Below are 105138 nucleotides of genomic sequence, written 5' to 3' on the forward strand. Positions count from 1 at the left end.
CTCAGCTCAGTCGCTGGCCAGTGAAGTCACGTTCAAATATAAAGTGCGCCCCCTGCTGGTGAAAGTGTGTCCCTGCAGCTCACACACTGAATCTTCCTCAATGAATGAAACCATGTTTCATGAAAAATCCCAGTGGGGTGAAACGTGGTCTTTTCATCCTCTCCTTGAAGTGTATTTGGATACAAGGACTGAGGAATTCTCGGTCGTGAGGGTGGAGAACAGAACAGAACTTCCGGGGCCCCGGAGAAACGTCTGTTCTCTTTGAGCTCTAGCTTTGGGTCTGGGCTGCTGGGTTTTGCCTTTCACAGGGTCTGATTGTCTGCCTTGTGTTTTCATGTGAGCTGGTGCCTCAGCCTGGCTGAGAAGTCCTTGGTAGGCAGAGCCCATGGGCTGCCTTCTTGTACCATTGGTGTGAGCACAGAGCCTTGTATACAGTGGATGCTCGTTAAGGATGGTTTTGTTGATGTTTTGAATTCACTAGAAATTCAGATCCTCCTCCCACTTGGATCATGACCATAGATAGAGCAGTCCTGTAGTCAGGGCTGTGAAACCCAAGTCAGGCTACAAAATGACTCCCGCGTAAGTATATGGACTTGTAAAGTGCTTCAAAACGTTCATGGAAAATGGAATTTTAAAGATAAGTTAGCAAGGTTTTTTTTTAATTTAATGAACATAAATTAGTTAGCAAGGTTTTTAAGATTTTTATTTGAAAGGCAAAGTGACAGAGAGAGAAGGAGAGACAGAGACAGAGATGAGAGAGAGAGAGAGAGAGAGAGAGGGAGAGAGAGAGATCTTCCATCTACTGATTTACCCTCTAAATGGCCACAATGGCCTGGATTGGACCAGGCCAAAACCAGGAGCCTACAATTCCATCCAGGTGTCCCACATAGGTGGCAGGGGTCCAGACACTTGAGCCATCATTTCTTGCGTTCAGGCATATTAGCAGGAAGCTTTATTGGAAGTAGAGCAACCAAGACTCAAACTGGTGCTCCCGGATGGGATGCTGGCATGGCAAGCAGTGGCTTAACCCACTAGGCCAGGACACTGGCCACAGATAAGTTGGTTGTCATGCAAAAAGAATCTGAAATCCATGCATAACTTTTTTTCATAATATGTGTTCTGTGAACTTTTTAAAGACTCTCTCAAATGCATGGAATTCAAAAATGTTTGCACCAAAGTAAACTTAGCTTGTGTTTCTCTTCTGCGTGAACTTTCTGAAGTTCCCTCATACCTGAGTGTACAAGGAGAAGGAAGCAGGAAGAGAGGGAGGGTTGCTAGGAGACCAAAGGCCCTCCCCACCCTTCAGCTGATTTGCTTCACTGATGTTTCCCAACTGCCCTGCACAATACTGGACTCACATTGGGTATTTAACAAATGTTTTCCTGATATATCAGCAACATTGAATTTGAAAATCAGAGCAAGATTACATCATATAAAACTATGCTCAATAAACTATAATCTAAGACCATAAGAAATACCAATAGAAGCTCATCATTTGCATAAGAAATCAGCTTTTCATACATTATCCCAATTCCCAGGCTCCATTCTTGAAAATGTTAAATGAAAAAGAAGCAATTTTCCCTCCACATTTGTGTATGTTTCAAGCTACCAAACGTCACCCTTCAGTCTCTGAGTACTTCATGGTTCAAACTTTGAGGACAATTGAACAACTCTGAGAAGTTAAAGTATCTGGCATTTGAGAACCTGGGGATGTGATGCCTTAGGTTTACCCCATCAAGGGAACAAAATTCCAAAGCCAGTAATATTTGTAGGGGGGCCTATATGTTCTGTATGCCGAGTGCCTGCCGTGAATCGATCACGTACAAAGGGCAGGTCTTGTGTGTGCTTATGGAGAGTTTGCTTTGACAAAGGCCTTCAGACAAGGTAGCAAGGAGGCTGACCCTTTTGCAGGTTGCATCATGATCATCTGATGAAATCCTATCTTAGTACACTTCTCACTTCCTCAGTCAAGAGCTGCTCATAGCTCCTTGCAAAATTTCCCCAAATTCATCGCACTCATTCCTGTACAAGGTTGAAAGCCCTTTCTGATACCTCGGTCTTATTGCATGAGTAATAATAGCAGGCAGTAACAAATATGAATAGTGTATAAGCTCAGATGGGCAGTAAATTAAATATATACATTCTTCCATTTCCATTTTCCATAAACTTTTTTAAGTATTCTCCTGTGTGTGTCCAAGTGCTACTATGGTTTCAATAGTAGTTTGAGTGGCCCCCAAAGGCCCTGTATTAAAGGTTTAGTCCCCAAAGACTTAGGTTAATAGCTCATGGATTTTTTTTAAGATTTATTTATTTATTTGAAAAGTAGAGCCACACGGGTAGGGGAGAAGATCCTCCATCCACTGGTTCACCCCCACAGTGGCCACAATGGCCAGAGCTGGGCCAATCCAAAGCCAGGAGCCATGAGTCAGGAGCTTCTTTCTGGGTCTCCCACATGGGTGCAGGGGCCCAAGCACTTGGGCCATCTTCTACTGATTTCCCAGGCCCGTTAGCAGGCAGATGGATCGGAGGTGGAGCCGGGACTCGAACTGGCACCCACATGGGAGGACACTGGCATCACAGGCCGCTGTGCCACAACGCCAGCCCTGAAGTTTCCATCTTATTAAGGCTTCTGATACTTCCTCACACTTCCACACGGGCATCTTCCTAGAGCTTAGTCACTTTAGAGAGAGAAAGATGGAGATTACCCTTAGTTTGCAGAAGTTGGACTCGAAGCTCTGAGCGCTCACCCACTGTCAACATTTTCCGTGTAGACACGAGGATCTGAGGGACAGAGGGAGACCTGCAGCTGGCTTCTCAGAAACTCCTGCTAGACCACGGCTAACACGCCTCCCTGCTGCAGTCACGAGCAGACCGAATGTGACAGGGCCGGGAGGTGGGAGGGACACCCGCCTACTCCAGGACAAGCCAGACATGCCCAGGTAACAAGCCAGGGCCACGGCTGACTTCAGAGACAGCAGGGAGGTCAGCTGCACTGTCTGTGGATGCCAGGGGCACCCCGTAGGATAATGAACCCAGGCTCTAGGCCATCGTTCTAAACACTTGGAACAGCAGGCTCCAGGGAGCAACCTGGGTGGACAGGTGCATCCAGAGATGTGTACCTGAAATTCACTCCCTGGGCACTAAGCTCCTTCGTGCCATCCAATCCAGGGTACAAGGGACCTGTTTACGGGGCCACTGTAGAACTATGGCATTTCGCTGAGTTCAGAAGAGATGAGAAGTAGCTCAAAAGGCCACACCCACTAAGTAGCCTTGCTGAGATACCGTCAAAATTTACATTACAGTACAGATCCCAAATCCTATTTCAAGGCAAAGAAAAGCACGTTCAAGCATTTGAAAACCTTCGCCACAACTTCCTTGGGAAGTGATCTTGAGTGAGCTCCTTCACTTCCCCAAGCCTCAGTTTCCTTGTCTGTAAAATGGGAAGAAAAATACCACTTGCCTCGCAGGGCTGGTGAGAGGACAAACTGAGGAAACCCACAGGAAGAGCCCAGCCGGCGCCCTTGGCTAATGCTGATTGTGGTTTTGGTGGATCCGAAAGTGGCAGGCCACAGCAACACGCCCTTCTGTGAGACGCAGTGGCTACTCACCTGTCTTCATTGAACACTTGAACACCTTCTCTTGGTGGTCACCAGAATGGAACAGGCAGACCACCAGCTGCAGGGAGCGAAAGTGAGCCAGGGAGCAGATGGCTTTGCTCCCTAAAGGGATTTATCAGAGCCCTCACGTACCTCTGGGAGCGGACTCCCTCCAGGACCAGTGGCCTGGGACTAGAACACAGCCTGGGAGGTGGCCTCTCTCTGGCTCAGCCTTGTATCACAGTGCGGGGCTGTCCCAGGCTCACCTGGCTCCCTCTCCCTGTCCAATCCTTTGCCTGTTGAATCCTGCCTTAGGTTCTTGAAGACCCAAACTTACATGCATGCTCATGGTTGTCTCCCATGCATGCCCATGGTTTCCCAACATGGGCCAGTTCTTATGTCCAGTGAGGCCTGGACAGTTTGTCCAGCTACTCACAAATGCTGGCTTCTTACAGTAACCACAAGGAGCAGCGGAGGAGAAGCCAGGATCACACAGTGTTGCAGTTGATTTCTCCACAATGTTGCAGTGGATTCATTTCTGAGAGGAGGAGCGTGGTAGGGGCAAGAGGCGCAGAGTCACCACACAGACCCCGGGAGTTGGGTGAAAGTGGGCTTGAGGCAAGCAGCCCGCAGACTCGTTTGTTTCAGTAGTACAACAGCTTATATAGTCAAGACCAGCCAATCCGGTCAAGGGGCGGTCTATGCCCCAACCAATCACAGCCTGTTGCCAGGCAGTTTCCAAAGCCATCCAATCACAGCCTGTTGCCAGGCAGTTTCTGTTGTCAGTGGCCATCTTGATATGACCTTTTCACCTCATTAATTACCACATTAATGACGTGAAAAGTTCATGCCAAGATGGCCACTGAGGTGAAAAGGTCATGCCAAGATGGCCGCTGACAACAGAAACTGCCTGGCAACAGGCAGTGATTGGATGGCTTCAGAAACCACATGACAAGAGGAAACAATATGACAACAGAGCATGACTGACTGCAGGCCGTGATTGGATGGTTTCAGAAACTGCCTGGCAACAAGAGCCTGCCTGGCAACAGGCTGTGATTGGATGGCTTTGGAAACTGCCTGGCAACAGGCTGTGATTGGTTGGGGCATAGACTGCCCCTTGACCGGATTGGCTGGTCTTGACTATATAAGCTGTTGTACTAACTGAAATAAACGAGTCTGCGGGCTGCTTGCCTCAAGCCCACTTTCACCCAACTCCCGGGGTCTTTGTGGTGACTCCACGCCTCTTGCCTCCACCACGCTCCTCCTCTCAGAAATGAATCCACTGCAACATTGTGGAGAAATCAACTGCAACAACACAGGTCGTCACTGGCAATGCCAATGTGAACATGGGAACAACTGAAATCTGGTGCTTTCTCCAGGCCCCAAAGTATCTGGCATTTCTACTTAGGAAGACACTAAAGAAAAGTCAGTATTTTTAAATATTTATTTATTTATTATTTGAAAGGCAGAGTTATGGAGGGGGGGGGGCAGATAGAAAGATCCTCCATTCACTGGTTCACTCCCCAAATGGCTGCAACAGCCAGAGCTGGGTCAGCCCAAAGCCAAGAGCCAGGAGCTTCTTCTGGGTCTCCCATGTGGGTACAGGGGCCCAAGGACTTGGGCCATCTTCTACTGCTTTCCAAGGCGCATTAGCAGGAAGCTGGAACAGAATTGGAGCAGCCAGGACTCTAACCATTGCCTATATGGGATGCCAGCACTGCAGGCAGCCACTTTACCCACTATGCCACAGCACTGGCCCAGAAAAAAGTAGTGTTAACATCTCAAAAGCTCAGTGTCCCAGACCGGCACAGAATTAGCACCTCTCTGACCACGAAGGAACCAGCGAGACCATCCCATTCCTTGTTTCTACAGCTTCAGTTGCAAGCTGTGCTACAGTTCTTTGCCACACCCATGGACCACCCACACTATGGCTTTTCTTTAAACAAATGCACTTTACCCCAAATTTAAATTTTCATTATTTTTATCTGAAACGTAGAGAGAGACAGTTCTCCCAGCCACTGGTTCACTCCCCAAAATGCCTGCAACAACCAGGACTGGGCCAGGCTGAAGCCAAGAGCTGGAAACCCCATCTGAGTTCCCCCTAGGGGTGGCAGGAGTCCAAGCACTTTAGCCTTCACCTGCTGCTGAGCAGGGTGACACTAACAGGAGGCTGGAATCAGGAGCAGAGCTGGCACTCAGACCCGGCCTCGCCAACATGGGGCGCAGGGATTCTAAGCAGCACCTTAATCACGGCGCCAAATACTCACATTTTAAAAGCAGAGACTCCATCAGGACATAAACCGGGAAAGTATCGCTCACAGAAGAGGACACAATGTTGTAAATTCCCGTTGGATGCTAACACCGGGCCCAGGTTCTGTTGAAGAATATAGAGGAACTAATTCACAGTCATACTGAAGACTTTTCTGAAAGACTGAAAGAGAAGTAAGAAGGGAGTAACTGGCCAAGAGCTAGGTTGTCCTTTAAGACTGAGTGTGGAGAACCCCTAAACCACCCCGGAAGATTGGGTTCCTCTTCACGTGGGGTTCAAGGGCCTGGCCCCCATTCTCTGGTTCTGTATTTCCCATTACAGAGATGTCCAGCTCAGAAGTGCAAGCTGTCTGCCTGGGTCCCGGACCAAGACACCAGCACAGGCATTAGCTCAGCACCCTGGGTTTCCGACAAGAGCGTCCTCCACCCTCGTCAGCAGGCCCCCAGGATCCCCCTGTCTGAAACGTCCTAAGCAGCACTAATTCTTGGCACTCAGTGTCTCCCTTGTTCTGTGTCCGCCCTAATTCCCCAGCCATCCAAGCGGCCTGGCTTCCTCCTGCCTTCTGCTGCTCAGAGTCTCCTTGGGACTAAGCTCCTCTGAGCCTCTCACCCTCCCGTCCTGTCCCCCTCTCCACCCTGTGTCCCATGCAGCTGGTAGAGCGGATCCAACTATTTCACACCGAGGCGTGAAGGACTCCATCCTGGGGGGGGGGGGGGTCCAAAGCAGATGAAGAAACACACATTTTATTATGCAAGCTGTCAAAGGACCTTCTCTTTCTGCCCACCCGGGCTTTTCCCCTCACAGGCCTCACTGATGGTTGAAATGACATCATTGGATGGGGCTCCACTCCGCCTCCTAATGTAGGGCACTTCTGCTCCCCTCCCATCAAGCCCTCAGCTTCACTCTGCTGTAGATGCGAGCCAGCGCAGGTCACTGGGTAGTGCAGGTATTGCCTCAGGCGCCACCCGGCTGGCAGGACAAGGATCTGGAAATCGTGCCAGCCCTGGGCGATTCGAACGTTTTCATTTGGTCTGGATCGAATAATCCCGCCCCCTACCTAGGCATCAACTCAAAATATCCAGCTTTGCTTTAAAAACCTCTGACAATCTAGCAGGCAGTGTGTTTGCCTTTGCCAAGGTATACACACACACACACCCTAGCAGGCCAAGGAGTACACACACACAACAGGCCCAGTTGCACACACACACATATGCTGTAACAGGCCAAGGAGTACACACACACACACACCCTAACAGGCCAAGGAGTACACACACACACACACACACACACACTAACAGGTCAAGGAGTATACACACACACACACACACACACTAACAGGCCCAGGTGCACATACACACAGACCCCACGGAAGCGGGAGGTGCAGGCGCAGGGGTCAGTGGCCCTGGGGACCAAACAGGCAGCCGGCACAGGAGTACCGCCTTCGCTTGGCACACACAGAGACCTCTACTTCCTCCCCGCACCGCCTTTGGTTAAAACTTCATTCACACCTAGGGCCTGGGGTAAAATCCCCAGCTCGCGCCTCCCTGGTGGCCAGGATCCCAGCCCTGCGGAGCAGCCGCACGGCGCTTTGGACCCGGCGGGCTTGCGGCCAGGGATCCAGAAACCCAAACAGTCCTGGCGGGGGGGGGGGGGGGGGGGAGCGGACGACACGTTGGCGTCCAAGGCTCCAAGAAGGGGCGACGCCAAGGCCAGGCCAGGGGGTGGGGCAGCCCCAGTCGGTGCGCGCTGACCCTCGGGGGCGGGCGGGAGGCGGCCGCGGCCGCTGCACCGCACGCAGCCTTCAGGGGGCCCGCGTCTGCGCCCCTCGCTGTCCCACGCGGGCCTCCGCACACCCAGCGCAGGGAGCAGGCGGGCCCGAAGCCGCCCTCCCGGAGCCCGCAGATCCCGCGCCCGGCCCGGGGCGGAGACGGGGGCGGTGCCGGGGAGGCGGGTCCGAGCCCTGGGTGCGCCTCTAAAGCGGCCGCGAGCGCGGCTGGCCGGTTCCCGTCCCGCGCCGTCGCGTCTGCCCGGGCCGCAGCCATGGCCAAGCCGCTGAGCGACCAGGAGAGGCGGCGGCAGATCAGCATCCGCGGCATCGTGGGCGTGGAGAACGTGGCCGAGCTCAAGAAGGGCTTCAACCGGCACCTGCATTTCACGCTGGTCAAGGACCGCAACGTGGCCACGCCCCGCGATTACTTCTTCGCGCTGGCCCACACCGTGCGAGACCACCTGGTGGGCCGCTGGATCCGCACGCAGCAGCACTACTACGACAAGTGCCCCAAGGTAGGGCCGCCCCGCGCTCCGCGAGCACCCCCGATCGCAGCTGGGGGAGCAGGCGACACCCAGGCTTCTCCTGAGGGCTGCCTAAGTGTGGGGCGGAGAGGGGGCGTGGGCCCTGCCCGACCCTGTTCCGAAGCCCTGAGCGGACTCCTGGGGGAGTACAGGGGGGTTCCTGGGCCGTCTAGGGAGCCCGGGGATGGAGACGAGGGCTGGCGGGGAAGGGCGACGCGGGGCCCACGTCCACCTGTGGCGAGCTTGAGAAACCTGGACCGGGCAGGTGGGAGGCCGAGTGGAAGGAGGAAAGATAGACTCTGTCCTGGTGCTTCCTGCCCTCAGAAAGCATGGTACAGCCAGCCCATGCGTCCATGCCTCCCTCCCAGCCCACCCGACCCCCAGTGTCTGGGAACTGTGTACATGGTCCCCATGGTGCACTTCCAGCCGGAGCTCTTTTTCACACTCCATTCCTGCATGGCCAAGTGCTCAGGGAACACACCTAAGTCTTCTGATGTTTCCTCAACACGTGAAGAACTCAAGTAGGGGAGGGGCACTGTGGCACAGCAGATTGTGGGGGATCAAGTCCCGCCTCTCTTTCCCATCCAGCGTCCTGCTAATGTGCACCCCAGGAGGCAACAAATGGTGGTCCTGGTATTTGCTGTCCTGCCACCCCTGTAGGAGGCCCACGTGTAGTTCCTGGCTGCTGGCTTCAGTCTGGCCCAGCCTTGGCTGTTGCAGGCATTAGGGTAGTGAACCGGCAGATGGAAGAGATAGTGTCCTCTCTCTCTCTCTCTCTCCTCCCTTTCAGCCTTCAAATAAAGAAACAAACATTGTTAAAACCTCAAGTCATTGTTCTTCCCCTTTCGCCTTGTCTTCTGTGTGCCTAACTTTCATGACAGTCACTCAGACGCAAAACGGTTCTCAGTTTGACTTCCTTCTGTGTGCCCCATTCAGTGGATTGCCATATTCCTGTGGGTTTCTGAAGTTTGCCTTCAAATCCCCACTGCCCTCCATCCTCACTTCCTGCCAGCCTGGCCCCCTGCAGCGATGCTAAGTGGTTACCTAGCTCCCAGGTAGAGCCTGCAGCAGGAGCCAGCTGTGACCAGCAGACACATTGTATTCAGCGAGCCAGACACCTCTCTGCCATTTCATTTTCCATGCCTTCAGGCAGGGCTTACCACACTCCAGTCCTCAGCCCAGGAAGCTTCCTTTCTGTAACCTCCATGACGCATTTCTGGTTTTTGCTGGCCCCAGAGGGCATGTGAGTTGGTAATCTCATTCTGTGCATTGGAGTGCACTTAAGCTTCCTACAGGGATCCTCGCCCTGTGCCCAGCTGTGCCTCGTAGTCTTTCCTTCTGTGGGCATAAACCTTCCTATCCAGGAGACCCTCCCTTCCCATCACCCCCTGGGCCTCCGTGCTCCCCTGCAGAACCAGTCCCCACGTCTGGGCTGTCTGCACTGTACCCCTCACTTGCAGTGAGTGCCCCCTCCCACCGTATGGCTCCCTGCAAGTGGCCCCTGTCCTGCCCATCTCAGTTTTATTCTTGCCACCTCTTGCATACACCTCCCCAGATCCTCCCAGGTCCTCTGATTAATACTGGGAGTAAAATAAGGCATAATTTAGAATCGTTAGTTATCGTTTCTGCCTCAGTTTTTCCTCTACAAGCCTTTTGAAAAAGTTAACATTTTGAATAATAAACATAAAATATCTGTCATAATAACACATGTATGTAATGTATAAGGCATATTGGAGACGCTCAAATACTTTAGTACTAGGCATCGCAATAAACTTTTGGAGGTCATTAACTGAGAGTTCTCTCTCTCAAGGTCTTGTGTGTTCCCAAGTATGAGTTCTTCCTCCCCCAAAATATATTTATGAGAAAATAGAAAGTCACCTTAAGTCCCTGTACTCATAAAGAGTATCACTTAAGGAGGCGCTCTCTCATTTACTTTTTGACTTAAAATGTCTGAAGTCCATGCTAATTTGGAATCACTAAAAGAGAAGCAAAGACATGGAATACAGATTCAGCCATTTTTCCCGGATGATGCCCTCACAATGTCAGGTGTTAGACAGACGTTATAGTTATAAATAACCTCTCCGTAGTTCATTAAAAAGGCAAAACATCATGCTTGTATTCTAGAGCCAGTGGAAGTAGAAACAAGGAAGGATGAGAAAACTGTGCCGTTACGCAAGCGGGTGCTTGTGGCGGAGATACTGTTTCCTGCGATGGCAGTGTCTTCGTGTACCTGATTCCCAGCTGTGGTGTCCGTGGAGCCCTGCCCCCGTTTGCCTTCTGTCTGCGCCAGGAAAGCTGGCTTTTCCCAGTCTCACAAAGGCATCTGCTTGGCTGGGGAGGCCCTAACTGCAGAAGGGAGCACAGGGAGGCAGCTTGCAGGAAACGGAAAGCAGGGTTGCATGCCGCACTGTGCGTGACTGGTGACTGTCTCCCTGTGAAGACGGAATGCAGTTCTTCCATCAGATGATGGTGGGGAAGAACAGCATTCCTAAACTGACACTTTCAAATACTACCGTGTTGTCCGTCTCTGAGGGGTCTTGCAGAAGTTCAAGGAAAATGCAAAAAAAAAAAAAGGTGCATAAATGTCAAACATTTTTGCACCAAAATAAGCTTATTTTTTATTCTCTTTTTTCCACAAACATTATAAAGTATCCTTTATGTATGTAACCAATATGGCAAATATTACAAAAAGCATACACTTTTGACGTTTTCAGGTTGGCCAAATCTCTTTGTCTTAGGTTCTTATGGAAATGAGGGAGTCCCTAAAATTTGAGAAGGTTTGATGTCGGTGCACCTGCGGACTCCGGTTGTTTTGTGTGTGGCAGAGAAGAAAAAGGGGCACAGATACAGAGAGGAGATATTGTCAAAGGGGGTGAAGTTACTCACTGATCTTGTGAGTCAACTCTGCTTGTATCCAGATAAAAAAGTTTTAGGCAAGTCTGATCTTTGCTCCTCTCGATTTTAACGCTGATAAAATGTACCTGGCTTTTACCAGGTCAAACACAAACAGTTTCCAAGTCAACAGAGACGTTTCTGCTTTCATCAGGCACAACCACTAACACACGTAGGTGGGCTTTCTTAGAAGGAACTATCTCCCCTCGTAGCCTGTCTAGAATAATTTCAATTCTAAAATTAATTGTAAATTTACTTCTATTCATCAGTCGCAGTGCAATATTTTCTAGCCATAGAGTAGAAGGGAGTGAATCCTCCTGTTTCTTGGAGGATGTGATGTGGTCCCAGCCACTGCACCTGACCCTCACCCTTATAGAAGCACCTAGAAATATTTTATGAATGATTCAAAAGCTATGGCAGTCTGACTTCCTGAGCCTAATAGAAGGGGGAGAATCCACAAGCTATTGAATGCAGTTAGTTGGGTGAGTTTCCTTTTTTTTCCTCATTGAGACTAAAAATATACTGAAGTCTTTTGCCAAAAATAGCATATAAAATGGTTTCCTGAAAACCAGATGCTAATAGTGCTTTTACTCTGTGCTAACATCTGTAGGAGTTTCTCCCACTCTGTGTTACAGTAATCTTGCTTGTCTTGCTTGGTTGGTTCCTATTGGTGGCCTGACAGGACCTTGAGAGTTTTTTTTTTTTTTTTAAGACTATTTGTTTGTTTGTTTGTAAGGCCAAGTGATAGGGAAAGGGAAACAGAGAGAGAGAGAGCCGAAGAGAAAGATAGTTTCTGTCTGCTGGTACGCTCCCCAAATGCCTATAACAGCCAGGACTGGGCCAGGCTGAAGCCAGGAGAACAGAACTCCATCCCGGTCGCCCATGTGAGTGGCAGAAATGCAAGCACTTGGGCCAGCACCACTGCCTCCCAGGCGCGTTAACAGGAACCTGGCCTGGAAGCGGGAGAGCCAGGACTCCAGCTCAGCAGTGCCACATGCTGCGCCGCACTGCCCACCTACCGCCTTGGATGTGGATGCTGCCAGCTGAGACTGCCCCCAGGGGAAACCTGACCTCTCGTTCCTTTATTTCAGAGGGTTTATTACCTCTCCCTGGAGTTTTACATGGGCCGAACATTGCAGAACACCATGATCAACCTCGGCCTGCAGAATGCCTGTGACGAGGCCATCTACCAGGTAGTTGTCCCCACAGTCCTCTCACCCTCTCCTTTTAAGCTGCCAATTCACTTTAGGAACCTTGGACACATGGAGCATGGAAGAAAAGTGAAAAATTGCCGTCTACAGACAAGGCTACGACAAACGATTAGAAATACCCATCACTGTATGGATACCCGCCATTGAAGATTCGACCAAAAAGAGAAGTTAGTGAACTGATTATGACTCATGAGAATTTTATCTTATAATTGAAGTCTTTGATAGCAGTTTCCAACAAATTACAGATTCCATCCTAGAAATCAGGATCTGAACAGGCCTTTTTTTAAAAAAAGATTTTTATTTGAAAGACAGTTACAGAGAGAGGTAGAGACAGAGAGGTCTTCCATCCGCTGGTTCACTCCTCAGATGGCTTCAACAGCTGGAGCTGCGCCTAACCGAAGCCAGGAGCCAGGAGCTTCTTCCAGGTCTCCCACATGGGTGCAGGGGCCCAAGGACTTGGGCCATCTTTTACTGCTTTCCCAGGCCATAGCAGAGAGCTGGATTGGAAGAGGAGCAGCCAGGACTAGAACCGGCGCTCATATGGGATGCCAGTGCTTCAGGCCAGGGCTTTAACCAGCTGCCTGCAGCGCCAACCCCTGAACAGGCTTTTAAAGTCCACGAGCACTTTGGGGTGTGCCACCAGAATCACAAGGTTCACTTTGGGCCACTGTCTGGTGTTTAAGAGATGATCGAGGTTTGACAGTTACTCATGTATCAAGGCGGTCTGTGCACATGGTCAGCGTTGACAATCACCTTGTCACACGTCTCTGTCGCTTCATGAGGTGGAAACGCACTCCGCCTTACAGGAGGTGCCTGAGATCGAAAGCCTAAAGTGCTCGTTTGTTTCTGGGAATACACTCTGCTGTTTCTGCTCTGAGCTTCCGGCGTCTCCGTAGCAGAAGCAAATAGTCCTTAACCTTTTTTTGGAGGTGCTGTGGCAAGGAAGAATTTGCCTTTGCAAGGACAAGCTGTCTGCACTGTCTTTCCCTTCACACAAGACTGTCCGCTCTGTGGCCAGCTGGGCGCCCCCAGGGGCTGGCGTCCTGTGTGTGTGTTGCATATTTCCTGAAGAAGACCCATTGCAGCTCCCAAGCACTTCCCTTTTCTTGGGTCTCCTAATACCTGCTGAGAATCAGACACCTCCCCTGGCATAGCACATCACCAGGTGGGAGGAAGGGCTCTGTGTCTGCTTGCTTGCTCAAAGTTTATGACTTAAAGCAGATGGCGTTTTTAGAATTTAAAAATCTGCAGTGTTTGCACTAGCAGTTGGCTTGCACAGGGACCCCAGTAAACTCCAGTCACCTGGGAGGAAATCCAAAAGCCTCTTCAGCAGTGAACAGAAGCAAAGCCGCTGTTTGAACTTGTAAGATTTAGTCATCGAGACTTGTACAACCAAGCAGCCGGAGCGTGGGCTTCGAAGGTAGTCACATCCTAGGCTTGTTTTCAAATGTGTACATTCCTTCTCCATTTTGTATAAATAGAGATTGCATGGCTTTCAGTAAGAACACAGTCATTTCACAAGAGACCTTGCTTTAGCCAGGGCTGGGCTGGATTCTCATCTGGTCAACATCGGGCAGGTCATTGAATTCACCTGACCATCGCTCTCTCGTGGTGAACTGTGCAATCGGAGTGATCTCCAAGGCTGCAGAACTCTGCTAGGTGTCCATTGTGGTGCTGGGACAGAGGTGGGGACCTCTTTTTTCTGCCCAGGGCCATTTGGATATTTACAACATCTTTTGCAGAGCCATATACAATTATCAACTTAAAAATTTTGGCCGGCGCCGCAACTCAGTAGGCTAATCCTCCGCCTGCAGCACCAGCACACCGGGTTCTAGTCCCAGTCGGGCGCCGGATTCTGTCCCGGTTGCCCCTCTTCCAGTCCAGCTCTCTGCTGTGGCCCGGGAGTGCAGTGGAGGATGGCCCAAGTGCTTGGGCCCTGCACCTGCATGGGAGACCAGGATAAGCACCCGGCTCCTGCCATCGGATCAGCGCGGTGCACCAGCTGCAGCGCACCAGCTGCAGCAGCCATTGGGGGGGGGGGGTGAACCAACGGCAAAGGAAGACCTTTCTCTCTGTCTCTCTCTCTCTCTCACTCACTGCCCACTCTGCCTGTCAAAAAAAAAATTAGCCTGCTCCAGCTTTATTGAATTTTGCATCCTGCCTGTGGTTGCCTTGACAGGGCCAGACAAAATGATTCTGCAGTCCTCCTATGGTGTGTGGGCCGGATGGTCCCTCCCACCTCCCCACTCCCCACCCCTACCTGTGCTGGTGGATTCTGGCTGTGGGGTTCCCTACATCATAAAGGAGCGATCTTGCTGGCAACCAGTCCTTTCCATCTCCAAGTTCGCAGATGCTCCTTGGCCTCTCACAGCCTCGTTGTACCCTCCCCAGAGTGCAGTAGGGGATTTTGGACTGCAGGACTGAGGTTTCCCTGGTGGCTGTGAGACCCCAGGTCTCATAGGTCATGACTGCTAACTGGGGGTTAACAGCTTCTGACCCTGCAGGGTAAATATGCTATCATGACACAGTGAACTTTAGTCCATCTTGAAAAGGCTGACCTCATACCTGTGGGTCATTTTTTAAAGCCCTTAGCCCAAGTACCATTAGCTGCATACTGGACTATGTCTAAGGTTTTAACCCAACAGCATGAAGATTAATTTTAAATGGTAATAGCTAGCATTTCTTAAGGAATCTCTGTCCTGGAATAGTTCTGATGCTTTGTCTGTAGAATCACATTTAATTCGCCGTCATAAGTGAGGTAGGTACTGTTACCCTCCACATTTTTTTTATAATAGCAGCAAGGCATACAGAGTCTTAGTAGCCTCCCCAAGCTTGTTCAGCAAGGAGGTGATAGTCAATGGTGGACAGTTCCAAGCCCACACACTTCTCCGTTCTGCAGCTGCACCGTCGTGAGCAGGAGCAGAAACAGAAGCAGTCGCCAGCATGTGCAGTGGGCATCTGATGTCAGAGGAGCTGGCAGGGAGCTAACACTAAACTGCTTAGCCCAGCTAACCAAATGGCCCACATCCGTGTCTGCTTCTGTTACTGTTTTCCTTTCATTGCCAGCTTGGCTTGGACATGGAAGAGCTGGAAGAAATTGAAGAAGACGCTGGACTTGGCAATGGCGGTCTCGGAAGGCTGGCTGGTAAGTGACATCATCAGTGTGTTAGGTCGTCTGGCCAGTGGATGCCTTCCCAGATGCCTCTTGTGTTCACGCATAGAAGAGCAAGACAGGGGTCCCGGAAGAAGAGCCAGGTATGATTGTGTGTGCGTTCGTGTTGAGTTTGCATTGTGATTTGGTCGATTAAAAACAGTTTTGTCTGTAATGGAAGGGAACTTGAACAGAAGAGACATTGCTTAAGACCCCAGAGTTCACCAGATCCTCCTGTGAGCTGTAGTTTCCAGAGTGGCCCCTCTACTTCACTTGTGTGTTCACACTGCCCAACTCACATGTTTGTGTGGCATGAACTAAGTTGTAAGTCTTGCCTTATGCACTTGGTAGCTTGCTATCTGGTTCACTAGCTGGCAGTGATATGTTAGTATTATTGGTATAGTTTGGTTAATTAATATCGTGTGTGTGAATGCAATTTAAGTTCTTTGCTTTATCCAGGGAATGATTATTTAACAAATAAATAGGAAAACATTAAGAATATAATACCAGCTCCATTTATTTAGAAATATACAACCCTGTAATCATGTCATTCTATACCTTGATATTTACCCTAGAGAAATATTCAGCAATGTGTACCAGGAGAAATGTGGTGAAAAAAATATTATAATGCAGTTTGTAGATACAAAATATTAACTATAACCCAATTTTCAGAGAATAAAATGAATCTATATGTACTTCCCTGAGTAGATCTATAGGTTCAGAGAAAATAAAGTTGTATATAGTGTGATACCATTTGTGTTTTTTTAAAAATTAAATATTTGTCTCAAAGTATGTATATATAGAGACACGGAGAAGAAAAGGTCCAGAATTTTAAATACCAAGCAGTGGCTCTCTCTAGAAGTGCAGGATTGGAGGTGGCAGTTAAAAGGAATGTAAACATTTTAATTTTTTTGTCTGTAACATTTTACATTTTTAAGTAAGATATATTAGTATATTCCTTATTAAATTTAAATAATGAAAAGTTGTTACTATACATGTGTCAGATTATAATCCCTGAAAAGTAAATGCCTTTTTCTCTTTTTTAAAAAAGTATATTTATTGGGGCCATCGCTGTGGCATAGTGGGTAAAGTCACTGCCTGCAGCGCCAGCATCCCATATGGGCACCGGTTCAAGACCCAGCTGCTCCACTTCTGATCTTGCTCTCTGCTATGGCTTTAGAAAGTAGTGGAAGAAGGCCCAAGTGCCTGGGCCCCTGCACTCACATGGGAGACCTAGAAGAAGCTCCTAGCTCTTCGCTTCGAATCAGCGCCAGTTCAAGTCCTGGCCACTCCTCTTCCAATCCAGCTCCCTGCTAACGCACCTGGGAAAACAGCAGAAGATGGTCCAAGTCCTTGGGCCCCTGCACCCACGTGGGAGACCTGGAGAAAGCTCCTGACTCCTGGCTTAGAACCAGCCCAGGTCCAGCCACTGTGGCCATCTGGGGAGAGAACCAGTAGATGGAAGACCTTTCTCTCTCTCTCTCTCTCTCTCTGCTTCTCCTTCTCTCTCTCTGCAACTCTTTCAAATAAATAAATAAATCTTTTAAAAATTATATTTATTTATTTGAAAGCAGACTTAGAGAGAGAGGAAGAGGGAGAGGGAGGGGGAGAGAGAGAGAGAGAGAGAGAGAGAGAGAGAGGAAGAAACAAGAGAGAGAGAGCTCTTCCATCCACTGATTCACTCCCCACATGGCACCAATGGCCAGAGCTAGGCTGGTTCTAAGCCAGGAGTCAGGAGCTTCCTCCAGGTCTCCAAGTCTCCCATGTTGGTGCAGGGTTCCAAGGACTTGGGCCATCTTCTACTGCTTTCCTAGGCACATTAGCAGGGAGCTGGATTGGAAAAGGAGCAGCCAGGACTTGAACCAGTGCCCATATAGGATGCCAGCGCTGCAAGTGGCAACTTTACCCATTGTGTCACAGCACTGGCCTCTATGTTTTTTTCTCTCTGAACTGATTCAGAAATCTATGAATTTTGCACACACTTCCAAGTTATGGAAAGCCATTTGCATCTGATCCATATCATTTAACCCTTACTACACTGGTCACAGTGTGCTTTAACACAGCCACTAGTAATAAAACAAAACGGAACACAAAAACACTGCCTATGGTACGCTTGCCACCTTCTGGCGTAACCGATCCCCAAGTGAGCAGTCATCCCATGGGGCTCCAGGAAGGCCTACAGGGCCAGTGTGGTGCACAGCCAGGATTTTTTAGGGAATCTGGAATGGTTGTCCCTAGACCTGAGGTCAAGGGCAAACCCAGAGGACCACAGCTCGGGGAGAGCTGGTGCTGGAGGAGGTAGCACGGCTTGGAGACCTTGGCAACTTCCACTTGTGGATCTGCTTAAGGGCTGTACCGTGACGCGCACTTGTCACCTTGCTGTGTTCTCTCCAGCTCTCACCACTCTTCCATGTTAATTCCTAGGGTGCACATCCTTGTTCTCTGTGTATTTCTCCTGCGATTACAATGATTAGCATCACCCCTCGGTTGGTACCCCACCACGATGGATCCCCGCCCAGCCTGTGGGTGCCTGTCCTGAATCAGCCTTTCATTAAGTAACGGAAAACCTAGAGAACATGGTTCAGCCATGAGGGAAGGATGCACATGTGAGCCTCAGTTTCCTGGGGCTGCCTTTTCATTTTCTAAAGATTGTTTATTTATTTATTTGGAAGAGTTGGAGGGAGAGAGAGATCAGTCTTCCATCTGCTGGTTTTCACCCCAAATGGCCACAACAGCTGGGTCTGGGTCAGGATGAAGTCAGGAGCCTGGAGCTCCACCCAGGCCTCCTATGTAGGTGCCGGGGGCTCAGCTACTTGGGCCATGCTCTGCTGCCTTCCTGGGCGCACTAGTAGGGAGCTGGATGGGAAGCAGAGCAGCCGGGAATCAAACCTGGGCCTGTATGGGATGCCTGCCCTGGAGGGGCTGCCTTTTCATGCAGGGGCCCTGGAGACAGCTTCCCTCCAGAGGGCAGTGTGGGAGTGGGTGTCTGGCACAGAGGTGAAGCCGCCATTGGGATGGCCACATCCCATTTAGGAGTGCCTGTGTCCCAGCTCCTCTGATTGCAATCCAGCTTCCTGCTGATGCATACGCATGCTGGCCCAGCCCTGGCTGTGGCAGGCATTTGGGGAATGAGCCAGCAGATGGAAGATCTCTCTTCTTCTGTCTCTCCCACTCTCTCTCTACCATTCAACTAAAATGAAAATAAACAAATGATTTTTTTTCAATCCTCAGTTTTTAAAAACAAAGCAAAGACCACATGGCTGACACTACTTGACGTAGCTAACGTGGTCAGCTTCCTTAATCTGTTCTCAGACCATTTACCAATGTGAACACAGAGGTTACTTCTAGGTGATGACATCATTGATATTTAGTTTATTCTTTGTGCATTTTTAGATTCACTAACTTTTATTATAATTAGAAAAGATACTATTTAAAAATCAATGCCTGTTGTTCAATGGTCTCAGTGCTTTAAGGTAGATGTAGCTTCTCGTAGAAAGCTGCTTCATGGCTGCCATATTTTTTAGGGGAAAACTTGCAATTTTAACTAAGCATAATGGCTCTGTCTTTTGTCTGTGCCCTGCTGAGGTAGCCTGCTTCTTGGACTCCATGGCCACGCTGGGGCTCGCAGCCTACGGGTACGGCATCCGATATGAGTACGGCATCTTTAACCAGAAGATCCGAGATGGGTGGCAGGTGTGTGAGCGTCTTTCTCAGTTGTGTGTTTGAAGCACTTCTCGTCAGAGCACTCTGGGTGATGAATAATGGGGGGGCCTTTAACATGGAGCTGTTCACATTTCGGTTGCATTTGGTTGATGGTCGGTGGACACCGCCAGTCTTCCTGTCTTGCAATGACAGTTCCCTTTGAGCGGTGTCTGCTGGTGTCATTCACCACCACACGCAAGGTACCTCACACTCCAGCCTCCCAGGGGGCTCTCCACTGGGTGTTGCCCAGGCAGTGTGTGACCTCCTGTTCTCTGCAACATGAAAACTGGAGGAGGACATCCTTGGATGCACGATCAGCCTCTAATACCCCTAAAGCATGCCGATGTTGTGTAGGTGAGGAAACTGGGACTCCTAAGAAGCAAAGTTACCCAGATCACCCTGCTGGCAGCTCTGGGTCTGGGTCCCCGGATTTCCGTGTGCACAATTCACTGTTCTCTGCGCTTGCAGCCCTGCCCTCCTCAACAAGCCTGTCCTACCAGAAATAAGCTCAGCGTCCTGGTTGTGTTACAAGAAGAAATCAGGAAATCTTGTTAACAGTCCTATCCAATAAATCTGGCATACGTTTATGTTTAGAGTTGTAGTGCTACATAGAAATCTGCACAAATCCATACAAATGCCTCTACTTTCACTTTTCTCTGGCCAAATCACCTTCTTAAGTGTTTGGTTTTCTTGTCGTTTGGAGTCTGTAGGTAGCTCTAGTATGGACACTTCGGCCTGGTGCTGGTGTGGTGTAGGATTTCTGTCTCCTTATTTTTGTCTGTGTACACATTACTGACAACAGTTATGGGTGTGACTTGCAGAAAGCTAGAGCTCTCAAGCTCCCCGTTCCTTTCCAAGACTGACTCCAACAGAGGAGCACTCAGGGACAGGGTGGGGGTGTGTGGCTGGATCTGGGGGGGGGGGGGGCTTTGGCCCATTGAGAACAAGAGTGGTGTCTCGCCCCCTCCACCACCTCTATCCCATCCTCCAGGATTTGGACACCCTCGGGGCCAAGGAAGGGGGGATCTAAAAGATTTGGCATGATGACAGACTAAAAAAGGCTCAGATGGATAATCCCAGGAACATATGATTAGGAAAACTTACATTTTGCTATGGACCAGTGCTGTGTGTGTCTCGCCCATCCCTAAAGAAACAACAATCAGGAGGTAGCTGGGTGCAGAAGCAAAGCTTGGGCCCTATTTCCTCCTTGAGACCTCATTTCAACATAGCACATGGTTTCCTAACCACTCTGGGCCGTAGCTTTCTCATCCGGAAATGGAGACACCAGCTTTGCAGAATTCTTGTGAAAATACCTAAAATATACAGCCCCCAAATGGGTGCTCAATAGCACTGTTGATTTTCCTTAAGGAAGACAAGCTGAGAAAGCCCAGTATTCTACAATGACATATGAATATAGTCATTGCTATTACCTGTTTAGTTAGTTTTAGGGAACTGGGAACTTGTTGATGTTAATTTTTAAAAGTAGGATATCCTTAATGATCCAGAGGCAGCCAAGAGCATAAAGAGAAATTACTAGGAAAAATATACATCATATCTTTAATAGTCATCGTCTCAGAGATGGAATTACTGTCCTGCATTTGCTCTCCCAATGCCTCCTATTACATAAGAAATGTGTGTTTCTAATCAGAGAAAGGAAAGAGTTGGTTCTCCTCCCAGCTGACATCATCCAGTTCCACGCTGGGAGCCTGGCCTAGCAGTTCTGCCAGGAAGGCCACCATGTTGAGCCAAGCTGCCCGGCAACCTGAGGGCCCCTTTCTCAGTCTCTGGGGGCCTGGTGTGTGGTGCTGCTCACATCTCAGCATGCTGAAGGATTTCACTGCTTTTTTAAAAAAATATTTATTTATTCATTTATTTGAAAGAGTTATATATAGAGAGAGGGAGAGGCAAAGAGAGAGATCATCCATTTGCTGGTTCACTCCCCAAATGGCCGCACCAGCTGGAGCTGAACTGATCCAGAGCCAGGAGCCAGGAGCTTCTTCCAGGTCTCCCACATGGGTGCAGGGACCCAAGCACTTGAGCCATCCTCCACTGCTTTCTCAGGCACATTAGCGGGGAGCTGGATTGGAAGAAGAGCAGCTGGGACAGGAACCGACACCCATATGTGATGCTGGCTTTAACCATATGTGGCCTTGGCTTTAACCCACTGCCTCACAGCGCCAGCCCCTACTTCTTATCTTTTAACTACTATTGTATGAAAGATTTAAAAGAAACTCAGAAATCAACTTCCCCACTTTTTTTCTCAAGTACATCTTCCCCCCCTAATTTTATGAAAGGTCACTCTTAATTAATCACACCTCACTCTGTTCCTGTTATATGGTCTTTAATCCAGGAAACTCCTTTTCTCTCCGACAACAGAAATATGAATTTCCAAGGTTAAAAAGAAAGGCCAGGTAGGTTTTGCTGCTGGGAGGTGTTCGAAAGCCAGCCTCCTTAGCCAGCATCTGTCTTTAGAGAGCACTTGAGATAGAAGCGGAAGGACATGTCGCTCTGTTGGATGGTAAAGAGAGAGCATAAAATGGATCATACCCTGAGAAGAAACCACTTCCATCAAAACCACAAGGCACCTGGCAGGAGGGAGCAGCCTCTTCGGAGCACGGCCATGACCCTCACAGGTGCCGCTGCCCATCCAGGGGCAGGCATGGAGGAGGCTGCCACAAATTCCCCAAACTGGGCAGATTTGGGGATGGTGATGGACTTAGAACTTTTGAGTCTCTTCAAGGAAGCTTGGCAGCCGTAGAGTGCTGGTTGTGAACCCTTCTAGGGAGAATTTTGCTAAAATTGCTACAAATCTAGACTTAGCATGAAATCTAACGGGGGGTCACTGACACCTTGTCGGTCATAGTCCTCAGAGAGAAGAGCTGGCCCCGGCGAGCAGGAGGGGACGAGGCCACTGCCACAACCTCACCTGAATGCTTAGCAGTCGCTCCACAGGTCTGGGTGGAAAGACGCCCACGGAGTGTGTCCTGGGCTTGAATCAAATGAGGTCTGCCCAACCCCCCCCCCTTCCCGCCCCATCCCTCTCCCTCCCTCTCCCTCTCCCCTCCCCCTTCCCCTCCCCCTCCCCTCCCCATCTCCCCTCTTCTTCTCCCCCCCTCCCTTCCCCCCCTCCCCGTCTCCCCTCTCCCCTCTCTAATGGGCCAAGCCTATCCCATGGTTCAGAGCCAGCCATACAGCTCGTGTTAACCTTGCTAGCTGCTTGTGGTACTGCTGAACTCTTGGCATGCCCCAGAAACATTTTCAGCTATTTGTATCATCAGAAAGCAGCCTTTGTGGACTCTGCGGAGGCTTGTCAGCAGCGCTTCACGTGCTCTGTGCCCCACGATGGAGAGGAAAAGCATTTCCTAGTATTGAGCTACTGCGGAGTCCTCCGAGCTGACCTCTGCCCCCTGCTGGCTCGGAGACCCATTGCATTGAGTAACACACACACACACACCCGGTAGCTCCCTGCTGGCATCCCCACTCCAGGGAGCCACCTTTGCTTGGGGTCAGCCCTAAGTAGCCTCTGGGGTGCGGGGGCTCAGCAGTACAGTGTATCAGCGGTCGCACTGCATTTACATCGTATTGAATATCTGAGATAGGCTAGAAATGATTTAAAATATATGAGAGGAGATCTATAGGCTATATGCAAAGACTATACTGTTTTGAATAAAGGAGCATCCATAGGTTTTGGTACCTGAATTGGGATTCTAGAGCCAGTTGCCATGGATACTGAGGAACAACTAACTGTGCTTGCCTTCCAATCTGACTTTATTTATTTATTTATTTATTTATTTTTGGACAGGCAGAGTTAGTGAGAGAGAGAGAGAGAGAGAGAGAGAGAGAGAAAGGTCTCCTTTCTTTGGTTCAACCCCCCCCCCCCCCCAATGGCCGCTATGGCCAGTGCGCTGCGCTGATCTGAAGCCAGGAGCCAGGTGCTTCCTCCTGGTCTCCCATGCGGGTGCAGGGCCCAAGCACTTGGGCCATCCTCCACTGCACTCCCTGGCCACAGCAGAGAGCTGGCCTGGAAGAGGGGCAACCGGGACAGAATCCGGCGCCCGACCGGGACTAGAACCCGGTGTGCCGGCGCCGCAGGCGGAGGATTAGCCTAGTGAGCCGCGGCGCCGGCCTTTTTTTTTTTTTTTTTTTTTTTTTTTTCTTTCTTTCTTTTCAATCTGACTTTAAAACAAGCCTTGCAAAACAGAGAGACATTCACTGATTCTGTAGCAAAGCAGCCAGATACTCAAAAAAGAGTAAGCAAATAAGGTTTCCTACAGAACTTGTGAACCCCATAAAATGAAAACCCGCCATCACTCGGCAAGGGAAAAGTTGATGGCAATAAGAGTCTTCAGCTGACTGGTCCCCTGCCACTTAAGAGCAGAGCGCATCTTCCAAAGTGCAGATGCCACCTCTGACCTCCCTGTGAGTCCGGGAGTGGCCCAGCAGAGGGAGCCCCCGAGCCCATCCCAGTCCATGAGCCTGGCAAGCTGCCTGGAGGTGGAGTGTGTGTTCTGGCTACCTTTCTCTGCAGAAAATAGGTCTGTCTCCCTTCCCCGCTGCCCGTGATTCTGAGAGGAACACCCACCATGACTTCTCCGCCTCCTCCTGTTTCGTGTGACGCCTTCAGCTGTGTTTTGCAACAGCCCCCAGCGCTGAAATGACGCAAACAGGCCAAGGCTCCTCCCCTGGCACAGGTAGAAGTGTTCCCAGCGGCCAGTGCGCGCCGAGCCGGCCGTTAGGAGCTGTAAGGCTGCCAGCTATTGACACAGTAGTGCACCTCTCTTCAGCGGGCAGACTTCGACTGCTTCCTTCTTAGAATCGTATTTCTCGTTTTCCTTATGACTTGGGAGGCAGAAGCTCATTTCCAAATTGTAAATAGCAGGCTTGCTTACTGGTATGACTTGTGGCTCCTGGCTGCTCTGTGCAGTGTGGGGACGCCCAGCATCAGGGAGTCCCAGGAACTTGCTAGAACGCCACCCCAAGGGGCTGGCCTTGTGGGGCATCAGCATCCCATATGACAGCTGGTTTGAGTCCTGGCTGCTCCACTTCCCCAGGCAGCTCCCTGCTAATGCACCTGGGAAAGCAGTCCATATGGGAGACCCGGATGGAGTTCCAGGCTCCTGGCCTCAGCCTGGCCCAGCTCCAGTTGTTGCAACCATTTGAGAGGTGAACCAGTGGATAAAAGATGGACGTGTGTGTGTGTGTGTGTGTGTGTGTCCCTCCTTCTCTGTGTAACACTGCCTTTCAAATAAACAAATCTTACAAAAAAAAAAAAAAAGAGTGGAACATTGAGACCCCTCCCCCAGGCCTCCTGAGGGTCTGCCCTCAACAGGCTGGAATTTGCGGGTGCACTCAAGACCCCTGCAGCCTTTCCTAGGCTTCCTCCCAGTCGGGGAGCTCCTCCTGCCCCCAGCTCCGCTCTCAACCCCAGCTCTTCTGCCAACGAATGTTTCTGGGAGTCCCCTTCTCATCTCCTGTGGTGCTGGAGCCAACCTCAGTGGGCAGCTTCCTGGCTCTTGATGCAATGATTGATGTTTGAATGAGTGAATGCGTATGCATTGGCCGGCCTGGCTGTTGACATCGATGTTTGTATTCTATCTCTAGAACAGTAGCTGTGTTTATTTTTCTCTCATTGCAGCGTGCCTGTAGCAGGCATCAAACTTACGCTTAGGTGATCATGAGGTGCCCCTGCCATAACTTTTAGACAAAACCTTCTAACATAAACCTGAGTTTTCCAAGAGGCCAGGGTGAGGAATCAAATAGGTAAACTAGCAGTATTTTGGGACAACTCATTGACAAGGGTGCTTTAGCTTTTTTTTTTTTTTTTTTTTTTGCCAGAATTCAATTCCACTTTTTAATATAGATGCAATATTTATAAAGGGGTCATTAATAATATTTTCACTTTTTTTATAAGGTGAGATTTTTTTTTTTAGCTTATTATTTGAAAGAGACAGAAAGAGACCTTCTATCTGCTGGTTCAATCCCCCAAATGCCCACAAAAGCCGGGGCTGGGCCATGCCAAAGCCAGGATCCAGGAACTCCATCTGGGTTGCCCACATGTGACAGGAACCTCCCAGGGTGCACAGTAGCAGGAAGCTGCATGGGAAGTGGAGGCAGGACCCTGATGTGGGATATGAATGTCCCAAGTGGCAGCTGAACCCACAATGCCGTGACACCTGTGCCATATATGTACTTTAAAGAAGATTCTCCTGAGTGCTTTTTGTTATTCTTGTTTTTGTTTTGGTGTGCTTGTCTGTGACCAACCAAAATTCCTATGATGTCCAGGATACCTTGATAGAAAGTGTAGTTTTAAAACTTATTATAAGAAATATTTCGTTGGGGGGAGGGGGTGACCAGCATCGTGGCACAGTGAGCTAAGTTGCCGCGTGCAGTGCCAGCATCCCTGTTGGAGCGCCAGTTTGAGTCCCAGCTGCTCTGTTTTTGCCCAGCTCCCTGCTAATGTGCCAGCAGAAGATGCCTCACGTGAATCAGCCCCTTGTCACCTGTGTCGGAGGCCAGGATGGAGTTCCTGGCTCCTGGCTTCAGCCTGGACCAGGCCTGGCTGTTCTGGCATCTGGGAATGAACCAGTGGATGGAAGATCTCTCTCTCTCTCTCTCTCTCTCTCTCTCTCTCTCTGTCTTCTTCTCGCTCCCTTTCTCTACTACTCTACCTTTCAAATAAAAATAAATGAATATCTAAACAATAAATATTTTATTGTAAATTAACATCAACACCTTGGAAAATGTTGAAATTATCAGAAGTTAAATTCCTCTCCCCTTAGTATATGTAATTTTTGAAATGAACTGTAATTTATAGCTCATTGTTAAATCACAATTATGTAATGATTAAGGCAAACAATGGACTAGTGACCTGTGCTTACCCTGACATCAACTTTTTTTAAAAAAATTTATTTATTTGTTTATTTATTTATTTTTTTGAAAGGCAGAGTTATAGGCCTCAGTCACAGCTCACTAGGCTAATCCTCCACCTGCAGCGCCGGCACACTGGGTTCTAGTCCCAGTTGGGGCGCCAGGTTCTGTCCCAGTTGCCCCTTTTCCAGTCCAGCTTTCTGCTGTGGTCCGGGAGTGCAGTGGAGGATGGCCCAAGTGCTTGGGCCCTGCACCCCATGGGAGACCAGGAGGAAGCACCTGACTCCTGGCTTCAGATCGGCGTAGCTCCAACCATAGCAGCCATTTGGGGGGTGAACCAACGGAAGGAAGACCTTTCTCTCTGACTCTCTCTCTCACTGTCTAACTCTGCCTGTCAAAAAAAAAATGAAAAGGAAGCCTCACACAACCTACTGCAGCCGAGTGCCTTCACCTGCTCCTCAGCTGCTCCTCTCCGGGTCAGAGCGGCTTCACACACAGGTGGCCCCCTCACTAGAATGCTCCTGTCACCTTCAAAAAAATTTTAAAAAATAGAAAGGCAGAGTTACAGAGAGGCAGAGGCAGAGAGAGAGAGAGAGAAAGATTTCCATCTGCTGGTTCACTCCCCCAGATGGCTGCAATGGCCAGAGCTGCACTGGTCCAAAGCCAGGAGCTTCCACGGGGTCTCCCACATGGGTTCAGTGGCTCAAGGACTTGGGCCAGCTACTTTCCCAGGGCATAGCAGAGAGCTGGATTGGTAGTGGAGCAGCCAGGACTCAAACCGGTGCCCATATGGGATGCCAGCACTGCAGGTGGTAGCTTTACCCGCTATGCCACAGCGCCGGCCCCTGACTTTTTAAAAGGAGTGTTCTGTGAGCAGCATTTCTTGCCTGAGATGCTGTGTATTCCAGGCACAAGAATCTTGTCTGAAACCTTGGTGTAAGACCCATCAGGTCTAAGTATCCAACTGCAAACATCCGTGGGGAGACGTCTCCTGAGCTCAAGCTGGACAGTGGGATTCACAGATGTTAAGACACAGGTTCTGGAACGACACAACTAGGCTCTACCACTTATCTGTGTGACCTTGAGAATTAGTGTCCTCACCTTGAGAAAAGAGGAACCTGTAGTGCCTCCATGGGGTTGCCTGAGGAATGAGTACAATGACACCTAAAGCCTTTGCGTATAAAACATTTAGGGCAGTGCTGGCAGTTGTTGGTGTGGTTGGTTTAGGTGAGATGAATGGAGATGACAGGTCCCACACACACTTTCCAGGACGGTGTTCCTGTGTCATTGCAGTGAACACTGCTCTTGTCACGGAACTGAAGGGCTGCGTCCGCAGCTTCCACCACCTCCTTTCTGAGTTACATCCTCGCTGCAGGTGGAAGAGGCAGATGATTGGCTCAGGCATGGAAACCCCTGGGAGAAGGCCCGCCCTGAGTTCATGCTGCCCGTGCACTTCTATGGAAAAGTGGAGCACACCCAGACCGGGACCAAGTGGGTCGACACCCAGGTATGCCAGCGTCCTCGTGAGGAGCATGCGCGTAGGACCGCCCAGCGGGGGGTGCGTTCAATATGTCAATCATCTGTCAAATGAGCATGTGATATTGAGTAGAGTATGTTGTGTGTTGAGTCACTGGGTATGTTTTCGTAAATAAATCTGTTATTCCTTTTACTGCAGTCCACTCATTTTTGGAGACAAGGGAGCTGAGACCAAGAGAGAAGTGACTTCCTTAAGGTCAAGTGACTGACTAGGTCATTTTGCAGTGAGAAGTATTGGTGCTTCATTGGTTCTGTAGCACCCAGCATGCTTAGCTCTCCACTTTTGTAAAAAGCCATGGATGCCAAAACTGAAAAAATCTGAATGTCACTCCTCCTGCTACTTACACACACACACACACACATATACACACATACGCACACTCAAATACACACATGTACACACACTCACACATATACACACACATACACACACACACTCACACACACACATCTACTTCTTGGGGATAAATGTTTTAATGCAGAAGTGGTTTTTTTTTTTTCCAAACGATTACCTGTGTTATTATCCATTGTGAAGTCAGAAAAAGAATTCACAGTCTTGCAAACTGTACCCTGCTATTCTGTGTCGAACTGTTTCTAGAGTACCAGCCCTGGTGTCAACTCAAGTCTTCCTAGTGGGCTGCGTGTGTAGCCTGCCCCTAGACTTGGGTGTGACCTCGTCACAAAGCTACAGGGCTGGCTCACAATTTGCTGGCTTTGCATTCATTGTTACATCCCCTCCATTAGCTGTTGGACTGCCCTGCCCCATCATTGCAAGTGCCACTGTAGTCATCACTGACCATTCTTTAAAACCTTAAAGAAGGCATGGGCACTGTAGTAGAGAAGGTTAGGGCAACACAGCCCATAATGGAGTGCCAACTCGAGTTCCAGAATCCAGTCCAGATTCCTGCTAACGCACCAGGGGGACATGACTAATGGCCCAGATACTTGGATTCCAACCAGGATGGCATTCCTGGCTCCTGATTTCGGCCTTGCCAAGCCTCAGCTGTTCTAGGCATTTGAGGGTGAGCCAGCAATGAAAGTTACCTCTCTCTCTCTCCTCCCCCCACTGCCTCCTCCTCCCTCTCTCTGCTGTCACTCTACATTTTAGATATAGATAAATAAATAAATGAATAAATCTTACAAAAAACTTAAAATGGTAAAAACCAAGTAAATGATGTTTTTAATATATGAAAATTGGAAGTGACATTCAATATCATAATATTATATTTGTTTGTTTCTGTGGATTATACTCCATAAACAAATGCTTCATTTTACCTAAAACTGGCCAAAACCTGGAGTGGGCCCATCTCCCTCACTGCAGTACCTGGGTTCCAGACCCACTTCTGGGTCCAGACTCCAGCTTCCTGCTGATGCAGACCCTGGGAGGTGGTGGTGATGACTCAATGTGGGTTCCTGTCACCCACATTGGAGACCTGCACTGAGCCTGGCTTCAGCCCCTGGCTACTGCAGGAAGCTGCAGAGAAAACGAATGAATGGGAGTGCTCTCTCCATATCTATGCTCTCTGTCTTCCTGCCCTTCAGATATACAGATTTTCAAAAACTTGACTATGACAATGAATTATATTGTCTTTTTAAAAAAATTTATTTGTTTATTTTACCTGGGAGAGAGAGAAAGTGGTCCGCCATCTACTATTTTACTCCCCAGATGCCCACAACACCCAGGATGGGGGCAGAAAAGGGGGAGAAAGAGAAAGTGAGAGAGAAAAAGAGAGAGGATTTTCTGTCTCCTGGTTCACTCCCCAAATGGCCACCCACAGCCGGCTGAAGCCAGGACACAGCAGCTCCATCCAGGGGTCTCGTATGATGGGCAGGGGCTGTCTTCCACTGCCTTCCCAGGCTCATTAGCAGGGAGCAACCAGCTGGCACCTGTTAATAGGCTGCCAGCATAGCCATCGAGGATGTAACCCACTGTGCCACAGTGCCAACCCCCATTTGTCATTTTCTTTGCACACCGTATGTTTGTATCATTAGAGCAGTTGCTTGAGCTAAAACATGAGAGGTAGACTTTTTCCGATACTAGTACCACAGTGTTCTATCCCACTACTCTGTGTCTAAGGGACACATGGGCCATCAACATGGACGTGCTGTAGAGGACCATCAAACTGGGTGTTTTGAGCCATCTGGGTGTCCCAGCCGGAGGAGGAACCCCATGGCCTCTTGCAGCACCTCTTGTGCTGGGTTCCTCTCCTTGGCTTATGCCTCACACAGTTTGAGTTGGTGATGGAGCTAGGGACAGACTTCCATGTCACTCTCCCAGCCTGTCGTTCAGCCGATGTCATCACACTTGGAGAACAATGACCAACTGCTGTGTCTGACCCCACAGGTGGTCCTGGCCCTGCCTTATGACACCCCGGTGCCTGGTTATATGAACAACACCGTCAACACCATGCGCCTGTGGTCTGCTCGGGCGCCCAACGACTTTAACCTCAGAGACTGTGAGTACAGCCTGGGCTCTGGTTTCTTTGTGCATGCGTTGCATCTTCGTGTTCTCTAGTTAGATCCACATTGAACTTGAGCAACAGCCTTGGGTTTCTGATGTGAACTCTTCAGTGATGGAGCAGCCATTTGATGGAGCAAGTAGGGAGGCTCTTTTTAAGGCTTACCTTCCCTCTGGAGCCCCATCGACTCTCACATGAAGCTTTGTTGAAATCCTTTCGGACTTTTAGGAATGCTGGGAATCTCACAGGGCATGCAGAAAGACACGAGGGAAGGTCCAGGGGCTTCCCCCAGCAGCAGCTGGCTCCTCTCTTTCTTATTCTTCTGACCTTCCCTGCAGTTAACGTTGGAGACTACATCCAGGCTGTGCTGGACCGAAACCTGGCGGAGAACATCTCCCGTGTCCTCTATCCCAACGATAATGTGAGTGGGGGGCTTGCTTCCTTGGTTGAGATATAAGCCACTATTCCACTATTCCACAGCATCTACTCAGTAGCCCTGTCCAACCCTCACTTCCTATTGAGAGGTTCTCTTCGCATGCAGAATAACCCCACGTCTCCTCCTGGGTTGTTAGAGTCCCCCTCCCAGCCAAATAGGGAACAGACTTGTATAACTCATGGAACCGAAATGGGCGTTTTGCCCATGGTTAGTGACCTGACTGCAAGTGGGGCAGCTCTGCAGAACCAAAGCTCCCTGGAACGGAAGCGACGAGTACTAGGGAAGCACTCCTTCCCACCAGGCAGAAACCCTGCAAGTCCCTGCAGAGATCCTGCCCGCCTCTTTCCCTGCCAACTGGGCTCTTCCCACCTTGGCCTCTAGGCTGTGTGGGGTCATAGACCCTGGAGCAGATCCGTGAACAAACGTACCCATTCCAGCTACCTCCTGCTTACATCTCTCAATTTTTCTATGGGTGATTATCCTAATTTTTAAAATATGTTTATTTATTTTCATCTATTTAAAAGGCAGAGTAAGAGAGAGAGACAGAGATCTTCAATCTGCTGGCTCACTCTCCAAATACCCTGTCAAAGCCAGGAGCCACCAGGAACTCCGTCCAGGTCTCCCACATAGGTGGCAGGTGCCCAAGCACTTGAGCTGACTCTCAGAAAGCATTAGCAGGAAGTTGGAAGGAACAGGGACTCAGACTGGCACTTACTCCTGTCTGGGATGCAGGTGTCCCACATGACTGCTCCACCGTGCCCATCTGAGCTTTTTGTTTTTTAAAGGACAAGTAGATAAATCATTTTTGTGATGTGATTTCCAGGAGAAATTCACTCCCTCTCCTTAACCTGGCCCTCGCCCAGGCATCATTACTGTCTTCTGGGAGCTTCGCACCTGCCATCTCTATGGTTCATGCTCCCTCCCTAGAAACCTTGGAGGGCTTCTGATCACCCGTAAGAGGAGGACAGGATCTTAGCAATGTCGCCCAGTTCTTCACTGGCGTGGTCAGCAGTCCCCTGAGTCATCTCCCTGGCCTTGCCCCGTCACTGCAGCCCACACCATGCAGCACCATCCACCCTCTTCTTCCCCAGCTCTTTCCCTGCGCAGGCATTCTCTGCCTGCAGGGAACATTCTGTGGCCATCTGACAAATTCACGGTCATCTTCAAGACTCATATAATAAATCACCTCACTACCCAAGTCTCCAAAGTAGCACACATCCACCTGAATGCAATTATTCTTAAAACTCGTCTTGCTGTATTTAAGGCTTGGCTTGTACTTTTCCTTCTCCCCCACTTGCTTTGAACTTCTCAAGGTCAAAGACTGTGTTTTACTAATCATTTTATTTCCAGACTCCAAAGCAAGCCTTTAGTGCTTAAGACACCTGCTAAGATGCCCAAGTCCTGTATTGGAGTACCTGGGTTTGATTCCCAGCCACAGTTCCTAGTTCCAGGTTCCTGCCAGTGCAGGCCCTGGAATGCAGTGGTGATGGCTGAAGGTCGTGGGTCCAGCCACCCATGTGGGATACCTGGATTGAGTTACCAGCTTCTGGCTTTGGCCTTTGACCCTGTCCTGGCCATTGTAGGCATCTGGAGAGGGAACCAGCAGGTGGAAACTCAATGTCTGTCTCTATCTCTCTGGCCTTTGAATAAAAAATTAAGAATCCCCTTGCTGTCATGGTAATGAAGTTTAGAAAAGACCACTAGCTCTGGCTTTGGCCCTCGGGCTGCCGTCTTTCACCCCCCAGTCCAGTGGGCTTTCCCGGGAAGGAGACGTGGGTCCCCTTTTGACCCGCCCTGCCCGTGAGCCACGTTCACGGCGTCTCCCTGGTTTGAAGTTTTTTGAAGGGAAGGAGCTCAGGTTGAAGCAGGAGTACTTCGTGGTGGCTGCCACTTTGCAGGACGTCATCCGACGCTTCAAAGCCTCCAAGTTCGGCTCCTCCAGCAGTGCGGGAGCTGTGTTTGACGCCTTCCCGGAGCAGGCAAGTGTTCAGCCTGTGGACGTAGGTGGGGCACGGGGAGGGCGCACGATTCCCACCACCGCCGGACTTCCTCCTCTCGCCCAGCACGAACAGCCTCGGAGAAGGCACAGGGAGCCTTGCGTGTTTTGTAGCTGCGGGTCATCTTGTCGGGCACCTCCCCGGGCATGGGCGAGTGCATAAGGCCTGACCCTGGCCACCACTCACCTGCACACTGCTGTCCCTCCCACCAGGTGGCCATCCAGCTGAACGACACCCACCCTGCACTCGCCATCCCCGAGCTCATGAGGATTTTTGTGGATATTGAAAAGCTGCCCTGGGCCAAGGTCTCGATCGTTTGACTTCTTTTTCTGCTAAGGAACCAGAATATCTGTGCTTGAAAGATTGTGCACAAAGCTCCTTTTTTGATTTTTTTAAAATAAGTCACTGTTGCTCACTCACAACAACTAAAGGTCTATTTTGCCCTGGTGTTGCCATTTCTCCTTCCTTAGCACCTTCCAGGAAGTGAGACTTAAAAGTAACTGAATATATTCATGGGGGGAAACAGATCAGCAGCTGTGCTGAGCTTATGTGTACTGTTTGTGTGTGTAAAAGGATTTGAAATTAAACTCTCTATCCTCAAAAGACAGCTCATTAACAGTGTCGGCATGGCTTTGTAAGTCAACGCTGTAAGCACACTTTGCTGAGAGTATTATATCAGTTTTTAGTCCTAAACCTGCAGGTAATCAATACAAGACATGTAAGGATAGAAGATTTATCAGAATGCTTTCTCGATCTCTATCAGACAGCTGTTTTTCCTCCTCCCACACACGCTCCTGTTATCTGCACCATTCAGAGCCTCATGCCCGGGGGTGTCTGACTGTCACAGACAGGCCAGGCTGAGGACGGGCCCAGCCCTGGGTGGGGTGCCCAGCTGCGGCTGCAGGGGAAAGCAGCGGAGCCCTCTCCCCCCGCAGGCCTGGGACATCACCCGGAAGACGTTCGCCTACACCAACCACACGGTGCTCCCGGAAGCGCTGGAGCGCTGGCCCGTGGAGCTGGTGGAGAAGCTGCTCCCGCGACACCTGCAGATTATCTACGAGATAAACCAGAAGCACTTAGACGTAAGTTGTTTTGAGAGAGCCATAGCTCTTAGGAGAATGAGGTCTTTGCATGCGAAGGGTGGCTACAGGGTCCCCCTTCACCAAGCTCCAGGCCCAACGTCTTTCCATCAGGGATGTATCGAACATACTCAAGTGGGAGGGGGCTCCACTAAGGGCACCTTCCTAATGGGGCTAAAATGCAGGAAGGGCGTCTTCCTAGGGCTATTGCAACCCCTCCCTGCGACACGGCCAAGCTTTCGATCCCCTCTGCCTGGGGAAAGAATAACCCCAATATTGCTTCCAACCTAGTGACCAGCAAGGTCTTCCTCTTCCTTTGGCTAGAGAATCGTGGCCTTGTTCCCTAGAGATGTTGAGCGCCTGAGGAGGATGTCTCTGATCGAAGAGGAAGGAGGCAAGAGGATCAACATGGCCCACCTCTGCATCGTGGGCTCCCACGCCGTGAACGGCGTGGCTAAAATCCACTCGGACATCATCAAGACGCAAGTGTGAGCCTCGAGGCCTGCGGCAGTGCGTCCGCCACTGCCCTGCTGGTGGGCTCGCTGCTGCTGTGCGCAGGGACGCATGGGAGGAGCAGGAAAGGCCCTGTTACAGTGGTCTGTGCAGGGGCAGCCATGCGTCCCAGCAGCTGCCGTGCCGGTTGGGACCCCTGCATCCCAATTCCGAGTGTCTCCACTCTAGTTCTGGCTCTGCTCTCCACCCCAGCGTCCTGCTGATGCGTATCCGAGGATGCAACAGGTGATGGCTCAAGTGGTTGTGCCTGCACCGCCCACATGGGAGACCTGGGTTGAATTCCTGGCTCCTGGCTTCAGCCTGGCCAGTACCGGCTTTTGAGGGCATTTGAAGACTGACCAGCACATGGGTGCTGTCGCTCTCTAGCTCTTTGCCTCTCATATAATCTTTTTAATGTTGTAGACACAAGTGTCCTTTTGTTAAGTAGGAAAATTCCTTACTCTCTGAACCATGTAATTCTAGACTTCAGACCTCCGAAAAAAAAACCCTGGTATGCTGAAAAATCTGGTATATTGGTGCCAGGAAGTCAGATAGAGGTGAGCAAATTTGGAATTTTTCTTGTAATTATTTTTAAAGACTTTTTTATTGATTGATTTCAAAAGCAGAGTGACAGAGACAGAGGGAGAGAGGGAGAGAGAGAGGGAGAGAGGGAGAGATCAGTTGTCTGCTGGTTCAGTCCCTAAATGCTCACAATACCAGAGACTGGGTCACGCAGGGACCCAGATATTTTGGCCATCATCCGCTGCTTGCCCTGGCAGCATCAGCAGGAAGCTGGATCCAAAGCAGAGCAGCCAAGATTTGAATTGGCTCCCGATATGGGATGCCGGTGACACAAAAGGCAGCTTGACCGGCTGCGCCCGAATGCCAGCCCCTCCTGTAATTGTTTGGACCTGCAAGTGAGTTTCTGTTTAGAGTCACAGCCACAGCAGCTGGCACCCCTTTCTTCCACCTGACTTCCTCTCTCTAAGCCTGCATTTGGCTCCCTGAATGCAACTCTGCACTTTATCCAGCATGAAAGATCCTGCTGTTTCAGCCAGGTGTAATGACGTGTCTCTTCCATTTCCAGATTCAAGGATTTCAGTGAGCTAGAACCAGACAAGTTCCAGAATAAAACCAATGGGATCACTCCGAGGCGCTGGCTCTTACTCTGCAACCCGGGGCTGGCAGAGCTCATAGCGGAGGTAACTGGGAAGCGCCGGGAGACAGTGCGAGGGAGGCACCGCTGCAAGGTTAGAGGGATGGGAGTGCGCTTATAATTCCGAGTCCCATCTGCAGCCACGCTGGCCTCACCCCTGTGGGCTTGGGCAGTGGTGTAGGGCACCATGCTGGGTTTACTTCCCAGCTGAAATTCTTCACTTTTCAACAAGCAGCCCTGCAAATTTTGCAGCTGGTCTTGGCTAATAGCATTTACAGCACACATATGAGTAATGAATAAACTCTTAGTTCTTGGTCACCCTTTTAAGTAGATTTTGGTTTTTCACACTTGAATTTCATGAAACTACACATAAGAGACTAGCAAAAGTGTTCTTCCGACATAGAATTCCTAACCTCTTCTGTAAGTCAGACTGTTCCGTGTACTATATGATATATGAACTATCCAAGGGAACTTCACAAAGTTCATAGACAAATGGAATTAAAAGATAAGTTTACTTTGATTGCATAAATTTTGAAATCCATGCATATGAGAGATCTTCAAAAGGTTTACATAAAATGCATATTATGAAAATTTGGGCATGATTCCAGTTTTTTGCACAAAAGGAAACTAACCTTTTCAAAAAATTTGTATTAATTTGAAAGGCACAGAGAGAGAGAAAGAGAAACAGATCTTCCCATCCACTGATATACTCCCCAAATGCCCACAATGGCTCCAGCCAGGACTCAAAGCTGGGAACCCAGGAGCCGGTGTTGTGGCATAGTGAGTTAAGCCACCACCTGTGACACCAGCATCCCAAGAAGGTGCCCCTTCAAGTCCTGGCTGCTCCATTTCTGATCCAGCTCCCTGCTAATGGCCTGGGAAATCAGTGAAAGATAGCCCAAATATTTGGGCCCCTGCCACCCACATGGAAGATCCAGAAGAAGCTCTTGGCGCCCAGTTTTGGCCTGGCCCAGCCCCAGCCATCCCGGTCATTTGGGGAGCAAGCCAGCAGATGGATGATCTCTAGATCTTTCTCTCTTCCTCCACCACCCCCATAACTCTGCCTTTCAAATAAAATAAATAAATCTTAAAAAAAAAAAAAAAAAAAAAAGCTGTGAACCTGGAACTCAATGCAGAGCTCATATGTCGGTGGCAGGGGCCCAAGCACTTGGGCCATCTTCTGCTGCTTTCCCAGGCACATTAGCAGGGAGCTGGATTGGAAGTGGAGCAGCCAGGACTAGAACTGGCACCCGTAGGGATGCCAGTGTCACAGGCAACAGCTCAACCCACTGCACCACAACACCAGCTCTGGACATGGACATCTTAACCACTACACCAAGTGCCCATTCCTAGCTTTTTAAACTCAATTTCCCACGAACTTTTTGAAATACCCTTGTACTGTTGGAGGTGAGTGAGAGCCACTCACCAGATAGCGACAGAAACTGCTGCTTTGGAGCTGGTAAGCATCCCTGAGTCAAAGTCACCTCTTCCTTGACATGGAAAGAAAATCGGGGAAGACTACGTGAGAGACCTGAGCCAGCTGACCAGGCTGCACAGCTTCCTGGGCGACGATGTCTTCCTGCGGGAAATCGCCAACGTGAAGCAGGTGAGGCTTCCGGTGAGGTCCCCCTCGGCGGCACTCTGAGGGTTTACGCTCCAGTTGTCTCAGAACCCAGCACCCAGAGCCTCTGAGCCAGTGGGCCTCTGGCACCGTGCACTGTCTCAACAGGAGAACAAGCTGAAGTTCTCCCAGTTCCTGGAAAAGGAGTACAAAGTCAAGATCAACCCCTCCTCCATGTTTGACGTACACGTGAAGAGGATCCACGAGTACAAGCGGCAGCTCTTGAACTGCCTGCACGTGATCACCATGTACAACCGTGAGTCCGCCTGTACCCGAGGTGAAGCGGCCACCCAGGCATAGGTGTCCGCACACCGGCCACTGGCGGTCTTCTGTTCCTTCCACTTCTCCATTTTTTTCAGGCATTAAGAAAGACCCTAAGAAGTTGTTCGTGCCAAGGACGGTCATAATCGGTGGCAAAGTAAGTTGGTTCTGTTCAACAGGAACAGCAGGGCTCTGATCTCTTGCTGTGTCGCCAATTCATCGTGGTCGCCTTCTGTCTTTGTTGACATCCTCCCCAAGGCTGCTCCCGGATATCACATGGCCAAAATGATCATAAAGCTGATTACGTCAGTGGCACACGTGGTGAACAATGACCCCGTGGTTGGAAGCAAGTTGAAAGTCATCTTCTTGGAGAACTACAGAGTGTCTCTCGCAGAAAAAGGTATGGCCCTCTCTGGGAAGCATGCAGGTGCCAGGGAAAATTCTAGAAGCTGTGTGCACCGCTGTGTGCGGTGGCAACCTCAGGGAGTTAGTGACTTAGAAGGCATCATTCTTGGGCAGAATAAGGGCCAAAGGCAAGAGATTTTTCAGATGACCCAAGTGACAAAGGGACTGAGGTTGCCAGAGTCCCTGTGGCAGGATTACATTTGCAAGTGCACTTTCCTTCTAGTTAGGGAGAACTGGGTGCTGGGGCGGGCTGCCCTGAGGTGTCGACCTAGTATCGGTGGTGCTCTATACAAAGTGTGCGCTGGGAGGAGTCTCCAATGCCTGGCCCTGCTGTGCAAGAGAATGCCAATTCCCAAGTCCCCAGCCAGTCCCCTGGTTACTGCAGGGGAGGCAGGGCCATGCACTTAGCATCAGGGAACGAGGGCAGGCATCAGGAGGCTGAGATGTGTCTCAGGCAGGTTTTCACTTGGGCAGCCGGGCAGGCAAGCAGCCCTGGTGCCTTTCCCTAGGCTGGAACCCTTGGTTGCATCACATGCTGGCAAACACCATCCACATGCAAATGCCAGCTTCGCCTACTTCACCTGCTTCCCAAACTGAAAAGACAGACAGGGGACTTTCCTTTCCTTGGTGTTTCTGGGTCTCCTGTGTTACTGTTTAAGAACTGTCTGTATAAAGAGAAAAAAAAGCCGGGTTCCTAGGAATGCAAACTCTCAAGAGTCAAGCAGAGACTTGGTCTTGACCTTTGCGTCTAAGGTGGGCTGGGGGCAGGATTCAGGCTGCTCTAATTGGGCTGAAAGGGAGAGGCTTGCTGTGCAGCCCCAGGCAGACCTCACTCGCAAGGCTTCTCTGCTGTGAAAAGTCCGTGGGAGCTGAGACAAGGAGGGATCCTATCTTGTCAGGTTTCGAAAGAGGAGTTGGAAGATGCTCTGAATCTAATAGATCAAGAAAGATGGTGCGGCCAGCGCCGCGGCTCACTAGGCTAATCCTCCGCCTTGCGGCGCCAGCACACCGGGTTCTAGTCCCGGTCGGGGCACCGGATTCTGTCCCGGTTGCTCCTCTTCCAGGCCAGCTCTCTGCTGTGGCCAGGGAGTGCAGTGGAGGATGGCCCAGGTGCTTGGGCCCTGCACCCCATGGGAGACCAGGATAAGTACCTGGCTCCTGCCATCGGATCAGCACGGTGCACCGGCCGCAGCGCGCCGGCCGTGGCGGCCATTGGAGGGTGAACCAACGGCAAAGGAAGACCTTTCTCTCTGTCTCTCTCTCTCACTGTCCACTCTGCCTGTCAAAGAAAGAAAGACAGAAAGGAAGGAAGGAAGAAAGGAAGGAAGGAAGGAAGAAAGATGGTGCAATATATCTTATGGAGTAAGGGAAATAAAAATAAAATTAGCAAAAATTGGAAAAAAGAAAGGGGAAGAGAAATGTAGAGTCAACATTTATAATCACAGAATCCAAAAATGCCCTTTAAAAAGTTTATAGACCAAGAAAGAGCAGTGTAAGCATGGAGTTGTATAGCACATCTCTGTCACTTGAATGTGTATCTTGGTGTGCAGGTGTATTTTATCAAAACAGGCCAGCTAGATAAATGCTCAGATATGACACAAAAAGACCTAAGGGCAGGCACTTGACCCGTGGTCCAGATTCCAGTTAACTCCCATATCCCATATGGAGTGCCTGAGTTCAAGTCCTTGCTCCAACTCCTGACTCTAGCTCCCTGCTAATGCAGACCCTGAGAAGCAGTGGTGATGGCTCAGATAAATGGGTTCCAGCCACCCACATAGGAGGTCTGGATTGAGTTACCTGGCTTTGGCCCCAGCTCAGCTCTGGCCATTGCAGGCATCTGGGGCGTGAACCAGCAGATGGGAACTCTGTCTGTCTCTGTTTCTCAGCCTCTCAAATAAATTCATTTAATTGAGAAAAATAATACCTAGAGGGACAGAATGACTGATGTCAATGTGCCTTCCTTGCAGTCATTCCAGCCACAGATCTGTCAGAGCAGATATCCACTGCAGGCACCGAAGCCTCTGGAACAGGAAATATGAAGTTCATGCTGAACGGGGCCTTGACCATCGGGACCATGGACGGAGCCAACGTGGAAATGGCAGAGGAAGCTGGGGAAGAGAACCTATTCATCTTTGGCATGAGGGTGGAGGATGTGGCTGCTTTGGACAAGAAAGGGTGAGAGAGCTCCTCCTTGTTGAGCAGGCGACTTGGGGGCTGGGGGGAGTGCGATCTCGGAGGGCCTCACGCCCACACGGATTCCATCCCGCTGAGCCGGGGGCCACGTGAGATGGGGCAGCACAAAGTATTACAGGAGGAGTCAGGGGAGCCTCCTAGCCACAGACCCAGCAAACAGAGCGAGCTGAGGCCCAGGTACATGGGCAGGTTGATATTGTTATCAGCCACTGCAGCGCTGGCCTCAGTGAGTACTCAGTTCTCAATGACTGCCATTTTTGACCAAAAGATAACCCAGTTGGAAGTGCGTGTCTACTCTGAAGACTACTATCTCATGCTCCTTTAAGATCTCAAAACATGAGCCCACAGATGGCCAACCATAGATACAGGTGTAGGGAGGCACTGAGGGACATTTGTTTTCACTCAAGAACTAGATTGGTTTATTAACCGGAGTTCAGGCAAGAAATAAAGAGCACTGACCAGAGGAGCTACGGGGATCGCCAAATTTGGAAGGTGTTGAGTGTATTTCCTGACTGTTAGAATGAAGTCCCACTCGGTGACAACAAATCCCAAGAACCTGCAGGGGATGGTGCTGTGGCACAGCAGACAAAGCCACCGCCTACAACTCCCACATCCCCTGTCAGAGCCCCAGGGCAAGTCCTGGCGCCTCCACTTCTCCCCAGCTCCCTGCTAAGGTGCGCCAGTCATGCAAGAGACCCAGGCGGAGGTCCAGGCTCCTGGCTTTGTCCTGGCCCAGCCTCAGCCGCTGCAGTCATCTGGGGGAGTGAACCAACAGGTGCACATCTCCCTCTCCCCATCTCTCCCTCTCTCTCTCTCTGTAGCTCTGCCTTTCAAATAAATAAGCCTGTGAGGACAAAAGCCACCAGTCCCCTTGGTGCAACGCTTCTTCAGAGCCATTCAGTCTGCTTCACAGCGGGTCTTGCTGTGTTCCTCTGGACTGGACTATTACTCTGGGCCTAAAATAGTCATTCTCTGCCCTTCTCGGTGTCTTGTGTTATGAGGAACAAATCCAACTTAGGGAGGATAAAACCCCTGTGAATCCAGAAGTGTATCCCCTGCTGAAATCTTTAAGGCCTTCCACGAATGCACTTTTCACAGTGACGCAGTGTGCCGTGTATCTCTGCTCTCACGGACAGTGCTGCTCTCCCGTCCCCCACCCACCCCCACCCTGCAGGTATGAGGCCAAAGAGTATTACGAGGCCCTTCCGGAACTGAAGCTGGTCATTGACCAAATCGACAATGGCTTCTTCTCCCCTAAGCAGCCGGACCTCTTCAAAGACCTCGTGAACATGCTGTTTCACCACGACAGGTACGTTCTCGAAGCAGATGCTACCCGAGCCATGAAAAGGGGACGAGGATATTTTAAACCAACTACATCTCATCATGTGATGAGCATAGATCCAGGATCTCATCAGCCAACCTAGGCTTGGGGGGGAAAAAAAAGAGCCGCCTCTGTCAAGGATGCTAGCAAGGTTTCAGAATAAGACCCACAAACCCAGCACGTGCTTCCTCCCACTGATACACCCAACCTCCAGACATTCCTACCTGGAGGAAGAACCCTGAAAACCTTGAGGTTGGGTCAAATTCTTGTCATGAGAAAGATGAATTTTATCAGTCATGCCTGACACTGTGTAGAAGGGAACTTTAAATGGAATCTTAGCATGTGTCTATTCATTAACCCTTTTGGTCTTTCCCCCCAATCATAAACCATACACAACAGGTTTAAAGTCTTTGCAGACTATGAAGCATATGTCAAGTGCCAAGAAAAAGTCAGCGAGCTGTACATGGTGAGTAAGTTGCTGAGATTTATAAAGGAACTTGATAAGATTTTTTATTTCTTTTTATTAACTCTAAATAGCAGGGACCCACTAACCAATTATTTTAAATAAAAGTGAGGAAATTGTTCAGGCTCTTGTAATCAAAATTTGATCTTCCCCATTCGGGCAGAGGTAAGGATGTGAGATTTCAGTAGCAGTTGTAAATTGTTTGATATTCAAGCAAAACAATCACAAATAATTTAGTATTTATTGGGCACCTGCCAGATAGCAGGCCTGACCAGGAAAGGACGGACCTCCAGCCTCAGAGAGGCACTGGGGATCTCTCCGTGTCAGCCACCGAGACCACAGCTTGAGCAAAATCAAGGTCCCTCCCCTCAAAGCAGCCTGCGTAGTGCTGGGTGCACACCAGACTCTCCAAGGCAGGGCTCTCTCACAGTACAGATGCCAACCCCCCCCCCACTGCCCACCCCACCAAGGATCTGACCCAGCACTGGGCATGCTCATCCCCTGTACCCAAAAACCCAAGATGACCAAGGCTGGGCCTTAGTTTATTAGCATAAGGGCTGACCCTTTACTCTTCGAAATTTGCAAGAATAAGTACCTCTCCTGGACAACTCATGGAGTAGGGTCTGTATGAATAGAAATAAACATACATAAGAGGACAGGTTTCATATTTGAGTTTTTAAAAAAGAAAGAACAGGGACTGGCACTGTGGTATAGTGGGTAAAGCTGCCACCTACAGTGCCAACATCCCATAAGGGCGCCAATTCGAGTCCTGGCTGCTCCACTTCCAATCTAGCTCTCTACTTTGGCCTGGGGAAGCAGTAGAGGATGGCCCAAGTCCATGGGTCTCTGCACCTGTGTGGGTGACCTGGAGGAAGCTCCTGGCTCCTGGCTTCAGATTGGCACAGCTCTGGCCATTGCAGCCAACTGGGGAGTGAACCAGTAGATGGAAGACCTCTCTCCCTCTTTCTCTCTCTCTCTTTCTCTTTCTCTGCCTATCCTCTCTCTGTGTAACTCTGACTTTCAAGTAAATAAATAAATCTTAGAAAGAAAGAAAGAGAGAGAGAGAGAAAGAGAGAGAGAGAGAAAGGAAGGAGGGAAGGAAGGAAGGAAGGAAGGAAGGAAGGAAGGTAGGTTACCAGAAAAACAGCAGTCTAGATCCACGTGAGTCAGCCTTCACATGCACATACGCACCTCCATCAAATAGCCGTCTACGTGGGTCTGGTAAACACGCGCACAGGCTGGTCGGCTCTGTGGGCAGAGGCTTTTAGTGAATTTCAGCTATGCCAAAGCAACAGATTCAGGAGGAAGTTAGACTCCACGAGCTCACTAACATTTCTTTCTATTTCTTTCCTGTGACAGGGTGGTTCTTTGTTGTTATTGTTGTTTAAAGTTTTATTTACTTATTAGATACAAAGTTACAGAGAGAGGGAGAGACAGAGAGAGAGGTCTTCCATCCACTGGTTCACTCCCCAAATGGTAGTAACCGCAGGAGCTGTGCTGATCCGAAACCAGGATCCAGGAGCCTCTTCTGGGTCTCCCATGCAGGTGCAGGGGCACAAGCACTGGGCTGTCCTCCATTGCTTTCCCAGGCCATAGCAGAGAGCTGGATCAAAAGAGGAGTAGCTGGGACACAAATCCATATGTGGTGCTGCCACCACAGGCAGAAGCCCATATGTGGTGCTGCCACTACAGGCAGAAGCTTAACCTACTGCCCCATAGCACCGGCCCAGACAGGGTGGTTCTTAGAGTCATCCCAATGTCCCATTGGGGGTTTAAAATAGGATCATTAAAGACCTATGCTGGGGGTGGCACTGTGGAGCAGCAGGCTAAGCCACTGCTTGCAACACCGATACCCCATAACAGAGCACCAGTTCAAGTATCAGGTGCACTCCCCTTCTGATCCAGCTCCCTACTAATGCACCTGGGAAGGCAGCAGAAGATGGCCCTGGTGCTTTGGTCCCTGCCATCCACATAGGAGACCTAGATGGAGTTCCAGGCTCCTGACTTCAGCCTGGCCCAGTCCCAAATGTTTTGGCCATTTGAGGAGTCCACCAGTGGAGAGTAGATATTCATTCTCTCTCTCTTTCTCTTTCTCTCTTTCTCTTTCTCTCTTTCTTTCTCTTTCTCTTTCTTTCTCTCTTTCTTTCTCTCTTTCTCTCTTTTTCTCTCTCTTTCTCTTTCTCTTTCTCTATTTCTCTCTTTCTCTCTCTTTCTCTCTCTCTTTCTCTCTTTCTCTCTTTCTCTCTCTCTCTCTCATTCTGCCTTTCAAATAAAATAAATAAATCTCATTTTAAAAACCTGTGCTGACTACAACACTTCCGGTAGACTCATACGCAGTCCCTTAACAGCACATGGATCACAGTAAGTTCAAGTTCATGGCAGTTAATAAATGGCTCACTGCCTGTTTTCTGAACACTGGAGAGAGCAGCCACAGAGACAGAGGAAAAAGAATAGCAAGAAATATAGACAATGTCAAGAAAGAAAACCAGACCAGGGAAGGGAACTGTGCACTAGGGAAGGAAGGCTGGCAGTGTCAGCTTAGTGCAGGGGGTGTCCTCTGTGAGATTAGGGCCCAGATCTGAGGAAGCCCATCCTGAAGCCCAGTGTGGCATCACGTTTTCCCACTCACTGATGCACACTGCAGTCTTTGCTCTGCACAGTAAGTGTATTGTTGAGGCTTCATAAACGTGACCCACACGGCTGGGAACTTCATGCATTCTCCACTTAACCAGTTACAGAACATGAGGAGAGGAAACTTTTATTCTCTTCTCATTATACTAAGTTTCCAAATCTGAATGAACTAATTTCAAGACTGTTTTGCAAAACCTTAAAGAATGATGGTAATTTTAGTCATTCTCTTAAATGCTTTCCTAATGGCTTTGGATAATGTCCTGATTGTTCCCAATAAACTTTTAAAGTCCTTTACAAAAATCATAAGACTATAAAAGTTTCTTATATTCTTTTACATAAAGTTATGAGATTTTGAGATGATCATTTCTTTTAAGGATAAAGCCCTCAGTGCCCCTGTTTTGAAACCGCAGTGGAGACTCTGAGACCTAGTGTGAACGTACCAGGACAGGTACTTGAGGAAGCACGAGCAAAGCTGAGCAGTCGGCGGAGCTCTCGCTGCCTGTCTGCCTGCATTGTAACTCGGGGCAGAGCAGCGCTTTTCCCACCTTGTGAGCCACAGGTTCAGTCTCTTGACATGGTACCCAGCCCACAATGAATGTTGGTTTCCTCCTTCCCCATGGAGCAAGGGTGGGCAACCTGCTTTTCTGCCAAGGGCCATTTGGATATTGATGAGCCATTCAAATTTGTCAGCTGAACAGTAGCCCACCATACTTCAAGCCCCACCTACTGCTGCCTTGCAGGGCCAGACCAAATGATTCCATGGTCCTTATACAGCTGCGGCTGGATGCCCCCATCCCTGGTGTATAGGCAGGTACCTTCACTCCGACTGAAGCATGGGAAACATGGCTGAGCTGTCACAACACTGGAATCACTGCAGCAGTGAATACCTGGAGAATTCACACCCGTGCCTTCTCGTTTAATGGACAGTCCTTTCTTTCATTCCCAAGAGAAGTATATTCTGAGGATGAGAGAAGCAGTCTTTCCCACCTAAGCTCTCGGCTGTGGAGCCAGTGTGCCCATAACTCGCTGCAGCTTCCTGGTTCCTTCCCACCTCCCTGCGAAAGGCGCTTGGTGCTTGGGTGTGGTTTGATGTCTGTCTTGTATTTGCTGTTTACAGAACCCAAAGGCCTGGAACACCATGGTACTCCGAAACATCGCTGCCTCGGGGAAATTCTCCAGCGACCGCACCATTAAGGAGTACGCCAGGGACATCTGGGACATGGAGCCTTCAGATCTCAAGATTTCCTTAGCCAGTGAACCTAGCAGTGGCCTGAACGCAGCTAATGGGAATTGACTTGGAAACTGTCTCTAGGAAACACAGCTTCTTAACTGAATGTGAAGATTTTTACAACATTCACTGATTTCGTTTTCTTTTGTTAGCTAATGATCTAGTTAAGGGAAGAGGAAGAAAAGGATAATAGGGCTGATAATAAAGTATCAATTTCCAGGGGCCATGTGAGTGACAAACCATTATTTTAGAGCAAATCAGTAGCCCCCTAGGACTTCCCTCAAAACTAATCAGAAAACTAGACACTTACTTGGGACGTTTTAAGACCCTTTACATGAACTAAGCTCAAATACAAATCCTTTAGCTACATCAGAACACCTTTCTCCCACTGCTATCTAAGTCCAAAGCTGGGATCACTGTCTTAATCCATTCAGGCCGAGGTAGGGAAATGTCCTAACCCGACAGTACGATTTTTGGAGGTTGTGATGTCCAAGAGCAAGGCGCTGGCAGATTCCGAGTGTCGTAGGGGCTACATCCTGATTCACAGATGGCGCCTTCTCCTGTGTCCTCACACAGTGGAAGAGGTAAGGGACTGACTTAGGCCTGTCTTGTAAGGGCACCAGCCCCACCCATGTGCGCTCAGCCCTGTGACCTAACACCCACCCCAAAAGGCTCGGCTCCTAAGACCATCACACTGCCGGTTGGGCTTCAACACAGGAATTCTGGGACAGACACGGACATTCCAGCCACGGCTTCCACCTTATGCATAGCATCCCCGGGATCTTGGATCACTACACAGATGACATCCACATTCTACCAAGTTCTTATTCCCCACTCGGACGTTTTGCACACTTCACACAGCAGAGCTAAGTGAGGACATCCCATCCACCCAGCACCCACGCCTGCCTTATTGAAATGGCAGATGGCTTCAGCTCATCCAAATGGCCTTGCACGAAAATAACGCACATCACAGGTGGCGCTGGGACCAAGTCTTCCTGCCGGTTCCAGCCCTCAGGCCCACTGCTTGCTCAGGAAATCCCTGCAGAGAAGGCACCAAGGTCAGCTCGCACCCTTTCCCCACCTCCAGGGCTCAGTAAACCTGGAGGAGAGGATACTGACATTCAGCACAGCCACTCTTACCTCACGGTCATTATCAGGAGGGGGCTTTTACAAAGGAGGTTGTGGTGGAAGCCGGGAGGAAAGATAACCATCTTGACCCTCTCTTTGTTCCGGTATGCTGTGTGTGCGATTTCATAGAGCTGCACGAGACAGGAAGACAGGTTCTCAGAGGCTGGCGAGTCAAAGCCAAGGGTTTTCTCCCTGGAAGGGAACACGGATTAACCTCGCCCTCCTCACCAGCAGCGCCCTGCGGAGGCACAAGAGGTTACTGTGGACCCCACTCCCGCAGAGATGTGCAGACAGCAAAGCCCCACATCCACCGCGTTCCTTTGACATTTCAGAAAAGCGACAGAGACAGACAGAGCTCCCACTCACTGGTTCGCTCCTCGGATGCTCAGAGCATCAGGGCCTCTGCCGAGCTGGGAGCCGGAAACTCAACCCAGGTCACCCAGAAGAGAAGCAGGAACCCAGCTACTGAGCCATCAGCTGCAGCTCGCAGAGCCCGCATAGCAGGAGGCTGGAGTCGGGAGTCGAGCCAGGCATCCGGCAGGGGGCGTGCGCGTTCCAACCACCAGGCCAGGGGCCGCTCTGATTTTAGAACTGCTGTAACAGACACCGCCTGCCTGGAGGTTCCCACAACAGCCCGCGACCCCATGGAGGAACCGGGCCCTGGCACACACGGGCCTTTGAGCTGACTAGCCAAGGACACGGTGGCTTGCTGTGTAAGCCAGGCAGGGTGCTGAGTCAGGGCCCTGGGGACGCCTGGAACGTCAGACCCCAGTGCCGCTGAGTGGCCGACAGCGAAGCGAGCACGGCCCGCTGTGGGGGTGGTGCCGGGCTCTCCGTTTACCTTCTTCCCACACTCCAGAGGCACCGTCCTGTCGTCCTCTCCGTGTAGGATGAGCAGCGGGGAGGACAGGAACTTGACACTGGGGACAGGTGGAAGGAGAGCCTTCAGTTCCGGAATCCCGCACCGTGTCGCGGCGGGCTTGCCCCCAACGCCAGAGGTCGCCTGGCTTCCTTGCGAAGCATAATAGCTTCCGTGGGAACCTTTTGATTCCCCAGGCAAGGCGCCCTTGGCTTCCAGGTGCTCACACAGTTTAATGAAATGTCCTTCTATGTGATTTTGGGGAAGAAACACTGAGACACGGAATCCGTACCGTGTTACAAAAACCGCATCTTCTTTATTCTACGTTGTTTCGTAATACTGGAACATTTTAATGAACAGACTATAAATCATTCAACACAACAGAAACTGCCACAGAACCAAAGTGGCCTCTTTGCAGCAATGCATTTCCCTTCCTCCCCCCCCCCCCACATGTGCATGAGGGATGTGCAGGGAGCAGGTTTGATCGGCTTCCTGGTCAACCTCCCAGCCTGGTAATTCAGAGCGGCTGCAGGAGGTAGAATGTCTTGTCTCCCACTCCAGAACTTTCTCAAGCCATCCCTCCCTGGCCTTCCCAAATTCCAACATGCATCCCTGCCACAGTGACTCCTGAGCACACAGGATTCCCTCAAGTGTGGTGAAGGCAGCATACTGACAACAACTGCCCATTTGAAAGCATTCTTAAATTTTCCACGTTCACTGTCAGGATAGCCGCAGGAGGGGATGAGTGTTTGTTCCACAGGGAATAACGCCTAGAAGTGAGGGGTCCCCCAGGCGTGTTAAACCAGGCCCTGGAGGACCTTCCCAAGGTCCCGACAGGCCCTAGACACACAGCTGCCCGTGGGACTTCAGAGAGCACTGAACTGTGGAAGTCCCTGGATTACAAATGAAGAAAACAGCAAGTAACAGAAATTCATAGATAGCCTCTTCCAGACCCGAGGACCCATGTAAGAGTGATGGAACGATATTCTAAGAAAGATGAGAACGGTATTCAGATTGCTCGTCTCCCAGTCAACCCCAGGCTGGTCGGCCAGGCCCCTCTACGTGATGTCACCTTGTCAGCGCTGACTTACTTTTCATCACTGGGGAAGACTATTCTGTCTCTCTTCATGGCATCCATGAGTGCACGTGAACATCGTGGAAACTTCCGGCAGATCTAGTTTGTAGAAAGAAAACGGTGACTAATACTTGCCCCATAGCTATGCCATTAGATATAGTCAACCACTATGAACCAGCGTAGCATAGAAATATAATAAATCTAAATACAACTTTTATGATTTTAAATAGTAATTTATGTTATCATAGAGAATTTGGGGAAAAAAAGGAATGAAGGGGAAATAAGTCATACGTAGCCTACCTTCACAGAAAACAACTGTAAAGATGTTGTTTATATATCCTGTCCTTTTAAAAAAAATTCAAATGGCCTTGCAAATAAATGTTTAAATATAAATAATAATATAGCCGGCGCTGTGGTTCACTAGGCTAACCCTCCTCCTTGCGGCGCCGGCACACTGGGTTCTAGTCCCGGTTGCCCCTCTTCCAGGCCAGCTCTCTGCTGTGGCCAGGAAGTGCAGTGGAGGATGGCCCAAGTGCTTGGGCCCCGCACCCCATGGGAGACCAGGATAAGTACCTGGCTCCTGCCATCAGATCAGCACAGTGTGCCAGCCGCGGCGGCCATTGGAGGGTGAACCAATGGCAAAGGAAGACCTTTCTCTTTGTCTCTCTCTCTGTCCACTCTGCCTGTCAAAATAATAATAATAATATAAATAAAAGTACTCAAAAGAGAGCAGTGTTCAACAAAATCTAAACATTGCTTCTGCCATGAACATGACTGACTAGTTGAGTTGAGGGATAGACTATTCTGATTAGACAAAATTTCTGGCTAAAGTATGCAATGCATGGAGAATTAGTTTTAGAGGGCTTGAACATTATACACTTTTAAATATGATTTTAGTATTATAGTGTTTTAGAAAACATTTTAGGTTTTAACAATGACCATAGGTCTCAAAATTTAGCAATTATCATTCAAAACATTCTGAATTTCTTCTTCCATGGAAAATTGCAGTATATAGAAGGCTAAGTCCACCTTCCCAATATTTTGCAATCAATAATTGAGTTCATACACCCTAAAAACATCCTATTAATTACATTTCAGATTTAATAAAGTTTGCAAAGAGCAGCAAAGCATTACAGGACTTTGCGGTGGACTTCCATGCACAGAGGAGTGAAGGAGGTACAGGCCAGAAGATGGGTCTTTGCCAAGGGAAGGGAATGGCACAGAATGGGTCTGCTGAGGCCCATCAATACCAACTTCTGCTTAATTTTTTACAAAGAAAAAGCATTGAAACTTGCCCTATAGTCATCATGTCATTTGTTACAGCTTCCCTCTGTGAACCGTAGACATACAAAGAACTGGGACATGGGGGCTCTCCAAACATAATGAAGATTTTGAAAACTTTTTTCTGGCTTTAAAAAGGCATTCACGACCTTGCAGGGAGTTTGGGAAGAAACTGCAGGCAAGCCAGGTGGGCTGGCCCCGCTACTGCCTCCTTCCGCTTCCCTCGGGCTGGGCTGGCTTCGGGGACCTCGCCCGTCCCCCTGGAGGACACGCCTTCGACCGCGGTCACATGGTCCCCACACGGCCTCTCCTCCTTCTTTCTCCTCCTTCCTCTCCTACGCCAAGGGCCACGTGTCTTGGTTGCTTTTCTCTTTTTCTCGACTTTGATTTCCCCACACCTGTCATAACAACTCCTCTGAGGACACGTCACCGAGAGGCCCGCGGTGGCGACCGTGTGAAATCGTGAAAAAGCGCGCGGAGGCAAATCAGCCCACTCGTCACTCCACGCTCTCTCCAGAGTCACGCCATCCCCCACCACCGGGGCCAGCGCACGGCCGCGGGCTCCTGCCTTCCTCTCTCTCCTGGAACACCACCAGATACCAACTCCAAGTACCAGCTGTAGGAACTCTGCTGCTGCTTTGGGAAGGCCCCAGCCATCTGCTCAAGACAACAACTCCCAGCTTCACGGGCGCTCATCCCCACCTGGCCGGGCTTTCGCGGCCAAGCCGCTGCTGCCCAGGCTGTGTGCCTGAGCTTAGGAGACCCAGCACGGAGGGAGGTGCCAATCGCGCAAGCCTCTAAGCCTCGGTTGCCCCATCTCTAAGCGAACTCAGTGATGCCAGACTCCTTAGAGGACAGCGAGGGTGGTGGACCTTTACGGAAACTTGAAATTGCCCCTCGCGCAGTTTCTATCACATACAACACCTGCGTGCATGCCTGAGCTCAGCCCTGAAAGGATGGTCCTAGGTCCTCCCCAACCCCTCCCTTGTGTTTCATAACACAGAGAGAGGGCAATAGGAGCAAGTACTGTGTGTGAGTACCTACTGGGTCCCACGTTATCTTAATTCCACCTGCACAACACCAGGCACCAGCCATTGTCAACGCCAGTGCAAAACATGGGGTCATTCAGAGAAGGGAAACCACTTACCAGGGTCCTACAGGGCTGGTGGCAGAGGCTGGGTTGCACCCCAAATCTGTCTTGTTTCCCAGCCCGGGTTCTTTTCCCACTATATCAGGCTGCCTTCCTGTTCTGAGTAACCAAGTTCTTCCCAAGATGCCCTGGGAAAACCTCTGATGATGCTTTATGTCTCCCACTTACTTTCCATGTCTCCAAACAAGCAGAAGATGCCTTTAGCTTGGGACCCCAGCCTTTTACTACATCCTTACTGCTCCCAGCCTCACAGTCTCTCATGCAACCTTTTTTTTTTTTTAATTTTTTGACAGGCAGAGTGGACAGTGAGAGAGAGAGACAGAGAGAAAGGTCTTCCTTTTTGCCGTTGGTTCACCCTCCAATGGCCACCACAGCCTGCGTGCTGCGGCCAGCACACCGCGCTGATCTGAAGGCAGAAGCCAGGTGCTTCTCCTGGTCTCCCATGGGGTGCAGGGCCCAAGCACTTGGGCCATCCTCCACTGCACTCCCGGGCCATAGCAGAGAGCTGGCCTGGAAGAGGGGCAACCGGGACAGAATCCGGCGCTCCGACCGGGACTAGAACCCAGTGTGCCAGCGCCGCAAGGCGGAGGATTAGCCTAGTGAGCTGCAGCGCCGGCCTCATGCAACCTTAATGATCAGAGTTGCATCCCAGAGAAAAACAGCTGAACTGCACTGAGTGCTTCCTGCAGGCCAGGCACTGCTGTGGGTGCTTTTCATTAATTTAGCTATCACAGCAATCTCAAATAGACTGCAATTACTCCACTTTCTAGATGAGGCAGTAGAAGCACTAAAAGCAATTAGTAACAGGTGACACAGCTGCTATGTGCCAGCCCTGGAAATCAAACGCAGAAAGTAAGACGCCAGAGCCATTTTTCCCAAAGACCATGCCACACTCCAGGACTATGACACTTCCAGACTGGAGAAGGCCTTGAACTACAGCAGGTTCCCAATGATGTGCAGAGAATTTCAGCTTTACAATGGTGCAAAAGCCATGCACATACAGTGGAAACTGTAAGTACTTCAAATTGTGAATGTCGTGTTTTCCTGGGCTGGAGATACTTAGCACAGTACTGTCTTGTTCGGCGGGGTGGTGGCAGCCAGCTGTGGCTCTCAGCCTTGTGGAGTCATAAGGGGAAACCACTAATGCTGTACACACAGGGGTGGGGAATGACCAGTGTGAGCCCACGAAGCCCTTTGCTCTGGCCCTGCCAAGGCAGCTGCAGGCAGGGCTCGGAATTCAGTTTAATCTACAGCAGGCTGATTTTTAAGTTGATAATTTTGTATGGCTCACGAGTGATGTTATAAATATCCAAATGGCACTTGGCTGAAAAAAGTCTCCCATCCCTGTGTGTGCTGTGTGGCTCAGATGGGTGTACCAGGCTAGGTGTACCAGGGTGCTTTAGAGAAGTTCATGGAAAATGGAATTAAACAGTAAGTCTGCTTTGGAACAGAAACAATGAAACCCATACATGTTTGTTCATAATACACATTTTCTCTGAACTTTTTGAAACTTCTCCTTGTACTAGAGTTTGATTTGGGGTGTTTTCAACTTGCAGTAGGATATAACCAATAGTAACTTGAGGAGCACCTGTATGTATTAATTATTAAATTCCAAACTCTTATAATAGAAGGATAGTTAGAGATTAAGCCTTGTGCCCAAGATAACTAGAAACACTGGGGGAAAATTTTTTTAAACTCTTTTGAACTCATCAGACACCTGCCCATGCAGCGATGTCTTGAGAGAACTCCTTCCAAAAAGAAGGGAAGAGCAGAGGGGTTAGCCCACCCCTCGGCGCTGTCCTCCATGGGACAAGGCTGCCGAGTCAGAGAGCAGAAGGGTAAAGTGAGAGAACACAGATGACATGGATGGAAAAGAAGAAAGTAGGTTAAATATAAACAGAGCAATTACTGCAGTTATTAGCCCAAGTCTCCCATCCTGGAAAAGCAATCAAAACTCTACCATCTGGTTTTTATTAGATATATGCATTAGATGTAAGAATTCAAAAAAGATGAGACTCAAGGAGTAGAAAAAGATAAACCACACAGACATCTAGAAGATTGGCTAATGTTGGGCAATGCTGACTTTCATTCCAGAACCACTATTCACAAAGGGAAGAAATTTCATAATGAAAAAAGGATAAATCCCCACCTGGAAGATATAAAAGCTACATCATTAAATTATTAGGCATATACCTCCTAATAATGGAACCTCAGAAAATCTACAACAAAAAGTTGACAGAACTAACATAAACAAGAATGCTGGTAAACTGGTCTGCCTCAAATTTAGGAGCACCTTGCAGTATGATAAATCATTTTGAGAGTAAAAATACAAATCCAAATAATAGGATGTATTTACAATACCAAAAATTTTTAATGACTCACGTCCAGCATCTATTAAGAATTTCTAAAAAAAAAATTTAAATTCAATGGAAAAATGGGCAAAAGCCATGAAATAATACCTCATAAGTGATGATACTCAAGCAAAATTGCCTCACCTCATTAGTCATCAGGGAAGCACAAATTAAAACTACTATGACCTATCAGTAGGAAAACAAGCATATGAAGCAACCAAACTCACATACTGGGTAGAAGAATAAAGTAGTAAAGTTGCTTTGGAAAAAAAATATTTTTTTAGAAAAAAGGCTTTCGGGGCCAGCATTGTGGTGCATGTGAAGCTAGGACGCCAGCATCCCCTGTGAGTGCCAGCTGGAGTCCCAACTGGTCCACTTCAGATCCAGCTCCCTGCTAGTGCATCTGGAAAGGCAGTAGAAAATGGCCCAAGTCCCTGGGTCCCTGCACCCACATGGGAGACCAGGATGGAGCTGCAGGTTCTGACTTTGGCATAGCCAGCCCTGGCAGTTGCAGCCATTTGGGCAGTGAACCAGTGGATGGAGGATTTCTCTCTCTTCCCCCTCCCCCATCTCCCACCCTGTAACTCTGCCTTTCAAATAAAATTTTAAAAATAAGTAGATAAAGCTTTCACCCATAGTAAGTTACCTATTCTGTTAGAAGAAAATCATAGAACTACCAAATCCAAAGCCATAGTATCTTCTCTTTAATTGTAACAGGTTATTGCACTGTCTCAGGTTAGAATGAGTTAGGAACATATAGAACTAGTTGAGAAAAAGAAGGTAATTAATAACAGAACATGTGGGGAAGTAGTGTATACTTTGATGTCTTGCAACAATGAATCAGAAACTCACCATTAACAAGGGATAATTGATGCATGCAACCCACATGTTGGTAAATGGAGCTTCCAAGACAATGGCATCAACTGGGCATCCTTAAAAATAATAACATTTTTAAAAATCAGTAACTTCCTTAGTCAAAATCTTCTTCCTTAAACAAGGGGTCCTTTAGGTTTTGCACATGTGTTATCTGAATGAACATCATTCATGAAGTTTATAAACCATGTAAATTCCAGGGCCCCACACCATACAGGTGACTCTGAATCTTCGGGGTGAGGCTGAGAATGTGCCTTGTTAACAAGCTTCTTATACATATAATGGTTGAAAACATTACCACCTTGTTTTTCTTTTTTTAAAAAAGTTATTTTATTTGAAAGGCTGAGAGAGAGAGAGAGAGAGACAAAGGGAGAGACAGAGACATCTTCCATCTGCTAGTTTGGTTTCTAAATGCAGACAGCTGCTGGGGCTGGGCCAGCCTGGAGCTAGGAGCCAGGAACTCCATCTAGGTCCATGTGGGTAGCAGGGACCTGAATATTTGAGCCATCACCTATTGCCTTCAAGAGTGTGCATTGGCAGGAAGCTGGAATTGGAATCAGAGCCTGGGACTCAAACCCAGGCTCTCCAGTATGGGATGTGCGCATCGCAAGCAGCAGCTTAACTGCTGTGCAGAACACCCACCCCCAAAACTACTACCTTCATCTAAGAACACAGCCAGATTTTCATGGCTTGGATAAGCTAAACAAAAGAATACAGGAGGAAGGAAGGGTCTAAAGACCTTTGTTAAGGATGTAGCAGAGTGGGGGCAGCACTGTGGCATAGAGGGTAAAGTTGCTGCCTGCAGTGCCGGCATCCCATATGGGTGCCAGTTCAGGTCCCGGCTGTTCCTCTTCCAATCCAGCTCTCTGGTGTGGCCTGGAAAAGCAGTAGAGGATGGCCCAAATCCTTGGGCCCCTGCACGCATGTGGGAGACCCGGAAGAAGCTCCTGGCTCCTGGCTTTGGATCGGCACAACTCCAGCCATTGCAGCCAATTGGGGAGAGAACCAACAGATGGAAGACCTCCCTCTCTGCCTCTTCTTTTCTCTCTGTGTAACCCTTTCAAGTAAAATAAATAAATCTTTAAAAAAAAAAAAAAAAAGGATGTAGCAGAGCACAGCTCGGTCCATACATGTACATGTATGAGACATGCATGCATATATGGCTATGTTTGGAGGCATGTGGGGGCTACCGATCCAGAATTGCAGAGCTAAGAGACAAAGCTCAGAGTTCGATCTGCCCCTCCCTCCCAAGCACTGGAAGCCCTGAAAGCAATGGTGATGGCAGAGAGGAGTAGACCTCGGTGAGACTTGGAACTTTCTCACAGAATCTAAAGGACAGAAATAAGAGTTCAAGGTCGGACAAGGGAGGACCCTGGTACACGAGCGGCTTTTGGTCACAGCCTCGAAGGACTTCACACTAGGGGTACTGGTGAGCCAGAAGCACACCTGCCTCATAGAGACCGAAGCCCAGCTACAGAGCAAGTCAGTCTCTGATTGGATTAAGGTGAGCTGTCTCTGCCGTAACTGCCTGCCGGAAGAAAAGCGAGTTATTTGTAAAAGAAGATCATGCCGCCATGTGTCAGATGCACTGCACAGTCCAAAGTAACCACACATACGAAAATACAGCTACACCCCCAACACAAAGCCCAGCAGATAACTGGCTTTGGAATTATAAAATTCTATGGCACTGGTGTAATGAACTTTTATATTTTTCTACCATCTCTGTATATGGAGTGAATTCTAATTTTTTTATCTAAAAAAATTATCTGGCCCAAATCACAGAGTCTCATTCATGAAACCAGCTGGGATCCAGAGGACCTACATTTTTAACTATTGCCCCAGTAGATTCTGATACAGGCAGTTGTCAGATCATTTTGAGAAACATTGATATCAATATGATATACAGGAACTGGCATGGTAGCTTAGCAGATAAAGCCGCTGCCTGCAATTCCAGCATCCCATACAGGTGCTGTTCCAAGTACGGGCTGCTCCACTTCCTACTCCTGCCAGTGATCTTTGGAAAGCACCAGAGGACAGCCCAAGTGCACCTGCACCTACATGGGAGACCCAGAAGAAGCTCCTGGCTCCTGGCTTTGGACCATCCCAGCCCTGACTGTAGCAGCCATTTGGGGAGTGAACCAGCAAATGGAAGACCTCTCTCTGTCCAGTTGGGATGCTTTGGGTACCAGTGTACACACTGTTTATATTTTCCCACTGAAGCCAAAAGAGGATACCATTGAAGGATTTTGTATTACCTTTCTCTTCTAATACTTTTGCAGCATTTGTGGCAACTCTGTAAAGCAATGAAGATTGGCATAGATGTGAAGCAAGAACTGAAACAGTCAGGTAAGCAGTGCAGCATGGAACATGCAGAACGTGCATTGGGTAAAAGCTCTGGGCGCTCTGGGTAGAAAATGCATATACACGCAAAATTATGCACCGGATTTCAAGAGGTTCCACAGAACATCCATTAAGCTCCCTTTCCTTTAAAACTCTCAAGGAGTGTTTCAGCACAGACTTCAGTGTCACAGGTAACTACAGACTTGAAAGTGACACCGACATGGCAAGCTTTCTGGACACTTCCGGAGTGCGAGAGGGGCCGGAGAAGAGTGACTGTCTCCCAGCCCAGTGCTCCTCCCACTGCTGGCTGCTGCCTTTGATACACACTCCAGCCCCAAGGACCCTCCCCTGAAGAACCCACCTTCATGGCTCACTCACCCTGTACCCAGCGAGTGGCCCCAGAGACACACGGGGGTCATGCCACTTCTTGCCTTGGTCCACTCGTAGACACAGATGGCATCCACAGTCAGTCCCTCCTCTGTGGGCTTCCCTGTAGAGTCTCCAAACCCTGGCAGCAAGAAAATGCCAATGCATTACCACTATCTCCAAAGAAAGGGGTCTTCCATAGCCTCCAGCCAATTACAGAAAACAAATCCATGCAGTTTTCTTAGCACGTACCTCTGTAGTCAACAGACAAGACGTGAAAGCCACCGTCACTGAGCACCTGCATAAGGAAGGAGCAGTTAGCACCTGAGTTAGGAGACCTGCACCACAGAGGCGCCTCCAACACAGCCCCGTCCCTAGCTGTGGCGACTTAACAAGTGGGGAGAAGGGGTAGCTGGGAAGTTTGGTGTTTGACTCCAAGCTTGAGAGCAGACTGTCTGGGACTCGGAGGGTCAGCAGCCCAGGTTGCTCCCTTGGCTCTGCCACTCACTGGCCATGTGACCACGGCCAGGTGACACACATGCAAACTGTGTATATGTTTCTGGAAAATGTGTAACAGGAGTAACTCTGAAAAGATGAGGTGGTGTATTCAATTTCCTGATCACATAGTAAATGTTTTTATACCTTGGCATTCTGTTTTAAATTTGTCATTTTTTTTTTTTTAAATTTGAAAGGCAGAGAGAGTGAGAGATGAGAGAAAGAGGCAAAGAGAAAGAGAGAGAGCACTTCAACCCCCTGGGTCACTCCCCAAATGCTTGTAACAGCCAGGGCTGAGCCTGGAAATGGGAACCCGATCTGAGTCTTCCACGTGCATATTAGAGACCTAATTACATGAGCCATCTCCTGCTGCCTCCCCAGTGTGCAGGGGCAGGAAGCTGAGATCAGAAGTGGAGTCAGGACTCAGACCTGGGTTCTATATGGGATGCAGGTGTCCCAGGCAATGTCTTAATCAAGTGCCAAATACCTTCCCCAAATTTTTACTTTTTGATTGACATGTAATTATACATATTTATAGAGTACAATTTGGTTTTTTAAAGATGTATTTATTTATTTGGAAGTCAGAGTTAAAGATAGACAGAGAGACAGAGGGACAGAGAGAGAGCGAGCTTCCATCCACTTGTTCACTCCCCAAATGGCCACAAGCCTCGAGCTTCTTCTTGGTCTCTCAGATGGGTGGCAGAGGCCCAAAACTTAGGCCATTTTCCACTGCTTTTCCCAGGCCACTATCAGGGAGCTGGATTGGAAGTGGAGCAGCTGGAACATAAATTAAGACACATATGGGGTGCCAGCATCACAGGCAGCAGCTTTACCTGCTATGCCACAATGCTGGCCCCCAGTTGGATTTTTGATCTTGTATCATTGCATAATGATCAAACTGGAGTATTTAGAATATCCACCACTTCAAACATTTATCATTTCATTGTGGTAAGAACACTACCAATCCTCTGCTAATTATTTTGAAATATCCAATACATTGTTATGACTACAGTCCTCCTTCTCTGCAATAGGATGCCAGGTATCTGACTATAACATCTACCCGCCCACTGACCTCTGCCCGTTCTCCCTGCACTACCACCCGTGCCTCTGATCATCATGGTTCCACACTCGGCTTCTTTGAGATGAGACTGACTTTTTGAGAGTCCACCTGAGTGAGACCATGTAGCAGTTTTCCTTCTGTAACTTAATATCCTCTAGGTTCATCCATATTGTTGCGAATGATGCAACTTTCACTTTTTTAAAGGCTACATGGTATTCCTTTGTGTTTAGATTTTCTTTATCCATTTATCTGTCAATAAACACTTAGGGTGGGGCCTTAGCTTGGCTTTCCTGAGTACTCGGGGGCAGTAATCATGAGGCACAAGTGTCTCTCACAGACTGATTTCATACCTGTGGATACAAGCCCAGGAGTGGGATTGCTGGATTGTAGGTTAGTTCTTTTATTTTTCTTAAGGATGTAAAACAATATTGTGCCAGCAATTTTGGCAACTTAGGTGACATGTGCATACTACTCCAAAAACACAGATTCAGAAAACTAGCATGGAAAGAAAAAATATTGTAATAGCATTTTATATATCTAAGAAACTAATTTTCAAAACCTTCCCCCAGAGAAAACAATGAAACTGGTGAGTTCTGCTAAACATTTAAAAAGAAATCATAGCCAGTAATATGTCCTTGAAAACAGAAAGGGAGTGAATGCTTTCTAACTCATGCAAAGAGACCAATATAACTTTGATATCAAAACCCAACGAATATTAGAAAGAAAAATCATGGAGCTTGAGTCATAATTAATACAGGTGAAGAAAATCTTTGAATACTCAGAAAATCAAATCCAAGAAAAATGATAAAATGGGAATTCTCCGATTACTCTGCTTTCTCCTTTGCATATCTGCAGTCATGCTGAGGTCCACGTCCCCCTGTATTTTTGTGATGGTGGTTATCTGTGCTTCTGGTGCAGGACTTCCTTAAGCACTTCTTACAGGGCCAGCCCAGAGAGGATGGAGACCTCGCTGGGGGCAGAAGCCAGGGAGCGAACAACTTTCAGGAGCAGACATTTGGACCGCTATAGATTTGCCTAGGCGCCCATTTGAACTCTTTCAGTCCACCCCCAGCTCTCCAAAAAGATAAATAAAAGTCTTCACTTCCTCCTGGCAAATGGAGATGATACGAGAAAGCTTCCCAAAGATCATGGAAATGAAATGAAAAGATCAGCTTAGTGGCTGGCGCTGTGGCGCAGCAAGTTAAAGCCCTGACCTGAGGCGCCAGCATCCCATATGGGTGCCGGTTCTAGTTCCGGCTGCTCCTCTTCCAATCCAGCTCTCTGCTATAGCCTGGGATAGCAGTAGAAGATGGCCCAAGTGCTTGGGCCCCTGCACCCACATAGGAGACCCAGAGGAAGTTCCTGGCTCCTGGCTTCGGATCGGTGCAGCTCTGGCCGTTGTGGGCATCTGGGGAGTGAACCAGCAGATGGAAGACCTCTCTCTCTGTCTCTACCTCTCTCTGTAACTCGGTCTTTCAAATAAATATAAATAAATCTTTTAAAAAAAATTAAATCTTAAAAAAAAACAGCTTATTTGGGTGCAGAACATTTTGAAATTGTATTTACAAGGAGTCTTCAAAATATTCATGGAAAATGCATATGATGAAAAGACCACAGACAAATCTCAAAGTTTTTCTGAACTACAATAAACATACCTTTGCATTCCATATTTCTATGAACTTTTTGAAGTCCCCTTGTAAATTCATGAAACTTGGGGACCCAGATGTGTCCACATCTGTTCAGTCTCCCCCATAGGTGGCACAGGAAGAAACATCCACTTGTGGGACCGTGGGTCCCTGAAACAGCAGCCCATCCTGACTCGTGCCCCAGGCTCCTCACGAGAGAACCAGACTCAGGACTTGAAGAAGATCTTGGGGCTGCAGCCTTGGCCGTAACCTGCCCAGGGCTTCGCAAATCAGTGCTCTGAGCCTCTTGCAGACATACCTTTGCCAGCCTGACTCTGTGAGAAGCTGCCCTGTAAAAGAGATTGGGTTGGGAAAGAATTAGGAATTACGATGACAAATCCAGTAAAAATCATCTTCCTGCTGCTGGCATCAGATCCCACACCTGTCTTTCTGAAGTGAGAGAAATAAATAGCCAGGAGACTCGGAAATGTTTTTGAATGCTGGAACCAGCTTGGATGTGTCCGAGAGAATGACAGGTGGCTCCCCGATGTAGCACTGCCTCTCAATCAGTCGTGGCTGCCCAGATTTCTCAGTGCTACTCAGCATCAGTATTTGATGAACTCATCAGAGTCCATCTCCTTTCACTTCTATGCAGCAAAATTAATTTCCAAGGATGCGTTCAGAAGCTAAAGGAAAAGAAGTTCTAGAAAGTGGTTTCTCGGGACAAGGGGTGACCTCGTCAAGTTGCACTAAAGTAAGAGGGCCCGCACCTGTGCCCTCTGTATTTCTGTGGCACAGGAAGTGAAGGAGAGAGACTCAGAGCCCGGGAGGAACAAAGGACATTTCTGTCACCAAAAGGATCATATTGTCTACTTATAGGAACTGTATTAATAAGGGAAAGTCAAAGATGATTCACAAGGCAGATAATTCTCTTTTTCTTTCACGATTTGTCTTATTTACTTGAAAGGCAGAATACCAGAGAGAGAGAGAGGGAGAGACAGGGAAATCTTCCCTCTGCTGGTTCATTCCCCAAATGGCCATGATGGCCAGGGCTGGGCTAGATTGAAGTTGGGGGCCTGGTTTCATCCAGGTCTCCCACATGGGTGCAGGGGCCCAAGTACTTAAGTACTTGGGTCATCTCCCGCTGCTTTCCCAAGCACATTAGCAGGGAGCTGGATCGGAAGTAGAGCAGCCAGACTCAAACCGGCACCCATATGGGATGCTGGCTTTGCAGCTGGAATCTTTACCCACTGTGCCACAATGCCAGTCCTGGCAGAGAATTTTGAAAAGCCATTTGAATTTTTTTTTTTTGACAGGTAGAGTGGACAGAGAGAGAGACAAGAGAAAGGTCTTCCTTTTGTCGTTGGTTCACCCTCCAATGGCCGACATGGCTGGCATGCTGCGGCCAGCGCACTGCGCTGATCCAAAGCCAGGAGCCAGGTGCTTCTCCTGGTCTCCCATGGGGTGCAGGGCCCAAGCACTTGGGCCATCCTCCACTGCCTTCCTGGGCCACAGCAGAGAGCTGGCCTGGAAGAGGGGCAACCGGGAAAGAATCTGGCGCCCCGACCGGGACTAGAACCTGGTGTGCTGGCGCCGCTAGGTGGAGGATTATTAGCCTATTGAGCTGCAGCGCCAGCCAAGCCATTTGAATTTTATCTTACAGCCAAGTTTCCTAAACTTCAGTAGGTCATAGATCCCTTTGAACATATGATGAAAGCAATGGATCCATTACCAACACATGAACCTACACTTCAATGTTTTTAAAGGTTTATTTTTATTTATTTGAAAGGCAGAGTGACACAAGTGGCAGAGTGAAGAAGAGAGAGAGAGTTCTTCCATCCCTGGTTGACTCTCCAAATAGCTACAGCAGCCAAGGCTGGATCCAGCCAAAGTCAGGAGTCCAGGACTCCATCTGGCACTCTCACATGGGTGGCAGGGGCCCAAGCACTTGGGCCATCCTCTGCTGCTTTCCCACCTATGTCAGCATGGAGCTGGATTCAAAGCGGAGCATCCAGGACTCTAACCAACACTCTGATATGGGATGCTGGTGTTACAGGTGACGGCTTAACCCACTATGCCACAACTCTGGCCCCCACACTTCAAATTTTAAATATAATTTTGAGGAGGGGGTTTGTGGACCCTCTGGGGGCTTTCATAGACCCAAGTTTAGAACCACTGCTTCTGATGGGCCTGCAAGGTGCCCTGTCCACTCACAATTACACCTAAGTGCAGCTGACAGCAATTTGAGACTGACTTCATGGCAGAAGAGAAGAGGAGGCTGTGGCTAAGCCCAGAGCCAGGAAATCTGGGCTCACTGGGGACAGATATGGCTGGGTGGGCCCCCAGGGTCTTTCTGTAAGCAGAGCCTAACACCATGCCCAAGTTCACACAGTGAGAACACGGTGGGAGTGTCAGAAACTGTTGGATTTCCCAGGAGATCTCCACAATCCTGATCCTAAAGTGCACATCTCCAGGAAGCCCCCTTGAGAAGAGGCAGGGTCTTGAGAAAGCCACCACCTGGCAGGGAAGAGAGACAAATGGGCACTGGCCAAGAGACACACTCCAGAGCTTGTCATCTGGTTTGCAGTGTCCCCCAGGAATGGAGAGGGGTCTGTGAGCTTGCAGAAAATGCCACCCCCATCTCCCATCCCTGCCCCCACACTCTGAGGAAGCACCCAGGCCTGCTGAAGGCTCTGACAGCACACGAGAGGAGAGCCTGGCTTCTGGAGAGCAAGGTCAGACCACAGAGAGAGGGCTGAAGTGTGAATACCTCAGACGCGAATAGTCAGAGGGGCCAGAGGACCTGTGGTCAGTATTCCAGGGGATCCCTTGTAGGGAGTCATAACTTTGGTTCACAGATTTATTGATTTGGGAAGAGCAGAGCATTGAAATAGGAAGAGGAGGAGTCTTAAGATTTCATGGAAAATGCATATTATGAAAAACTGCATGGATTTCAATTTTTTGCACAAAAATAAACATCTCTTTATTGATTGTTCATTTTTATTTATTTGAAAGGCAGCAAAAAAAGAGATTCCATCCCCTGGGTCACTTCCCAAATGCCCACAACAGCCAGAGCTGGACCAGGCTGCAGCCAGGAACTCGGGACTCAATCCTGGTCTCATATAGGAGTGGCCCAGACCCAACTGCCTGAGCCATGGCTGCTGCCTCCAGCGGACCACATTAGCAGGAAGCCGGAATTGGAAGCAGAGCAAGGCCTCAAATGCAGACACCCTGACAGGGGATGCAGGCAACCCACTTGGTGTCTTAACCGCTGTGTCAAATGCCTGCCCCTAAACTTGTCTTTGAATTCCATTTTCCATGAATTTTTTAAGTACCTTGGTGCATGTAGCCAGTAAACTAAGAGCATGTTCAAAGAGGTTGAGGCAAAGGGAAGTCATTAAGGGCAAAACATGAAGTTTACTTTTGTTTTGGAAACAGTAATCTGGGGCCGGTGCTGTGGTATAGCAGGTTAACACCCTGGCCTGAAGCGCTGGCATCCCATATGGGCGTCAATTCAAGTCCCAGCTGGTCTACTTCTGATCCAGCTCTCTGCTATGGCCTGGGAAAGCAGTAGAAGATGGCCCAAGTCCTTGAGCCCCTGCACCCATGTGGGAGACCTGGAAGAAGCTCTGGCTCCTGGCTTTGGATGGGCGCAGTTCCGACCATTGCAGCCAATTGGGGAGTGAACCATCGGATGGAAGATCTCTCTCTCTCTCTCTCTCTCTCTCTCTCTCTCTGTGTGTGTAACTCTGACTTTCAAATAAATAAATAAAGCTTTTAAAGAAAGAGAGAGAGAAAGAAAGAGAGAGGGAGAGAAAGAAAAAGAGAGAGAAAGAGAGGAAAGGAAGGAAGGAAGAGTAATCTGAGCTAGGAGGACCCATAACCAGCGTGGCACCCTCCAGAGGCTGAACACACAGTTCGTGGGCAGATGTCCTGGCAGGAGCATTTTTTCTGTAAGGGGCAGTGGCTCTTGCAGCGTCTGCTGTGAACAGTTGTCATCAGGCAGGCATGCAAGAGACTCCCCTGCCTCATAATCTCCATTCTGATTAGGGCTGGACGAGAGAGAGAGAGAGAGACGAGAGATTTCACTCTGCGCCTCCCAGCTGCCACAGGTCCAGCTCATCCTTTCAACACTCCTTGGGAATAAAGAAGACCCTGTCCTCTTGAGATCAGCATCTGCATTTGGGAAGAGTTACTCTTTTCTCCTTCTCAGGGAAGGGCCCACATTATCCTACATATAGAATTTTTTTTTTAAAGGGAAGCCTGCTGCCGGAACTACCTAAATACACGAAGGCATGCAGAGAGGAGGTTTCAGCAATGCCTTTAGTGTCCCCTGTGGGGCTTCATGCATTCACTCTCAAAAAAACAAACCTGAGCGGAGACACCGACCTGTGTTGTGCACTGCCATGAAGATAGACAATGATTGGGTTCCCATCCTGCAACGCCGCTTCGTACCAGCCCCGATCCTTCCCCCTGGCGTCGCCCTCCCGGCAGCTGGGCACTGTGTGCCTGCAGAGAAAGGAGGGGTTTTGGACAAACAAGCACAGAGTCAGGAATTCTCTGGAAAAATGAAAAGATAAGCTTATTAGGGTGTAAAAAGATTTTGAAATCCATGTGTTGTTTTTTCATAATACGCATTTTCTGTGAGCTTTTTTTCAGTTTGTAAGTTTTTTAAATATTTTATTGGAAAGGCAGAGAAAGAAAGTCCATAAAATCCCCCAAATGCCCCCAGCAGCTGGAGCTGGGCCAAGCCAAAGGCAGCAGCCCAAGTCCTTGAACCATCATCTGATGACTCCCGGGCTGCGCATTAGCAGGAAGCTGGAATCAGAAATGGACGCGGGACTTGAACCAGGCACTCTGATGGTGGCTGCAGGCATCCTGCATGGTGTATTAATGCCTGAGCCAAACTCCCAGCCCATTTCCATGAACCTTTTGCAGATACCTCTTATGTGTGGATTTCAAAAAATTTTTGTCACCAAAGTGAAGTTACCTTTTAATTGCATTTCCCATGAATGTCTGAAATACCTTCATATATTTATGAATTTTATCTGAGTAATGTGTGCTCATGGTAAAAAGAAAAATCAAATGCCACAAAATATCTTATGATCATAGCTGCCCCTCTCCTACCCCTCCATGCCAAGCACAGAAGAAAGTGCCTTTAACCATGTCCTGTTGTGAGGCCTCATTTCTGCATCTACTAACCTTCCCAGGCTGCAGTTCTAAGGTGCAACCCATTAAAAAGACAGAAAACAAATGGGTAAAAGCAAGCAAAAGGTAGTAGTTGTGCAATTGCTTTGGTTAAAGAGGTAAGTTGGAAAGAATTTATGGAGAACCTAGTTTCTGTGGGAGAAAAAACCTCACCTTGAAACAAAGCTTCTGCAGTGCAATAAACCACGTGACCTTGTTATTTCAAACAGTATTGGGAGCTTCAGTTTCCCTGTCCTCTTAAACCAAGGAAGAAACCCTGAAAATGCAGAGGCTCTCCTATGACAAGTTACGGGGACTTGAAAGACCAGACAAGAGGCAACAAACCAGCAGTCCTCTCAACACTGATGGGCAGGAAGTCTGCCATCCTCACAGGCCTCTGTACTGAGATTGGGGGGGCACTGCCCACTAGACGCACTGCTGCTGCTGGGATCCACTGACTCCCAACCAAAGACCAAACAGGAGAGAAAAGAGCAAGATGGTTTTCAAATTCCAACTGTTAGCTCGACTATAGCTGGCAGATGAGGAAGAAAGTGCATGCAGCCATACTGGTCCCTGAGCATTCTATGATCAGAGTTTTAAACTCAGGGAGATGAAAGAGAAATGGGACACTGGAGGCTTGGTAGTCAGGAGCATGTAGTAGAAACACACACACACACACACACACACACACACACACACAAATATAATTAATTAGTAGAACCACAAAAAAAGAAAATTTGTGATTAGTAGAGCCAAAACAAAAAACAAACAAACAAAATAGATGAGACTGCCTATTGGACAAAGTCACTGCATGCCCTCTGTGACCCAATCCGTGTGCCAAGAATGAAAACCTGCCACCAAAGGCAGACATTGACCACGCTCCGGTGGCCCTGGGAGCACACACCTAAAACGGGGGGGGGGGGGGGGGGGATAGTGAGAATAGCTTGCTGAAAGTGCAGGTTCAGGTGAGACCCCAGAGGTGGGCAGGCAGCTGTGACCCAGGACCAGGGAAGCCAGGGAGCAGAGAAGGAAGTGTTGGGAACAGAGCACATTCTGGGAGGGTGTGGCTGGAGTGGGCGGGGCCAGAAACAAAGGCTGATGTCTGAGAAGTCAGGAGCCAAGCAGGCCACACTTCCGAGTAAAGGAAGGCAGGTGACACAGCACCAATCCCTGTGCCCTTCTAACAGGAAAACCCTCCCCCCCAGCCATCCCGTGTCGCCTACTGCACTCACCACACTCCCAGAATCACCCCGGGCTCAGAGCTGATGTAAAAGTTCACCGTGTGGGGGATCTTTGCTTCTGGATTCTTTAAATCCACGAGAAATGGGGCTTTGTCTGGAAAGGAGAAACCGTTATCAGTACCAGCCACATTGAGAGGTCACTCATGCCACCTCTATCTTAAGCCACAGCTCTCAGGAGGGTCAAAGAGACAAGGGGGACAGGAGGTCGATGTCATCATTCTTGCTTCTGGTTTTTGTCCATTTCTGTCTTTTAATAACAACCAGGAAAAAAAAAAAGAAAAGAAATGAGCCTTTTTAGCATAACATGTTTCCAAGTTACAAGCTACTACACTAAACTCCTAATTCAGCAGTTTCTTTTATCAACCAGGGCCAGCATGCAGAAGAGTGGGGAAAAAAAAAAAAAAAAAAAAAAAACCTCAAGCATGATTGAAAAATATCAGCAGTGTGGTAGCCTATAATACAGTGAGAGTTTGTTCCACCTTTATCCTTGTCTCAAGCTAAAAACAAAGGCGACCATTTCCTTAAAAAATTAAGAGGGCTTAGAAGAAAATGACAACAAGTATTTTACAACTGAAGTCACACCTAATAATCATAAGCCCAGACATGTGCAGGATGGACAGCAGCAGGCATGCTGGGAAGGGCTAGAAAGACTCTGTTGGACCAACACCTGGTTCAATAGAAAAAAAAATGGGAAAAACACATTTTCCTCTTTGTCTCTTTCACTCACTTAACCCAGGTAAGAACAGGAAGCGATGGGGCCAGCATTGTGGTACCACGGGTTAAGCCATGGCCTTCAAGGCCAGATTTCCTTGTCAGAGTACTAGTCTGAGCCCCAGCTGCTCCACTGCCAATCCAGCTCCCTGCTTATGTGCCTGGGAAAAGCAGCAGAAGATGGCCCCAGTGTTTGTTCCCCTCCACCACATAGGAGACCCGGATGGAGAGCCAGGCTTCAGCCTGGTCCAACTCTGGCCATTGTGGCCCTTTGGGCGGTGAACTAGCAGATGGAAAATCAGTTTCTCTCCTGTCACTCTTTGTTTCAAAAAAGAGAAGAAGGGGGTGGGCCAAGCAGAGAATGCAATTAGCAGTTCAGTGTTCACATAAACCTCACCTTTGAGACCAGGCCCCTCTCTCTATCCCCAACAGTTTGCAAAGACCCATGCCAGACCCCAAAGTCAATACTGAATATGTTTCAGACCATTTCAGCATAGCCACAATGTTATAACTGACAGGTCTGTATCGTCATGTCACAGCTTCCAGGGCTGTATGTTCTTTATTTGTAAGTAAATTCATGGAAGAGAAATACTTACAAAAATTAAAATAAATTAGCATTTCCATCAGAGGAGGGAAAATGTGTTCTTTTAATGGTTTACTAGTAAAGCTGTTGTACAGAGCAGCAATTTTTCTTCCAAGTGTTGAACAGGAATGTGGGAAAGATCTGAAAGATATTGGGAAACAAACAAAATTGTCAACATATGTCTGAATTTTGTCTCCTTTTTTTTCTCTTGAAGTCCAAGTTAAATTTCAGGGATGCACACTGGGCATCCCAGTTAAACTTGGCAATTAAGCCAATTCTTTACACAACAGTATATGATTGACAGTCTGTAGTGCTGGACAGAGCTGGGCACCAAGGAGGAAACAGATGAAGAAAGCAGCAAGGCTGAGCCCCCCACCAGTCGCTGAAAAACCCAGGGCTTGATATGACGACGGCTGTGCCAGGGAACAAGCCGGGCATGTTCCCTTCATGTAGCCCCACGCACGGCCAAGGCTGGACCCCGGCGTCAGCAGGTCACAGGACGCAGAGAGCTTACAGTTGCCACATTTCTAATGATATCACAATTCAGCCCCGTGGGTGTTGGCTCTTATTACCAGTCATCTAAAGCAGGGAGCAAGTCATCATTAGATGCCTCCCTTGTGACCCAGCCTTAGGAAGAAATGAGTCAGAGAAGAGGTGACAATCCTGGAGGGGAGGAGGCGCACAGAGGGGAGGGAGGGAGAGAGGAGACCTGGAATGGCTACACCAGGGTCAGGGCCCAAGCAGGGAGTGGCATGGGGCCACGTGTGTGTTGCTCATTCTGTTGTTTCCAGTGAAGCAAAGCATCTAAGGTGGGTGTTAACAGCAGACAAGTGATGGTTTGTGCATTGAGGGGTCACTCGTGCCACCTCTATCTCAAGCCACATCCCTCAGGAGGGTCAAAAGAGGAGGTCAGTGTCTTTTGCTTCCAGTTTGTGTCCTTCTAATCCCTCAGGTAAGTGCCTTTCCCTACTGTGTGTGGTCCGTGTTAGACCAAGGTTGTAGGGGCTAGAAAGCATTTGTGATAAACTGTCACTGCCCCCACCCCCACCTCCAACCTCGCCTTGACTTTTCTGATAGATCAGAGGCATTTCTGGAAGACAACTATTGTCATCTTTGCTTTGCAGTGAGGAGTCTGGAAAGTTAAGCAACCTTTCCAAGCTCACAAGCCCATGAATGCAGAGCCCCAGGTCTGTCTGCCCCAGCATCCTGTGATGGTCGCCAAGGAGCTACCCAGTCCTGGTGCATCTGCTTGCCACCCAGGTAAGCAAAAACAAAGCCCATGATCAAGGCTGGCCTCTAGGGAAAAAAAAAAATCTGTGCTCTTAGGGAATCTGGATTTAGGATCCCCAGCTCCCATTCTGCACCCTTGCTTCCTCTGGGGGGAGCCTTCTCCCTCTTCTCCCCACCCCCACCCCCACCGGCTCCTGTATTCTCAGGAGCCCTCTGGGAGCAAAGACTTCAACGGGTGACCCCTACAAAATGAACTCTCCCCCAAGTGTTAATGACTGAGAAAGCGAAGGCACTTCTGTGTGTGAGGAGAGGCAGGAAGGGAGAAGACGGTGGGTTCCCGGCAATTCTGCAAGAAGCAGGAAAGAGATGTGAGCCAAGGTTCAAGTACAGCTCTTCAGATCCTCAATCTCGGGAAGCTGCTGGTTCACAAATCCACAAGAAAGGCAGGATCATGGTGGCCTCATTGTCTAAAATAGCTCCATAAGGGTGGCAGCAAAGAGAGGACAGGGTTCTGATTTTAGAAATAAGAAAGCAAATCCCAGAGAAGCCACCGAGAGCTCTGGACAAAGGCCCCATGGGCAGAACTGAGCAGGTCGTTGGAGATGGAGACGTTTCCCTGGCAGCCCCCACCGTGTCCCCGCAGACTGCCTGTGATCTCTGCTGGGGCAGCTTGTGAAGGCGGGCAAGGTGGGCTCCCGCTAAGTTATTCTTTGAAGGTCCGCCTGGGACAGAGGCAGTAGAAGGAATATGCACCGGTTGTTAAGGAATAATTCACCCAGGCCCTTCTCTCAGAGCGCTCGGGGCGCTTCTGCGGGGAGCAGGGCTGTGGGAAGAGGGCAGAGCGAGCAGACTCCTCTGAGCATCCATAATGCAGGGCGCTTCTCTTAACCAGGGGGCTGTCAGCGTGACTTCCCTAAGATCAGAAGGAGATGAGAAGTCACCAGCAGCTCACAGACATCATTGGAGCGCAGGTCACACTTTGAGCTCCCGCCAGCTAGCAGCCAGCCACGCCAGAGGGTGCCTTGGGTCCTGGGTGCTCTGTCGCCCACCCTTTGATCAGCATGGCCTGGATGAGTCTCACTGGTGACAACTGGCAGAGCCTGAGCCGCTGCAGAACCATTCCAGCTCAGAGGTATCTGCCAAGCAGCTTTAGGAAGCCCAATCTAACCGTATTTTCAAGATCACTATTTGGCCGGCGCCACGGCTCCCTTGGCTAATCCTCCACCTGCGGTGCCAGCACCCCCGGTTCTAGTACAGGTTGGGGCGCTGGATTCTGTCCCAGTTGCCCCTCTTCCAGTCCAGCTCTCTGCTGTGGCCCGGGAAGGCAGTGGAGGATGGCCCAAGTGCTTGGGCCCTGCACCCGCATGGGAGACCAGGAGGAAACATCTGGCTCCTGGCTTTGGATTGGCGCAGTGCGCCGGCCATAGCGCACCAGCCATAGCAGCCATTTGGGGGGTGAACCAATGGAAAAGGAAGACCTTTCTCTCTGTCCTTCTCTCTTTCTCACTGTCTAACTCTGCCTGTCAAAAAAAATATCACTGTTCCAAAATGCCAAGAGGTACTCCTGTCCTTCCTGGGCATCGGGTCATTTGGTCAGTGTTGGCTGCAGTGCCACAACCAGCACTGTGGAAAGAATACAAGACATTGTGCATCCACTGGTGGGGGTCTTGCAGGCACTGTCCAGAAATGTGACATAGGAAGAGGACAGTAGCCCTTCGGTTCCCCCAGCCTCTTTCCTGATCACCTTTTCCATCTTTCTTTTTTTTTTTTTTTTAAAGATTTTATATATTTATCTGAAAAGTAGAGTTACAGACAGTGAGAGAGAGAGAGAGAGATCTTCCTCCCATTGGATCACTCCCCAAATGGCCGCAATGGCCAATCCAAAAGCCAGGAGCCAGGTGCTTCCTCCTGGTCTCCCACGTGGGTGCAGGGGCCCATCCATTTTTCTAATTTAAAGAAACCAGTCTGGAGCAGAGACCTGGGCCCACACACCCTCGGTAAGCAGCAAGTGGACAGCATTTTGGGTAGATTCCCCAAAGGAGTGAAGAAGGAATCTTGGAACACATCCTACAATGAGATGTTCTTGAGCCTTGGAGTACATCGCAATGGACCCAGGGCCGTGAGCAGGGCCAGGCACGCAGCAAGCTCTCTGCACACATGCGCTGATCCGAACTGTCCGGGCTCCGAGCAACAAAGCCGGTTCCAGGTGCGGGAACCAGGTCTGTGTTTCGGCCTCAGCTCAGCCTTAATAGACCAGTCATCCGCTCAGGGGGCAGATGTGCACTAACGTTTCATTCTTTCAGAACATGTCTCCAGGTTGATTTCCTACTGATGAGTAAGGCAGGTAACAGAGGCCCCACCCCCATCTCGCACTCCAAAAACTTAGCTTGTTCTCTAAGAGCGGGAGTCGCTGCTTTAATCCTCTGCCTGACAAATGCTCTTTACTATCAAGCAAACGTGAAACAGCCAGAAAACCAGAGAAAATGAGAGCGAGAGGACTGCACGTTTCAGGAGGGGAGTTTGGCCAGTATAACCCTGACCATCTGCAGGTGCCACGCACACAGGGGCACTGCATGGGGCCTGCAGGCTGGACCAGCCTGGAGCTGTCCTCTGCACTAACCAACAGGAGGAACAGGAGACAAGACCCCTGCTTGCCCCCTCCCAGTGGGTGGCCCAGAGCGACATCTGATTCTTGGCTATTCTGTAACCAGGAGAAATCCAACCAGAGGAGTGAAAAAGAAGAAGCGCAAACAGAAGTGCCAATACCCTCCACACACACCAACTAAAGAGGCTGCCTAGCCTAGGGTCTGCACCCAACGCCTGGTTTCCATGCCAACAAGGCAGGTAATGGGTGACTAAGATTTGCAAGGTAAGAACTCGCGCAGAGGTAATGCCAGGTGACTGTTTCAAGGAGCTATCTATCTTTGGCACTGTGGGGGTGGCTCTTTAAATACACCCCAGGCAGCTCTCGCCCCAGCCCAGGGCCCTTGACGTAAGAGGAATTCCATCTGAGATTACAGCGTGGCGCTGTTGTCACTCTGTGAGCAATATTCCAATCTGTCCTGGAAATCTGTGAAATGGTCAGCAAAGAGACTGGCACGGATCCTGAGCCATCTTTGGAAAATCTGTTTCAGGTCGTCCCCCTTCCCCTGCGAGGTTTCAAGGTCCTGAAAAGTCAGACCCGGGGGTCTCGCCGGCCCAGGATTGAGGCTGCGCATAGGAGTGTCCCAAACAGCGGCGAGGATGGCAGGGCTCTGGCGGCCACAGATCCTGGGCTCAGGCTCCGCGCAGGGGTCCGCACCCTCGGAGCCTCCCCCCACCCTCGCCCCTGCCCGAGCAGCCCCACCGCGGTACAGGGGCGCGGGTGCGAGTACTCACCGCACGCTCCGCCCCACCATGTCCCACCACTCGGCCACCAAGCCGCGGCAGGGGGGCTCCGGCGTGGCGGCCGCCTCGCAGTCCTGCGCTTCCATCCTGCACCGTGTCCGGGTCTGGCGCCGCCTCGGCCGGCCCCGGGAGCTGCGGTCCGCACCCTCCCCGCCCCTGCAGTGCCCGCCCGAACCCGCCCTCCTCCTCCGCAGCACGGCTGGTGCCACAGGTGCAGCGACCCGGGGGCTGCGCGTCAGCCTGGGGTGCGCGCTGCTCACAGCGCCTCCGCGCACGCACACGTGCAGCAGCGACTCCAGTGTCTGATCTCTAGCTGAGCGCTGCTCTCCCTTTAAATGGGTTTCCAGTAGGCGTCGGTGCACACACGGAGCTGGGTCATGTCTTATCACTATTCAGAGCCCTCTTAAAATTGCTTCTACCATGCAGCCGCGTGAGCACGCTCTGCACGCGTGAACACAGGCCTGCAGGAAGAAGTTCAACTTATCTTCCATGGTGATGCTACTAAAACTAAAAGGTGCAGCTGTAGATCTTTACATGGAATTAAATAAGCTTTTCTCTACTTCCACCCTGCTTTTTCTTCCTTCTCTCTCTCTCCCTCTCTCTCCCTCCCCCTCCCTCCCTCTCCCTCCCTCCCTCCCTCTTTCTCTCTTTCTCTCTCTCTCCTTATTTATTTATTTATTTGAAATCGAGACAGAGAGAGAGACAGAGTTCTTCCCTCCACAGTTTCACTCCCCCAGTGATCTCAACCCCTGGAGCTTGTCCCACGGAGAGCCAGGAGCTCGATCCCCACCTGCCACATGGATGCAGGGCCCCAAGCACTTGGGCCATCTTCTGCAGCTCTCCCAGGCACATTAGCAGGGAGCTGGATGGGAAGTGGAGGAGCCAGGACTCACACAATGGGATACCACATTGCAGGCAGAGACTTGACCCATGATGCCACAGTGCTGACTCCCCCTTTTTTCTCTTTTTCAGAGGCTTGCAGCCATGCAAACATGTACCATGCACTCATTGCCATAGTGAGGATTTCTCTGGATCCCTGGGTTAATAGTCCTTCTGTCCACAGTTACAAACTGCCCAATGACTCCCTGCAGCCACATGTAGAATCTTATTGGTGTTTTTGCTTACTTGGCACTGCGTAACAAAGCCCACTGTTATACCCAGGACTTCCCACCTGGTACAAGTTGACCTTGTACATTTGTCTCCTAGAGCAGGAACTGTGTGTCTCCCAGAGCCGCTGCAGGAAAGCCTTTCAGCCCGGGTGAGAGGATGGAGCAGAAAGAGACAGGTGCAGTTGGATGCCAGCATCCAGGCCTGGCCTTGGAGGCAAGGTGCTGCATTCCAGGTTGCGGGGGTGGGGGTGTTCAGTGATGCCAGACCTCTTTGGACTTGGCCAGTTGGGCAGAGGGCACAGCAGGGGCCTGCCACCCCCAGGACATGCATGGGGACCCATCTGCTTGGGATAGCTTGGAGGAAAAGGCCCTCACTTTTTAGGGAAGGGCATTTCTCTGCGAGGCCTAGACCCTTTCATAGCCTTGGCAGGTCAAGGAGATTTTTGTGCACTGGCCCCAGGCAACTGGGAATGTCTGTTTCCTGATTCACATCCATGGAGGAGGAGGATGACATAAGTAAGGACCTGCAAAAGCCCACCTGCAGCCGGATCATCAGGCAGGGGTGCAGCTGGGTTTTCCCAGGGCCACACCCTGTTCGATGAGAAAGGTGCAAGCAGATGGCTGATTGCACACCTGGAGCTGTTTGTGCAGATTGTCTGGAATCTCACAGAACTTGTTCTGAGCAGCTCAGGATGAGACTCCGGGCCATGCCTTGAGAAGTCGGAGGGATCTGAGAGGTGCATCAGAGGAGGGAGGGGACAAAAGCAGCCGCGGAGGAACCCGGGTTGCAGACAGAGTCTCTTCCCGTCTGTTCAGGCAGAAAAGAGAGAGGTCCAGCTGCCTGTTGAGCAAAGTTGTGGGCCCACACCTGCTGTCTAGGGAGATGTCTGAAAGGTCCTCAAAAACTCAGAAGTTGCGCAGTTCCAGCCTGTGTGCTGACTTACGTGTAAACCTGTAGGGGGAGACTTGTCCCACTGTAAGAAGCTCCTCTTCAGATGGCACAGCCTAGAAGTCAGAATGCACCATCCCTGATGTGACTTGGCAGAACTAAAAGCCAAACATTCGTTCATCTGTTCTGCACCTGTTCCCTGACACCGGGAAGCTGGCAAGCGCCACCTGTGTGCTGTGGGAATACAAACCAGATCCCGCTTGGGAGACAGATTCATCTCAGAATGAATGGTGAGGATGCAGACTGGGAAGGAAAAAGTGCCTTAGGGACAGGCATCAGATCTGGGGGCAGCAGGGGCTGGGAGAGGGAGAGGGAGAGGCTACCAAGCGGTGTGTGCAAGTGGCGTGAAAAGGCGATGGCGGAGTTTGTATGACCCAGCATTCACCGACATTCGGAACTGGAAACCTTTCAAGAATGAAGTTGACGGAATATAAGTTATACCTCAATGAACTTGACTTTCCCACCTAAGAAATGTACGGGTGAGGGTGGACATTTGCTGCAGGGATTAGGATGCTGTTTGGGATACCACGTCCCATATCAGAGAGCCCAGGTTCACGCCCTGCCTCTGCTTCCAACTCCAGCTTCCTGCTAATGTGCACCCTGGGAGGCAAGTAATAGATTAAGTACTTCCCACATGGGAGAGCCAGGCTGAGTGCTGGGCTCCTGACTCTGGCCTGGCCCTGCTCTAGCTGCTGCGGGCATTTGGAGAGTGAACTAGCAGACAGAAACTCTCTCTCTCTCTCTCTCTCTCTCTCTGCCTTTCAAATAAATTAAAATAAATAATTTGAAGGTGGCTATTTTAAAAAACTAACCATACAGATAAACCATATAGGCATGTCCTATGTCATGTTGTACAGATATTAAAACAAAACTCCTCGTGCAAATACACTGGAAACTGATAGAAATCTCTACTGGAGACAGATTAATTTTACCCTTGAGGAGAAGGAAAGGGGGATAAGACCAACTATCCTGTAGCTTGCACAGGGCTGTGGAGGCCACCTGCTGGTGATGCCTCAGGTCAGGAGGGAAGAGCTAGCAAACTGCATTGCTCGTTGCCTGTTGGAGCATGCTTTATCATGCCGAGAAGGTATCCATCCCCCTTCCATTCCCTTTCTTCTTAAATACAGCTTTGTTAGGACAGAATTCACATACCGTAGAATTCGCATTTTCAAGTGTACAAATCAGCGATTTTAGTGTACTCACAGAATTGAGCATCGTCACCGATGTTTAATTTCAGAGCATTTTCATCACCCTGAAAGGAAAACCCACTCCCGTTAGTAGTTGCTCAGCATTCTCCCCTCCCCCTGTGCTAGGCAACCACCAGTCTCTTTTCTGGCCCATTTCGTGTCAATGGAATCGCATCATCATACGTGGTCTTTTGTCTCTGGCTCCTTTCACTGAGCTTAGTTGCACAGTTCATCCATGTGTGAATCAATACTTCATTCATTTTTGTGGCTGAGTAATATTCCGTTGCAAGGGTAGGCAGTGTTTTATGTATCCATTCATTGGTTGATGGGTATTGGGGTTGTTTTTGCCTTTTCATTGATGTAAATCATGCTGATGTTAATGTGGCATACAAGTTCTGACACGGATATGGTCTCATTTGTCTTGAATGAGGTTGCTGGGTATGGTGAGCTTCTGAGGAACTCCCACACTGCTTTTCCAGGTGGCCACATCATTGTACAATCTCACCAGCCTCAGTGAGCACCGAGGAAGCCACCACCTTGCCTTTTCCCGTAGGCTCAGATAATGGGAATGAGTGCAGCAGCTACCTCACTCACATCGTTTGTTTTTACGTGAAGGTTTTGTGATGTCTTTCCCTGTATCAGATCTACTTTAAGATGATTTCTTATGGTTGCAAGAGTAGATGTTGGGTTAGTGTTGAGAGCTTGGAGGTGAGAGCCTTTCTTTTAACTAAAGGGGTGCTTCTCTGAGAACAGCAAGTGATGGGGTCCCTTTGAGTAGAAACTGGGAGGGCTTGGATTCCTTCTTCCTTGGAAAGAACTCTTCACATGCCCAAGTGCGGCCCATGAGGCCCCTTGCTGTTCCCTGATAAGAGATGGGACTCAGTTCCTGGTATCTGTGGAAGGGTTGAGGGGGGATCAAAACCAGGGTTACAGCTCCCCCTACTCCCTGGATGCTCCTTTCCAAATTTTTCCAGCATTCCTTAAAAGGGAGTTGCTCCCCAGGGTCCTTCCAAGGAAATCTTGGACCAAGATTTCCAAAACCAAGTTCAACCATTCAGGAATGTCAAGCATGTTCCTTTGGCCAGGGTTGCATTTCTCATTAATGTTCTTCAAGAATAGCCAAGAAGGAATTCTAGAATGTAGCATTTCCCTAGGTCCATTCCCCCTCCATCCTACAAATCTGTTCTGCTCGCAGGATTCCAGGTCTTGACACACAGCATCAACATAGCCAAGGTTCCTGAACCATAGTCCTGATGTCTGTATTGATTCTTGTTTTCCTTAAGCTCAGCATCCCCTCTAGACAGAAATATGACTATGCCTTGCTGCGGTCCTTATTTGACCAATATTGACTGAACACTTTTTGTATTGTGTCTGGCTTTGAATATCAACATTCTAGTTGCAAGGACAGGACCTACCCCTAGGAAAAGTTATGTTGCGACCTGCAAGGTGCCACCAATGACTAAATAAGCATGTAGCACAGGGAGGCCATATTCCTGCAGGCTTGGAAGGCACATCTCTGTGGGCCGAGGAGCTCAGGCAAGCAGGAGGATTCCTTGTGCTCACAGGCAGCCCTGCCAGTGGCAGATCTTCTCCATCGGGTAACCAAAGAGCCCCAGAAAAGTTACAACTGGAAGACACAGAAGCAGTCGTTGGCTCTCATTTTCTCAGGAAGCTGAGACCCAAACAGCCCCCATGAGAAGCCATAAGCCACATTCATTCAGTAGTGACTGAATGGCAGACACAGGTTTGGATGTACTTCGTCAACAGAGCAAGGAGGTGAGACTAAGGATCAGAGAGCACCCATGATGCAGCATCCCAGGGGCCAGGGCGAGGACCGGGAGGTGGCAGGGCCCGCTGAGAAGTGGACACCGCTCGTCCTGGACCACAGCAGGATGAAGGTAGTCAGCCACAGGCTGGGTCGGCACTAATTACCTCTGCTGCTTGAGTAAACAGGGAGGGAGGACTGAGCGCCGCCCACGGTGCGCACTCATGTCATATCTGAAGATACAGACATCCAGGAAGACAGCTGTGGAGCGACCGTCCAGTGGCTGGCTGCTCCAGGGACGGTGACACAGCCTGCATTTTTGGGAGGTGGAAATCCTGCAGGCGATCTTAGCACCGTAGAGGCGGGAGGCAGGAGGAGTCTCCCTACCCAGCATGCTTTTTTTTTCTTGACTTCTCCTCGAGTTATTAATATTTTTTGAACCCTCCCTTTAATAAAGCCAGAGTCGAGGCACTCCCACAGTCCACACAGGCCAGCCTTAGGGTGAATAAGACCGTGGGGTTTTGAACCCCAGAGGAAGCTAAGCAGGAAAGGAGCAAAGGTTCGGTGAGCAGGTGTAAAAATAGCTTCCTGAAAACGGAAGCCAATACTTGAAGAAATGAGGAGGGAACATGGGGGAAAAGTCACGGATGTCAACGAAGTAAACAGGAACTGGCTTCCGAGTCCGAGAGAGGCAGTTTGTGGACTCCGGGCTTTGCACGGACATCGGTGGGAGGGAATCTAGCCCTCGTCATTTCTGGAGCCTCCACCGATGGTGCTGAAGGTAGCCCCTTTTCATCTCTTCCCTGCTCGTGCTGCTGTACGCGTGCTCTCCACACAGCTGGACATTACTGTCTGTTTTCATCTCTGTCTTCAGATTTCCAGCAAGCGGGCAGAGACCCCAAGGGAGGCGGCTGCTGGCTGCTGGGGCAATGGATGCCCGGTAGCCCGAGGCGGGTCTTCATTATCTTCCCTCGGCCTGAGCCTGTCTGCCTGGAACAAGCTGCCCCCAGAGGCAGAGTTGTAAAATAATAATATGTAGGGTGAAATGAGATCATAAGACAGGAGAGCTCTGCTCTGAAGTTCAAAAAGGCTTCAGCCTCCGAATGCACGTTATTTATTAATGGACGCATTTGATACTGTCTTTGCCAGGCTCCTAGGCATCATATTTGCATGTACTCATTTAAATAGACAGTCATCAGCTTGATTTAGGGTTTAAAGACTAACACGGACGTTTAATTACTGAGAAATACTGAGACATACACGGATGTCCCCAGGAGTCTGTGCCGCCTCTGTCTTCTTTGCTGCCTTCCAAAGGGAGTTAAACGCTGGTGTGGCGGCAGACTGCCTCCCAACCCTACAGTGAGAGACAAAGGACACCGTGTCGGGGTGGGGATGGCAGCTGCTGTTCCCTCTCCAGCCCAGGAAGCGTCACAGTGGATAGAACAGGAACTCCCAGCAGAGCACTCGGAACCCAGACATCACAAACTGCTTAGCAAAGTGCAGCTCATTGGAGGGAGGTGAGTGTTGGGCAGCATTGTGAAGTGGGCACTGGAGGGATTTCTGTAGTATTTCCCGGGTGATCCCATCACCCTATAGCACAAGTATCCAAATCAGGAATCCCTTCCATGCCTGGCATCGCTTTGTCAAGTTGAGAGAAGACTCTCACGCGTACAGCCTATGTGGGTCCCCTCTGCACCTTGCCTGGGAACTGTGCATTGTATTGAATGCACCACGCAGGCATTCAATAAATACTTTGCAAAATGAAGGAGTAATTTAAACACTTGAATCTCTACAGGACCCAGTTGAGTACGACAAAACTCCGATCTCCCCACCACATCAAAAGGAACCTCAAAAACATTCACAGAAAATGAATGAAAGGATGAGTTTAGGTTTGGGTAGTTGGCCTAGCAGTGGAGACTCTGGCTTCCCACATTGAAATGCCTGGCTCCAGCTCCTGACGCCAGCTTCCTGCTTGTGCGGATCCTGGGAGGCAGAAGGTGGCTGAGCCCCTTCCGGCCATCTGGGAGGCCAGGACTGAGTTTTGGCTCCAGGTTTCAGCCCAGCCTAATCCTGGCAGTTGTAGGCATTTGAGGAGTGAACCAACAAACGGGACTCTCTCTCTCTCTCTCTCCCTCCCTCCCTCTTAAATACATAAATGAATAAAAATTTTTAAAATAAAAGATAAATTTATTTTGGGATGTGAACAATTTGAAATCCATGCATAGGTTTTTCATAATATGCAGTTCCCCTGAAGTTCTTGCAGACGCCTTATCACTTGCCAAAGGTGCCTCTGGCATTTTCTGGCTCACATCTATAAAATCCACAGCTGCGGGGTGGTGGGGAAGAAGGAACCAGGGCCAGTAGAGGTGCTGGGAGGTGGACTGTGCAGGCCTATTTGAGGCTCCACTGCTCTGTTTCCAGCTCTCCCACCCACAGTCAATTTCCACACCTAGCACAGACACCATGCCCTGCATGAAGGAGGGATTTCACCCTATCCTGCCTCTTACCCAGCCAAAAATTAGGCAGGTGACCCTTCTCTCAGCTCACTCAAGACACAGGTATCAGAAGCCAGCTGTGTGCGTTCCCCCATAGTGGGAGAGCGGAGATGTAGGGCAGCCCTGAGCTCATGCACATTCTAGTTACTCTTCCTTTGTGCCACAAATGTCTATGGACTGCATGTGCTCAGTACTCTCCTAAGTGCTTCTTAGGAGACAGACAACTTCTCTGCTTGTGTGATGCAAAAACCTAGAGAAGAGACAGACAACTGCTCTGCTTGTGTGATGCGAAAACCTAGAGAAGAGAAGCAAAGAGAAAAAAATTTCTTTGAGAAAATGAATAAACACTACAAATTTAGGCTGGTGCCACGGCTCACCAGGCTAATCCTCTGCCTGCAGCGCTGGCATCCTGGGTTCTAGTCCCAGTTGGGGCACCGGATTCTGTCCCGGTTGCTCCTCTTCCAGTCCAGCTCTCTGCTGTGGTCCGGGAGTGCAGTGGAGGATGGCCCAGGTCCTTGGGCCCCGCACCTGCATGGGAGACCAGGAGGACGCACCTGGCTCCTGACTTCTGATCAGCGTAGTGTGCTGGCCACAACGTGCTGGCCGTAGCAGCCATTTGGGAGGTGAACCAATGGAAAAAGGAAGACCTCTCTCTCTCTCTCTCTCTCACTCTCACTCTTACTCTCACTCTCTCACTGTCTAACTCTGCCTGTCAAAAAAAAATTTTTCAGATAAGTATCAAAACTAAATCAGAAAGCAGTGAAACTATTTTTTAGCAGGTATTTATTTAAGGGAGATAAAGAGAGCTTCCATCCACCAGTTCACTCTTCAAATGCCCATGGTGGCCAGGGCTGGGCTAGGGTCAAAACTGGGAGCTGGGAATGTGATCCATGTCTCCTATACGGGTGACAGAATTCCAGTTACTTGAGCCATCACTGCTGGCTCCTAGGTTCCGCATTATCAGGAAGAGTGAGTCAGGAGCCAAAGGCAGCGATCCGAGCCTCAGCCAGGCATTCTGCTATGCCATGTGGGCATCTTAAGCATCCTCCCCTGAGATCTTCTCATGAGACTTGAGAGTGGAGTTCCCACTAAAGAGAACAGCAAGGTCAAGACTCCTGGGGAGGACCTAGCATGGCTTGGTAGTCACAGGCACTGAGGGTGAGAGAGGAGGCAAAGTCAGAGAGGGCCATGCCCCATGCTGCTCGAAGTGTGGTCCACAGATCAGCTCCATCGACATCACCCCCAGGTTTACTAAAAATGACCCTCAATCTCCATTCCCCTCCTTTTCTAGCCACAAATTATCAGATTTCAGGGGCATGTACAACCGCCTCCAGTACAGACCACTCCCCAAGGTCTCTCTAGGATAACCATGGCCGTGTCATGTAAAGGAAGTGACATGCCCCTGAAGGTACGTCCTTAGCTCCTCCCTGCTCTCTGGATGCGAATACAATCTTGGCGGCCCATTGAGACCATGCCCTTCACTGCCTTGCTTGAGAGCTGACATGGGGTTGAGTCTAAGAAAACATGAACCCTCCCCCCCAAGGTCACATGGACTCTGACCTCAAGCAGAGCTGTTTGATTGCCTTGTTGGAGCTAAAGCCGGAGCTCTCTCCACATCCCCCCCCCCCCAGCTATTTCTGGATTGAACAGCAATAGACCAATACGATCCACAGAGAAGCACATAGACTTTAGCAGGTGACTTGGGAGAGTGTCAGTGCAGTGCTGGAGGAGCCTGGATGAGTCCTGGGAAGAGGCAGCCGTTACCCTCGTACAGGTTGTGTTGAAGAGGACATTGTGTCCTTTCTGTCTAGGACAGCATAATATTCTGTGTGGCTCCCAGTTGCTATGAAGCTAGAAGCAGATGAGCTATGTGGATGAGTAAGAAACAAGGAAGAATTGGATTTTAATAGAAACTACAGTAGCAACTAGTTTCACACAAAAATGGAAAGCCAATCTGTACCCTAAAGACAAAGGAACCGGGTGAGCCCATGGAAGTTATGCTTTGATGAATTTCTGTCTCAACTGTTTGTCAAGAATTATCTCATACTGCAGACTCTCTGCACTTTCAATCAGCCTAATACAGGATTTTTATTGAGTGCTGTAGAATAAATATGATGCAGATCAATGAATAAATCATATGACTTTGCAGGAAGGATGAATGTTAGTGGGACTTACATCACTAATATAATCACAATCACTCCCTCCAGGATTAAACTTATCCCTTCTGCAAAAACCCACCAAATTGCAAAAAAAAAAAAAAAAAAAAAGGCAATGTAATGATGTCTCCTGAAATCAAAGCGTTGCTTAATATTCACGTGGGTTCTGCAGGTCTCACTAGCAAGCTAAAGCATGGCTTTAATTCCAGACCCGTTGTCATGGTAGCCAGCTGTCGCCCTGTACTCAGCGATTGCCAGGCTCAAAATTGAGGGCGAGCTCTGTGTTGTAATATCTAGAAAGGACACGCGGGGGCAGCAGTGAGCCGGGAAGCCGCACACACCCGGTGACGTCTTCCTGCCGGAAAGTTTGAATCTGGACACCGGGCTAAGGGATGGCTCTGTTGAAAAGCCTCAAAACCTTTGACATCAAAGATTAGGGCGAGTCTCTTTCCCAGGCTTGGTGCCTTGCTTCCTAAATCCCCTGCTTTATCTTTTTCTTTTGCTGAATTTCTTTTTTTGTAATCCGAAGAGGAATTGGACCAATTCACCGACCTGTCCGAGTGGAGGTCCACGCTCCGAGGGCTGTCTGTGGGCAACTCCCTGGGCATCGGTGGGCGCTGTGGCAGGCGGGCTTCTGATGCGGGGCGGGGGTGGGGGGTGCAGTGGCGGCTGTCCTGCGGGGCCCACCTGCAGCAGGGCGAATGGGGAAGCTCGGAGCCCCCACTGGATTCCACAGCCGCCAGCCCTCGCGGGTACTACAGTTTGTGTAATTTCTTTCTTTCTCTGTAAGAGACGTGTTTACTGCAGGGCTTGCATCCAACCGCACGCTGCGAAGCTGGGCTTCTTTTCGCATTTCTGCTATTTGAACGTCAGCCTGGGTGAAGCCAGGGCCCTGAGACAGGCGGCCTGCGGGGTGCAGGCATGGGGGGCAAGGCGGTTTTGCTTCCTACTCTTGGTGCTGTTGACTGTGCCCAGGACGTGAGTTACTGGGTGCTGTAGAAAAGAAAGCTCCGCCCAGGAGGTGCGTGGTCATTGTGGGGCACCCAGCCAGAGCCCAGCAGGGCAGGTGGGCTTGGCTTCCGTTTCCCAAAATGCTCTCAACCCCCTGCTTCTGTTGTCATCCCCTTCGCGGAAGAGTGTGAGATGGCGCTGGTGTCCCTGGGTGCCCTTGTCCTGAGCCTCAGGCTGCCGGCTTCCTTCCCATGGCCACACACGACTTCTCCCCTCGGTGAATTCAGGCTTCTATCAGGCCTAAGAGCTGGCCAGGAGAGACGCCGCACAGGCTGGAGGGCTCAGAGAAATCGCGAGAACTCTAAGATAAGCACACGCTTCCCAAACACTCATGGGGAGTAATAAGGCGGCTTCTTATTACTGCTTTTGTCCTGGGAGCTCCTGCTTGCTCTTTCCACTGAGCCCCTGTAGTGGTCTGCGTGTTTGTGTCCTCCCCAAACTTGTACACTGAAATCCTAACCCCAAGGCGAGCTCTTAGGAGGCAGGAGCCTTGGGCTGATTAGCTGTCTCCTGAGTGGGGTCAGCGCCCCCTCAAAGACCAGCCTGACGGGAAGCCTGTTTGCCCTCCAAGAGAGGGCATCAGCTCCGAGACACGCGGCTCTCAGCAGACACCCTGCCTACCCACACCTTCATCGTGAGTGCCCCAGCCTCTACGACTGTGAGAAGTGCATTTCCGCGGGCTGTAACCACCAGGCTGTGGTGTTTTGTTACAGCAGCCCAGGGGAGTGACAGAGAAGCACTTGCTGAACACCTGTCGGTGCTTGGCCCTAGGCAGCTCCTAGGTTACAAAGGAGGGAGCCACAGTCCCCGCCCAGAGGACCGCATGTCCTGGTGCAGGACCCAGTGAGAGAAGAGCCAGTGGCGGGGGCGGGGGGGGGGGGCGCTGTGTGATCAGCCCAGCCCAGCCCAGCCCACAGAAGGTTCTCAGCGAGAGGGGAAACTTGGATCTTAAAAGACTCACGTGCCCTTCCTGTCTGTTCCCCAGGAAGAAACAAAAAAGGATCCCTGCCTACCCCCACCCCCACCCCCACCCCCACCCTGCAGCTTTTCTGCACATCATGGCTCAGCCCTGAACATCTCCTGCTGCGGAATTCTGGTACTGGAGGGAAGTGCCCTTGCTGCTCCCATTTTATTTGCAAGCTGAGACCCCTGAAGCCCAGAGAGGCTGAGTCACCAAGGCCGAGGGGCAGGGAGTGGGAGTGAGTGAGTCGGGGAGCCAGGATCTGAACAGAAGCCCTCTGTCTCTCAACCCTCCCCACCACTTCTAACCCCTAGACCATCCATCCTACCATTTGGCAATGCAAGCAGGGGAGGGTGGCCAGGCACAGGTGCAGGAGCAGCACTGGAAAGCGAGCAGAAAGCCCCATTGTACACAGTGGCCGGGAGTTTTGTACTGCAGACAGCAATAGGGTTGGCAACAAAGGCATGTCCTGATGAGATTTGGGTTCTAGACAGATCTGTGCCTTTAAAAGAGGCAGGATTGCTGGGGCCGGGCTAGGAGCGCAGTGAGGCCGCTGTCACAGAGAAACAAGTGGGGAAAGCAGGCGGTGGAGAGAAGCTGGAGTGGGCACATGGACAGGTCCTTTGTCTGAGCTGGGCCCATGGCTGGGGTGACAGGTGGGGAGGCTGTTCCCAGGTGCACCAGGAATCCTAGAAGGACAGCAGGCTTCCAAGGAAGGCAGGGGAGAAGTCAATTCAGGTGCCTGTGGGATTTCAGGAGGTGCTAAGAGCTAATTAGGCCAGGGAAGGAGGAGTGGATAAAGGGAGACCCGTGCCAGAGGTGAGGATGAGGCAGGTGTTCTCCACCTGCTGGGAGCGCATGGTGTCTGCACACGTGTATGGGAAAAGCACTGTGTCTTTAAAAAAAAAAAAAAAAAAAGATTGATTTTTATTTGTTTGAAAGAGTTACAGAGAAAGGTAGAGACATACACAGAGAAAGGTCTTCCATCCGCCGGTGCACTCCCCCAAATGGCCACAACATCCAGAGCTGAGCTGATCTGAAGTCAGCAGCCAGCTTCTTCCAGGTCTTCCATGTGGGTGCAGGGCCCAAGGAGTTGGGCCAACTTCTACTGCTTTCTCAGGCCATAGCAGAGAGTTGGATCGGAAGTGGAGCAGCCAGGACTTGAACCAGCACCTATATGGGATGCCTGCGCCTCAGGCCAGGGCTTTAACCCACTCTGCCACAGTGCTGGTTCCAAAAAAAGCACTTTATCTTTACTCCTCTGTCCTCCCTCTGAGGCTTACATATTTTTCACTTAATACTGAAAAAAAATTGCTGTGGTAGCACTAGCAATACCTATGAGTCTGTTACCAGCAGAAGTAACTGATGCGTCACATTTTATTTTGGCATCACACTTAAGCTGCTGCAGGTGTCTCCCAGTATCCCTTGTGTTTCTCGCTACTTCAGAGTGATGGCAATTAGACCTGACACTGGATCTGAGTACTGATTTTATTCCACCTTCATGTCTTTTTGCATATATTAACACATCAACACTTTTATAGTTTTGAAACCTGTATTATAGAACTATGGTTTCCTTTGTAATCCTTTGTATTTACTGTATACATTTGTATTAGTCTGCTTCTCATGCTTATAATGAGATACCCAAGGCAGGCGGCTTTATAAAGAAAAGATGTTTGTCTTGGCTGACGGTGCAGCAGGCACAATGTTGAGGGTCACCTGTGGTGCTAGCCGAGACCTGGGGTGGCCTGCAGCATCACGTGACAAGGGACAGGCGCACATGTGTCTATATGAGGCGACTTCAAAAAGTTCATGGAAAAATAAAAGATAAGTTTATCTGGTACTAAATTTTTTGAAATTATGCATTCAAGGAAGCTTCAAAAACTCATGAAAGATGTGTATTGTGGGACAGGCATAGTGGTGCAGGGAGTAAAGTTACTGCTTGGGCTAGCCACATCCCATATCAGAGTGCTGCTTTGAGCCTCAGATCCTCTACTTCTGATCCAGATTCTTGCTGTTGCAGCTGGGAAGGCAGCAGAGGGTAGCCCAAGGACTTGGGCTCCTGCCACCCATGTGGGAGACCTGGATGGAGCTCCTGGCTCCTGACTCCAGCCTGGCTCTGCCCTGGCAATTGCAGGCATTCAGGAACTGAATAAGTTGATGGAAGACATTTCTCTCTCTCTCTCTCTCTCTCTCTCTCTCTCTCTCTCTCTCTTTCTCTCTCTTTTCTTAAGATTTATTTATTTATTTGAAAGGCAGAGAGGCAGAGAGAGAGATATATCTTCCATCCACTGGTTTACTCCCCAAATGGCTGCAATGGCCCAGGGTTGGCCAGGCCAAAGCCAGAAGCCAGGAGCTTCTTCTAGGTCTCCCTTGTTGGTGCCGGGGCCCAAGGCCTGGAGCCATCCTCCGCTGCTTTCCCAGGTGCATTAGCAGGGAGCTGGATTGGAAGTGGAGCAGCCAGGATATGTGACGCCGGCACTGCAGGCAGCAGCTTTGCTAGTTATGCCACAGGGCCAGTCCCTCATTCTGCCTTTCTGATGAATTAACTTAAAAATATGTGTTATGAAAACCTATGCATGAATTTCAAACCTTCTAGCACCCAAGTAAACATCATGGAATTCTATTTTCCCTGAACTTTTGCAAGTACCCTGGTTTGTGTCTGTTCCCTCTCTTCTCATGAAGCCACTAGGATTCAGTCAATCATGGGGCCCACCACAATGACCTCACCCAGTCCTGCACACCTCCCAGAGGCCTCGCTCTGAACTCCACAGCGATGAAGTTTCCACTCTCTGGGGTTTCGAGCGATGAAGCCTCGGGGACCCTCTGGCCGTATTTGAACCCCAGCAGCCCTCAAAAGTCTCACTTTAAGAAGCCTTGCTGTCTTCAGCAGGGGGCTGGGCATCCCGCCCAGCAATTGAGACACCGGCTGAGACACGTCCCGCATCCCAGTGCCTGGGTTTGATTCCTGGCTCCAGCTCCTGGCTCCAGCTTCCTGCCACTGCAGCCCCTCGGAGGCAGCTGTGATGGCTCCATGATTGGGTTCCTGCCATCCATCCATGTGGGAGGCCTGGATTGCACTCCTGGCTCTTGACCTCAGCCTCGAGCAGCTCTGGCCGTGGTGGGCACTTGGAGAGTGAATCCATGGACGGGAGCTCTCGATCTCTCTGCCTCTGAAAAAAAAAAAAAAATACCAAGAGTCTTCATTGGCCTGACAAAAATTATAATGATATAAAATTAAACATTTGGATCACCTCCCTTAAAGATGGAATAAATTGCACTTGTTAATGACTTGGGGGCGAGGAGTGAAGGGAAGGAGGAAAACGAGGTGTCCCGCGGGAACACCTGCTGAGTGACAGCATGAACGATGGTGCCACAGCGAACACGGAGGAAGGAGAGGCACAGAGAGAATAAGGGCTGAATCCCAGCTGCCCTGGGCAAGTTGGCCACAGCACTGCAGCGCTCAGGAGCCACCGCGGGCACAGAGAGCTCACCTCGGCCACAGCTACATTAATGAGCCAGGACCTCCAGCAAGAACCTGAGAACCAGGAAGGGCTGGAATGGGGGCACGAGTGTCCCATAGAGTTGGAGAGGGGGTGGCAGAAGACACCACAGTCAGCCGGTGTGGGGAGGGGAAGGAGATGGGAGAAGAACCAGGCAAACGGGCATGGTAGGAGTGGGGGAAAGTGGAGGGAGGGGCTCAGAGAAGGGTGATGTCAACGTTGTCAGGTGCAGTGCAGAGGCCGAGTTTGATGAGGTCACAGGCAAGGCCATGGTCAGCCAAGGGCCACTCTAGGGAACAGTGCACTAAAGCTATGAGAAAACATCCCAGTAAAATGGGTGAATTGATTAAATTGATTGGAAGTGAGAAAGTACAAGCTGAAGAGTATGGGCCACCCTTCCATACAGACAGGGGTGGTGGAGAGATTATTAAGCTGTTGAAAAGAGGTCAGTGGGGAGTGGAGGCCGCAAAATGCAGGCAGGTGTCTGGGGCCATGGCTGTGGAGTGACAGGGAAGCCGGTGGGGAGGCCACGGAGGGGCGGGCACAAGCAGACACCTGTCTGCTTCTCTTTGATGAGAGACCTCAGGTGGAACTGACCAGGATGGTGAGTCCAGACGAGAAGGAACACAGCCAGCAGCCTCCGTTTCAGATTGTTCCAGGCTGGGAGGCAGGGCAGGGCACGGGCTTGGGGGACCCGGCATGTGTGCAGGGGGGGAGGACCAGAGTAAGAAAAAGACCACAGAACTTACCAAACCAAAATTAGGGGCAAGGTGGATATTTATTGAGAATGATGAAAGCAGTCACACAAATGATCCATTTTTAAAAAGCGTACGAATACCACAAGTCTTAAGAAATTCTGACAGCAATGTGGTTTAGACTCATATTAATCAATGGACACATTTCAGTAGTTCTGCCCTTCTTCCTGCATTGTTGGCTATGTACGCTGATCTCCCTAAATGCCCATATGTTGTGATATTTCCTAACGAGGAGAAGGGCAACTCACTCTTCCTTCTAGTGTACTTGCTGGGCATTTGCATTTTCATGCTGATCGCTGGGATGCCTTGAGCTTGCAGTTTTCTACACAGATCTCCCTGTGGCTTGTAGCACTCTCTAAGGTTCTGTCACACAGGCGGTGGAATTCTGTCTCCTGTGATTCCCATGAGAAGAGGAAAAATGTAGAACGCATGTCTTAGCACAGGCCACAGTGACAAAATACCATAGACTGGGTGGCTTCAACAACAGATGTTCCTTTCTCACAGTTCCAGAAGCTGTGAAGTCCAGGATCAGGGCGGACTTCTGGGAAGGGCTCCCTGCCTGGTTTGCAGACCAGCGCCTTCCTCCAGTGTCTTCGCATGGAAGTGAACGAGCGGAGCTGTTCCCCAGGTAAGCCCAGACCAAGTGCGCCCCACCTCAGCTTCCTCTCACCCACATCCACAGTGCCTCCGGGCACCTCAGTGCCTGCTAATGTAAGAAAACCCATGGCACCTTACGCCTCTGCCATGAAAATCTCTCGCTTTTGCCAGCTTGGCCAAAGCACACTGCTAGGGCCTCTCAGGAAGGTGCCAGTCAGGGGAGGGGCCTTACCTTCTGGGTGAATCCACCTCTGCTTCTAAGGCCTGGGCTACGGATGTGGGGGCCATGATAACACCACTGTTGAAAATGCAGGAGCATTTAGGACACTGCTCTGGGCAACTGTAGCCCCCGCCAGAGGGCCTAGTGCAAGTCCCAGCTCCTTCCCTCCCTCTCTGCTTCCGTCTCATGCAACGCCCTGGGAGGCAGCAGACATGGCTTAAGTACTTGAGTCCCCACCACCCATATGGGAAACCCAGACTGAATTTCAGGCTCTTGGCTTTGACCTGGCCCAGCCCTGCTATCATAGGTGTTTGGGGAGTGAAACAGAAGATGAAGGATCTGTGTGTGTTTGTGTATGTGTGTGTGTGTTTCATGAAAATATTTTTTTTTATTTAAAAAGAAATAGAAGAGTTTGGGGCAGGCATTTGGTACAGCAGTTAACACTGCATCTGGGACACCTACATTGCCCATCAGAGTGCCTGGGTTCAAGTCCCAGCTTTGCCCCTGATTCTGGCTTCCTGCCAATGCACAGCCTGGGAGGCAGCAGATGATGGCTCGTGTACTGGGGTCCCTGCCACCCATGTAGGAAACTTGGATTGAGTTCTGGATTCCTGGCTTTGGCCTGGCCCAGTCCTGGCTGTTGCAGGTGTTTGGAAGAGGGCCAGCAAATGGAAGATCTCTTTTTGTTTGTAGCCTCTGTCTGCATTTCAATAACAAATAAAATTTTAAAAGATTATAAAAAAGAGTTGACAATTACATAACAGCTGCCAGAGACATGTGCTGTATAAAACGTGCTAGTTAACCCTCCCTGCTGTGGCCTGGATGGAGGTTGTCTGTGTCTCCCAAAGGTTCTTGTGCTGAAAGCTTGCTCCCTGACATCATAGTATTGAGAAGGCATGAATGTTTAAGAGGTGGGGCTTAGCAGATAATGATTGGGTCATGGGGGTGCCACTCTCAGGAGACATTAATGTGGTTCTCCAAGGACCAGGTTAGTTCCTGGGAGGAAACTGAGTCTGGCCCCTCCCCAGCCTCTCTTTAAAAAAAAAAAAAGTTTTTGTTTTTGTTTTTTTAGGTTTTTTTTGAAAGCGTTACAGAGAGAGGAGAGACAGAGTTTTCCATATGCTGGCCCACTCTCCATATGGCCACAATGCCCAGGACTGGGCCAGGTTGAAGCCAGGAGTTTCATCTAGGTTGCCCATGTGAGTGGCAAGGACCCAAGTACTTGGTGTAAAACCACCACAAAACACACCAAACACTGGAGTAAGGGAAAGGGTTTATTGGTGGGGAAACTTGTCAGACCAGTGGGAAGGGGCAAAGAAGGAAAAGAGAGCATAAGAGAGAGATCAAGAGAGAGAGGGAGTGAGAGATTGAGAAAGAGAAAGAGAGAGAGAGAGAGAGAGCAAGAGCAAGCCACGTGTTCAGGAACAGGTCCTGTTAAACCTTTGCCGGGGCGGGCAGGGAAGCAGGAGCAGCGAAACCCATTAGGATGGGGGTGGAGCTGACATTGGTGGTTGGGCCGTGTGGTCATCTGGCTTCCAGCAATGGCAGTGGGGGCTAGAGCCTAGGATGGTGTCCAAGGTGTAGATTGTGCCATAGATAAGACTGCGCCATTTTACTAGCATCCCCCCTTTTGTTTTTTATAAAGCAAGAATTGTATGCAATTACATTAGTCCTGAAAGTCAAGGAGGGGTAGAGGGATGACGATTTGTCTTTAGAGCTACTTCCTGCAGACTTGGGGTGACAAGGTACTCCCTGCGGTCATGGGGTGATGTCTCAATCCACTGTCTCCTGGGTGGAGAGCCGAGTATATCCCTGTAGCAGCACTTGATTGATTGCCTGGTTGGTGAAGGCCTTGGTTCATTCCTATCACTTCCTGTAAACACTTAAACAGACATGGTAGTATAAAAGACAGGCTGAGAATAGCAACCAGTGATCCTAAGAGTGGCACTCACCAAGTAATGAGAGAATTTCATAGAGGACAGGAATGGGGAGTGGGGGCTCTGGACCTCTTGCTTCCTTGCCCACATGTGGCCCTTCCCTTTCAGCTTCAGCAGGCTGTGATGCAGCCAGGGGCCCTCACCAAGGCCAGCACCATGCTGTTAGTGCTTTCCAACCCGGAGAATCATGAGCCAAATCAGCACATTTCCTTATTTATTACCCAGAGTCAGGTGTTGTGTTAGAGCAATGCAAAATCAACTATGCCACACTCCATGGTCTTCTGCTCTGCTTACCCTGAGTTTACAGATAGGGGAGCTTAGCAAACTCATCCAGGGTCACAGATGTAATAGTGCCAGAGCTGGGACTTGAGCCCAGGCCTCTGGCTCAGGCGTGCACCGAGTACATTCTCTGCAGGGGCCCTGCAGCCTCTTCCCCCTCTCGAGGACTCTGCAGGCCCGGTGGGGGGGGGGGGGAGGATCTAGAATCCCCAGGGGCTACCAGAGTCAGTCAAATGCTGCAGTCCCATTTAGAAACAAGTATAAACTGTGCATATAACCTACACATTCTCCTGCACACTTTACATCATCTCTAGGTGACTTATAATACCTAACACAGTGTAAGTGCTATGTAAGTATTATTACACTGTTCTGTTCAGAAATAATGACAGGAAAAAAAAAATCTGTACCTGTGCAGGACAGGCCCAACTGCATAGCTCATGACCTGTGCATGGTACAAACTGAGATACAGAACCTAAGGTTGCAGAGGCCAGCTGCATGTCATCAGCTAATTTGCCTGCTTCTGTCCCCTGTTACTAACCTGTAAACTCTGTGAGGTCAGAGTCTCTATGTCGGCACGTAGTAAGTGTGTAGTGAATCTTTTGTGATTATATTAAACTCTTTCAATCCCCTCTTAGGAAGTAATCTCTTCGGAAAACTGCAAAAAAAAAAAAAAAAAAAAAAAAAAAAAACAGAGAGGGAGGAAACATGTATAAACACATGTGCAAAAGATTGGCCCACATGATGGCCCAGGTGCTTGGGCCCTGCACCCCATGGGAGACCAGGAAAAGCACCTGGCTCCTGGCTCCTGCCATCGGATCAGTGCAGTGCGCCGGCCGCAGCGCGCCGGCCGCAGCGGCCATTGGAGGGTGAACCAACGGCAAAAGGAAGACCTTTCTCTCTGTCTCTCTCTCTCACTGTCCACTCTGCCTGTCAAAAAAAAAAAAAAAAAAAAAAAAAAAAAGATTGGCCCACATGAAATCTAAGAGAAAAATGAACTTTTTCTTGTATGTATGTATGATGTGTGTATGTATTTTATGTGAAGGACAGAGAGCATGCATGTACTAAGAGGGATCTCTCATCACTAATTCATTCTGCAAATATCTGCAACAGCCAGAGGTGGACCAGGCCAGAGGCAGGAACTGGAAACTCAATCCAGGTCTCCCCCATAGGTGGCAGGGAACCAACTATTTGAGCTATCATCTGCAGCCTCCTTGGGTGTACATTAGCAGGAACCTGGAGACAGGAGTGCTGCTGGGACTTGAACCATGGCATTGCAATGAGACGAAGGTTTTCCAAACAGCATCTTAAATGCTTGCCAAACGCCTGCCCTGGGAGATGAACTTTAAATATATTTTGAAGACTGTAGTTAGTTGGTTTCTGAGTATTGATGATTCATAGCACCACACGTCTCAGAGCTGGCAACTTGTTCATGGAAGCAAATAGGAATGGTCAAACAACCTCAGATGGTCTTGGGTGTCCAGATGAGGTCTGAAATTAAAAATTCATGTTAGTGCCCAACTGATGCGATAGTAGAAAGAGCCGTCAAAAGCACGTGGGTGGGCGGATCCCACATCGAGAGCTGGTTGAACAAGTCCAAGGGGTGTCTGATGAGAGAGTCCTTAAAGCCGAGAACACAAGGGCTGTTTGATGGCAAAACTGAGGGGCAGATGCCTTGGGAAGACTGAAGCATGGTAGGAGGAAAGGCAAGGAGAAGGGAAGGGAAGGGTGGGAGCTCGAGGACAGAGTGGAGTCTCAAAGGCGATTTCAGAGGTGAAACGGGTCTAGGTGACACGAAGGTCTTGTAACAGGATAGGATATCTGGCAGCAGCAACTGCAGCTCTGGGTGAGTCCCAGGGCACGAGAAAACTTGATATTATGTGGGATGGGCACTGCAGGGTGTGCATGTCTGCTGGAAACCTGCAGCCCGTGAAGCCAGCTGTGTACACCGCCTACTCAACTATCACCTCTTGCAACAATCCACTTTTGATTGAAACCACTTTATCACAATTCTAAACTAATGAGCTGCCCAAAATTAACAAACCAGAACAGTAGCGTTACCTCACTTTGGTAGATTCAAAAAGTTGGAAGCTGTGAGTTTTGTTTGTCATCGCTTTGATTCAGCTCAAAGAATCGCTTCCATTTAAACACACACAGAAGATGTGCTACTTTATAGCTCTAGGATGAAGTCCCTTTGCAATAACCCTGAAGGTCTGTGTTCTACTTGGTGGCATGCATATCATAAGAGATCTTTTTGTCTCTAGAATTTCATGATGTAGGGCTACGAGATTCTCAATAAATCCCTAAGTAAACATTAAGCAATGATGGGGAAAAGCACTTTGCGCTCCCAGACACCCAATCTGTGAAGCATTCCCATTACCAATATAAACAGCTGATTTTCAGAGCCACTAAGCCTTGCCTAGCTATTGTCCACTGGCTTTTTTTTTTTTTTTCCCAAAAAAAAGGTAACAAGAGCTTGAAACTGGATGTACTGTGCCATGGGGAGTATGATTTCACCTTCTTTCACTGTCAAGTATAGCAGGGGATAGGGAGAGAAATGATCCCAGACCAACTGTAGCCATCAAGTAAATAGATTGCCTTCTCCTTTAAGGAAATTCGCTACAAAAGAAACCATTTGTGTGTGTCATTAAATTCACCTAAGTGATAAGAAGCTTCCAGAAGCATTGTAGAGGAGAAGCCACATCAAAGTCCTCTGCCCTGCAAACTTGCTAAGCAGGCAGTGAGCATTTCCACCTTCTGTGCTTTGGAAGGCAGACTCTTCTGCGGCGGCGGGTGCGACAGATTGGGCAGCGTGCCAGGCACCTGGCTAGTGTTTGGGGAGTTAGAAGTGAAGGAATGCACTGGATCCTGCCTGGGAAGTCCTTTTCAGACATTTTCTGAAAGCAGGGAAATAATTCTTCCCTTTGCAGCTTTCCCCTCCCTAGTTTTCCTATCTCCACGACAGATGGAGCCTTGTAACAAAACCAACCAAATGCAGAGGATGCAATCTGGGGTATTTAAAAATAAAATCTCTTCCAAATCTTCACAGGCTCCTTCGAAAACACTTCCACCCAAGTGTTAAAGCATCTAACAGGGGTGTCTATAAATGGAAAGCAGAAGAGGTGCCCCAAGGGCTCTTATTTCAAACCCAGCCAGAATTAATATTTACTTCTCAGACAGGGGCTCTTCACCCAGCCAGCCAGGATGACCAAATTTAGTCATATGGACTAGAAAAGTGTTACATCTCAGAGGATGCCCCATCAAGAATCTTTAAACACAAACGTGTCGAACTGAATCCAGACATTAAACAAATCAGCAAATGCAATTAATACCCAGGTATGATGTTAATATACTACTGCACTCCAAGTAAACATTTGATACCATACATTTTTCAAAGAAATTGATAAATATGGTTAGCTATATTTTAATATCTTATTCTGTGTCATCAATAGTGTAGGCTCTTTAGTACAGAAATATTCTAGCATGTATTTTATATTTTCATAATATTTAATTTTATATTTTCACAATACTTAAAAATAGGAACCTGTCAATCGTGGCTCCTGAGTTTTTAATTTTCTACATAAAACTAATTTATTCTAAGCCATATGTAATGTCCTATTTTCTGGGGATAGATTGGCCTCACAAAATCATGTTCAAATATTGCTACTCCACTGCCACCATCCAATGAACATGTCAATATTCAATTAAATGTAAAGAAAGTTATTTTTTCTCCTTTTTCTTTTTTCCACTGGGGCCTATAAATACATTGCTTGAAATGTATTACTGAGAGAAATCAAATGTAAATTACTTATTTCTTAATTTACGGAGCCTCTGTGCCCTGGGCACTGATCTAGATGCCGGGAACAGTCATACAGCAGGCAGACCAAGCCCACTCTGTCTCCCACGGGAGACTGGCAACTGAGCTGAGCTCATCAACAGGCCACTGAGCAAATAGGGCAATTTCAGACAGTGATGAGTGCCATGGAGAAGATGAAATCTACTGGTGGCATCCATATGGGCTGAGAGAGAATGGCAGGGTGTGGGCGCACTGGACAAGAGACCAGGTGGTCAGACCACTGGCAAAGGTGACATGAGGTTCAAGACCAGAGGAGAAGAAGGAACCCTACAAAGAGGTGGGGGCCACAGTCCGTAGGACTAGAGAGGAGGGGAAGGGAGTAGGGAATAGAGTGAGAGAGGTAAGATTCCAGAGTTAGGCAGGGCTAGATTGTGTACTAAACAATCAGAGGGAGGACAGGCATTTGCCTAACACTTAGAGATGCCCACATCCCAAGCTCCACTCCTGACTCATGCTTCCTGCTAATGCACACCCTGGGAGGCAGCAGATAAATGGGCTTGAGTGGGTGGGGCCCTGCCACCCATGGGGGAGACCTGGATGGAGCTCCTGGCTCCTGGCTTTAGACTAGCCCTGCCCCAAGACTGTAGACAACTGGGGAGTGAACCAGTGGATGAGAGAGCTCTGTCCACCTGTCTCTCTCTAAATAATGAATCCATTTTTTTTTTTTCAAATAAAAGGAAGGAAAGAGGAGGATAGCTAAAGAGACTGACAAATGAGCCCAGAAGAGACCAAGGTGGCCTTAAGTTGGTGCTGGCAGTAGCCACCGTGGAGGTGGTGAATGGTATGCAGATTGAAGCCTACAGGATAGACTTTGTGGTGGATAATTTCACTTTTCCCAAATATTATCTCTCCTGAACTATATTTCCAAAGTGTCTCTGAAACAATTTCAGATCCAAGCCCCTCGTCTTCCTTTCCTTCCTTACACACACATCTGCACACCCGATGTGTGAGTCCAAAGGATGCACCTTGCCCTCTGCAGCCTTGCTTGGACCAATCAGCTTCCCCGGCCGCTGGTTCCTGGGCACCTCGTGTCTGCAGGCCCTGCAGCAGCTCTCCTGTGAGCCTTCCCCAGGCCTGACCATCTGCACCCTACAGACTCCGAGGGAGATTCATGTCATAATTGTGCCTGCCGCATCACGTGCCCAAGACGTCTGCACCTCGAGGGGCTGTCCGGAATGCTTCTGCAGCCCTGGTGACATCTGGCATGTGGCTGGAGGGCCCAGGTCAGCCCTGGGGTGTTCCGTGCCTCAGGGGCTTTACTCATCACAATTCCCAGAGCACAGAACCATCAGCGGTGCCACCCGGGAGACCCGTATGCAGACATGGTTTGCAAATTGTGAGGCAACATCCAGCTAGGATTTAAGTCAGGTGGGACTCGACTGGGCTCCTAGCTTCTGAGCCCTGCTGCCCAACAACACTGCCCACTGCACACCTGTTAAGCACCACAGCTGGAGCAGAAAGCTGGAGCCAGATTGCCTGGAGTGGACTCTGAGTGTCATCAGGTTTTAGCTGTATGACCTTTGATGAGCAACTTCATCTCTCTATGCCTCTGTTTTTTATCTGTAAAGAAGATGAACAATAATAATAATAATAATAGTAAGAACTGCTCACAAGGTGCAGTTTAAGTGAGTTACTGGACCTAAAGTGTTTCCTGTGACATGGAATAGAGAGCAAGTGCTGAGTTTTTTTCTTTTTCTTTTTTTTCTTTTTTATTATTTTTATTTTTGACAGGCAGAGTGGACAGTGAGAGAGAGAGACAGAGAGAAAGGTCTTCCTTTGCCATTGGTTCACCCTCCAATGGCCGCCACAGCCGGTGCGCTGCGGCCAGCGCACCGTGCTGATCCGAAGCCAGGAGCCAGGTGCTTCTCCTAGTCTCCCATGGGGTGCAGGGCCCAAGGACTTGGGCCATCCTCCACTGTACTCCTGGGCCACAGTAGAGGGCTGGCCTGGAAGAGGGGCAACCGGGACAGAATCCGGCGCCCCGACCGGGACTAGAACCCGGACTAGAACCCGGTGTGCTGGCGCCACAAGGCGGAGGATTAGCCTAGTGAGCGGCGGCGCCGTTGGCAAGTGCTGAGTTTTAACCACCATCACCATCATCATCCCCTATCCCAACCACCTCTAAGTCATCCTCATTCCATATCTGTGCAACAGTGCCTCAGCTATGTGGTCCCTGAGCCGTACCCGAAATCCCCTTGGCAGGGATCCGCGGAGTGGGTTTCCAGGAGAGTGCACAGCAGGGTCACTCCGACAGCAAACAAACAAAAGCTTGGGGGGGGGCGGGGTGCTGAGGTGAGTGTCAGAACCGACGGAGACATTTAATAAGTTGTGATTAATTTCCTCTGAATAATGCATTGAAAGGAGAGCATTTGCAGACACTGTTAGGATTACACTCCTGGTCCCAGGCGGTGTGTGCAGTGGGCAGACAAGACTCTGCCCTTGCCAACTGCCTTCATCCTGGACATAGACAAGGGGGTTTCCAAAAGTTCATGAGAAACTGGAATTGAAAAGTTTTTTTAATCCAAAAAAATTGAAGTCCACACACAGTACCTTCATTATACACATTTCCCATGAACTTTCCCACACCTCTGTGAACTCCTCCCTCTGGTTCCCCAGCAGCTCAAGTTGAAATCCTGCATCCCAAGCTCTTGCCTTTTGGTTGCCTTTTTTTTTTTTTTTTTTTTTTTTTTTTTTTTTTGACAGGCAGAGTGGACAGTGAGAGAGAGAGAGAGACAGAGAGAAGGATCTTCCTTTGCCGTTGGTTCACCCTCCTCTGCCCCGACTGGGACTAGAACCTGGTGTGCCGGTGCAGCAAGGCGGAGGATTAGCCTAGTGAGCCGCTGCGCCAGCCTTTGGTTGCTTTTAGTCTCTGCAACTTCTAGACTGGCTGGCTGTGCTAACAGCAGATTTTAGCAGTTTAAATTGGTAATGTTGGTGTCTTGTCCATGCCTCAAATCCATCATGGGTGAGACAGGATGGCTCTGCTCCTGACAGTTACAGTAGAACCAGACTTTATTGCCATCTTTCTGTGTTACCTTCCTTTGGATATGGGCGCTGTCTCCCTTCATGGTCACAAAATGGCTGCAGCAGTGCCAGGTATCACAAACAGACCAATAACATCCAGAGAAGACTGTGGTGCTTCCTCCCATTAGTTACACATGATTAAGAAAAATATTTCTCCAACCCCAACCTACTTTCCTTTGAGTCTCATGGGCCAGGATTAAATGATATGTCCATGACTTAGTCAGTCACTGCCAAAAAGAATAAGACCCCCTTCTGGGGTGAGAAAAGGCTTGTTTCCTCTGTGTAAAAGCAACTCTGGTTCTGTAGTAGATACAGCTCTGAACATAGGCAATCAGGAAAATTTCACTTCGTTTCACCGATTATGGTAAAGTCCTTTGTTCAGAATGTGAATGAAGAAGGCCTGTGGCAATGCCTCCTAAAGCCATCATTTATACTTGGATAATTTCTCACGCTGGAACAACCAAGGGCAAATAAAACAGGCAGGACAGGCATTTAATAGGGAAGCATCACTTTCTTTAGGCGTCAGGGAAATAGGAGACTGCTTTGGGCTGATATTACATCCCTCCAAAAGAGGACCAGAAAAGTCCACCCCGCCCTCCTTGGTTATCCCCTCCCCACACACCCAGGATATCCTAAACATTCCTCACCATTTCACTTTTTAGTGCCTTTATCTGTGTGCTTCTGTGTCTCCACCTACAGGACTGAGGGCTCCTTTAAATTGTAGGCTGTTGCATCTTTTTGTTTCTGTGAGTGAGAAAATCAGCACGGTCTGAAATGGGTTAATCAGTCACTGTGTATAAGAGGCCATTTTAAGTTCTCAGTGAATGAACTCTTGTAAAATTCACAGCATCCTTTAAGGCATTTGTGTGTGTGTGTGTGTGTGTGTTTTAAGATTTATTTATTTATTTATTTGAAAGAGTTACACAGAGGGAGAAGGAGAGGCAGAGAGAGAGAGGTCTTCCATCTGCTGGTTCACTCTCCAATTGGCCACAGTGGCTGGAGCTGCGCTGATCTGAAGCCAGGAGCCTGGAGCTTCTTCCAGATCTCCCACACAGGTACAGGAGCCCAAGGACTTTCCCAGACCATAGCAGAGAGCTAGATCAGAAGAGGAGCAGCCAGGACTCGAACCAGTGCTCATATGGGATGCCGTCACCGCAGGCAGCGGCTTTACCCACTGTGCCACAGCACTGGCCCCAAGCATGTGTTATTTTTTAAATGTCTATTTTTACTTATTTGAAAGACAGAGTGACACACATCCAGAGAGAGAGAGAGGAGAGGGCACTCAACCTTTCATTTCTTGTTTACTCCTCAAGTGACTACAACAGCCAGGGCTGGGCCAATCCAAAGCTAGGAGCCAGAAACTCCCACCAGGTCTCCCACAGGGGTGGTAGCGACCCAAGTACCAAGCACTTGAGCCACCTTCTGCTGACTCCCAGGATGTGTATTAGCAGGAAGCAGAGGCAGAACCTGAGCCCAGGTACTTTGATGTGGGATGCGAGCTTTCCAAGTGGGAGGTTCACTGCTGCACAGCAACGCGCCCCTGTTATTTGTGTTTTATGGGTGAAGAGCTAGAAGGACAAAAAAGTTAGAAGTCACTTGACCAAATGCATGTGACTCATAAGTGGAAGAGATGACACAATGCAAGCAGCTCAGCTGATTATGTCTGGCACATTTGCCCAACAAATGGGTGAACCTAACACACTTTCATGTACAGTTGAAAGTGGGGAGAGAACAGAGACAAAGAATGAGTGATAGAATCTTTTACATACATGCAGTGTCTGGAATCAGCTATGGCAGACTAATGTGAGATTCCAAGGGAAGTTAGAGATCATGGGGTTTTCCCTTGTTCGTTTTGATATCTCTAGCACCTAGGACAGTTGCTGGCACAAATATTCCACAAAGTAGAAGAGGGAAGAAGGGAGGAAAGGAAGGAGCGAGAGAAGGAGGAAGGAAGGACAGGAGGGAAGAAGAAAGGAAAAATTGAATTAACAAAAGTAAACCCTCCTCTTCCACCATTATTTCCATAGGCAATTTTGTTTCTAGGGTGTACATTTTCTGCAGGGTAGGAGGAAATGCTAGACTTGCTCTCTTTAGGGTTCCCCAACAGAAATGTAACATTGTTACCCAGTAGTAAGGCCCTGTGCTGCCCTAGAATCCACCCAGCTTTTTTTTTTTTTTTTTTTTTGAAACAATGTGTCTTGTGTCAAGTAGCATTTTCTTCAGTGTGATACATTTTTTAAGAATGTAGACAAGTACTATTTCTTCTCCTTGTGTGCTGTTTGAGAAGTCCACACAAGGCAGAGATGCCAATTCTAGCACCTGCCTATTAATTAGATTTAAACAACATCTCTGTAAAGCCATAAGCAAATGACCAGCAATAATGAAGGGCGGGGAAGTGGCTGCTGTGAGTTGATGGAACTGTTACTCCAGCATCCCTCCTAGAGAGGTTATTATTGTATTAGACAGGTACCCCAGGCTGTGAACACTAACAGCTCTCTTTCTTATTGCTTGCACCCCCTTTGTCATCAGACTCTGTTTTCAGAGGTTGCTCCACGCAAATTTAGATCTAATCATTGGATGTCCCAGTCTAAGACTTTCTGGTTTTTTGTTTGTATGAGAGAGAAAGAGCTTCCGTCCTTTGTTCACTCCCCAGATGCCTGTAGCAGCTAAACCTGGGCCAGGCCAAAGCCAGGAGCCTGGAACCCATCCAGAACTCCCATCTGGGGAGCAAGAATCCAACTATTTGAGCCATCACCACTGCCTCCCAGGGTTTGCATTAGCAACAAACTGGAGTCAGGAGCCAGCACTGAATGGGATCCTAGGTTCTCTGATATGGGAAGTGTGTCTCAACTGGCAGCTTGCTCTGGTTTTAATCAGCAAGGTAAAATTGTAGTGAAACTGAAACTGTTAATTTGTCATAAGTGTATTTTAAGAGCTCTTATCTGTAAAGAGTACCCAGGTTTTCTGTTGTTGATTTTGCTGTTCTAATTCCTATCCAGAGAGCTGATTTTTTTTTTTTAATTTTTTATGGGCAGACCTACAGAGACAGAGGGAGAAAGAGACAGAAGGTGGGGGGGGGGAGAGGGAGAGAGAGGGAGAGAGAGGGAGAGAGAGAGAGAGAATATCTTCCATCCACTGATTCACTACCCAGATGGCCACAACAGTCAAGTCTGGGCCAGGCCAAAATCAGAAGCCAGGAGCTTCTTCTGGGTCTCCCACATGGGTGCAGAGGCCCAACCACTTGGGCCATCCTCTGCTGCTTTCATAGCGCATTAGCAGGGAGCTGGATGGGAAGTGGAGCAGCTGGGACTTCTTCCGGTCCCTATATGGGATGCCAGCACTGCAGGTGGAGGCTTAACCCACTTCAACACAGTGCCAACCCCTGTTTGGTCTAATCTTGAACTAGAACTTTGTGAGTCCAAATACCCCAAAATTTCTTGTTTGTCTGTTCCTCATTTTCAGATTATTTTCAGAATGACTGGCTTTAGCTGCATCACACAAGATGGGACTTGTGGAGGTTCAAAAGCTGAGGTTCAACTTTTCACCTCGCACTTCTCTTCCCAGGGCAACGACTTGCTCAGCACATCTCCTGAATTCCATGACAGGCTGCGCGCTCTGTTCAGTCAAGAATGCCAACACGAGAAACGTTTTTGAAAGATCACAGTCAACCTCATTGCCAAAAGAAAAAGTTCTTGGCACACAAAGAACCTGGTTCAATATGAGCTGCCAGATGGTGATTGCGACTTCAGCTACATTCCTGCAGAAAAGCGTGTGAACTGCAGATGAGAAAAGCTCCTATGACAAATCTCCAAGCATCACAAGCTTCAGAGGAAAATGGCAAGTGTGGATGGACTCCCCCCAGACCCTGCCCCACCACCAGCCACTCACCATTGCCACCAACCACATGCACACCTCCCTTGGGACTACTCCCTGCCCCGAGGAGTTCAGATGCCCACAGAGGAGCTTTGCTTTTTAAGAAGCCTGCAGAGCCTGATTTGATTTTTACCGCTGAAGCTATTGACAGAGGCTGCTGAAAAGAAACAGGATTTGATGAATGCAGTGTTTTTTCACAGGGTGTGTCCCCTTAGCATCCTAAACGTTCCTTCTTCTCCACTGGGAGCTCCATTGTTAAGCCAATGAATAACCAGTGTGCCTCCCCTCCCCTAAATACTTCCCAATTACAGGGGATGGGTGTGACCTGTTAATTAATGGTGCTCTGTCCGGATGCCCTTGGATCCCTCTCCCTGGTTCTGAGTGCCCACGCTCCAGATTCAATGTGCTGTGCTTTCTTAAGATTGCCTCTTCTTCTGTCTTAAGAGGATTGACCTTGGACCCTTTGGGTTGCTGGAAGTGCCTGGGATGCACTGCAGCCCCACGTGCTCACAGACCTGGTGCCGCAGTGTGGGAGCCCAGGATCCTGACTCAACCAGGGCAAACCATGGGTTTGCCAGAGCTCTGCTTAACAGGAGGCCAAGACTGGGGCTGGGACTTCATCTAAAATGACACCCTTGCTTGACTTCTTCCCTCTTTCTCTCACTGTCTTGCTCCTGGCCACCAACACACCCAGTCCAAGTTTCTTTGCTAAAACTCTTGCATACAAATCCTCATCTCAGGATCTGCTCTGGGAAGCTGACCAAGGTGATTCCAGACAATGGCAAAATCATGGAGTGTCACAGGAATGGAGGAAAGGGCAAATCCTCTGGGGTAGGGATTGGATGGCGTCCCCTTCATCAGTCAAGGGCCCAAAAGAAAAATTCAGCATTTGCAGAAAAATTAATAATATAGAGATGATTTGCAAGTGTGTGGGCTGGATGCAGAGAAGCAAGGGTAGTGCCTGCCTGGAGCCTGGTAGCAGGTGGTAGTGCCATACCAACTCTAGGCCTTATGGCAAGAGGTGGACAGGGCTTTGGGAGCTGTTGGTGGGTGGAGAGGGCTGTGTGAGAGGAGCCATGAAGATTGTGGGCAGCCTACAAGACCCTACTGGGACTGAGCAGGTAACTAAACATCCCAGATTCATGTTCCAGTCTCTCTTTTTTTCAAGATTTATTTATTTATTTGAAAGTCAGAGTTACACAGAGAGGAGAGGCAGAGAGAGAAGTCTTCCGTCCAATGGTTCATTCTCCAGATGGCCACAACAGCCGGAGCTGTGCCCATCCAAAGCCAGGAGCCAGGAGCTTCTTCTGGGCCTCCCTCATGGGTGCAGGGGCCTAAGGACTTGGGCCATCTTCTACTGCTTTCCCAGGCCATAGCAGATAGCTGGATTGGAAGAGGAGAAGCTGGGACTAGAACCGATGCCCATATGGGATGTCGGTGCTTTGGGCCAGGGCATTAACCCACTGCACCACAGCACCGGCCCCATGTTCCAGTCTTTTGCCAATGACCCCATCATCAGAACTTATGAGAGGCCAGGGCTCAAGGACCCTATCAATATAGATTGGCCTCTTAAGGCATAGAGAAGGGCACAGAGAGGTTTTGTAGGGACAAGCAGAGACTATCCAGAACACCTACCTATCTTCATACACTCAGACACACATGTGCACACATGTACATGCACACACACACACTGTCCTGTTCTTTTTGATCTGTGGCCAGATACATATAGTTAGGCACTACTTTGCACCTCTGCTGACATTGTTTTCTTCTGTCTTGTTTGCACTTCGAGAACCCAGAGATAGAGCTGCATGGTATGGAGAGAGGAAACCTCGACAATCAAGAATTAGATACAATACATTTTGTTAAAGTCTGAATGTTTGGACATCTCTGTGTTAGCTGCAGACCTTCACCTTCTAAGACAGAATTTCATGCAGGCTGAAAAATGACTGACACAGCTGATCGCCATAAATGTTATCATCACTTTGACCGCAGCATTTTGGGGCAAAGAGATCTAAATTACAACCTTAGAGAGCTTTAACCAAATGAAAACAAGATGCAAATCAAACCTCTTGATGTCACTTTCTGATGTGCTGTCTCTAATTTCTTTTGTATAAATCCTGGTGCCAAGATGCCCTCATCTCTCTTTACTCCCCAATGCCTGCAGAGGCTCTGTTCCCATTGGTCTCATTTTCCGCTTTTGAAATGGCCGCTTTTCCTGCATTTTAGCCTTGGCTTGATTCAGAACATAAGGCACTGAAAAGTGTGCAGAGCAGAAGAAAAAAGGTCACCCAGTTATTTCAAGGCCTTTGAGATTAATTGTGGAAAATGACACAAGTCCTCAGCATCCTGGCAGGAGCTGACATGGGAGGGCCGGGGAAGGGAGGGAGGTGAGGCACCGCACAGTCACTGGCCCTGGAGGACAAGCAGGGCACAGCAGCCACTGCCTTCTGCTCCCAGCCCTCTCTGCTGGGTCCCCTGCAGGCACTGACATAGCTAAACAGAATGACCTAATGGGCCATCTTTTATAATATTTTTTGCAAAGATCTATTTATTTATCTGAAGGGCAGAGCTACAGAGAGAGAAAGAGAGAGAGAGAGATCTTTCATCCTCTGGTTCACTTGCCAAATAGCCACAACGGCTTGTGCTGGGCCAGGCCAAAACCAAGAGCCTGGAGCTTCCTCTGGGTCTCCCACATGGATGCAGGAGCCCACACACTTTGGCCACCTTCTGCTGCTTTCCTAGGCCATGAGCAGGGAGCTGGTTTGGATTTGGAGCAGCAGGGACTCTAACCAGTGCCCATAGGGGATGCCAGCACTGCAGATGTCAACTCTACCCACTTCTCCAAGTGCCAGCCCCTGGGCTGTCATTTCTGTCTTAAGATAGTATACATTGTGCCATTTTCTTCTGAAAAATTTTTTAAAATATTTATTTCAAAGGTAAAATTACAGAGAGAGAGGAAAGACAGAGATCCATCTTTCATCTGCTGGTTCACTCCCCAAATAGCCACAATGCCCAGGGCTGGGCCAGGCTGAAGCCAGAAGCCAGGAGCCTCATCTGGATCTTCTACGCGCGTGCAGGGGCCCAAGCACTTGGACCATCTTCTGCTACTTTCCCAGGCGTGATCACAGGGAGCTGGATCAGAAGTGGAGCAGCCAGCACTCCAGCTGGTCCCCATATGGGATGCCTGTGTTGCAGGTGGTGGCTTAACCTGTTATGCTACAATGCCAACCCCTGAAATTTTATTTTTAAAAATATATTTGAAGGCCG

At 49.4% G+C, this 105138-nt stretch overlaps 2 protein-coding genes and 3 long non-coding RNA genes across 7 annotated transcripts; 3 read left to right on the forward strand and 2 right to left on the reverse strand.

Moving 5' to 3' along the window:
* Positions 1-5029: 5029 nt before the first annotated feature.
* Positions 5030-5996, reverse strand: LOC138844618 (uncharacterized). Its single transcript, XR_011380726.1, has 2 exons — positions 5864-5996; positions 5030-5256 (listed from the first exon to the last, which is right to left on the reverse strand). It is a non-coding gene; the product is annotated as an uncharacterized lncRNA (long non-coding RNA).
* A 1640-nt stretch (positions 5997-7636) lies between these two features.
* Positions 7637-45482, forward strand: PYGL (glycogen phosphorylase L). Its single transcript, XM_002718303.5, has 20 exons — positions 7637-8148; positions 12141-12242; positions 15327-15405; positions 19001-19104; positions 27356-27487; positions 29861-29972; positions 30314-30396; positions 32247-32390; positions 32621-32713; positions 33344-33490; positions 33812-33975; positions 35067-35181; positions 36640-36741; positions 36865-37012; positions 37116-37174; positions 37276-37417; positions 39390-39597; positions 40790-40924; positions 41336-41402; positions 45148-45482. Exons 1-20 carry the CDS (start codon positions 7906-7908, stop codon positions 45322-45324), a joined length of 2556 nt encoding a protein of 851 aa, XP_002718349.1. The 5' UTR covers positions 7637-7905; the 3' UTR covers positions 45325-45482.
* A 583-nt stretch (positions 45483-46065) lies between these two features.
* On the reverse strand, positions 46066-72463 carry ABHD12B (abhydrolase domain containing 12B). Of its 3 annotated transcripts, XM_008269646.4 has the most exons (13): positions 72192-72463; positions 67597-67724; positions 66281-66383; positions 64251-64370; positions 60181-60211; positions 56934-56979; positions 56694-56823; positions 56231-56268; positions 53955-54034; positions 48337-48419; positions 47228-47306; positions 46399-46517; positions 46066-46297 (listed from the first exon to the last, which is right to left on the reverse strand). In XM_008269646.4, the coding sequence occupies exons 1-13, from the start codon at positions 72284-72286 to the stop codon at positions 46270-46272; spliced, it is 1080 nt and encodes a 359-aa protein (XP_008267868.3). In that variant the 5' UTR covers positions 72287-72463; the 3' UTR covers positions 46066-46269. The 3 variants fall into 3 exon arrangements, with proteins under 3 accessions (XP_008267868.3, XP_017203774.3, XP_069909773.1); XM_017348285.3 differs by lacking the exon at positions 47228-47306 and having other exon boundaries at positions 72192-72367; XM_070053672.1 differs by lacking the exon at positions 46066-46297 and having other exon boundaries at positions 46421-46578; positions 72192-72367.
* On the forward strand, positions 68367-71682 carry LOC127483829 (uncharacterized). Its single transcript, XR_007910557.2, has 3 exons — positions 68367-68535; positions 68708-68843; positions 71525-71682. It is a non-coding gene; the product is annotated as an uncharacterized lncRNA (long non-coding RNA).
* A 16129-nt stretch (positions 72464-88592) lies between the features above and the next one.
* On the forward strand, positions 88593-103355 carry LOC138844619 (uncharacterized). The gene is made up of 2 exons (XR_011380727.1): positions 88593-88716; positions 101563-103355. It is a non-coding gene; the product is annotated as an uncharacterized lncRNA (long non-coding RNA).
* The last annotated feature ends 1783 nt before the right edge of the window (positions 103356-105138 follow it).

The sequence above is a fragment of the Oryctolagus cuniculus genome, chromosome 12 (assembly GCF_964237555.1).
Source record: "Oryctolagus cuniculus chromosome 12, mOryCun1.1, whole genome shotgun sequence".
NCBI lineage: Eukaryota > Metazoa > Chordata > Mammalia > Lagomorpha > Leporidae > Oryctolagus > Oryctolagus cuniculus.

Excerpts from the sequence above, each read along its gene's own strand:
- PYGL (XM_002718303.5), top strand. The coding sequence starts at position 7,906 with ATGGCCAAGCCGCTGAGCGACCAGGAGAGGCGGCGGCAGATCAGCATC. Across the intron at positions 30,397-32,246 it reads TCCTCTATCCCAACGATAAT|TTTTTTGAAGGGAAGGAGCT; the intron begins GTGAGTGGGGGG and ends CCTGGTTTGAAG. Across the intron at positions 32,391-32,620 it reads TTGACGCCTTCCCGGAGCAG|GTGGCCATCCAGCTGAACGA; the intron begins GCAAGTGTTCAG and ends CCCTCCCACCAG.
- ABHD12B (XM_008269646.4), bottom strand. The coding sequence starts at position 72,286 with ATGGAAGCGCAGGACTGCGAGGCGGCCGCCACGCCGGAGCCCCCCTGC. Across the intron at positions 60,212-64,250 it reads CATGGCAGTGCACAACACAG|GGCAGCTTCTCACAGAGTCA; the intron begins GTCGGTGTCTCC and ends TCTCTTTTACAG. Across the intron at positions 48,420-53,954 it reads TCAATTATCCCTTGTTAATG|ATCTGCCGGAAGTTTCCACG; the intron begins GTGAGTTTCTGA and ends TCTACAAACTAG.